The sequence below is a fragment of the Myxocyprinus asiaticus genome, chromosome 39, assembly GCF_019703515.2.
Source record: "Myxocyprinus asiaticus isolate MX2 ecotype Aquarium Trade chromosome 39, UBuf_Myxa_2, whole genome shotgun sequence".
In the NCBI taxonomy this organism is placed as follows: Eukaryota; Metazoa; Chordata; class Actinopteri; order Cypriniformes; family Catostomidae; genus Myxocyprinus; species Myxocyprinus asiaticus.
Genome location: NC_059382.1, coordinates 14,742,734 through 14,886,912, shown reverse-complemented (window position 1 = coordinate 14,886,912; position 144,179 = coordinate 14,742,734). Strand labels below are relative to the sequence as shown.

The window sequence follows — 144,179 nt, the reverse complement described above, 5'->3', positions numbered from 1 at the left end:
ATGATCAAAATACATCAGCACTGCACTTTATTACTCTTACTTTATATCTCACACCGGACTGTCATAAATTATATTATTATTAAATTATATTCTCTCTTAACAACTTACTATCAACCGACAGCCTGAATGTCAATACAGTACAATACAACCTACTGTACATTCTATATATACTACTATATTTACTTTTTATTTTTATTTTTTTCTTATTTTTATTGAATAATGTGTATCTATATTGTGTGTATTGTATACTGTACAGTGAATGATATTATTTGTATAGTGTTGTGTGTAATTATGTGTATATTAGACTTTAAATTGTGCTGTGTTAATTTGATGTTATTGTAAATTGGTATATGTCTCATCACTGTCACGACTGCTATGTTGATCGGAACTGCACCCAAGAATTTCACACACCATTGCACTTGTGGCTGTGTGACAATAAAAGTGATTTGATTTGATCACATTCTGCCTCTGTCCTCTTGGCCAAGGGTTTCGGGACTGGCATAACAGAATTCAATGTACAATAAGCACAAGTGCTCTTCCCCAGTGTTTGTGAAAACATTTGAGTTTCACATACTCACCATCTCCTGATGGGACCCAGGGAGAGTAGTAAAGCAGATGAAGCAACCCACGTGTCGGTTCACAATATTGTATTGAAGAAAAATGCTCCTTTTTTTTTTTTTTTTTTTTAGCCTCTTAAGTCCCTGGGCCTGAGCACCGGTCATGCGGGTGCTCACCCTCCACACAACAGCTCTCCAAAAATGGAACAGAATGTGCCTTATTACGTTTCTGTGAACTCTCTAGGGTGATAAAATAGAAGAAATTAGGTATTTTTAAACAAGTGCCTACCTTTTCCATTGTTCCCACGATGAAACACTTCTAAACCAGTGTTTCCTTAATGGAAAATGGCCTGTGTGACATGTAATGGCGCCGAACTACAGGTGCATCTCAATAAATTAGAATGTCGTGGAAAAGTTCATTTATTTCAGTAATTCAACTCAAATTGTGAAACTCGTGTATTAAATAAATTCAATGCACACAGACTGAAGTAGTTTAAGTCTTTGGTTCTTTTAATTGTGATAATTTTGGCTCACATTTAACAAAAACCCACCAATTCACTATCTCAAAAAATTAGAATACATCATAAGACCAATAAAAAAAAACATTTTTAGTGAATTGTTGGCCTTCTGGAAAGTATGTTCATTTACTGTATATGTACTCAATACTTGGTAGGGGCTCCTTTTGCTTTAATTACTGCCTCAATTCGGCGTGGAATGGAGGTAATCAGTTTGTGGCACTGCTGAGGTGGTATGGAAGCCCAGGTTTCTTTGACAGTGCCCTTCAGCTCATCTGCATTTTTTGGTCTCTTGTTTCTCATTTTCCTCTTGACAATACCCCATAGATTCTCTATGGGGTTCAGGTCTGGTGAGTTTGCTGGCCAGTCAAGCACACCAACACCATGGTCATTTAACCAACTTTTGGTGCTTTTGGCAGTGTGGGCAGGTGCCAAATCCTGCTGGAAAATGAAATCAGCATCTTTAAAAAGCTGGTCAGCAGAAGGAAGCATGAAGTGCTCCAAAATTTCTTGGTAAACGGGTGCAGTGACTTTGGTTTTCAAAAAACACAATGGACCAACACCAACAGATGACATTGCACCCCAAATCATCACAGACTGTGGAAACTTAACACTGGACTTCAAGCAACTTGGGCTATGAGCTTCTCCACCCTTCCTCTAGACTCTAGGACCTTGGTTTCCAAATGAAATACAAAACTTGCTCTCATCTGAAAAGAGGACTTTGGAACACTGGGCAACAGTCCAGTTCTTCTTCTCCTTAGCCCAGGTAAGACGTTGTCTGTGGTTCAGGAGTGGCTTAACAAGAGGAATACGACAACTGTAGCCAAATTCCTTGACATGTCTGTGTGTGGTGGCTCTTGATGCCTTGACCCCAGCCTCAGTCCATTCCTTGTGAAGTTCACCCAAATTCTTGAATCGATTTTGCTTGACAATCATAAGGCTGCAGTTTTCTCGGTTGGTTGTGCATCTTTTTCTTCCACACTTTTTCCTTCCACTCAACTTTCTGTTAACATGCTTGGATACAGCACTCTGTGAACAGCCAGCTTCTTTGGCAATGAATGTTTGTGGCTTACCCTCCTTGTGAAGGGTGTCAATGATTGTCTTCTGGACAACTGTCAGATCAGCAGTCTTCCCCATGATTGTGTAGCCTAGTGAACCAAACTGAGAGACCATTTTGAAGGCTCAGGAAACCTTTGCAGGTGTTTTGAGTTGATTAGCTGATTGGCATGTCACCATATTCTAATTTTTTGAGATAGTGAATTGGTGGGTTTTTGTTAAATGTGAGCCAAAATCATCACAATTAAAAGAACCAAAGACTTAAACTACTTCAGTCTGTGTGCATTGAATTTATTTAATACACGAGTTTCACAATTTGAGTTGAATTACTGAAATAAATGAACTTTTCCACGACATTCTAATTTATTGAGATGCACCTGTAGGCCACGCGCCAGATAAAGGAGCATGTCTTGACAGTGAGAATGGTGCATCCCTCTGGGGGGAGAGAGACACACAAGGAAAAGTCCGGTGCCTGTCCTCAATCCTTTTTCTTATGACAAGTGCCAGAGCCTCAAGGCTCATATGGCTCCTTTCAAAGACCACATGGCTTGACAGAGCCTCAGTGAAGTGCCATCAGGCCTGTTTAACAATACGGTTGAATCCGCACACGAACTGCTCATTTCCAACGACGTCCTCATGTGTTGTATCTCAAAAGGGAGAACATAGTCCTCACTTCAAGTCGCTAGTAACCAACACAGGCTTAGACAAATTCGTGCACTGAAGTAAAAATATGTGGCGAGATGGCGCCAAGCACACCTATATAGAGCCCATGACATGGCTCCCTATGGGTGTTGCTTAAGCGACTTCAGCCAATAAATTGGTGTGATTGAATACAGGCTTCAGACCAGGTGAGACCACTGACATAGTCCCAATTGCGTCATTACACAATGTTGATGTTTGAAAGGGAACCTTTATGACCGCACAAGTCATTTTACTGTATTTGCATAATTAAATTCACCCCAAAATTTAAACTCTGTCATCATTTACTCACTCTCATCATGTTCCAACCCCATATGACTTTCTTTCTTCCATGGAACACAAAAAGGATATCTGAGGCAGAATGACGGGCTCAGACACCATTCACTTTCATTGTATGGGAAAAAAAATATTAAATGAAAGTGAATGGTGACTGAGACTAGCATATTGCCTAACATCTCCTTCTGTGTTCCACAGAAAATGGAAAGTCATGCAGGTTTTGATCCACATAAGGGTGAGTACATGATGACAGAATTTTCATTTTTGGATGAGCTATCCCTTTAAGGCAAAAAAGTAATGTCAGCAACATATAAATTTTTGTAAAAAAAAAAAAAAAAAAAAAAATACTATTTAGCAGTTAAAGAGATAAACGTTGATTATAGTTCAAACTAAATTACTTCACATTATATTTGCCACACTTAATTGTCGTTTTGGTCACACTTTACATTAGGTGGCCTTAACTACTATGTACTAACATTAAATACATAAATACATACAAGACTATGTATTTACTGTGTAACTACATGTTGTTCTGCAAAATGCCCACATTTGCTGCTACTGAGGTTGAGGTATGGGTAGGTTTAGGAGTAAGGGTAGAGTTAGGGTTAGGATTAGGGGTTACAGTTAGGTTTTGGGGTAAGGGTTGGGTTAGGGGTAAAGTTAATAGTGTAACTACAAATGTAATTACAATGCAACAACATGTATGTACATAATACATACATTGTATCAAATGGTTAAGTACATAGTAGTTAAGGCCACCTAATATAATGTGGGTCCGTTGTTTTAATATGTTGTAATGGAAAATTAATCACTAAACAGGTACCATAGTGTGCACACAGTTGCTCAACAACAAGTGCCAATTGGGCTTAATTTCAGAGGTGGAAAGTAACGAATTACAACTACTTTCGTTACAGTACTTGAGTAATTTTTTTACATTTTTCTACTTTAAGTACAAATAAATAATAGTACTTTTACTTGAGTCTCTTGAGTCTCTTCTCTAGCTTCTCCAAGACTTGCTGCCCTGTCACTAAACAAGAACAGTAATACTGTAATAACTAATAATTTTCAGCATATTTAATTTTATTCTGGAAAGGAGCTGTTCATTCAGGTACGAGGGAGCCATCTGAACATGTTTAACCACTGATTAAACTTCACTTGTTTGTAAGGTAGACAATGTTTTAACTGTGTCAAACATTAACGCAATGTAGTTTGACATATATGTGGGGATACTCTATCTTGTTTACTTGCTACTAAACTCAGCAAAAAAAAAGAAACGTCCCTTATTCAGGACACTGTATTTTAAAGATAATTAAAAAAAAAATCCAAATAACTTTACAGATCTTTATTGTAAAGTGTTTAACAATGTTTTCCATGCTTGTTCAATGAACCATAAACAATTAATGAACATGCACCTGTGGAACGGTCGTTAAGACACTAACAGCTTACAGACAGTAGGTAATTAAGGTCACAGTTATAAAAACTTAGGACACTAAAGAGACCTTTCTACTGACTCTGAAAAACACCAAAAGAAAGATGCTTAGGGTCCCTGCTCATCTGCGTGAACGTGCCTTAGGCATGCTGCTTGGAGGCATGAGGACTGCAGATGTGGTCAGGGCAATAAATTGCAATGTCTGTATTTGAGACGCCTTGGACAGCGCTACAGGGAGACAGGAAGGACAGCTGATCGTCCTCACAGTGGCAGACCACGTGTAACAACACCTGCACAGGATCGGTACATCCTAATATCACACCTGTGGGTCCTTACCAGACATCACTGGCAACAATGTTGCCTATGGGCACAAACCCACCTTCGCTGGACCAGACAGGACTCTTCACTGACGAGTCGTGGTTTTGTCTCACCAGGGGTGATGGTCGGACTCATGTTTATCGTCGAAGGAATGAGCATTACACCGAGGCCTGTACTCTGGAGCGGGATCGATTTGGAGGTGGAGGGTCCGTCATGGTCTGAGGTGGTGTGTCACAGCATCATCGGACTGAGCTTGTTGTCATTGCAGGCAAACTCAACACTGTGCGTTACAGGGAAGACATCCTCCTCCCTCATGTGGTACCCTTCCTGCAGGCTCATCCTTACATGACCCTCCAGCATGACAATGCCACCAGCCATACTGCTTGTTCTGTGCATGATTTCCTGCAAGACAGGAATGTCAGTGCTCTGCCATGGCCAGCAAAGAGCCCGGATCTCAATCCCATTGAGCACATCTGGGACCTGTTGGATTGGAGGGTGAGGGCTAGGACCATTCCCCAAAAAATGTCTGGGAACTTGCAAGTGCCTTGGTGGAAGAGTGGGGTAACATCTCATAGCAAGAACTGGCAAATCTGGTGCAGTCCATGAGGAGGGGATGCACTGCAGTACTTAATGCAGCTGGTGGCAACACCAGATACTGACTGTTTCTTTTGACTTTAACCCCCCCCCCCCCTTTGTTCAGGGACACATTATTCCATTTCTGTTAGTCACATGTCTGTGAAACTTGTTCAGTTTATGTCTTAGTTGTTGAATCTTTTTATGTTCATACAAATATTTACACATGTTAAGATTGCTGAAAATAAAAGCAGTTGAAAGTGAGGACGTTTCTTTTTTTGCTGAGATTATATGTCTAAAACAAACCTTTTAAATACCCATGCAATGAGTTCCTGTGTTTTATTAATAATATCTAATATAGTTACAATTACATACACTGCAATCTTCTTTTGACTTTTCACTGAACATAATTTTTTTCCCCGCCATCCTTGCACCGTCGCGTGCACCGATGGGCTCTCCGCTTCTATCAATCCGCATCAGTTCAGTATTGTACTCCCGTGTTAAATTCCGTAACCGTTCACCCTTCTTGTTAAAAATAAACTGTCCTAGTGGGTAACACTCTCGCTCAAGGTGCTGTACTGTACTTCCCTGTGCTGCTGTTCATCTCTCTGAAAAGCTCACCTGCTAGAGGCCAAAAGTGCACACTCACATCACTGCGTGAAATGTTTATTTTGGCCTTATTTTATTCAGCTGACATGCAGGAGTTGATAACAGTTTGCTTAATAATCTCATTCCAAATATGGATAATTGCTGCAATATCATAGAGGAAACATTTCCTCTATGATATTGCATTATATTAGTTTTCTAAAGTATATTGGCAACTTAACTGCCAAAATACTTGGACATACATGAATGAGAATAAACCTGGAATAGGAATGTGTTTCAGTCACAATACACATTATGTAGTTTAGAGACAATTTAGAGATATTTAGAATGTTACAAATGGCTATTTCTATTTAGCTATTTAGTCTCGTTTGCCCAAGAATCCTCTTGCAGCAATGCAGGTCTTTGACATTTAAAAGCTGCTAGTTTAGGACCTGTGAGGAGTCTGTTTCTCAAACTAGAGACTGTGATTTACCCTGAATCTGGGCCGTCCACTTTCCTCTCTATCCTGATTAGAGATTCTTTTTTTCAAAACAGTAATGCATGGAATAGCCTTCATCTCTCTAAAACAATAGACTTTAGAAGAAAATAGAATTTCAGGAGAAATGTGTTTCTTTTTGCCTAATTTTAAAACCAGAATTTGACTTGCAAGTGTAAAGCAACTTGTAAGAACTCAATAACTCAGCAAATGGGGAAAAAAACCCACTGTATTGTGATTTCTGCATGGTAGCGCAACCATTTTCAGTTGTTCTAATTCCACAAACGCTTGACGATCAGTGACTGTGGCAGCAGGGGTGTGGTCAAGCATCCATCCAGAGAGAGATAAAGCGAACCGATAGAGGGGGCGCACGTCAAATATATTACCTCAACCTCCTGAAATTGTGGAGGGAGGCGGTCCCTGTGACGTTGGCTACGGTAGTCCCGGAGGTGAATACAAAACACAATCATTTCACCCCGGTCACTTGCGGAGACCACCTCTCACCGTATCAACTCGCAGAGGTTGCCAAGTTGCAAAAGGAGTTTGCAGACGTGACACCAATTTCCCATGAAAAAACAGCCTTCTCCATGCCATTTGGATTACACCAATTCGTGATGCTTCCGTTCGGTTTGTTTGGAGCCCCAGCTACATTTCAGCATCTCATGGACCGAATCCTCAGACCGCATTCAGCTTACGCCGCTGCCTACTTAGATGACATCATCATTTACAGCAATGATTGGCAGTGGCACATGCAGCATCTGAGGGCAGTTCTGAGATCGCTGAGATGAGCGGGACAGCAAACCCTAAGAAGTGCACGATTGGGCAGGTGGAGGTACGGTATCTGGGGTTCCACTTGGGCCACGGGCAGGTGCATCCCCAAGTTGACAAGACTGCGGTGATTGCGACCTGCCCGAGGCCCAAGACCAAAAAGGGGGTGAGACAGTTCCTGGGGCTGGCTGGCTATTATAGGAGATTCGTGCCTAATTATTCGGATGTCACCAGCCCGCTGACTGATCTCACTAAAAAGGGAGCTCCAGACCCGGTCCAGTGGACGAAGCAGCGTCAACAGGCGTTCATGCAGGTTAAAGCCGCACTTTGCGGGGGCCGCTTTTACATTTACCCGATTTCTCTCTCCCTTTTTTCTTGCAGATGGATGCTTCAGACAGAGGGCTGGGGGCCGTGCTCTCGCAGGTGGTGGAGGGGGAGGAGTGCCCGGTGATGTACATAAGCCGCAAGCTCTCGCTGGCGGAGACTAAGTACAGCACTGTAGAAAAGGAGTGTCTCGCCATCAAGTGGGTGGTCTTCACTCTCTGGTACTACCTGTTGGGGTGGGCCTTCACCCTCTGCTCGGATCATGCCCCACTCCAATGGCTCCACCGCATGAAGGATACCAAAACACGTATCACCCGTTGGTATCTGGCTCTTCAGCCATTTAAATTCAAGGTGGTCCACAGACCGGGAGCCCAGATGGCTGTCGCTGACTCATGCATCAATTCATGCTAGCGACCATTTCCCTCCAATATACTGCAACACTGTAGATTTGAGAAAACACAGGAATATGTAAACTTGTATGTCCAGAATGAATGACATTATAAATATTATAATTACATTATATTAAAAAATAATATAAATAATTAATAATAAGATAATTTTCTTGAGTACCAAATTAGCACTTTAGAATGCTTTTGTAAGGAATAGGTGACACAGTATATGTTTTTCATCACGGGTAAAGAAAAAAATTAAATAAATACCACTTAAAACAATTATTTCAAACCTTTAAAATAATTTGCAATTAATGATTTTGGCAGTATTTTTGATCAATTTAATGCATCCTTGGTGAAAGGAAGCATCATTTTCTTTCAAGAACAAAAATGTCTTTGTGTTCTAAAAAATGGATGAGTACATACTGTAATATATATATATAATATAATTTTCATCAAGTAATTTGTAACGTAATTGCTTGAGTAGTTTTTCAGCAAACTACTTATTTACTCTTACTTGAGTCATAATATTGCTCAGTACATCTACTTGTACTAAAGTGAATTACTTCTTCAGTAGCAGTACTTTTACTTAAGTAAAAAAAAGAAACTGTACTCTTTCCACCACTGCTTAATTTGAAATGAGACATGAAACAGAACACCAAGCATCATGCCAGACTGGAAAAGGCTGGTCATTCTGGTACCTCAAACACTCATGCGCAATTCCACTTTATCCAGTCCTGGCCACCTGTCCCTGGAGTCTATGGGGGCTGCATTTTCAGAGGCAGATTTGCAGGTCAGCAGCTGAGATGGAGAGCAGGTACTGTGGGAAAGAGCCTTCACCCTGGCCCCTTTCTCTTCACTCTAAGATTGATGAAGCCTTGGCCCCAGCACTGCTGTAAATATACCAACAGCCATGTCAGAACAGCAGTCCAACACTAGGCACTGACAGTTGAGTTCTACAAAGCCCCCGTCAGACCACTATAGACTTATTATACACTATAGAACAACACTAATCATCACACAGCCCACAGTATATACAGTACTGTATGTTCTACTGTCACAGGAGTGTGGCTTGAAATGGGGCTTATATAATCATATTTATAATGTATTATTGTCTTCAACCTTATTTTTAACTCAGTGTTACATGATGTGAAGCTGTTTTTGCACTGATGCAAGACTTATAGTTCATTCTTTATGAATAATCTTTTCATTTGGTTTGCATCCATCAAGTTCAACCAAATTAAATTGGTTCAGTTTGCGACCATCAAATTCCATAAAAAAAAAGAAAATAAACAAACAATATAAAGTACCTTTAATTTGTAAGATATGTAATTAATTTGATTATCCAAAATTGCCATTACTACATGGTTATGTATATACTGTACAGCTAATATATATTATATTGCAGTTGAGTGCATAAGTTTACACTCACCTTTCAGAATTTATACAAATATACGAGATAAAATATATATTTTATTTAGTACTGACCTTCAGAAGTTACATAAAAGATACAGTATTTGCATATATCCTACAAGTTAGAGGGTCTAAGATATACACTTTCCCTTATACTGTATATTCCTTTAAATTTGAAACTAAAATCTTGATGTTTATTAAAAATTGACTACCAGGTTCACTATCAATCTACGTTCTTGTTCGTTATTTTTGTCCAACTACAAGTGGCAGAATCTAAATAACATCACAATACCTCTCCACCCACTAACAAATAACTAGAAAATAAAAACAAATAATCAAAGCAGACTATTAACACAACATCAGGGGTGTAAAGTAATTGAGTAAAAATACTTAAGTATTATACTTAAGTATTATTTTTTGGGATTTGTACTTTACTCAAGTGCAATTTAAACGGAATACTTTTACTTTTACTTAATTACATTTCCAAAAAAATAATAGTACTTTTTACTCCTTACAATTTTATTTAAACTTGTAAAGTACTCACTACATTTTTGCAGATCATTTTCTTTCATTTTACTGGACTAAAGCCACTTTTCACTGCATCCGACAAACAACGGTTGGGCGCAGCTCAATTTTATTTGACACTGGACTTCACAAAGGGTTGTTGGCAAAAAAATTGCTTTTTCCACACCGTTTGGCTTACACCAATTAGTGTTTTACACCAAATTACCGCCGTGTATTTAGATTATATTATTATTCATAGTAATGACTGGCATCGGCACATGCAACACCTGAGAGCTGTCCTGAGGTCGCTGCGATGTGCGGGACTCACGGCCAACCTGAAGAAATGCTCAATTGGCAGGTGGAAATTTGGTATCTGGGGTTCCACTTAGGTCAAGGGCAGGTGCGACCCCAGGTTAAAAAAACTGCAGTGATCACGGCCTACCCGAGGCCCAAGACCTTAAAAGCTGTCCCAGCCTGAGTCGGGCAGTGGGGGTATGTGGGAATGGGGGCGTGGTCATGTATCTGTCTGCGGGAGAGGGAGAGAGGTAAGGCTCTTCACCTGGGCTGTCATTATCATTAACACCTGTCTCTCGTTATAGTGATGGCAGAGGGAGACCTGAAAAGGCTGATAGACACATCAGTCGACAGAAAGAGAGAGACCAGAGAGAGACCGTTCCTGTGTGTGCGACAAGAATTATTGACTACTTTGTGTGTGATTACTTGGCCTCTGAGTGCCCTTTAGTTTAATTTATGTAAACGACGCTGAAAAGTAATAAAAGTCTCAGGTTGACTGTTTCCGCTACCTCGTGACTCCTCCATTTACCCTGAAAATATGAACTCTATTGCAACTTTATTCTAAACGCCTGTTACTTCTACAGATTGGACAGTCATGAAGTAAAAAATGATCATTCACATTGCATATATATATATACAGTATATATATATATATATATATATATATATATATATATATATATACACAGTATATATATACAGTATATATATATATATATATATATATATATATACAGTATATATATACAGTATATATACAGTATATATATATATATATATATATATATATATATATATATATATATATATATATATATATATAAACAAAAGGCTTTTGTAAATAAATGTGTGCATGTCATTTATTTCTACACTTGCCTTCATATTTAAATCATATCTATGAATTTCTACTCACTATTTGCTGAATTATTGTTGTTGTGGGCAACTATTAATTATAATAATATCTATAAAACCAGCAATGATAATGATGATAATAATGATAATAAAAATATTTTTATAAATTTATTTTGAATTTTATTGAATTCATCCATTTGCTCAACAGCAAGGTTTGGTAGCAAACCTCAGAAAACAATTCACAAAATCAACAACATTACTAACTTTCTTTAAAGCATCATCTGAATTTTTTTCTTCTCTTTCTCTGTCTCAAGGGGCTGGGTGCTCTGACATCGCAATTCATGAATGCCTTCTCCCATGCAACGAACTTTGCGTGACTATGGCAACATTTTTGCAAAAACAAATTATGTGGTTCATTACACATCTCAGGGCAGTTCTGAGGTGAAATGTCCACTGTTTGGCGCAAAAAGTGGACCTCTCTACCTTAATCCTTAAACCTAAACCTAACCAATAGTGTCATAAAAAGCAAATGTGACATGAAAAACACAATTTCTTTTTTAAATTAAATTTTGTGGTGTTTTTATGACACTTTCGGCTCACGTGTCGACTCGCGTGCTCTTCAGGTCCGTTGTATCGCATATGCAACACTCATCAGTTGAGCTACCATACAATTTGATTACACTTCAACAAGCTTGTAAATGTAGTTGGTTATGTAATGCAAATGTTAAACTGAGTCATGCACTATAGTAAAAGTGTTTAGATGTCATAAGATAGCATTGTGTGAGGAACAGGGCAAAACGTAAGTGTTTATGAACTGATAATCTGCTGTTTTACTTACAGTATGATTTGAGTGAAAGTCATTGTTAAGTCGTTGTTGTTTTAGTGCCTCTAATGTTCATTCACCAGGAAATTATCGTGTTACGTACAACAGGCCACATAAAAATAATTTTGCATAAATACGGTTATTTTAACATGATTCTTTGCAGGTTTCGAATGTCAATGAGGAAGAAATATGACAGTCGTCAGACAGAGTAAAAAGGCGACTTAAACCAATTTTAACAACATCCTCTCTCACACAATATCCTCTCTTGATTTCATTCTAGCTAGGAAAAGGTTACTTTTTACATTTTTAATACTTAAAGTACAATTTAATGTGAATAATTTTTTACTTTCAAGTATGTTTTTGGCTAGATACTTGGACTTTTAATTGAGTAAAATTTTTACTCAGTATCCATACTTTCACTTAAGTATAATTTCTGAGTACTTTTTATACCCCTGCACAACACTGGTATGTCCAATGATAAAAACAAAAAAAACTTAGCTTGTATGCTAAGAAGATAACAGGACTCTGGCTCAACTCTCTTAGTAAGCATCCCTCTGGCTTAAGTCTAAATTTAATCCACCAAACAAACAAACAAAAAAAACTGTAAGTAAATATCAGTTTCAAAGTAAAGGCCCCAAAGCCCTATAGGCAGGTGTATTTATTTCAGTCAGGTGACATTTGTTAGTTACCCACACCAAGAAGAAGGCAGCCACTGGCTAACCTTTCAGCAGTGAATTATGAGAATTTACCTTCATGCTTCAGTGCTTTTGCTGTTCTGCTGCCTTTAGTGTCTAAATCAAAGGCAGGATCTGCCACCTCGGCACTTTCTCTGGCAAGGGCAGCTATTGCACAAACGCTTGACGATCAGTGACATTTACCATGTTGCCCAGCCCTCTACAGCAGACAGCGCAGAGCCCAGGAGGCAAGCACAAGTCAATTCATGCTAGCAACCATTTTCCTCCAATATACTATAACACTGTAGATTTGAGAAAACACAGGAATATGTAGACTAGTATGTCCAGAATGAATGACATTATAAATACATTATATTAAGAATGCTGATTACATATGCTGCATATTACAAAGACAGTAATATGCAGTATATACAGTAGTGTATTCAACATTGTTAATCAACATTATTGAAGAAATAAGCTGCAGCACTATTAAAGTCTAAATTATTACTTCATAATCATTGGAATACAGAAATGAGACATGAAACATAACACCAGACATCATGCCAGACTGGAAAAGGCTGCACTTTTAAAATCTTAAAAGCCCTAACAGGGGCTGTTCACACCAAATGCATTACATCCGTCTGCACTGTTTTTCTATTGTTTTCTATGTAAAATTCCACAAGACCAATGTATCAGACCATTGTAGTGCATCTTTTATTTAGACGCCTTCTAAAAAGCATACATTTGCAGTGTGAATGGCCCCTGAGTCATATAGACTACTTCTAATAGTGTTATTTTTACCAATTTGGAGCTTTACAGTACCTGGTCTCTATGAATTGTCAACGTATGCTGCATATCAATTCATTACAAAAGTCATATTACATGGAAAAATAACAGCACAATGGTTTGGAACAACATGATGGTGAGTAAATAATGATAGAAATGTCTTTAAAAAAAGAAAAGTATAAAATATTTGCGGATTGAGTATCACCTCAGGGAGATGAGAGTGGCTCCCAATGTCTGGTTTAGTGAAGCTGAGTCCCATCACTCCCCAGAAAGTTCTAATTTATTTAACAGCTCAACAGGTAATTTTCCAACAAAATGCTGATTTTCCTCACTGCCTTCCTCTTCAGCATGTATTCTATTTACCAGTGGCTCTCTTTGATCTGAGGCCCGCACTTCACACTGCTCTGGCTTCCCCGGGATCTCATTTCATTAGAGGTTCATTTCGTCTTTGCTCACTCTTTATTCCACTGATACTCATTCAGTTGGGGTATGGGGGGGTGGGGGGTAGAAACGGCCTGACATATTAACTAAGCGCACTGATAAATACTGTCAAGATACACAGCGCCACTTCCGTCCACTCCCTGAAGACAAGGCTCAAAAACAAAGTCCGCTGCATTTAAGGAGATGGAAGATGGGATTAAAGGTTAGTCCAAGTTCTGATTACCTGATTACAATTGGAGGCTGGGTTAAAGACAGCAGTATTAAATTAATTTCATCAGCTCCGTATCAATCATAGTGCTTGGGCTCGTGGAGGGCCGTGCAAGGTGTGAGTGGTTTTAATCTGTAATTGGCAGTGAAAGGAGCACTGAGAGGTTTTCTGATAGCAGGGGCTTCCTGTTAATGGGGGTGTTTCGAGGGATGTATCGAGTCTTGTAATAGTTTTTAATGTCAGCGTTTCATTGTTACCTTAGATTGTGATATGAAAATACAACAATCATTACAATATCTGGCTCTTAACCAGACTAATGACTAGGCTTAGATAGAATCTGCATACTTTTCTGGCATTTTCGGCACTGATTTTTGGGCAAGATCAGCAGAATTCTACAGAATGGATTGAAACATGGTAAATGGCATTAAAAGAACATTTCATCCAAACATGAAAATTATGTCATAATTTACTCACCCTCATAAGGTTAAAATAATTTAAAGCTTAACCCTTGTGCGACCTTCGGGACATTTTTCCTTTTTCATTTTTGCTTTTCGATCATTTTGGCTGTGTTAATTCCAATGGCATACATTTAGCCAAAGGTGTGTATTTTTTGGAGACTTTTGATATTTCAACCTCAGTTCCTATAATACATCTATAATACACTGTGTACACAAAATAGTTACACTCAGGACCGACAAAAATGTCCCCACTGAAACCCATTAAAACTGCAATGTATGATCCCAGTGTCATTAAAGCATAAAATCATGAATTCTATGATATTATGCTTTCATTCCAGAGCCCTGGCTTCAAAATTAAAAATTTTTTTTTAAATATTTTCCACCAGATGGTGGCATTTTTCTCATGTTTAGCCTATGGAGCAAATACATGCTTTTTTCCTATTTTCTGTTTGCTGTATCACAGAGTACTGCAGGCCAATTGAATAAATGATGCAGCTAAAAAAGTGTGGGTCTGTTGGTATGGCTGTCAGAGTTTGTTTTGTATGTGTGTGTGTGTGTGTGAAAAACAACAGTGGCATTAAGTAAACAAACTGGCATTTAAAGGGTTAAAATCCTGAAAATGAATACATATTTGGTAGTTATGATCAGGACTGATGTTGGTTAAAAAAAATCTAAGTAAGTGAAAGTGGAAAATAATATTAATATATAATATTTTTATGGCAGTTTTTTGACATGGACATTTTTGTCCTCTAAGGTCCTGAGTGTGAGGGTTTTTTTTTTTAATTTTATTTTTTTATCTGACACTGCACAAAAAGTAATAATGCATAAAAATCAGTGTTGTTGCTAATCATTGACATATCCCATTGACAAATTAAATAAAAATCCCCTTAGCATTTAGTATATGGAAAATAATTCATTTTTTGTGTTTTTTTCCAACTCATTGAAAGTGAAAAATAATATTAATATATAATATTATTATGGCGGTTTTTTGACACAGAAATTTTTGTCCTCTAAGGACCTCTGAGTAACTTTTTTAAATTGATGCACAAGGGTTAAAAAAAGGACCTCCTTTTAAAAAAGAAAAAGAAATTTTTTTTGACATCTGTTGTGCATTATGAACTCTTGAACATGCAATGGATGTCAAGATTTTCACTAAAAAATGACTTACATTTTGGGTTGTTTATCACCGAAACCTATTATAAGCCTTCACAAGACTTGGAATATGTCACACGAGTTGCGTGGACTACTTTTTGGTCCTTCAAGCTTTAAAGTGAGTCCCTGTCAACTGCCATTTACTGTAAAGACAGACCAGAATATTCATTTAAATTTCTCCTTTTAAGTTCCACATAAAAAATAAAGTCAAATGGGTTTGGAATGACATGAAGGTGAGTAAATGATGACAGTAATTCCATTTTTAAGTGAAGTATTCCTGTAAACCGAACTAAGCTTAAGACTAATCTAGCTTGCTTTTGTGCTACTTATCCTTCAAGTTGAGTTCTAGTTTCTGCTGTAACCTCTAAATTGTTGTATAAATCTTCATGACAAACAACTAGTTCATGTCAACAGGCCAAACTGCATAATGGCCTATAAGTGCTATCTAACTGTGAACATGCTGGAAAGTTTTGAAAAATGTTTGTGCAGTCTAGCGCTCATGGACTTCCATACATAAACCCAATCCAATTTGCAGTTTGGTTAAAATGCAATAGTGTATATTGTGCTAAGTGCTGTGCCATAAACTCAACAGCCCTGCAAAGAAGTTGATGCCATTCCACACACAATATTCCTCTCAGCTGAAAGTAGGTCATTAGATAGTGCTGATCAAAGAGAAAAAGATGCCTTGTCCCTGACAGGACATGCAGTTTTAAAAGGGGTCTTTTCAGAATGTGAGAGTGCGCAGAAAGTGGCAGTTTTACGGGGAGGGCCCCCTAAGTTGCTCCATCTGTCCATCTGTCTGTCTCTGCAGAGGGTCACAGCAGGGGGTGGGTGACACACACCCTTCAACGCCCGGAACAGTGCCACGCCTGCAAAGAGCTGCGGCGTAATACGGACGGTGCCCTGTGCTGCCATCGGATGGGCGAGTCTGCCTTACCTGCTGCGATTCCATTACCAGGCTGCCTGTTCCTGCGCTCAAGTGTTTCTGTAGCATATTAAACAGATTAATAGAACAATGCTCCGGGGAGCAAGCGGCCTGTCAATCTCGGCTAAAAACACAAAAGCAGAAAATTAAAAAAGCCCATGGCTGAACTCCAGAGCCGATAAAACATGCTGGAATCTGCGGAGGAGGGGGGAAGAACACAGATGGAAAATATTTATTCTCCATCTCGTTGCTTTAGAGACCACACAAACACACTTGTGTACAAATATGGGCATTTTCACACTGAACACACACACACACACACACACACATATGAATGCAGGCGTACCCGTTTATTTGGCCTGTCTGTCACATATGTACACACATCCGCACAACAAGAACATACATTCACAAAAGCTAAAAAAGGTATGTACTATCTTTTTTTCTATGTAAAGAATCCAAGGTCAGAATGAAAAGTTATTTATACCTTACTGTATAAAATATACTATGACGGATATTAAATCTTCGGTAGAGAATGTTTCATTTTTATCCATATTACCGTATTTAGTCTAATTCAAGGTGCATAGCAACTTTTATTTGTGTGTGTCATCCTCAACTTAGATATGTTGTCCATGAATGCAATTTAATGTTTTGATTTAAAGATCTAAAGGCAAGTCTCAATTTGTCCTTCGAGATTTGGAGCAAATTCACTGTGCGCTGTGTTTTATTTCTAAGAGAGATTCCAGGAGATTCAGTCTGGTCTACAGAGACTGCAGAGGCATGCTGGTCTATCTGCTATCTTGATCACAACTCAGCAACCAGAACTGAATCACTGAAGGTTTGAAGGAACTGATTATGTACTGTGTTTGTCCACACCAAAAAGCCATTACGGTTTCATAAAATATTCCCACTTAAATGCAAAAGTTTATTAAGGACCGTTTCTGGAAAACAAACATGGGAACACAAATCTATTTATTTTGCCCATCAGATTTCATGCAAGTCCAATATAAAATTTTCTTTTTTCCAAAGCCAATGGCTTTCCCCTGTCCTAGGATTGACTGTGGAGACAGTGCAGTGTATTAGCAGGTTAACTGTCACAGTTGCAGTGGCTACTGGATTGCAAGAGGAAACTGTGTACCATCCTGTTGGCCTAAATCAAAGCTTCTTTACACAGCCGAGTAAAGGCTGCTCTGTGCCTACTCAAAATTCTATATAAAGACAAAATGCCAATGGCATCAGAGAACAGTTAGTCTCTGGATGACAGGTGCTTTGTGGCCTATAGGAGCAAAAATATATGTTATAAAAGAGCTCAGAAACATTTACTCATAATGGAAATTTAAGTTTCTTACTTTTAAAATGTAGTGTGTAATATGCACACATCTAGTTCTGAATGGATGTAAGAAACTGAAAGCCAAAGAAGGCATCAAAGGAATAGTTCCCCCAAAATGAAAATTCTGTCTTTATTCACTCAACCTAATGTTGCTCCAAACCCATTGCTTTAAGTTGCTATTTACTCTCAAATCAAATCCTTGATCAACATTAATCACAAGTTGCATCAACTACTTTTATTGTTTTTTTTACAGTATTTATTTATTTATTTGAGAGCCCTGACTCTTATTATATGGTCAAAAGCAATGTGTAGATTTTTCAAATTACTCCCTTTGTGTCCCAAGGAAGAAAGAAATTCATACAGGTTTTGGAGCAACATCGGGGTCAGTAAATCACTGTACCACAGAATTTTCATTTTGGGGTGAACAATCACTTAAGGCTGTATGATTTTCTCCCTCGTGGAACACAAAAGATGACATTAGAAAGAATGTTACTTATTGACAACCTCAGTCACCATTTATTTTTTTTGTATGGAAAAAAAGAGCAGCGTCAACATTCTTCAGAATTTGTCCTCTTGTGTTCCACGGAGGAAGGAAAGTCATACATGTTTGGAACGACATGAAATTTCCAAGGGCAGAGCATGTGTGCATGGCTTTGTGAGTCGCTGTCCATGGTGCTGAAAAGAGTAACTAATCGCCATCACTCTGCATACGGATTCTTTTCGAGAAGAGGTTATGTCAGATTCTCTTCACTCTCCAGTCACAACCATTCACACCTCAGTTCAGCCTGTCCTTCACATGTGCCCTTTTTGCTCTGTCGCAGTGCATCCACCCACCTCTCTCTATGTCTATCTTTCTCCTTCCGCTAGTACCTTTCTCACTCTCTCTCTCTCTCTCTCTCTCTTTCTCTCTAAGCCTGTCATTCTATCTCTCTCTTTAACTCAGCTTGCCCCTCTCTCCGAAACACCCCCCACCCTCTCCACTCTTTTGCATTCCTCTCTGGCCGCTCCAGGATCATCTCAAGTTGGCAGCCAAGCCAGCCCTGTCTGTTTTCATTCAAGTAATTTGGGAGAGAGGAGAGCAGATGACCACTGGCTTCTGACCTTTTCTGCCTCAATTTAACTCCTCCGTGTAGCACCACGAAAGTGGCAATCAGACTAGGCAGAAGTGACACCCTCATCTGAGCATGGCGGAGCCCCACACACAATCACGGTGTCACTTTCCATCACAGATGCCGTGCGACTAGGAGGAGAGGAGGGGTTGGCCTTGACGACCACTGCCACCTCCATCCTCACAGCTCTTATTAATGTGATGGCAGAGTGGCCAATGAGAAAACCATCATTAACACAGGCTGGACTGCGACTTGTCATCAGAATGCTATGACACAGTTGGATTCACTTTTACACTTTGTGTGTCAAGTGCTAATACACTTTGGTAGGGAGTGAGGCAAACAGGAATGGGAAACGAGAGACTTTGTATGATGGGTTCTGTTATATGAAAAAAAAAACAGGCTCAAACAAAATCAAGTTTGTTAACACTGGTTGTTATACAGAGTTTAACTGTCTCTTTTCATTTTAATTTTTTTTTCAAGGACAGGGGCTACAAATTAAATACTCAATAATCTATTGAATCTTATATGTACGGTCGGAGCATTTGATGCATAAAGAAGCAAAATTGGGGATAGTTCTCACTCTTTTTACTTCAGTGAATATTTCTTAAGGTAGGTTTATTCTGAATGTTAATTTCTATGCAGCCACATACCTTACAGTCTTCGCTACAAAAATAAAAATAAAAATGTGAAACCTATTGGATAACAAAACAACAACAAAAATGTGAAAGGTAACAAACAAAGAAATCAAACCATTGTTTTGGCTAACAAATATTGTAATTTACAAACTACATACATTTATTTCATTTAAAACACATGTGATAACCTTCCCCAACCTGACATTTATGAAAAATGCCTTTTCTTAAGAACATAATTTAACTCTTCGGTTAAAATCTAACTTCAAAATATATACTGTAATAGTTGACCCTTGCCTGAATGTAGTGTGATTTTATTGTGTTCACATGTTTACCTAACAGCTATCACCAAAAAAATAATAATAATTATAATATTAAGTTTTAGGTTGGAAGATAGAATTAACAAAAGTTGTTCCAATTTAAGTTGGTTTATAATTAGGTGCTTCAAAATAGTTAAGATAACTTGTGACAACATCCCTGTGTGACAACTAGCCCCAGGCTCCCCTATATGTATAGTAACAATGTTAGTCTGCGTGGTCTCTTGTGTGTGTGTGTGTATATATATATATATATATATATATATATATATATATATATATATATATATATATATACACACACACACACACACACACACACACACACACACACACACACACACATATATATATATATATATATAGGGTTCCATGTATGAAAGACAAAAATTAAAATAAAGGCTTTTTAATATTTGTAACATTGCCTTGAACTATAAATGTTTTATATACAACCAAAGCTAACCAAAGAGCACCTTTCTGTGGTCAACAAACAAATGAGGCTCTTCCAGCATGTTGCGCTCCAAAATCTATTTCTATTTATATATAGCAGCATACTTTTTACTTGTTATTTGTAACAATTAAAATAATTGACTATGTTAAATTGTACTTTATACAAATCGAACACAATTTTTCTAATAATTGACTCTCACAAGAACACAATCTTCCTCTCGTCTAAGAGGTCATACTACTGTTTGACAATTCACGCCCCTGGCATTAGAAATATCCAGTGGCAGCTAAAAGCTTAGAGACTTCATCAGTGCATTCTGAAATGCTGAGGCAGTCGATTATGTTTGTCTGAGCAGAGCAGGGAGAGGGTGGAAGAGTACAGATGAACTGAAGTGCATGCTAAATATCAGTAAGTTCCACCACTGTTGCCAATGTGTGTGGATGTATATAAGCCAGTGTGAAATACAATAAGTGCCATGCTCACAGGCTACACATGTTATGGCAAGAGCAGCCATGAAATAGAGTCGCTCAGAGGGGATCTGCTACAAAGTGGCATATATGCAAAAATACATCACACAAGCCACAACACACACTGGATAAATGGATTACAGAGAGTGTTCCAAGGACTAGTTGAGGAGCAAGAGACTTATGGAGCCATACAAGCTTGTAACATGATCAGAAATGCGAAGAGCTCTAGGTGGAAGTGTGGAAGCTGCAATATGTGGCATAGTTGACTGAAGTGTTCAAGTAAAAATAAGCAAGACAGTTCTGAGAAAAGACTAACTAATGTCTTTCTTTTTAAGCAGAAGGAGTTTTCATGACAAGAAAAAAATATCTTAAATGACGATACACCTCTGAGTGGGGTAGTATTATTTGAAAAGATCCAGTCTTGCTCATCCCCTCTGTGCTGAAAATGAAATTGTCTGATGTGCAAGATTTACTTTTGCCGCAATTGGCCTCATTCAGGCAAGAGGGTCGCGGCTCCATGTGTCATCTTGTGGCACCATTGTGGTGGCTCCATTTTACACACAGAGCCATTCTGCATTTCAAAGGAGCCCAGCGCGATCCCTCCTGTTAGCGATCGCTATCTGAGCCCCGCGGATGCGAGATTAGGCCAGCTGGAGAAACCGCTCGCTGCTTCCCCCTTATTTACATTTTCATTTTCATATTAGATTTTTATTCCTTTCCCCCTCCTGGGCTTTAACTAGCCTGTCCATACACCTTCCCCTTCCTAGATCTCCCCAGAGCAGGGCCAAGAAGCCTAAAGCCTAAAGCCTTCTGCTCCTTTTCTGAGCCTGACATCATTCTCCAGTCCTTTACACAGCTACGAATAATGGAATAACTAATGAAACTTTTGATGTAAAAACAAATAATGGAGCTCGTCGGCGGAGCAGCTTTCAAGTAATTCATCTTTAGAAAAAAAAGATGACTGTTTTAGAAGGACAGAAATAGATCAAAGAGTTACTAATATATCCATGCGAGGAATACGAAAAGCATTCTAACAATATCGTCAAAAAATTAAACAACTACGAGATAAAAGGAGGTTTGTGCGAGCTCCTCGAGTGTTCATGTTATTCTGTGGTTTTGGGCTGTGAATCAGAGATATAGTGTTCAGAGCAGGCTAGACACGATTAGATGTTCTTACCCTTGAAAAATCAAACTTAGAAATGCTGACAATCTAAAAGAAACAAGAAACTGCTGAAGTGGAAACCAGCCCTGTTTCTCACGCAAAACTCCAATATACCGTATGTGTGCTAGGTGAACTCTGGAGCATCAGACCAATAAAACACAGGCCTCAAAACCAGTACAGATGTGGCACTTTAACTTTGGTGTCCCATTACTCTTTAATTGCCAAATATGTGGTTCCCCCATTATTACAAAATCAAAAATTAACATTCTATAAAATTGTGACACCTAACAAGTTACATTATGACCATTATTTACACCTGGTATTAAGATAAGTTTTTAGTGGTCCAATCACATGTGGTCAGCACTAAATAAAGGTCTAAACGGGGTCTAAAATGTTTTGTGATTGGATCACAAAAACCATATACGAATGTGGTCAAAAATGCATGTTTAGCATCACATTTGAGGAGTAAATGCTTATCCGTCCTGAATGCATCCCAGACAGCGGTGAAGCGCAACCCCTCTCCTGTCAATCAACCACTGTGCTACAACAAGAGTTTAAACTTTGCCAGTTACAAGCGGTTTAAAAGGGAAAAAAAACGTCTGATCGTAAAATTTCAAAAAGCGGATACATACACAAATATGATAATGTAAAGGGTTATAAGGGAAAGGAGGAGGCGAGAACTGGTTTGACAATAGTATAATAGTTTAATAATAAACTTTAAAAAAAAGCACACAAACATAAACACATACAGGGCAGCTGCCTGTAGTTTTCTCTCTCTCAAACTGTCATCTCCGGTCGCCTTTATCCCTTGCTCGCCTCATCACGCTGATTGGGGTCCAGGCATGCGTCATTCCGGCTCGGCCCTGCCCTCTGCGCTACAGACAGTTTCACTGATCTTCTTCAGTGTGTCTAAAATCAACATGCAGGGACACTTATGGGAAGCACGAACATCTGCAGATCAGGTTAATACAGGTAACCACTAAAATAATGAATAATTCTGCTTTTTTGTTTGGAAATGTTGCTTTTGTGCTTAGATTAAATTTCAGCTGCATTTTGGAGAAATAGTGCATTGTTTTTTGTGCTTTCTTTGTCTTTTCTGACTTTATGTTGTGCTTTAATGTCATGCAGTAACACGCTAACATAGTGATTGATGTATGTCATCATGTAACTTAGTCACTCCCCTCCAAATCTGATCACAAGGTGGTCACAATATAATTTACACTGGTGGCCAAAAGTTTGGAATAATGTACAGATTTTGCTCTTATGGAAAGAAATTGGTACTTTTATTCACCAAAGTGGCATTCAACTGATCATAATGTATAGTCAGGACATTCATTGAAAAAAAGTTTACTATCAAAAAATCCTCCATGTGCAGCAATGACAGCTTTACAGATCCATGGCATTCTATCTGTCAGTTTGTCCAGATACTCAGGTGACATTTCACCCCACACTTCCTGTAGCACTTGCCATAGATGTGGCTGTCTTGTCAGGCACTTCTCACGCACCTTACAGTCTAGCTGATCCCACAAAAGCTCAATGGGTTTAAGATCCATTACACTCTTTTCCAATTATCTGTTGTCCAATGTCTGTGTTTCTTTGCCCACTCTAACCTTTTCTTTTTGTTTTTCTGTTTTAAAAGTGGCTTTTTCTTTGCAATTCTTCCCATAAGGCCTGCACCCCTGAGTCTTCTCTTTACTGTTGTACATGAAACTGGTGTTGAGCAGGTAGAATTCAATGAAGCTGTCAGCTGAGGACATGTGAGGCGTCTATTTCTCAAACTAGAGACTCTTATGTACTTATCCTCTTGTTTAGTTGTACATCTGGGCCTTCTACATCTCTTTCTGTCCTTGTTAGAGCCAGTTGTCCTTTGTCTTTAAAGACTGTAGTGTACACCTTTGTATGAAATCATTGTATAGCCTTCAGTCCTCAAAACAATGATTAACTGATGAGTTTCTAGAGAAAGCTGTTTCTTTTTTGCCATTTTTGACCTAATATTGACCTTAAGACATGCCAGTCTATTGCATACTGTGGCAACTCAAAAACAAACACAAAGACAATGTTAAGCTTCATTTAACGAACCAAACAGCTTTCAACTGTGTTTGATATAATGGCAAGTGATTTTCTAGTACCAAATTAGCAATTTAGTATGATTACTCAAGGATAAGGTGTTGGAGTGATGGCTGCTGGAAATGGGGCCTGTCTAGATTTGATCAAAAATTACTTTTTTCAAATAGTGATGGTGCTGTTTATTACATCAGTAATGTCCTGACCATACTTTGTGATCAGTTGAATGTGATCAATGAATTAAAGTACCAATTTCCTTCCTTCTCACCTGACCACATTTGATCCGATCACCTGAGACGCATCTTAATACCAGGTGTAAACGAGGTCTAAGTGGACCCTTTCTGCAACATGGCCGGAAGACATTTAAATATTCTCATTCAATTTTGTCAATTCTTATAAATATTGTTGTGTTTACTGGATTGGTCAAGCTCAATCACTCAACCCTGTTACCCAAGTTATTGTTAGAAAAGTTATCAAATAAATATTTTTCTTTAATTTATTGAAATTAGAAAATACCCATTCTACCCATACCTTTATAAAAATAAATTATTTTAATTGTATGTTAATTTAATGTTTATTGCTAGAAGATTATAAAATAAAAATTTTAGAGCTTTAAACAAATTGTTGTGTCCCAAACAAGGCTGAAAAAAAAAAGCTAGCTTGAAATACAATGACATTCTGAAATTTGCAATCATCATTTTTTGAAGGTTTAGTACTTCTAATGACCATTTGTTGTTGCCGGCCCTATTTTGTATCCTATTCATGAAAAGTGCCATCTGAGCTGACCTTTGTTGATCATCACCTTACCAGTCCAGACATCATGCAGTTGCCTATCTACTTTAAATTTGACTGGGATTTCATACAGAAGGTATAGTTGTATTATTCCATCACAGCTTTCACCACTTAAAAAGCTTCTGTCTCTCAGGCAGATCTCGTTTACGGTGTGAGTGCAGTGGCCTCATTCAATGTGGCACTCAATGGACTTAAAGGGCCACAGTGGTACAGTGATGCATTGCACACATAAACCCCAATGACTTGCCCTGCATATTAAAGGCACTGAGCCGCACACCTATGTATTCTCATCACTTTCCTTGGCCCTCCATAAGCAGATAGAAAAACCAAACCAATCTACTAACAGAAAGCTATCACTAACATGCCACAGGCTGACAGTGGCCAAACAGGTCAGCTGTAGAGCGGCTAATCAGTGTATGTGGAGTAAAATCTAAGTTTGACTTAGGTACACATATTTTTTAAGTGTAAAAAAATTCTGGAGTGTCTTAAAGACATACAGTAGTATCCCTATGTCAGTAATGAAACTTCTGTCATCATTTACACACTCTGACAGTATATTGTTTCAAACTTTCTTATGTGGAACACAAAATAAAATATTCTGAAGAATGTTGGCATTGCTCTTTTCCATACAACAAAAGCATACAGTGACCAGCAGGCTTCAGAAAGAACAAAAAAGCACCATAAAAGTACCATAAATGTAGTCCGTGCAACTCATGCATTATAGTTCTAGCATTTAAAGCCACCTGAAAGCTTTGTGTGAGGAACAGACCAGAGTTTGACTTGTTTCTAAGTTTAACATTTTTGGAATATCTGCATGTGCAATTTAGATTTAAGAAATATATCTAATATATACATTTTGGTCTGTTCCTCACATAATGCCATATTGTATGGCTCTTGGTGAAATATTCCTTTAAATGTTCCTCTAAAACTAAACTCGTAACCATCAAATATAATTTATGTGTAACATTTCCACAATAACCATCAGTTATCTAATATTGGTTATCTTGTCAGCTGACAGTTGTCAAATGAATGAAAGATAAATATTATTCCATGTGTTGTGCATTCCCCAAAAATTATTTGAAAGATTTGTATATTCTATCGCTATGACATGCATACGTATTCTATGCAATATGCAGATGTTTACTTGTACGAGTGACCAACAAAGGGAGAAAAGGGGAGGAAGAGAATGAGGAGAACTGAGAAGAAGAGAGAAAGACTCATTTTACACTTTTTGCATGCTCCTGGTGCCAGACAGCTGACCTTCACTGCAGACATGCTCGGGTGGGCAACGCCGTTCAAATTACGTCCATTCCAAAGGACTACATGAAACAGCCATGGCGCTTTTAAGTCATTCAATTAGATTATCTTATTTATTAATTCTTGCATGTAGAAAAGACGCAGACACTCAGCGAAAGAAAATTATTACACACAGCTGCATATACACACACACGCATGCATAAACTCATGTGGGAAGAGTGGGGTGCAAAAGTAAAAGAGAAACAGGAGTGTGAGAACGAAATAAGAATGATAAGTAAGCAAAGCAAACGTGATTGCAGCCTAGATTATGTGACTAGCAAAAATTCAACCATGGAATGTAAAACTGGGACTGCCTGCTAGACAGAGTTATGTTTTAAAGTCAACATGAAATCAAAATAGACCCCATTTTCTTTTTATATACATTAATATACTGTCTTAATGAGCACGATTCATATGTACATGTTATTTTACAGAAAACAAATATTTGTCTTCGTAGACATTTACTCAAAGCAATCTGACATATTTCTGAGTTAAACAGGCTATTCAGTGAGAAAAGAATGTATGGCAAGACCTTATTTTATCCAACTGGAATTTATTGGATCATGAAAAGTGGGCATTACATAATACAATGGAGCCAGATATTTTAAGGGGATGGGGCTGGTGACGTCAGCTGAAAAAGGAAAGTTGTTTCACAGGCAGATCAATTTATTATATTTTGGTGAAATTTAGTAATAAATTGTTCTGCCTCTGAAACAACTTTCCTTTTTCAGCTGACGTCACCAATCCCCTCCCCTTAAACTATCTGGCTCCACTGTATTATTTAATGCCCACTTTTCATGATCCAATAAATTGGATAAAATAAGGTCTTGCCATACATTCTTTTCCAACTGTATTATGTTTCATGTTGACTTTAAGAAATCTGTTTATTCTGTTGAGTTCCAAGGTGTTCCCAATGTTTTGTTTTGCTTTTTTTTTTTTTTTTTTTTGATTATTATCAAAGCATGGTCTTACTATCTGATACCATTTTGTTGTGTTTTGTTGTGTTGTGTTTTGATTTGATTAAAGTACCATGGTCTTACTATCTAATACCATCACTGTACCATGGTACCGCCACATCCAATCCATGGTGTTACAAAGGTTTTGTTGTTTTGTTTTGTTTTTTTATCAAAGTACCATGGTCTTTTTATCTAATACCATCACTGCACCATGGTACCACCAAATTCAATCCATGGTGCTATCAAGGTTTGGTTTGATTTGGTTTGGTTTTGTTCAGAGTAAAAATAGTCTTACAATCTAATACCATCACTGTACCAAGGTACCGCCACAGTACTTTTTTGTAAGGTAATTTAGAAGTCAGATATAGTATAAACAATGCAAAATGGGACATATACTTTATTTTAGAGTTTCATATAAATGCATGAATCAAAAGTCCCTGCCCTTCCAACCTTGCTCTTTGATTCACCCCCAATCACACAGTCTATCTCTCTTTCTGACTCTCCTTATTTTCTGCCCCTGCTGTGGTTTTGAATCCCTCCAGCTTGTCAAGAGGACTGGCTTTGCGGACAGCACTGCATCACGCTTTACAATTCAATACAGCTTTGTGTGTGTGTGTGAGGGAGGGAGGGAGGGAGGGAGGGAGAGGAGATGTGGGTAGGGGGAGTTTGTATTTTCAGGGGAGTTACCATAATTATATGACAAAATGCTGCAAATCTCACAGGGTGCAGAACACAGGAGCAGGGGTCAGGGGACAGAGCACTTTCGGTGGGGTAATTTGTAAATGTCATTCAGGTGGGCTCCTCTGTCAAAGCCCTGCATCCGCAGCAGGCTTTCTCATGCAGATTTCCAAAGTCAGAGCTGCCAATGCTGCTTAATTCTGATGACCCCCTTGGCAGGACTATCTAGTACTGCTTATATAATCAGCATAAAATGCTCTAAAACACACTCAGGGTATTTGTTAACAAGATTGTGTTAACTGTGTTATGAAATGTGGTGTATTGTTGTTTTAATGTCTCTAAGTAATATTTGTCTCTCTTCACCTTTAATGATAGAATGAATAACCCTTTGAAGGTGAACTCACAAATTTTTTGTTGTGTTGGCCGATATGGCAGTCATCTTGGACTTTATACCTTGCAGCATGTATGCCGAATCACACAAAAGCAATAGTTTTCGGTTACCAATGTCATTGTAGAAATGTGCAATTCGCAATCAGCCATGATTAATGTATTTCACAGGTATCCGGTAACTGGGGGGATAACTAGATAAATTAAGTAGTATTCAGCTGGTCAATGTGATCTAAACATGGCAGGCCCCATGAGGCAGCCCAAATCCATATAAAATAAAATCGTTTTTATTAAGCTACTGATACTGTATGACTTGACTCTTCATCTCACATGAATACACATGACTTTAAAATTAACATGAACATTTTTCAAAAGCACTATTTATTGGAGTCACGTGGTGCCATGCGAGGGTCGGACATGTGAACGGCGAGCTCTGTGCACTGCTAGTTTTAATACTTTTTATGTCATAAACCGGTGAGATTCGATATACTCTGATTCATAACTGTTCTAGGTAGACAATATGTCAAAGAATTCTGGAGACATTAAAAGACACTTACATGCTCAAGCTGAAGCCCCTGAGCTGCAGGCCGAAAGCCCGTGATTCAATTTGGCCAGTGAGGTGAAAGAGATTCAGCTTCAACTGTCGAACATGTCGGCGATGCTGACGAAGTTCGTTGCTGACTTGGAGGATCTTGCTGTAATACGTCAATCGATCACTGCCATGGAGACAAAATTCACTGAGATGGTTACAAGAATGGCTGATGTTGAGAAATGGATCGATTATCTGGAATCATCGGAGAGGGAATTAGCTGCTAATCTGCTAGCGACCAAGGTGGACTTGGAGCGCGTCTGGGAAAAATTGGAAGACCTTAAGAATCGTAACTGGCGAAACAACGTCTGAATTGTTGGAATTCCTGAGGACGAAGAAGGCCGAGATATGGTGAAATTCCTAGACGGGCTCTTCCCGAGTCTGCTCGACATAACATAACAGACCATAAGCTGGAAATCGAGCGAGCTCCGGCTCGGAGATCCATGGAGGGAGACAGGCCCTGATCAATTCTGGCCAAATTTCTGAGATCTGATAAAGATCTTGTGTTACACGAGGCAAGGAGTAAAAGAAGGTTTTCTTGGAAGAACCACAGCATTTTCTTGTTCCCAGACTTTGCGAATTCGACAAGAGTCGAACATCAATGGAAGGTCGCCTTTGCACTGATGTTCCTGGCCAAACTGAGAATAGATACTAAGGATGACCGCAAAATATTTACATGCCCACAACAAGCAATGTCCTTCATAAAGTCAATGACTGAGTAAGTTATGTGTGGTTCTCATGTTGCAGCCGAGTGGGCCTGCCTCACTGAACACTCACTTGACCGTCCGAGGAACTGAGCGCCTTTTTTGTTTCTTTTTGTGCTGGTTCCGCCTAGCGGCTGGAGTTTGTTTTGTGGAATAACACACCTTAGGGACAGTTTGTGGATGAATCTGCACGTTCTTTGTGTTTATGCCTCCTTTTGGCTGGAGTTTGTTTTATAGATTATATTCTGTTGTGTAATTCTATCTCACAGAATGTGTACAGAAACACCGGACTTGAGCAATCTAACGGCAAGGTTGTCACAGGGGCTCTCGTAGGCGTACATGGACTGTTTGAGTTTAGAGGGATGGACACCAGTTGGCACTGTCGTGCGCAGGGTTAATGCGCACGTTTTTCTTTTTTCTGGTTTTTTTTTTGTTTTGTTTTTCGGGGGGATGTTCAAGGTTTGATTGGAAGGAAGTGAGGGCTAGGATTCTAAAAAATGTAAAGTCTGCATCTAGAGATGCAAGGAATGCCTTATGCAATTCAAGATTTTACATAGATTCTACTGGACCCCCTCTGGATTGTATAGGCTTGGTCTTAAAGACACACCCACCTGCTGGCGATGCCAATCAGAAGATGGAGACACAACCCATGTTTTTTGGGGGTGTGTTAAGATCCTAGAATTTTGTTTGAAGGTTCAGAGTTGTATGTGTGATGTTTTGGGCACTCAAATTGTACTTTGCCCCAGACTCTGTATTTTGGGTGATGGGGCGGTCATAAATTTGGGGGATAAACACATAAATAATTGGGTTCTGACCAATTTCATGATTGGCAGGCAAATTATTTTAAGGAGATGGAAGTCGGATGGAGCACCCTCATTTCCGAAGTGGTGTGCGGAGATGGGGAGGGTGGCAGCTTTCGAATAGGTGTCAAGTAGAAGGCTGGGGTTTTGGGACTTGTTTGATAAGAAATGGGGCAATTATTTAGCATTTTGGGGGTACTCTCGGGGAGGGGATGTGGAGAGAGAAGTTTAGTTTAATTATGTATGTTTATTATATTTTCTTTTTTTTTTTTTTTTTTTTTTTTTTTGTGTGTGTGTGTGTGTGTGTGTGTGTGTGTGTGTGTGTGTGTGTGTTATTATATGTGACCACAGGGGTGTTCGTTGGGGGTCAGGGTGGGGTTGGTGATTGGGGAGGGATATTAGTGGGGGTTAAATGTTAAATGTTGATTCGTTGTATATGTGTTGGGTTTTTCTTTGTTGTGTATATATGAATCAATAACATTTTTTAATTTGAAATAAAAAAAGGCACTATTTATTTCTTTAGGCATAACTTTTAAATGAGGAGAAAATTGTTGAGTGCACCTTCAATGCAAAGTCTCAATTTTAATAACATGCCAATTTATGGTATTAATTAAGGAATAAATACATACATATATAAATAAATAAGTAAATATTGTTTTATTATTATATACATGTAACTTAAATTAAATTTAGCACTGACAGAATATACAGAATATACTGTATATACAAATAACAAATTTGTCCTATGAATTTATCTTTGGAGAACAAAACAAATAAATAAATAATTAAATAATATTGTTATATTATCATCTAAATAAATGTATGTAGTTGATTTATTGTTGTATTACATTTAGCAGTGATAGCATATAGAGCATCCATTTATGTAATATTAATATTTCTATCCTATGGATTTTCTCTTTGAAAAACAAAAGAATTTTCATTGCAAGGATTGCCAAAAAAAAAAAAAAAAAAAAAAACATTGCTATAATAATAATTATAAAATGTGTAACCTTTCTTTTTGAGGGTTTAGCCTCAGTAACCAGTTGAGATAGAAATGACATGAGGTCAGACACTGGCTATATGATTATGGGCTGGTGAAATTACCAAAACCCAGCTTCAGAATGTGTTGCTCCAATCTGAATAATCACAAGAGAGCATTCCAGTCCCAATCGATGAGCTATTTCTATTATCCTTTAAAAGAGCTGCCTCATTTTCCCTCAAGTGGGCTATCAGTGCTGCCTCAAACCCATACATTTCCAGGCCTGGCCGAAGTTTCCATCTCGCCCTCTTTAAATTAATTTCAAGGCCATCGCTCCCTGTAGCCTTGCTTGCGAGAGCAAGGTTTCTCCAGGATGGTACATGCTTGAGACAGATGCTTACCACCTGTAATGCAGAGCTTCTGAGGATACAGTCAAAGCCTCAAGGACTAAGACATTGTGCAGAGTCAACAGTTACACAATGGATGAGCAATTGCAGGCATTGCCAGGCTTTCAGAAACGCTTCCTTAAAGGTTTTATTCAGGAACGGGGCATGGAGTGATGTTTGGTGATGTGGTTCATTGCCTACATGAGAATCCTTGAGGTGTTGATTATTATATCCTGTAACCTCCATAGCAATTATGATTCATGGTCTGCACAACAGAAAGGTTACATTTCTTTGTTAGCTTAATTTCGCCTTATCTAATCTGAATTGCTGAATCGTTAAAGCCTATGCAGTGAATGTCAGAAGTATATGTAAAAGAAAGTCCAGTCCGGGTAGATTCAAAGTTGCTTGGAAAAAAACAGCACTGCACAAAAAAATCCAAAGTATCTTATGGGATCAAGGAAAAACCTTGCTGAATGAGGCATGCAACCTCGAGTTGTTATAAATTAGCTCAAGAAAAAAATTGTCTTTGTCTAGGGTTGTGTGTTTAGAAGCCCAATTCTGTTGAACAAAAGAATATAAAACCACATGAGAGAAATGTATTTCCATGGTCCTGGCATTCATTGGTGACTTTCACATCTTTAAAATGAGAAAACAGGCATCATTTGACTATTTCCTTCAGCACAGTGGCTATAATAGGACCATGGGTTTGAAACTCAAGTGGGTTTTATTCTTATTCTGTCTGAGCACCGCACATAGCAGCTTCCTATCCAAAGCACCAATCATTATATCTAAAGCAACTGTGATATTCAATATAAGGAGGCACCTTGCCTTGACCATTCTGCTCTCAGCCAAGGGCACAAAAGACTCTCCTCAATGCCTCGCCAACACGCTCACCTTGTGATGGCAAAGCAACAAGTCTGTATATACAGTACAGTGCTCTGAAAAAGTATTTGCACTCATCTGATTACTGCCATCCCTGTTCAATCAAATCAACACCTAAATATAACTTTTTCAGCAGCATAAATTTGGCTAAAAGGTTTCACCCAGTAGCACACTATGCCAAGGTTGAAAGAAATTCCAGAAATGATGAGGAAAAAGGTGATTGAAATACATCAGTCTGGGAAGGGTTACAAAGCTATTTCAAAGGCTCTGGGACTCCAAAGAACCAGAGTGAGAGCCATTATCTCCAAATGGAGAAAACCTGGCACAGTAGTGAACCTTCCCAGAAGTAGCTGACTTTCCAAAATTACTCTAAGAGCACAGCAACAACTCATCCAGGAAGTCACAAAAAAGCCAAGGACAACAGCCAAGGAACTGCAGGCCTCTCTCGCATCATTAAAGGTCACTGTTCATGAATCCACTATCAGAAAGACACTGGCCCAAAATGCCATCCATGGAAGAGTGGTGAGGCGAAAACCACTGCTAACCAGGAAGAACATTAAGGCTCATCTGAATTTTGCCAAAGCAAAACCTTGATGATCCTCAAACCTTTTGGGAGAATACTCTGTGGACTGATGAGTCAAAAGTGGAACTGTTTGGAAGACAGACTGTTACATCTGGCATAAATCAAACACAGAATTCCACAAAAAGAACATCATACATATGGTCAAGCATGGTGGTGGTAGTGTGATGGTGTGGTGATGCTTTGCTGCTTCAGGGCCAGGGCGACTTGCAATAATTGAGGGAAACTTGAATTCTGCTCTCTACCAGAAAATCCTAAAGGGAACGTCCAGTCATCAGTCCGTGATTTGAAGCTCAAGTGCAATTGTATTATGCAGCAAGACAATGATCCAAAGCATAGCAGTAAGTCCACCTCTGAATGGCTCAAAAGAAGCAAAATTAAAGTTTTGGAGTGGCCTAGTCAAAGTCCTGACTTGAACCTGATTGAGATACTGTGGCAGGACCTTAAATGGGCAGTTCATGCTCCAAAACCCTCCAATGTGGCTGAACTAAAGCAGTTCTGCAAAAAGATTGGGCCAAAATTCCACCACAGCGTTGTGAGAGACTGATCTCCAGTTATCGGAAGCATTTGGTTGCAGCTGTTGCTGCTAAAGGTACCACAACCAGCTAAGTTTAAGGGGGCAGTTAGTTTTTCACATGGGTGATATAGGTGCTGGATAACTTTTTTGCTTCAATAAAAAATATATACAGTACTGTGCAAAAGTTTTAGGCACTTGAGAAAAATGTTGCATAGTGAGGATTTCCTTAAAAAATAATGCAATAAATAGTTTTCATTGATCAATTAATGTCATACAAAGTCCAGTAAACATAAAAAAAGCTAAATCAATATTTGGTGTGGCCACCTTTGCCTTTAAAACAGCCCCAATTCTCCTAGGTACACCTGGACACAGTTTTTCTTGGTTGTTGGCATATAGGATGTTCCAAGCTTCTTGGAGAATTCACCACAGTTCTTCAATTTATTTAGGCTGTCTCAGTTGCTTCTGTCTCTTCTTGAAATCCCAGACTGACACGATGTTCAATGGTGGGCACTGTGGGGGACATGACATCTGTTGCAGGGCTCCCTGTCTTCTATTTTATTCTAATCTATTTGCAAAAGGAATGTTTGTCTAAAATTTATATTTCCCATTGACACAATAAATTAAAGATATAAATAACCATCTTAAGACAAATGTTTTTGTGAAACATATTATGGGCCTAAGACTTTTGCACAGTACTGTATATGAAAACTGTATTTTGCGTTTACTAAGGTTGCGTTTGTTTTATGTTATTTCTCATTTGAAGAACAAAAACCATTTAGTATGAAAAATACAACAAATCAGGAAGGGGCAAATACTTTTTCACAGCACTGTATATGCTAACTTGTTTAATTCCATTTTACTAGACTGTTAATATCTCCTTTCACTCTGTAAGTGCACCACCTCCCGATCCCTTCAAAGAATTTTGCAATAGGAGTATAGAGGTGTTGAAACCACATTCTGCAACTGAAAACCCAGAGCAAATTAATTGGAAATTTATTTTATATAAGTCTTGATGAATTGAAGTGAATGAAATTATATACGACAACAGTTTTACATAGACACGTTTCGAAGAAATGCTTTGAACTATTTACACAGAATTGAAATGACTAAAATGCAAAGCAGAGGCATTTCTTGAGATGTGTCACCTGAGATCGAGGTAGTGGCGGCTCCACAAAAATGCAAACAGGTCTAATAGAATCACAGTACTATACCCACATTTTTGCAAAATATTTTTTACATTGTACTCACAGCAGAACTTTCCTGTTGAAATGAAAACTAGAGGCGCACAACAACAACTTTTCTTCCCTTTCATGAGTCCTGAAGAGCATGTGAGTCCACATGTGAGATGAAAGTGTCACAGAAGCAGCACAATATGACATGGTTGTTTCAGCAATTGCATTTTTCATGTTCCATTTGTTTTCGATTACACTACCGGTTAGGTTTAGGTTTAGGGTAGTGAGGTAGGTTTTGAACACAATAAAGCATTAACCTTAAAAATCTAATTTGTTTAGAAGAAGATTTAACTCGCTTTTAGTGCCACTCAATGGACATTTCACATTGGAACTGCCATGAAACATGTAAAGAATTACATAACATCGTTTTGCAAAAATGTTGCCAGAGTCACGTTATTTTCATGCAATCAGGCTGCAAAAATGTATTCACAATAAATGTAACAACTAATGCAATAAGATTAACAGTTGTTCTAATCAATTTACCAGCTAATGTGTGTAATTCAGCTGCATATCATGAAAACATATGCATTATGCAAGTTCTAACCTCTATATGAAAACCAGAGGAGGCTGACAGCATAAAGGCTGCTCTTATTAGTAAACTGGCCAATCAAAAGGGAAATTCAAATAACGCAACATCATTTGTTTCTGTCCAATATGCAGCCAAAAAGGCAAAACAGAGGCAAAATTAAATTTGCTTTCTACTTTCCTACTGCTTTAATAACCAGTCATTATTAGAGGTAACCTCCCAAGCCAATCACCTTTCAGCATCACATTAGAGCAACATTAAGCCCACTTGTGCAGATCGAAGGATGGAGCTACTCTTCACATAGGTGAGTAGATGTTAGATGGAATGGGGCCCTCCATTCATTTATAATTGCTTGTATCTGTAGTTGGCACTGCGTGATTTGTCAGATTGTTTACTATATTGACAAGACTTGGGTTGGTAATCAGAAAGATTATAATGTGCCATTAATTATCTATTTTATGAAATCAGGGCGAGATCATCTGTGTACAGTAGGATTATTATCAGCAAAAAAAAAGGTACGATACTGCAATCTTTTAGTGGTTAAATGATCAGTCAAGGTTGATTTACTGTACATATTCGCATCCCCCAGGAAATTCTGCCAATGGATCCAGGTTGAGGAAGGCCTGCCATTCTGAGCAAAACATTTTCCCCCACACACTGCAGTTCTGTCTGTAGCCCAATACAGTAAGAACTTAATGCCATCAGGGATCCAGCTATTTGAATGCTGGGGCTTTTTTATCAGTAGCACAAGTGGTGCAGAAAAAAATGCTTGGGATTAATTTGGGTGGCAGTGAACACACAGCTAGGATCAGTGTGTGCAACTTTCTCCACCCGTGCTTCTGATATGCTGGGATTGCATGGTCTGTTTATTAACGGTGACTTGGCTTCCATTGAGGGGCTAAGGCTGGGGGGCTGGAGTCAGTGGTGCAACTTTAAAAGGCATTTAGCTAATAATAACATACATGTACAATATGATAAGGAAATTAAACCTTTTGGCCCTCATCTTTGCAGCCACACCTAACAGCCAGTTTCTCTCCTTTTATCCATATCCAATGCAGAGTTTGGCTGTTTCATCTTAGAACATGCAGGATCATGTGTGTAAATAAGGAGAAAGCATATTATGGCTGTGTGTAAAGAATCAAAGCTTTTGGTCCAAGATACAACCCTATTGGGGAGGTTTGTGAATGTGAATGTTAATGTGTGCTATGTTGTGGCTGTTTTATTTCTCGGTCAAACCAAACTGTTTCTGTGGGGTGCAGATGGGTATTGGAGTTAATGGACCAGCACTCCAAGGCATGGCTGCATTTGATTCAGCCTGACCACAGAGCTTTTACAGCAGGAGTGGACAGTAGGCTTTGAGCAATGTTTGTGCATGGGTGTTCATCCATTAAAAACCGTTTCTCAAGGATGATGATGTTGGGCCAATTGTGGAGGAAACTGCTTCATGGAACTGCACAGCAGTTTCTCATAATGGTGTCCCTAAAATATTTCAGGTCAACCTAACAGCCAAGGTTTGTTTTAAAGTAATTATTCACCCAAAAATGAAAAATCTGTCATTATTTACTCACTCCCATTTGTTCTAAACCTGAATGCTGTTATTTTATATATGGAACACAAAAACAGACATCACAACGCTTCTTTTGTCATATAGTGCTCGAGGGATCCCCCTCAAGTGTTTTGCCGCTTCAGTACAGGACATTAGGTTTCCCATACGGGACCAGGGACTGTTGAGGTGCAAAACAGACTTTTTCTTTTAAATTTGGATGTGAACATGGGCTAGATACAAGCTTCATGGGAGGGCTAGATTATCAGTGAATAATTAATTTTGTTCTGTTTCACACACAAAGATTTCATATGACTTCAAAAGAACTGTAATGCAGTGCAATTATAGAGTCATATGGACTACTTTTACAATATTTTATTATGCTTTTTATGGTGCTTTTTATGTTTTTGTCCTTTTTGGAGCTTTAGAACTTGAGGTCATTGTAAACTGTCACTGTATGGTGGTGAGTTAAAGGAATATTCTGGGTTCAATACAAGTTAAGGAAATTAATTGGGCCAATCCGTAAACATTAAAATACTCAGTTTCAAAAGTATAGCCACAAGATGCAAACAATGCGTGTGTCAAAATTATTTTAGTGTAATAAAATCACTTACTAACCTTTTCTATGTAAAGTTAGATCCAATTTCATAAAGGTACGAGGTAGCGCCATAAAATATAGCCATAAAATGACTGTAAAAATGACCATTTAAACAACTTTACAGCTCAAATAATAAACAAGTTTTTACATAATAATTAATGAATGTTCTTTTATACAATTATAAGCTTCACATTTCTGTTTTTAAAGACTTTAAAAAATTGGTCCCATTCATTTCCATTGTAAGTTCCTCACTGTAACCTCAATTTTAGCTCTTTTTCAAGAAAAGGAGGGTAGAGGTGAAATTCTTTTTTGTGGTAATCAACATTATGCCACAAATGCTGTTGATTGAGCTTAACATGTATTGAACACAGGATATTCCTTTAAAATTCCGTAGAGGGTTTGGAACTATATGATGGTTAGTAAATAATGGCAGACTTTTTATTTTTGGGTAAACCATTCCCTTAAGTGTAAAGTAATGTCCAAGAGAAGACCTCTAAATGTAAATCAAAAATGAGATGAAGGGAGAAAGAAAAAAAGTCAAATTTCAAAGCCATTTTCCCTTAATTGCAAATCTAGCACCGTTTTCAAACAAAGCGGCTTGTATGCAGTAACAGGACAATTAAGCAGTTAGCGGCTAGTTCCCCTTAGGCTAAGAGAAAGCGATGGTTTCATTGCAACCATCACTGCCATAACATGAAAGCACACTGCATTACACCCATTTGAAGAGGTCGCATTTAAATGAGGTTTGCATCAGGCGTGAAGACACACACATATGCACAGATGCTGTAGATGAGAGAGCAAATAGACAGTGTCTGGCCAAGGGCAGGGTGTTATTTCTCAGCATATAACTAACTGACTGATGGCTCAGGATCCAGTAAGAGAAGCAGGAGAGACAGTGTTGGTGAGCCTCTTTTATTCCCAAGCAAGAAAGCCTCCTAGCAGTATGGCCACAGCCAGTCAATTCTTAGTAAGACACAAATGTAAATGTATACACAGTCTGATGACCTACACCTTTTTACTGTACCCATGAGTTCAATCATTCAATAGGCGTGGATGTGATGACTCCCTACAGTACTTCCGTTTGCCTGTTTTCCCTTTCTGGTCTCATAAAAATTACTGTAGAAGCTGCACAAACACATACCAAGAATCAGGAATATTTGAAAGATTCACAAGTTCAATATGTGCTGCCAGAAAAATAAGTATGGTTAATTTAAAGGAAATAACTTTATTTGAATAGATCACCAACAATTTAGAGAGGAATGTTCATGCCCAACCCCCTATGCCAAAACAGAAGGAAAATATTCTCTATAGAGAATGCACGTGTGTTCTTTCCATTTTGTAGATTAAAAAAAAGGTTTAAGAACAGTACTCAATCAGAAGCTGTTCCTGGTTTATGAATGCCCTCCTCAAACCAAGCACTAAAAGCTGAATTGAGTTATGACCGAAATTGAGTTATGACCGAAATCTGGTCTCTTAGATTATGAATAATCCTGCAACAGAAAGGTTTGATTGAACTATGCTCATAATCGGAGACAACTGGTCTGAAGCCCTTATACAATCACGCTAATTTATTGGCTGATGGCGCTTAAGCGACGCCCCAGGGAGTTACGTCACAGGCTCCATAAAGGTGCTCGCTTTTGCACTATCGAGTCAGATTTTCTGCAAGAGGCATGAGCCTATGCAGTTACTAGAGAGTATGGCCAGCAACGCAGCATCTCATTCCCACTCAGGGAACCAAGGTTACGTACGTAACCAAGACGTTCCCTTTTGTAGGAACTCTATGCTGTGTATTGTAGGGCTTTACTGGTTGTTTAGATCAGTGTTACTATCAGAAATAATTAATAATTATTTCTGTAGTTATTAGTCAATATTTAAATTAATTAATTGGATCTAACTCATTAAAACCTCATATGGGACTCCAGTAAATGTAGTGTGCTACGTTTAGGAGCAAGTTTGGTTATTAGCAATAATTAATAATTATCAAAGATAATTATTAATTATTAAAATCAATAGAACATTGATGAGAATCAATGTTAGCTTTTTTTTTAATCCTTTAAAATCAACAGTTATCAAAGATAATCGTTAATTGTTAACGTCGATGAAACATTAATTAAAATTAACACTAGCTTATTGATCATTCAAATTCAATCAAAGATAATTATCAATTATCAAAAATCAATAGAATATTAATAAGGATTAACATTGACGGGGCACCACCCTGGAATCAGGGACTAATAACCGAATATTAAAACAGTCTCAATATTAGATTGTTTTCTTAGGAAAATCGACATCCGAAGAATATCGATTTTCGGGAAAAAAAACAATGAATGAAGGTTTGAATCCGAGCACTGACATCCCGTCAGCATGACACAGGCGCATGCAAAACAAACCAAAACACTTCTCTTTGTAATATAAACAAAAGTTTATTTATGCAGTAATATCAATTAATAATTAATACAATGCAGTCAATAAACTTCCGACTTACAACTACAAACTAAAGAGTGACATGATTAGATATGGAAATAAAAATAATCCTATAACACATAAGGTGTGTGTGTGACAGTGTGTGTGTGTGTGTGTGTCAGTGTGGTTAGTGAGAGAGAGAGAGAGAGAGATTATTAAGTGACAGCCCGAAAGCTGATTTCGCGATAGCTGGAGATAAAGCAGCCGTGTTCATCACTCAGAGACGTGGTTTTACGAGCGGGGCTCATAAAAGTCCTGTGTTATTTGACTCTAATGGATGAACTCAGTTTCTGTCTCACCCGCGATGGCGAAAATGCACAACAATCCAATTTGGTTGGACCACAATACAGCAAAACAAATTCGTGATAATTAATACCCTGAGTATTAATAATTAGCGGACATGGCGATCCGTAAACTGTACAAGCAAAAACCTTGAAACACAAGAATAACACGCTATAATATTCTATCTCTGCCCAGACGTAAACCTCTTACTTGAATCGCATGAGGACACAGGTAGAATGTGTTTTCCTCCGTCCTTTAACTCTGACCCGGTTCCTTGAGGCTCGTGTGATGATGGGAGGCCGTTTCCTCGCGCTGTCGGCTGGCGGTACGGCTGTTGATTCTCAGAGGGCGGTACTGCTGTTGATTCTCGGCGGGCTGGCGGAGAACTCAGAAATGTCGACTTGATTGAAGATGGAAGAGAAATCTTTAATCTCTTCACTTCTGTAGGCCAACGGATGAAGATGCGAATTGCTCGGCGGTCTCCTTCGGATCCGTCAGAGTGTTCGGTTGAACACAGAGTAATCTCAGCTCGTCCAGCGAGATGGAGATTGTATGGCTACAGTTTCAAGTCGGACATTACTTCCTTATGCCACGAGGCTGCACCGGAGAGCAGCAAAAAGCTACGTCCGTATTCGGTGAACTAAGTCGCTGGAAGCAACTCTGGAAGCATTTCAGAATTATTTGAAGTCCTGATGATGTCATGTTTGAGGGACGTTCTGTGGTGTGCCTCATCCAATAGGAGTTGAGAGCTCGATCCTTTAGAGGGCAAGGCTTCATGGATCTGTAGTCTGTTTTGGACTCCCTTTGTTTGATTTTGGCGCGATTTTTATCAGTAAAATTTACGACTTAGAAGGTGGGGGCTTGAGTTATGTTTTTATGACTGTTAGGCCTGCCTTTGTCTTCTATCTGAACACATGAGGCCCAACAGTATGAATGCTGTGGGAATTATATACATTCATTTGTCCTCCAAGGACGCACTTTTAGCCAAAGCCCATGAGGATGCCATGCTCCACGTAGAATGGGCTTGAATACCTGAAGGCAAAGGTAAACCGCACGCTTCGTAAGCACTCGAAATTGCATCAATAATCCAATGAGACAGTCTTTGCTTGGACACTGAAACACCTCTGTTGCGGCAAACAAAGCACACAAACAACAGCTCTGACTTACGCCATTGGCTAGTGCGGACAACATTAACTCGCAGCGCCCGAACTGGGCGAAGCATATGTAACCTTTCATGCTCCTCCGACTCAAATGGGGGAGGAGAGAAGGACTGTAAATTAATGGACCGCAAGCAAAATAATGTAGAAATAACCTTGGGAAAATAGCCCAAACAAGGTATTAACACAACCTTTGAACACCCTGGCGCAAAATCCATACACAAGGGACTGATCGACAGGGCATGCAAATCAATAAACGATGCCAATGCCACTAGCAGGGTCATTTTAAGAGTCAAAAACTTACCAATAACTGTTGTCAAGGGCTCGAACGGGGCACCTGAGAGCGCCTCCAACACAACAGATAAATACCATAAAGGGATGCAGACGGGATGAAAAGATCTAAGCCTGCGTACTCCACGTATAAAACGAGAGACAAGAGAATGTCTACCAACAGATTTGATAGAGCTCTAGCATTTAAACTGGTATCAACCACAACAGGTGATAAACCATCATTCAAAAGAGGACCCGTTTCCATGGTAACAGAGCCTGGTAGCACCTACACGTCACTCTGAAGGGACGAAGCACATGCCTCAGTGGTTGAAGTCCCTTTGTGGAGTTCATCCAGCACTGAAAAAGGTCTTGCATGCAACAAGCCCAGGGGAATGACAGCAGATGCTGAGAACATGAGTCCCAAAAGCCTGTGAAATGTCCTCGCATTGGAGAATATGTCCCACTCTGAACATCGCTAGATACTTGTGTAATGACAGAACACGAGCTGGATACAGGCGTGCCTGAATTGCCCACCATCTAGCTTCATACCTAGAAACATAGTCTGTTGCCTCGGCAACAGGATGCTCTTGTTTATGTTCACTCGCAGCCCTAGATTGCTCAAATGTCTGAGAACGACATCATGTTGGGCAGCCAGACACTGAGTGAGCTAACACCAACCAATCATCGAGATAATTGAAAATGTAGATGCCTTGAAGCCTCAAGGGCATCAGAGCTGCATCCATGCATTTAGTGAAAGTGCAAGGTGCCAGAGTAAATCCGAATGGAAGGACACAAAATTGGTTCGCTTTGCCCCCAAAAGCGAGTCTGAGAAAGTGCATGTGCTTCGGTGCAATCTGAATATGGAAATAAGAGTCCTTCAAATCTTTTGTCACAAACCAATCCCCCGGCTGTACATGTGACATTATTTGTTTCAGTGTCAACATTAAGAATTTACATTTTAGGGGGCCTGGGTAGCTCAGCGAGTAAAGATGCTGACTACCACCCCTGGAGTCGCAAGTTGGAATCCAGAGTGTGCTGAGTGACTCCAGCCAGGTCTCCTAAGCAACCAAATTGGCCCGGTTGCTAGGGATGATAGGGTCACATGGGGTAACCTCCTCGTGGTGAGTTGTGCATGGATGCCACAGAGAAAAGCGTGAAGCCTCCACATGCGCTATGTCTCCGCGGTAACGCGCTCAACAAGCCACGTGATAAGATGCACGGATTGACGTCTCAGACTTGGAGGCAACTGAGATTCATCCTCTGCCACCCAGATTGAGGTGAGTCACTACGCCACCACGTGGACTTAGAGTGCATTGGGAATTCCAAAATGGGGAGAAAAGGGGAGAAAAAAAAAGGATTGACATTTCACTAGAATAAAATTAAAAATGTCTCAAATCCAGAATGGGACGCAAGCCGCCGTGATATAACCATGCTCTATCATTCGAATTAACCATTTCGAAATGTTTTACAACTGCTGCCAAGCCGCCAGACAGAGGAATTAATGCATGGCTCTCTCCTGTAGCACAACGTGTAACCACTAGATGGTGCTCTTAGCTTACTTTTGGCAACTGTTCTTCAGTCAGTGGCACAGTGAAAGGAGACCCCTGTGCCTTTGCTACTGCGGCTGATTGAATGAAAGTAAATAATGTTTTGCCTGTATTATATCCAGGCATGTATAAAAAAATGCCCTGAAGTGTCTACAGCAGGGATGCTCATGGAATAAAACATCTGATAACTCTTTATTTTGATAGTCCCAAGTAGATATTTAACTGACTATAAGTGACTTATCAACTGGCTTGCTATAGCTAGTAAACAGTGATTCAACAAATATTCAGTAGACTATCAATAGCCTGCATAACAGCAGCAAAATAACAGCTTATCGACTGACTTGCTATAGCTAGTAAACAGTGTTTCAACAAACATTCAGTAGACATTCAGTAGCCTGTATATAGATCTCTATTAATGACCTACTTACATTATTGTTGAGAACATCAGTTCATTAAAAGTTCATTAATAAAGATCTATATACAGGCTACTGAAAGTCTACTGAATGTTTGTTGAAACACTGTTTACTAGCTATAACAAGTCAGTCAATAAGCTGTTATTTTGCTGCTGTTATACAGGCTATTGATAGTTTACTGAATGTTTGTTGAAACACTGTTTACTAGCAATAGCAAGCCAGTTGATAAGTCACTTATAGTCAGTTAAATATCTACTTGGGACCATCAAAATAAAGTGTTACCAAACATCTTCCCTGGCATGTTGAATGGAGAGTTGCCTTTATTATATCTAGGCATGTATAAAAGTTGCCCTGAAGTGTGCATACAGCAGGGACATTCATTGATAAAACCTCTTCCCAGGCATTTTGAGTGGGGAAGAGTGTGTGAACATGGGGGATAATGGGGAAAAAACTGGTCAGCCACAATGGCACCAGCATTCCAAAGGTGGGGGGGGGGGGTGCTTTGTGTACACTTGTACTTGTTGAACATTGAATTCTGTTATGCATGTCTCAAGACCCTTGGTCATGGAGATAGAGGCTGAATTCAGGATGCGATCTCTCAATGTTTGCTCCCCAGCGCAAGCTGCAGGGGGAAACTGAACTTTATTCTGGTTGTTGGGCTTTCAAGGCATGTACAACGGCAAACTCATCCCGATAATGACCGAAGGACAAACGGGGAGAAATGGATATGTTTATACGGTCCAATTTCATTCACTGAATGGGGGCTCATCCTTTGTTACACTGTAAGCCCATAAAGCTCATGTGTAGACTTATTTTTTATTGTACATTGAGTTATATTATGCATGACCCGAGACCCTTGGACATGGAGGCAGAAAATATGCAATGCTCATTCGCCAGCGCAAATTACAGGTTAATCTGAGCTAAATAGGTGTACTGAAAAACGGTTTGCACACTAAACCGGTCCCGGCATATACAATGAGGGAACAACGTGTAGTACTTGAGACAAAGTGCTTTTGATCACTGGATAGAGAATTTAGTTGAGAATGCTTAACATTAATTCACATCGTTATTCACAGGGGGAGCATTTGAGGCATGAAGAATGGCGAACTTGACTATAATAATACTTCGCATCTCCTGATAGAATCCCGAGAGAATAATGGAACCGACTAAGCACTCCGCGCATTAGTTCACCATCACTCAGTTGGGGAATATTTTCCTATTCCAGCCCATGCAGGATCCCCTCCGCTGCAAGCAGCGCTTCGAACGGGGAAAGGTGAGAGAGAGAGGCCAAGGCCACTCCTCCATTGCCCTATTCATGTGCATTCTCCCAGAATGACACAGAAAAAAAAATAATAGGGACAAAGGGGCCCATTTTGTTTACCTACCGTCCAATGACGAATTCTCTCATACAGCATTTCTTAATGGCGACGGCTCATGACACGTGTGGTTCTTGCATGCGTTGTTCATCAGAAAATGGCCTCCGAGCTAGGCCTCAGGGCATGTCCGACGAGACTTAAGCATTCGCTCAAGGGGAGGGCGACAAACATGAGGAGGATTCTGGTGTCCGTTCGCACTCCTATCTTTTCAGACACAAAGCCAAAATCCCAAACAGATCCAGCACACGGAGCTCCAAATCTGGAGGCTGTAGAACTGGAACAAGTGGGGATAGTGCCTCATGGCGAGAAATTGCGAGCCTCGACTAAGTGCCATTGTCCTCGTCGGTCGCTTGTAATGTTCGGAAAATCACATTGAAATTGCTCTGAAATTTATGCTGTGTCAATGACGTCCTTAGGTGTTTGCCACTGAAAAGGGAGAAAAATAATCCTCGCTTCGACGTGAGTTGCTAGAAACAAACACGGGCTTAGACAATTCGTGCACTGAAGAACAGAATGGCGTGAGACTCGATAGCTCCCTAGGGGCGTCGCTTAGAAATCTATAGGATAGTAGAAATCTATAGGATAGTAGGATGGTATTGAGTTGGAAAAAAATAAAAACAATTTTTTAAAAAAAATAACGAAAGTGATCAGGAAAAGAAAAAGGTGCTATCCAAAGAAGAAAGAGGCAGAAAAGTGACAGGGTGAAAGTTAAACAATCCAAGCAGTTTGTGAGCACAGCAGTGCATGAAGGCAGGAAATGTTGTGTGCGTTGGATTTAGTAAATGTGTCTGAAAGCAATCAAACATTGTCCGGACCAATACAGGCCTCATCACGATAAGAGGCAGTTGTGAGGCTGAGTGGCTAGCAGGCAGCTCTCTAATCAGAGGCTGGACCACCGTAATTGCCTGCTACAATCTATCTCTGCCACTGCCTGCTCCATACTTTCCGTAGCATTAGAAGGCTGCCCAGTTTATTTCAATACGCAGCGCACCGTCAAGTGAAACTGGCAAGGTAAAGGGGAACTGCTGTTTATTTCCTGCATCCTTCTGTCGTGCTGGGGCCAAACACAGAGTAAAAGAGAGTGCTATTAGCTCGAGCAGAATCCATACAAACCACAGAAATGACTGTCAGCAGGCAACCCTCCGCAAGCCACAAACAATAGACGGCATCCAAATTAAAGCACAATAAATCACAATGCGTTAAGCTGCGCTGAGCCCGCCGGAGTCTCATCTTTTGTGTGTGTGTGTGACTGAGTGTGTGTGTGTTTTGTATTTCAAGGAATAAAGGGCCTCGAGCTCTGTGAAAACAGTGAAATCTTGGGTCATTATCAGGAGGCACATTGTAAAATTCACCTCATACTGCTTTTAAACTCTCTCTTGAAAATAATGCACGCCAACAAAATGTAATGGCTTACAGAGAAAATAAGATAATAATAGTGAATGGTTCTGGGTAAACAATGACATTTTGTTACTTGTATTGTTAACGCATTGTTGTCAGAGCAAATTTGGTTCATTGTGTGCCGTTAAGCTAAATAATGGATTTTGTGTCTTGTTTTCCTCCTTGACAAATAAAATAAAAGCATGCAGAAATGTTAACTACGACATGTACTCAAAAAAAAAATTCTGCATAGCACTTTATGTAAAATATGTCTGATGGAAGCATTCATTTACCATAAAATAACTCCTGTGAAAACCAGTCTATAACAAAAACAAAACAAATGACACAGTTTGTGCAAAAGGGTGCAAAAGGTCAATACAATCACTTTAATTTTGTGTGTACCTTCCAAACATTTACTCACTGCATACATTCCAGTCACTGATCTTCAAAAGATCTGTAATTAAACAGAGTAATTGCATACCTATACTTGCGTGTGCAGACACCTTCAGAGGTCTGACATAATTAGTTATCATGGCTACCACATAGTAAGCAGGAAAAAACAAATCAATAACCTATTTTAAATGACCTCATGAACATTGCCTGGTACAAACTGGGAATAATAGTAGCTCTGGAAACATCCATGGAGCCCCATAAGAAGTCAAGGCTACCTGGAAATGTTGCCTCAGTAAATCACAAAAGTCACATCTTTTCCGTTTTCTGTACATTAAGTCATTGGGTTACAAGTCATGATGTGGCGAACAACAAATGTTTGACAGTATTTTCACTAGACCGGACAGGGGAGTATTTTATATAATTTTTTCTAGTGTACTTCAGTGCTTTTAAAAGGACGCTTGTGCTTTTTCAATCAGCAGTAACAACAGTATTTGGCGGCTACTATTCAGAAAGAGCCGCAGACAATAATGTTTGAACTCTGGGTTCAAAGGCCTGGAAAAAAAAAAATCATTCAGCCTCACTTTGTCAGTTTTAGATGTTCTGAATTCAACAACAGAGACTCTGTGGTGGCTTTCTAAAAAGAATAGGCTGCGGTGCTATTCCTTAAAATGACCTACCTCTAACTACGTAAAATATATTTTGATTATTTTCAAAATTATGACGTGTTTGCCATTGGCTTCCACTCAAGATTTTTTCACTAAAGAAAATGGGCAAACAATTTTCGTTCTCTTCAGCCTTCCCATAATGGATTTTTCAAGTCGGTCTAGAGGTTTTGCAATTGGGAGGTGCTGAGCATGGCTCGTTTAATTCTGATGTGAAGTGCTGAGGTCCTTCCAAAACAGTGAATTAACATGCTGAGACCTTCATGCACGATTTTAGAATCATTCTGTACCTTTTAAGAACAGCCTTTTAAAGAAAGATAGGCTTTAGATAGACTAATCAGCAAAAAACTGCAGTAATACAAGATAACCGTTGTGTATTTTTTTTATGGAGGTTACAACTATTTTATTTTATTATTATTATTTTAAACACAAGGCTCCCTGAAATGGTGATTTGTGATATTCATGTGCAATATTAGGACATAAAATCACCACAACTTCCTGTTATCCAGATCTTTTCTGATTAATTGTCTAAGAAAAGGCTCCAGCACCTAAAGCCCAAGGAACATTACTGACAAGGGCCTTGACTAAATCAGATTCTAACTGCTAAATCAATGCCAATTATTGTGAGACAATTGACAGCAATGCATCTGAAATGAGCCTCTACATTATTTCTGCCACTCTTTAACAAGAACCAAAGGAGAATATAAGATATTGAAATGCTGGTTTTGGTGAATTGTATTGGCTTCCATGACAGGATACAGATTATACAGATTTACAGAAACTGACTGTTTTTTGTATCTAGTATGCATTTGCACCTATTTTCAATGGATTTACACACAACACCATCATTTACATCATCCAATCAAATACAACTAATCTGTCAACACAATCACTCTCTCCAACACACTAGAGGTCATCTGTCATATTTTCTCATGTTATCAAATACATTATCATGAAAACATCAACAGCATGTATTTGGACCCAGTACTATGAAAAGGGAACAAATTAAATCCTCTGAAACACTTTAACGTAGTATCGCACCATAAACAAACTCATCTACAATTGCAGTCTGTTCTAAAGATCTTGTCAGATTGAAGGTGGAATGTTGTATAACTATTTAAAAATATAGTTGGTTCCCCAATACTTTAAATTTACAGTCATGTTTTTTGTTTTCTTTATTTATTTTAAATGGGGGTAGGGTTACATTTGCATTGGGATCTCCAATGCATTGCAGTGACTCTTGGTGTGGACACACCACAAATCACAGCCATACATTAATTCTACAGTAATCGATTAATTGTGAATGTTGGGTCTTTTACAGTGTGCTCTATTATTTCTAATTACCAAATGGGTCGCGGAAGTACGCCTCTGCAATTGCACAGTGCCCACCAGGTATGTATATAAATTTTTTTTTTTTAAAAAGTCATTCCAGCCATTCTGTCCACTCTTTCTCCCTTTTCCATTCTCACAAAAACCCACACACTTACACACACACACACAACTCAGTGGCCCTCTACCAAAAGATCACAGCTCCACCTAGTGTGATCTACAAGAAACAAATGATAGTGAACAGTACAGGGGCACAACTAGACATTTTGATCATTGCATTGTGCTGTACTGTAGATCAAACGTACATTTGAAATTACTTTTTTAAGGTTACAAAAGTCAATTTAAATAGTTTGTATATTTATTAAAGGCACTGCTTTTTAAAAGAGAACTATTTCAGAACAAAGAGTAGCCAATAATGCAATTTAAATGAATATGAAGTTCCCTTTTTCAATTCACAGAAGATTTGAGTCAGTAAATCAAACCTCTAAAGTACATACAGTCCCCTGTGCAGTTCTAAATTCTGTACACACTTCCCTTTTAACTAACTCTGTGCTGTGGTTTGATTGGCCAGACCCTGTTGTATGTAGCACTGTCTGTGTCAGCATTCAAATTAAATTAGGAAAATTTAAGAAAATCCAAGACACTACCGTAAATCATATGCAACTTGCTAATTAAGTATGTTTGTCTCTGGATGTCTCATAGTTAACCTACTCACTATATGAGAAGACATTAATAATGATATTAAGAATTCTCAGTGTTTGATCAACAACTTTTAAGATGATGTGAAAAGCAATGAACATTGAAAAAAAATGCAACTGTAACTAAGATCTTGTGTGTATTTTATTGTATACTACATAATCACTGTTGGTTATAATGAAGCAGTGTAAATCAAAACAATGATTTGCATTTTATGGTATTTTATTGCAGCAAGGTCCTTTAGACTTTAAATGTAGTACATTCTGAATTTTTTTTCCATATACCATCTATCAAAGCAATGGGTTTTTTTTTTGCCACCTTTATTTTTTTACATCCAGCTGTACTGTGCACACTAGTTGGTTCTGATTTCATTTTAATAAATAGGCATCTGAACAGTATTTATGCATTTATCAACAGAAAACGAACACATCTATTTTTGTACTGTCACATCATGCCTATCCAGAGAGCAGACCATGTTGGAAAATAGGCTCACCACACACACACACTCACACTCTTTCTCTTCTCTCTCACACACACACACACACCCTCTTCACCCACTGAGTTCCACAGTCTGGGCCTGCTGCACCAAGAGGGAATTTACATTTTAATAGGCAGAGCTGCTCGCGCCGACTTCGAATGAGGGTATATGCTCAGCTGAACAGCGGGAAATGCACCCCACAGCAGAAGTTTAGAATGAACCTCAAGACAATTCCTGGTGCACAAAGAGAAAATTATATATTTTAGCCCAACTCTGCTGTGTGTATATAGTGAAATGTGCATACATATAGAAATGATTTTCTAGCAAAACTCATCTGCACGTCTCCAGGTTTGTGCAACATTTCTGCATTTAAGTAGCAGCTTTCACCACATCTTGTCACAAGCAGAAATGAGATTTAATGTGCTTTGCGCAGAATGGCAGAAACCTGCAGAGTCCGTAAGCAAGGTTTCCAGTACCAGTGCACTACTGTCAACATCTTCATTAGCCACTAATCAAATGGATATTTAGGGACTGACTGAGCGCTACTCTTGATAATGCAGGTTCACAAACCATTAATGTAACAAAAAAATGCATTATGCAATGCAGATTTCTGAGACAATTGGATTTCAAATGCAAACATTTTCTATCTTTGATAATTAAGATGTGTGATAATTGTAGATAAAATAAAAAAGTGTTAAAACACTTACACTTCAATTAAAAGTGTCTAAAACACTGTCACAGAAATCACCCATTCACATGAGTACATGGTCAATCCAATCAAGTTGCACCTTCTGCCAATCATTAGCTTTAAACTGAAAATTTAAAAAAATTACAAATTCAAAATGTCAAATTCAAAAGCTGCACTCTTACATAAAACAAAAATGCATGATCACTGGCTGTCCAGTTCAGTTGCAATTTAACTGTATATACAGTATATACTGTCGAAGCCAGAAGTTTACATACACCATAGCCAAATACATTTAAACTAAATGTTTTACAATTCCTGACATTTAATCGTAGAAAATATTCCCTGTCTTAGGTCAGTTAGGATAACTACTTTATTTTAAGAATGTGAAATAATATCAGAATGTCAGAATAATAGTAAAGAGAATGATTTATTTCAGCTTGTATTTATTTCATCACATTCCCAGTGGGTCAGAAGTTTACATACACTTTGTTAGTATTTGGTAGCATTGCTTTTAAATTGTTTAACTTGGGTCAAACGTTTTGGGTAGCCTTCCACAAATTTCTCACAATAAGTTTGGCCCATTCCTCCAGACAGAACTGGTGTTACTGAGTCAGGTTTGTAGGCCTCCTTGCTCACACACACCTTTTCAGTTCTGCCCACAAATATTCTGTTGGACTGAGGTCAGGGCTTTGTGATGGCCACTCCAATACCTTGACTTTGTTGTCCTTAAGCCATTTTGCCACAACTTTGGAGGTATGCTTGGGGTCACTGTCCATTTGGAAGACCCCTTTGCGACCAAGCTTTAACTTCCTGGCTGATGTCTTGAGATGTTGCTTCAATATATCCACAGAATTTTCCTTCCACATGATGCCATCTATTTTGTGAAGTGCACCAGTCCCTCCTGCAGCAAAGCACCCCCATAACATGATGCTGCCACCCCCATTCTTCACGGTTGGGATGGTGTTCTTCGGCTTGCAAGCCTCACCCTTTTTCCTCCAAACATAACTTCGGTCATTTGGCAGTTTTGGAGCAGTGGCTTCTTCCTTGCTGAGCAGCCTTACAGGTTATGTCAATATAGGACTCGGTTTACTGTAGATATAGATACTTGTCTACCTGTTTCCTCCAGCATCTTCACAAGGTCCTTTGCTGTTGTTCTGGGATTGATTTGTACTTTTCACACCAAACTAAGTGTATGTAAACTTCTGACTTCAACTGTATGTGTATGTATGTATGTAAGTATGTATATATGATGCTTTTATATATATATATATATATATATATATATATATATATATATATATATATATATATATATATATATATATATATATAAACACACACACACACACACACACACAGTACTGTGCATAAGTTTTAGGCACTTGTGAAAAATGTTGCATAGTGAGGATTTCTTCAAAAATAATGCCATAAATAGTTTTCATTTTTCAATTAACATCATCCAAAGTCTAGTAAACTTAAAAAAAGCTAAATCAACATTTGGTGTGACCAACTTTGCCTTCAAAACAGCACCAGTTCTCCTAGGTACTCCTGGACACAGTTTTTCTTGGTTGTTGGCAGACAGGATGTTCCAAGCTTCTTGGAGAATTCGCCACAGTTCTTCTAAATATTTAGGCTGTCTCAATTGCTTCTGTCTCTTCATGTAATCTGAGACTGACTCGATGTTCAGTGGGGGTCTCTGTGGGGCCATGACATCTGTTGCAGGGCTACATGTTCTTCTATTCTATTCTATTTGCAGAAGGAATGTTTGGGAGTCTAAAATGTATATTACCTATTGACACACCACAGCTAAAGATATAAATAACCATCTTAAGACAAATGTTTTTGTGAAACATCTTATGTGCCAAGACTTCTGCACAGTACTATATATACAGTACTATATATACAGTTGTGCTCAAAAGTTTGCATACCCTGGCAGAAATTGTGAAATTTTGGCATTGATTTTGAAAATATGACTGATCATGCAAAAAAACTGTCTTTTATTTAAGGATAGTGATCATATGAAGCCATTTATTATCACATAGTTGTTTGGCTCCTTTTTAAATCATAATGATAACAGAAATCACCCAAATGGCCCTGATCAAAAGTTTACATACCCTTGAATGTTTGGCCTTGTTAAAGACACACAAGGTGACACACACAGGTTTAAATGGCAATTAAAGGTTAATTTCCCACACCTGTGGCTTTTTAAATTGCAATTAGTGTCTGTGTATAAATAGTCAATGAGTTTGTTAGCTCTCACGTGGATGCACTGAGCAGGCTAGATACTGAGTCATGGGGAGCAGAAAAGAACTGTCAAAAGATCTGCGTAACAAGGTAATGGAACTTTATAAAGATGGAAAATGATATAAAAAGATATCCAAAGCCTTGAAAATGCCAGTCAGTACTGTTCAATAACTTATTAAGAAGTGGAAAATTGGGGATCTCTTGATACCAAGGTCAGGTAGACCAAGAAAGATTTCAGCCACAACTGCCAGAAGAATTGTTTGGTATACAAAGAAAAACCCACAGGTAACCTCAGGAGATATACAGACTGCTCTGGAAAAATACAGTGTGGTTGTTTCAAGGAGCACAATACACATATATATACACCGATCGGCCGCAACATTAAAACCACCTGCCTAACATAGGTCCCCCTCATGCCGCAAAAAAAAGAGACTGTTGTGTGTGAAAATCCCAGGAGATCAGCAGTTACAGAAATACTCAAACTAACCCATCTGGCACCAACAATCATCCATGCGATTATCTAATCATCCAATCGTGTGGCAGCAGTGCAGTGCATAAAATCATGCAAATACGGGTCAGGAGCTTCAGTTAATGTTCACATCAACCATCAGAATGGGGGAAAAATGTGATCTCAGTGATTTTAACCGTGGCATGATTGTTGGTGCAAGATGGGCTGGTTTGAGTATTTCTGCAACTGCTGATCTCCCGGGATTTTTCACGCACAACAGTCTCTAGAGTTTACTCTGAATGGTGCCAAAAACAAAAAACATCCAGTGAGCGGCAGTTCTGTGGACAGAAATGCCTTGTTGATGAGAGACGTCTACAGAGAATGGCCAGACTGGTTCGAACTGAAAGTCAACGGTAACTCAGATAACCACTCTCTACAATTGTGGTGAGAGGAATAGCATCTCAGAATGCTATTCTGAAATACGGGTTGGCGCTGTTTTGGCGGCACGAGTAGGAACTACACAATATTAGGCAGGTGGTTTTAAAGTTGAGGCTGATCGGTGTGTATATATATATATATATATATATATATATATATATATATATATATATATATATATATATATATATACACACACACATACATACATACATACACAGTATAAACATGGTAAGTTAAACTGCAACTGAACTGGACAGCCACTGATCATGCATTTTTGTATATATTAACAAATGTTTATGTAAACTGATTAAATCCATGTATTTTGAATTAATGGAATCAGTTTATAAATCAGTTTATTTCATTGCATTTATAATCAATGAGATTAGTTAAATGTTAAATGCAATCACATTTATTTAACGCAGTTGATGCACTTTCCTAATTTGACATTATATATGTTTCATTTGGTTCTGTGTGATTTCTGCTGCTCCATTCAACACTTTAAAGGATTATATCACTTTAACCAAGACTAAACTTAAAAATGTTAAAATGAATAAAAATTCTGCAATCGTTTAATCGTTTATTAAGCATTTAATTTTTATTTTGTTTGCCATGGAACACAAAAAGTGTTTTCAGAATATGCCGAAAAAACCAAAATAAAGCACAAAAGCTCCATAAAACAATCATAAAAGTAATCCATTATATTTGTTCGCTGTGATCCAAATCTTGAGGTAGCTTTATGTGAGGAATAAACCCAAATGCAAGCCTTTTATTCAGCAGTCTTCATCTCCATCCGCTGTAACCATCAACCTGCATTGGTTTCGTTTTCATAATTCAAAAATTGCTGCTTTAAGAAACATTACGACACAGGTTTTATGGCAGCAATTTTGAATGCTCATTACTCTAACGTGTCTTGTGACAAATTGCAACATGTCGTGTTCCATCATGTTTTGGTTTGAATAAAACAGACAGCGCCTTCATGGACTGAATCAGAAGAATATGTTTTTTTATATGCTTTAGAAATAGTTAATAATAATGTAAAATATATATAAATTAATATATTGTAACACATTTTTGTTAATTATAAAATAATTTATAAAAATATATTTATAATGGATTTGTGTATTAAAATATTTTGTAATGGTTTCTAAAGCTTTAAATACGTAAAAAATTTACATTTTAGATGCTTTCAAAACGTCCATATTGTACGTTTTAGCATCTATCTAGAAATTTAAACAAATGTAAGTTCAAATGTTACAATTAATAATATGTACAAATAGCTACGTATAATAATGAGATCAGGCTGGAAACAGATTTGAGTTAAAAAAAAAAAAAAAATCATTTTTGGGTAACTACCCCTTTGTATAAAGTTTATAATTTTTTATTATTATTAAAGTAAAGTATCTTAAGGGTGTTTTCCATCTGGTGCTGACTCTGCTGTAGTGGCCATTGTCAAATGCACCCATTTCAAGTATTTGACTTCACATTTTCATCTATCCATTTCTACTTTCTTGGAAAGAACCCTTCTGTCCTCTCATCCTCCATGACTTCTTTCTTTCCCTCTGTTTATTTGCCCCTCATTTCTACACCATGTCATGAGTGAGTGTGAAACAGCACAAGATGTCACCGCTCCGGGCATGCAATCAAGTGGCGGGCACCTCCCAGCTCTAATTAATAACTATTGAACACACGAACAACAATCAACACTAATTAAATACGAGCTTGTTGACAAGAGTGCAAACCTTATCAAAAACACCCCCTTAAAAAAAATAAAAATAAAAAAATAAAAAAAACTTCTGTGGAGAGTGGGAGGAGGGAGGGTGCTTCTGTTTTCCGTAATTAGTTAACAAAGAGCCCTGAGCCACTCTTTCAACTGAAGGCCCCGCAAACCATTTAGGAGTTTTGTCTGACACCCTAAACAGTCACAGGAAGCAGCCAGCCTTAAAAGTTGGTCACATGACTATGCTGAATCTCTGCTCCAGTTATGGGGCAAACAGAGCAGAGAACTGCATTTCAACACAATGTGCTAAATCGAACAGTTAAGAATAATGACCCTCGCTATTACAAGTGATGTAGGGTATTTTTTGTTAAATCAAAGACAAAACATGTTTACTACATAAAATATCTGAACAACTGTTACCTTTTTTTTTTTTTCACCAAAACTGCATGTGGCAACCAGTATTGGGTTTAAAATAATTTCAAAGTAATTAGTTCCTATAATTACATTTTAGTCAAAAGTAGTGAAACTTTAAATTCTAGTGATCAGTTACTGACTTTCAATTAGGTTAATTTCTTTTACTTGCATTACTTTTACTATTAGTGGGTTACACATTGCTAAAATAGTATTATTTATGTAGAATGTAAAACATGAATTATGTTTATATGTATGTCTCTTTGCATTTCTGTGATAGCTAAAGTGCATATGCCCCCTAATAAGTCATTGTAAGGGAAGAACATTTAGTACTGAGTGTATGACTTACATGCGACAATGAAACAAGTAGGAAAAATTGACATTTGTGGCAAGCAGTGTGGGGCCGAGCAGTGTCTGGGCAGAGCGAGGCCAGGAAGATAAGTGGTGAATGAGCTCCACCTGTGTGCCACACTGGTCTCGCGTTCCAGTGAGGGGCGGTGGGAGCATATAAGTAGAGGAAATGTGGCAGATGGAGAGAGAGAGAGAGAGAGAGAGAGAGAGAGAGATGCACGAAGCTGTGTGTGTGTCTTTGTTTGTTTTGCAGTTTATGTTATGTTTGAGTTCAGTTTGTTATTAAAGTTTTACGTTGACTGTTCAGCTGTTTCCCGCCTCCTCCTTGCCCATCTTAAGAACCTTGTTTCATTGGTGCCGAAACCCGGGAAGGAGGAAGGATGCGCTGTCTTTGAGTCCTCGCCACTGCCATGCGCCGGGAAGCAGAGAAGCCACTTCCATCCGCCAGGAGGCGGAGGAGTCTTTGCCGTCCGCCAGGGGACGGAGGAGTCGCTGCCGTCCATCAGGAACCGGAGATACTGCTGCCGTCTGCCATGAAGCAGAGGAGCCATTGCCGTCCGCCAGGGGACAGAGGACTCACTGCCGTCTACTGGGAGGCAGAGGAACCACTGCCGTCCACCAGGGGACGGAGGAGTGGCTGTCATCCGCCAGGGAGCAGAGGGGCAGCTGAGGACCAGTTGACAGCATGTCTGGGGCCGGCGAGTTCCTCTCTCTGTCCCCTCTCTCTTCTCTCTCTCTGCTTTCTTCTCCCAGAGACCATCGTGATGCAGCAAAACTCCCTCCCTAGAAATGGAGGTGGGGGGGGGGAGTAGGTCTGAGTTTGACGATGGGGGTATGTGGCTAGCAGGTCAGGGCTGAGCGGCGTCTGAGCAGAGCGAGGACGGGAAGATAAGTGGTGAATGAGTTCCACCTGTGTGCCACACCAGTCTCGCGTTCCAGTGAGGGGCGGTGAGAGTATTTAAGGAGAGGAGACAGCAGTAGACGGTGAGAGAGAGAGACGCACGAAGCTGTGTGTGTGCGCCTTTGTTTGTTTTGCAGTTTATGTTATGTTTGAGTTCAGTTTGTTATTAAAGGTTTACGATGATTGTTCAGCTGGTTCCCACCTCCTCCTTGCCCATCTTAAGAACCTTGTTACAACATTATTTTGAATTCGTTGAGCAAAAAAACAAAAACCTTTATGTGAAATGTGTTTTAGAAAGTAACTTAAAATTACTTAGAATTGTGATTACTTTTTGATGAAGTAATCAGTAAAATAATCTGATTACAGTTTTTTGAGATTAGTAAATTAGTAATTAGTAAATTGTTGTTGATTACTATTTTAGTGTAACTTACCTAAAACTGGTGGCAACACAAATATAGAATTTCCCACGCATTAATCCAACAAAATGAAAATATGAAGAACAAAATCCCATTTTTTGGGACAGGTGCAGTTTTACCAAGAAACTGGCTCATCTCGCACATATGATGCCTCAAGTGACACAATGAAATGCACTGTTTGTCACAAATATGAAAGGAAAAAATAATGACATTGTTTTAATCTCATCAAAAAAATCAGCTTAAGTGTCTTCCATTGTGGGCAATCTATGAATGACATTAGCTGTCATAAGTGGTAACCAACTTGAACACATTCAGCAAATGTCGCAAAAAGGCAAGTTTATGGTTTTGGGAAGCTGTTCTTTAATAATACATCTTTAATTTAGGCTATGAATAGGACAGCAATTGTGCAGAGAGTTTCAGATTTGTAGGCCATAAATAGGATACGGTGGGCAGTCCGGGGGCAAGAGTTTGCCCTCCATTGCCCCACTAACCTCAAACATATGTATGTGCACAAACAACCCCTGATGATCTCCCAAACCGGGAGTAATGCTGAGTGACAGCTACCATGGGGTACAGCCCTTACATCAACTGCAACCGTTTGTTTCCATGATCACTCACTGTTAGGCAACTGAATTTGTCAGTGACCCTAAACAATTGCTCCGATGAGATTCAGCGGGCCCTTCCTTCCCCTAGCCCCACTGCCCATCCTGATCAATACAGCCAATCAATGGCCAGCGGCCGATATTGATGACTCTGTCCTGTCTGCTGCCTGCTCCACAGAAGCTTGCCAAGAGAGTATCAGGCCTCTGTTCCCTTGCACTTGTTGATCACTGTCTTCCATTGTTGGAAGTGATGTCTAAATAAGTGTATGCGTCTGCAATGCCAATGCCCTCCCAAAAACCACAAAGAGCACAAAAGGAGCACATATGCATCAACAAGAGATCAATGTGAACCCTAAATCCAAATCAGCACACCCCCCACCTGATCACCATTGTGCTTGAGATTCTGTAGTAAAAGAACAAGGTTTCACTTGTCTACATAAGATCGCCTCTCTGAGTCCCAGCTGTGAAGACCCATCAGTTTCCATCAGCTGCGAGCCCCCGTTTGTTTGAAGAGTCTAGGGAAGTAGGGAACCTTAATTAAAACCCTACCTGAGCAGCACTCTTGGTTCAGAACAGGGAGCACATTCCCCATGTGGCACAGCTATGCGCTGCACGCCACAAACCCTTGGTCACATGTGGCTAAGGATTTTCCACCATATTAGATAAATTGCAAACGATAAAAAGTGGTCCTCCCAATTCGCATTCGAACCATAAATAAAAGGCCCTTGCGGCCAAGCGGGCCTGCCAAGACACACTGACCGAGACAGTGAGACCATAGCAGCTGCAGCAATTAAAACTCATTAACAGAAAATTAAAAAGAAGACGCTGAGAGGCACGCTAAGTATACGCAACACAACTTGCAGCACGTCGTTCCGAGAAGGAGATTTTGTCTTCCATCCCATTGCCTTGCACATTTGTTTGTTGCTTTGGCATGCTCCCGCCATTGTCAGAGCCAATGAGTTAGTGCACCATGCTCATTAATTAACAGATTTAGCCCCCCTGAGAAAATGGCTCGAAGGCACCACTGTCAAAACACCAATCCCCTTGTTTCCAGTCATCATGATATCAGTCCATGGGTAGTGCGTGTGAAATACTCTTGGAAAGTTCATACTCTTGATCTAAAAGTGAATGGTGACTGAGATAATCATATCACCCAATTTCTCCTTTGTGTCCAATGGAAAATAGAAAGTCATAAGGGTTTGGAACAACAAGAGGGTAAGTAAATGATGACAAAATTTTCATTTTTGATTGAACTATCCCTTTAATTGAGAGACCTGGCATATTTCTACTTTTAAAAATCCATTATATTTGTTCGCTGTGAGCCAAATCTTCAGGTAGCTTTGTGTGAGGAATAAACTCAAATGCAAGCCTTTTATTCAACAGTCTTCATCTCCATCCGCTGTAACCATCAACCTGCATTGGTTTCGTTTTCATAATTCAAAAATTGCTGTCTTAAGAAGCATTACGACACAGGTTTTATGGCAGCAATTTTGAATGCTCATTGGCTCTCACGTGTCTCGTGACTAATTGCGACATGTCGTGTTTCGTCTTGTTTTGGTTTGAATGAAACAGACAGCGCCTTCACGGACTGAATCAGAAGAATATGTTTTTTATATGCTTTAGAAATAGTTATGGTTAGGAGTAGCGTGGGATTAGCAGCTGTAAAATAGACATAAATGAATATATTGTAACACATTTTTGTTAATGTACATTAATCTGCCTGTTACATCTTTTTATGAGGTTGAAAAGTGGTTATGTTTAGGGGTTAGGGTAGAGTTAAGGGATCTAAAATATCTTTAAAACAGCAAAAATCTTAAAAAAAAAAAATAAATAAAATATATATATATTATATATATATATTGTTTCAGTATATAATCATTTATACAAATATATTTATAATGGATTTGTGTATTAAAATATATTTGTAATGGTTTCTAAAGCTGTAAATATGTAAAAAAAAAAAAAGTTTATGTTTTAAATGCATTCAAAATGTCCATTTTGTACATTTTAGCATCTATCTAAAAATGCAAACAAATGTACGTTCAAATGTTACAATTAATAATGTACAAATAGCTACATATAATAATGAGATCAGGCTGGAAAAAAATGCAGGTGAGATTAAAAAAATAAAACTTTTTTGGGTGAACTACCCCTTTAAATAAAATTTATTATTTTTATTTGTATTAAAGTAAAGTATCTTAAGGGTGTTTTCCATCTGGTGCTGACTCTACGCCGCAGGGCCCAATCCCTTGGTCACATGTGGCTAAGGATTTTCCACCGTATTAGATAAATTGCAAACGATTTAAAGTGGTCCTCCCGATTCACATTCAAACCATAAATATAAGGCTCTTGTGGTCACACGGGCCTGGCAAGACACACTGACCCAGACAGTGAGACCACAGCAGTTGCAACAATTAGAATTCATTAACAGAAAATTAAAAAGAAGATGCGGAGAGGCACGCTAAGTATATGCAACACAACTTGCAGCACGTCGCTCTGAGGAGATGTGGATGCGGATTTTGTTTTCTGTCCCATAGCCTTGCACATCTGTTTGTGTTTGTTGCTTTGGCATGCTCCAGCCATTGTCAGAGCCAAGAGGAGTTAGTTCAACATGCTCATTAATTAACAGATTTAGCCCCCCTGAGAAAATGGCTCAAAGGCACCGCTGTCAAAACACCAATCCCCTTGCTTCCAGTCATCATGAAATCTGTCCATGTGTAGTGTGTGTGAAATACTCTTGGAGAGTTCATACTCTTGATCTAAAAGTGAATGGTGACTGAGATAAACATATCGCCCAATTTCTCCTTTGTGTCCAATGGAAGACAGAAAGTCATAACAGTTTGGAACAACAAGAGGGTAAGTAAATGATGACAAAATTTTCATTTTTGGTTGAACTATCCCTTTAATTGAGAGACCTGGCATATTTACACTTTTAAAAATGCATTTGAGACTAAGATGGCGCCGAGTATGGCTGCTGCGTTGCGAGCTCCGACACAACATTGTAGTGTTTTGTTTGTTTTGTTTACAATTCTTATGTTTTTTTGTATTGGATGTTGTCTGCCTTATTGTCTACAACAGACAAACACTTTTGGACATTGGTTCAGCAATTACACACCGTAAACCGGACTTCAAATTCCTCAATGCCGACCCGCTGTTTACAAACACACCAGCGGAGCCCTTTGTCTGGGCTGCCCGGCCGCGGAAACGTAGGAGGAAAAGGGGAAATAGAGCCGGCGTTCTCATCAGAGTAAGACGTTGCGCAAATCGACTCCTGCTACCCAGTATTCTACTGGCAAATGTTCAGTCTCTGGATAACAAGCTCTGCGAGCTGAAAGCGCGGATCTCTTTCCAACGAGATACGAGGGACTGCTGCATTATCCGCCTAACAGAAACTTGGATGTCTGCTGAGATTCCAGATTCAGCCATTGAACCCGTGGGGTTCTCCGTGCACCGAGCGGACAGAGCGAAAGACCTCTCAGATAAAAGCAGAGGTGGTGGTGTATGTTTTATGATCATCAAATCCTGGTGTGATCAGAGGAACGTACATTCTATCAAGTCTTTCTGCTCTCCTGATCTGGAATTTCTCATGCTTCTGTGTCTCACTTATGTGAGAATGTTGTTTGTAGACTACAGCTCAGCATTCAACACCATAGTGCCCCCCAAGCTTGATGCGAAACTCCGGGCTCTGGGCTTAAACAGCTCGCTGTGCAGCTGGATCCTGGACTTCCTGTCAAGCAGACGCCAGGTGGTTAGAATAGGCAGCAACATCTCCTCATCACTGACCATCAACACTGGAGCCCCACAGGGCTGTGTTCTCAGCCCACTCCTGTATTCCCTGTACACACATGACTGTGTGGCAACACACAGCTCCAATGCCATCATTACGTTTGCTGTTGATACGACGGTGGTAGGTCTGATCACTGACAATGATGAAACAGCCTACAGATAGGAGGTGCACACTCTGACACACTGGTGTCAGGAGCACAACCTCTCCCTCAATGTCAGTAAGACAAAGGAGCTTGTGGTGGACTTCAGGAGAAAAGATAGAGAACACAGTCCCATCACCATCAATGGAGCACCAGTGGAGAGAGTCAGCAGCTTCAAGTTCCTGGGTGTCCACATCACTGAGGAACTAACATGGTCCATCCACACTGAAGTCGTTGTGAAGAAGGCTCATCAGCGCCTCTTTTTCCTGAGATGGCTGAGGAAGTTTGGAATGAACCGCCACATCCTCACACGGTTCTACACCTGCACTGTAGAGAGCATCCTGACTGGCTGCATCACTGCCTGGTACGGCAATAGCACCGCCCACAACCGCAAAGCACTGCAAAGGGTGGTGCGAACTGCCAGACACATCATCGGAGGTGAGCTTCCCTCCCTCCAGGACATATATACCAGGCGGTGTATGAAAAAAGCTCAGAGGATCATCAGAGACTCCAGCCACCCGAGCCATGGGCTGTTCTCACTGCTACCATCAGGCAGGCGGTATCGCAGCTTCAGGACCCGCACCAGCCGACTTCATGACAGCTTCTTCCCCCAAGCAATCAGACTTTTGAACTCTTGATCTCCCACGATCAAAATATATCAGCACTGCACTTTATTACTCGTACTCTTATATCTCACACCGGACTGTCATAAATTATATTATTATTATATTATATTCTCTCTTAACAACACACTGGCAACTTACTATCAACCGATAACCTGAATGTCAATACAGTACAATACAACCTACTGTACATTCTATATATACTATATATACTTTTTTATTGTATAATGTGTATTCTATATTGTGTGTATTGTATACTGTACATTGTATATTGTGTTGTGTGTAATTATGTGTATATTTGTAAATCTGATGTTTATTGTAAATTGGTATATGTCTCATCACTGTCATGACTACTATGCTGCTCGGAACTGCACCCAAGAATTTCACACACTATTGCACTTGTGTATATGGTTGTGAGACAATAAAAGTGATTTGATTTTGATTTGATTTGATTTGTCCTTCCGAAGAACCATTTAAAAAAAAAAAAAAAAGTAACTAATATGGAGAAAAACTTTAAAGAAATTGTGACCAGTTATAGCAACTTATACAAACATATACATTTTAACTTAAAATCTCGATGTGCATAAAGTCAATGGACACATTGATAACTACGTCCATTTAAATGTTCTTGCATGCTGGAATAGCACACAAAAACAACACCCTCTTCAAACAAAAGCACATGACCCACATTATATTACGTGTCTTTAACTACTATATACTTAAGATACAATTTACTTTGCATGTACTTATATTTAAAATGATCTGCATTTAATTACATCTGTAATAACACTGTTAACCTTACCCCTAAACCTAATCCTGGCCCAATCCTTAACCTAAACCAGGACTCTTCAACTACTTTCTTTTTACGTATATATCTTAGCTAGCCCTTTTATCCCATATATTAACTTTGAAAAAAACCCTTAATATTGTGCATTTATTAATATTAAAATAGTCACAGTGTACTGTATATTGAATTATAATTTTTAAGGTCTGGTCATAAATTCCTTCAGAAGATTTGGCCAAAGAACAAACATGACTTGAACTCTTAACTAACAAATAAGTTTTGATCAACTTTACTTTGAGAAAAAAAACAAGATAATTTTAGCATTTTTGGGCTATTTTTTTTTTTTTTCATTATGAAAACTGAGGAGGGACATTTAGATCTGCTAGCCTTCTCCCAGTATCATCCCACAAATGAAAACAATGGCCATTTAGAACTGTCATGTTTACTTAAGAATACATTTAAATTTAATTGTCTTTTTGGGGCTATTCTTCCCTTTTCTCTATTATACAGTCTCATCCTATTGAGTGAGGGAAAAATTAGTCCTGCAAATATTGTGAATTTGCATACAATAGCCAGTGCAGGAGCCAGATATTTGTGCAGATAATCATTGGCAAAAGAAGAACAAACTGAGTTGATGCTGTTTGTGATTGAGAGGGCTGATTCACAGCTGTATATAAAACCAAATACAATCAGGATATTTGCAGTTCAGTTTCACGTTATAACTTTTTTACGAGCACCACGGACCGTTTAACACTTCAAGAATAGTGAATAAAAGCACATTTTTCTGCACATCTTCGCTGAATGTTCAGCTTTCATCATCGACTTATCTTTTGCTGCCTAAGATGTGCATATGCGCTGACACTTTTTCTGTAACATCTGCGGTGATCAATTTTAAAATCTGTAGATTTGACCGCACTCAACACAACTAAGCAATTTATATAAATACATTTGAATGAATAAGACACAATCAAATGCTCACCTAAATGGTGTGATCCATGTTTGACAAAGCAGTGTAACTAAACTATCGCCAGAAAAGCTTAAACGTGTGCTCCGGTCCGGACAACTCATGACGGCTGAATGCTGTTGCATGCGCTGTTAAGCGTTGTTAATCTCTACACTGAACGCTGAGTTTTGTGCAGAGAGTGCTCTGGTATTTCTGAATGCGAGGCAATTTTATCAAAAATAAATCAGATGGCCAGATAAAGCTGATTGGCGGCGGGCTGTATTTGGCCCGTGGGCCACCAGTTGACTAGCCCTGCCCCAAACCTTAACCCTACTTCTAAAACCTCCTTCCTCAACCTCAGTTTCAGCAAATGTGAGCTTTGAAGAACAGCATGTAGTTACACAATGAATACATTGTATTGTATTTTAATGTTAGTACATAATAGATAACGACACCTAATTTAAAGTGGGACCAAAGTACATCTTTTTAAACACTTTTCAGTGAAATGAAGAATGTGGAAAAATAAGTCATAAACATTTCTTATTCTTCACACAGTGAATGGAGTGCTAATAGCGAAGCTGATGGGAACGTTTGATCCAGTCCAGCTTGCAAAAGGAGCCTGTTTTTCTTCAACTTACCCACGAGGAGTGCAATTAGTATCCAATCAATGATCATGCTTACTCAGAATTTCTCTATCAATTTTCAGCAGATTTCAGACAAAGAGTGAGCTTTGAACTATCAATAAGGTCTGCTTGTTTACCCTCACACCAACATTAATTTTTACACCAAGCTCTCCAGACAAAGTTGTGTGTGCTTAATTGGAATTCTTTCATTGTCTTTGAGTAACCGTCCGATCTGCACTTGACTGGACATTTGAAAAGAAAATGTAACAGTTGTTGTGTGATGCATCAAAACAAAAACAGCTTTTCGAGAAGCCCTTATTTATTCAGAGTCTTACCTCTCCACACTGAAGCACATATCTAAAAACACAAAAGCATGACTGTTGTGCCAGCTATGCTTTTTATAGTCGCATGTTAATGAAACCCACTACTAAAGAGTATTTCTTTTTCTTTATCCAACCATAGTTTCGGTTAATTTTGAAAGAAATATTACACCCAAAAATGGCAATTCTTTCCTTAATTACTTATTATACCCTCATGTCGTTCCAAACCCATATGCTGTTATTTTGCCCGTGGAACACAAATGGAGAATATTCCATAATGGCCATGTCTCTTAAGCACCATAAAAAGTAGTTACTTCGACATGTGTGCTATGTTCTGAAGCCATACCATAGATTTATGTCAGGCACAGACCAAAATTTGAGTTGTTATTCACTGATAATCTTCCCTTTCAGTGAGCTGTTCACTCAGTGTCTATGTCTGTCATTATATGTACTAATGTTATGGTGGGTTTAAAAGCCATGGTCAGATTCATTTATTTTTTGTTCCACAGAAAAAAATATAGTTATACAGGTTGGAATGACGAGTGCAAATAATAGAAATAACAGAAATATTCCTTTAAGACCTCCTGACTAACACTAATACTGTTTTGTAATACATTATGTATATTCTCAGGAGTATGACAGATGAGAGTAAATGCTGCACATAAATACTTCAGCCAAGTGTATGTAAACTAAGTAAATTGTGATTAACAGTGATCTGTACCCCCATCTCAGTCTCCATACAAACTGATATGCTCACAAAGAGAGAAGGATTGATGCAGTTTTGTTTCCCCTGTTGAAAATGCCACAATATATCACATTACTCCTTTGGGACAGAGTTTATGTTTTTGCAAATATCCTGAACATATTTGAAAATGAGTCATAGCCCTGTAAATCTCTAAAATAATACAAAAAATAGTGCTTTAATCCAAGGTAGCTAATTGGCAATTAGTAAAACAATTGTGGAGCATTGTAGCATCAGCCTAATTGATAGCATTTACAAAGCTGGCTTACCCAGCAGCATGCTTTCAGAGCTGTGCACAGCAAGATACATTTCTTCATTAGATTACAGCAAATTGCTAAAACAAGTAAATGGGCTCATTTACCTAAAAGGTGTAAATGAATGTATGTTTATGAAGCTTTTATGAAACTAGCAATAACTGGCTTGTCTTTTTTTTAATGTGCTCCTGATTCCAGGTACAGACAAAGACCAACAGGGTAATTAAGACCAAACACACCACTGGCAAAAATTTTAACACTATAGTACAGGTATTCCCTGCATCCCTCCACAACTTTAATCAAAAACAAACTACAAGGTCAAACTAATTCTATAGCATTACAAATTGCGATAAAATGCACAAAAATACTGCACAGCGAGTATGCATTCAAAATTACATTTGCATTTCCAGAAGGAAATACAAAGCAGCAAAAGAATAGTTTTGAAGTTTTAGGTAAGCGTAGGTTTTAGACGCTAGTTCTGCTAAATTCATTATGCAAAGAAATGCAAGAAATAAGACCAACTGCATCCAGTTAGTTTGCAGATATTATAATGACATCACTTTTGATTCGATTTTTAATGGTGAACATTCTAACAATGTTTGTTAAAGGAAGACTTTCAAACTTTAATCTTTAAACAGCATTGTTCATACAAAACAGACTGCACAAAGACTGAAATAATCTACAAAACAAAGTTGGAATGGAGTCTGTACTGTACATAAATGATATGAGATTTGATCATTAAAATTATGGTTTACCCAAAAATAAACAATTCTACCATCATTTACTCATCCTCATTTTGTTACCACCCTGTATGACTTCCTTTCTTCTGTTGAAACCAAAAGGAGATGTTAAATGTTAACAGAGAATGTTAGCCTCAGTCATCATTCACTTTAATATTTTTCTATTCAATAAAAGTGAATGGTGACTGGGGCTAAAAGTCCAAAACATTCTGCCCAACAATTCGTTTTGTGTCAGATGGAAGACAAAAGTCAAGCTATGAAGGTGAGTAAATGGCAAGTGAATAATCATTTTTTGGTGAACTATCCCTTTGATTGCTGCAAAGAAGAATATTTAAGAATTAACAAAACAGTACTGCCTTCTCTTTTATACAGTAGTATTGCTTAAAAAAAAAAAAACAAGCATGTAAAGCATACTATGTACACATTTAGAAAAAACATTTAATTCACAACTCATATGTAAGAGTAAATTATGATATTTTTAAATAAAGAGAAATGACATGTCTCTCTAATTTGTGGCTTGGTCTCATTCCACACCCCATTCTTTGTACAATTTACAGTGTTCTCATGTACACACATCTACTGTGTTCTTAAGGGTCTGGTTTCCTTCAGTCACCTTCCACCAAAAAACCCTAATTACAAATCCAGCAACACAATAGCAGGGAGGAAGACAGACGAGAGAGAGAAGGACTAAGAGGAAGGTGTGAGCTGCTATTCTGACACTCTCCAGCATGCACAGCATATTTGTAAACATCGTTAATCACAGATTAGCAGATGGGGGTGTTAATTGCACCTGTGGAAATAACATGACCCAGAGGATGCTTCTATTTACCGCCATCAGATGGCATTTCCGCACAGGGAGGGTGAGAAGAAAAAACAGGAAGGCTTTGCTTATGATACAAGCAGCCTGTATTTGAATGACTGTCCAAAATGTTGTCACCCACACTCATGATCAAAAACTACTCCTCCCATCTTGCACCTCACATGTCAATCTAAAGTGAGACACAGCATCACTTTGCCTCTCTCGCTCCCCTCAGACAGAGCCTGCAGATCGCTGCTCCCCTGACTACCTGCTACCCACTGCACTGAAAACCAGGCACACACTGTTTCATGTGGCTGTATACTGAGCTACAGAAATAATCTCGGTGACAGCAGTCCTTTAGAGATGAGCTACTGAATAAATTGTACTTATTAAATGATTAGTTAAGTGCCTTATGCTTTAAAATTGTTGATTTGTTAATGATTGTTGATTTAGAGTCCAAGTAAACACTTTTTATTTCTGCCCCACTAAACAGAATTGCAAAAAAGACTGGTTTCCCAAAAACATGTTTACATGCACAATCTGTGTGTAAATGCCTTAAACAACGGTAATGCTTAAGAAGCAGTCAATGTGTAAGCGGACACCATAAACAGTGTTCCTTTTGGGGTAAGATCATAAATGAGTTCAACAAAGAGGTTAGCACTTTTTACTGTCGGATTCTCATAATTATGGTAATTCCGACATGAAGTGAAAGTACCGTCAGTCAGTAAGAACGCCAGTAAATCATACAAATCTGCAAAAACCTATAGGTGCAGATCTTTTTTTGTTTTTGACCTTACCCAAATATAGGGCAATGTTTAATGTAATAGTTCACCCAAAAATGAAATTTCTCTCATCATTTACTCACCCTTATGCCATCCCAGATGTGTATGACTTTCTTTCATCTGCTGAACTCAAATGAAGATTTTTAGAAGAATAATTTAGCTCTGTTGGTTCTCACAATGCAAGTGAATGGGTGCCAACATTTTAAAGTCACATAAGTCAGAAGAAAAGTAAAACATAAGATTCCAATGGCTAAATCAATGTCTTCAGAAGCGATATGATAGGTGTGGGTGAGAAACAGACCATTTTAAGTCATTTTTTACTAGAAATTCTTCTCCCTGCTCAGTCAATAGTCACTTTAACTTCCACTTTCACATTCTTCTTCTTGTGTTTTTGGTGATTTACATTCTTCATGCATATCGCCCCCTACTGGGCAGGGAGAAGAATTTCTAGCCAAAAAGGACTTAAATATTGATCTGTTTCTCACCTACACCTATCAAATAATTTCTGAAGATATGGATTTAACCACTGGAGTCATATGGATTACTTTTATGAATTTTGGCACCAATTCACTTGCATTGTATTGACATCCAGAGCTAAAATATTCTTCTAAAAATCTTAATTTGTGTTTTGCAGAAGTAAGTAAGTCAAACACATCTGGAATGGCATGAGGGTGAGTATATGATGCAAGAATTTTCATTTTTGGATGAACTATCCCTTTATGGTGTTTACAAACAGATTGTGCATGTAAATGTAATTTTGGGAAACCTGTTTAAAAACAGTAATTTTTGCAATTCTGTTTGGTGGAGCAGAAATTACACTCTTTACCTTTTATTTTTATTTCAGAAGTACTTTTTTGTGAACTTGAAATTCTATGAAATCTTCATCTTGACCATCGTGATGCCATGTAAAAAGAACCAAAATGGCAGTGGCCTCAACAGTTAAAAGAGATGAACTCATATTTCTGTTTGATATGCCATTTTGTTATGCAGCTGATACCTGGAGCACTTTCTTTGTTCTTAAACATTATGCAAGAACATATAGAGATGAATTAATGTTGTGATAAATATTTTTCCATGATCAAAAACTGCTCCCATACAAACGAATAACTTCAGATTCGAGGACGTGAACAGCTCCAAATAGAATTTCCAGGTTGCCATCTCATAATTACAGTACCGGTAATTCCGACAAAACACGAATGCAGCCTTATCCAATGTGCACAAGTGTTTTACATTTTGACATCAAAAGCAGAATTTTCTATACTTATCAGAGTATTGGTGTTTATATATATATAAACACTCATTGTTGCCATGTCGGGCGTGTCATGACACACAAACAAACAGAGCAATATTTTGAAAGCACCAAAACAAACTGTGAATGGCTTACTTATAGATTTCTTTGCATATTTAGCTGGGACAGGACTATATATTTAAAGCTACACTATGTAACATTTTTTTGTTAAAACAAAAAAACAAAATGCTATTAATGAGAGAGTGCAACAAAAATACATCTTCCAAACCATGTATTTACTTTACCCAAATACACTTTGATAAACCAATAGTAATGATTTATATTTTAGAGCTGTCGGGATGGATTTCACGGGAAATTGCTTACATATGTCATTCGCCCGTGCGTGTTGACGTCATTTCCGTACACAGAGAAAATAAGCTCTGGCTACTGTAGCGCATGTATGGTATGGGAGTAGCTGAAGCTGAAAGCTGGTCACCATAACGAACAAGAAAAAAATTGACCATGGATCATTCAAAATGGTAAACCTCTGGAGAATCACTGGTTATAAAAACAAAGAAACCCAGAACAGAGCAGAGTCTACAAGCAAAAAGGGAAAGCCACAGAGTCTGTAATAAAACCCAAATCAACATCGGCTTGGCTTTTCAGAGGTGGCGACAACTCCGAGATCTGAAAGGATTTAAAAGCGACCCAGACATGGCTTTTTTCTTACTCAACAGGTACGATATTTTATTGATATGGTTTATGTATAGCTGTTTTGTAGTGAAATACAATAATTATACTGTAATCGGCACAGAACTTTTCACTTGCTAGCACACGTGTGTAATTTTCTTTATAACAGCAATAGTTTATATAAATAAATCCTTTAGTCCTAGGCTTGCCAAGGTCATGTGAGTCTTGAAATTATGTTGACCAATGGTTGGTAACAATGACAATCTATAAATTAGTTACTATCATGGTCTATTAGGCCAGAATATCCTGCAGTTATAAAAACTTTACAACGTTTGACCTTATCAGACTAGCAATCGTTATGTCTAATGTTTTCGAACCTTGCCTAACTTTTGTAACGTCATTTATTTCAAAACATCAATGTTTCCAATAAGTCAAAACAACAGTATAAGATATGGCACTTACCTGCTCAGATGACATGTTTTCAGATATCCGTCTTTTCCTTTCTCTCATTATTTATTTGTTCATTCGCTCTGATAAGATATCCTGTATCCATGTGTACAACGGTGCCTCGAACCATATTCATCCGCACAGAGAAGCAGAGTGAAGCACAACCAAAACAACATTCTTCCGCAAGACGCATGCAGCTTTATTTTTTAAACGCTAGAGGGCCAAAAGTTACATAGTGTAGCTTTAAAAAAAATAATAATAATATTGTTTTTTTTTTATTTTTATTTTTTATTTAAAATCACTCCTTAAAATGTTCTACTTAAACTACTCAAATTACACAATTATGATTTTTTTTTTTTTTTTTCCATTTTTTAAACAGGTTTTCTGAACACTCTCCTAGTCTACCATTGTTTGGCCAAAGAGGTAGAATGCCCAAAACATACATCGTTAGTAGAACCAATTTTGCTATGTTGGGCTATTCAAACAAACAGAGCAATATTAAAGGCACCACAGAGTCGCAGTGTTTACAATCTTGGAGAAAATCAACGTACAAATACCTCACTTATAGTTGTCTTAGCACTTTGTTTTGAAAAAAAAATTATTATTATTACAATGCTCAGTTTTATCAATCAGTGGCCAGCGCAGAATGCAAGTGACAGTTCCAGGTATATTTATTATATTTTTACAAGGTCAACAAGGGGCATATGGTTTTATTCCGCCATCATGCAGTGAAATTAGTCCTTTGAACTAATTCACAAGCAGCTGGCCACTAAACAGTCACACACACAGCTGCTTCCTCACATGCCCCAGCATGCCCCTCGCCCAGCCTAGAAGCAACAGTCTCTCGATCAATCAGGCTCCTCCCATGTAGTGATTGCTAATTGATGCACTAATCCAGTCGTTAAGTACTGTGCCAAAGAGCTCGGGAGTGCATCCAAAGTAAACACCTGTCGTCACTCATCAATGTGTTTTGCTTCTACAAAACGAATCGAACGGGACGGTGGACTTACAGACTCACCACCGTGCATGAACCAAGATATGGAGGAGACTGCACATCCATCAGTGAGAGGTGGACCAAAGATGACGAACTTTATCATGGAACTTCACCACCCTGCATGGGCCTTCTGCCTGTTCTTCCTCAACACTATGCATACCTCTAGCGAAAAATGATTAGTAACATGCTCATAGGAATGCACTTTTGAATATGGTATTAATCACACCATTTTAGTCAAACGCTCTTTGATACCATGAGGATACAACAGAATTAGTGCACAGTAAAGGCAACACAAATAGAGACTGGGAAGAACTGCATTGGATGAAGTCAGTTGTTTCCCTCATCACTTTGTAGCCTTAAAGGGGTAGTTCACCCAAAATTGAAAATTCATTCATTCACCCTCATGTTAGTCCAAAACCAAATTACCCACTTTCCTCTATGGAACACAAAAGGAGATTTTAGGCAGAATGTAAGCCGTAGTCACCATTCACTTTCATTGTACCGTAAAAAGATGAATGCAATGAAAATGAATGGCGACTGAGACTAACATACTGTACTGCCTAGAAAGTACTTTTGTGTTCCATGGAAGAAAAGGAAGTCATACAGGTTTGGAACAACATGAGGGTGAGTAAATAATGGCTGAATTTTCATTTTATTTACTATTACTTTAAGTCCATGTTCAAGTCCATGTTCATTTGGACAGTATACACTTCACACCAACTTTTAAGTTGGAGAATGAACAAATCTGGACATCCATGACATGATGAAGTCAATACACATACAGTAATGTTAAAATGTTACAATCAAATCTCATTGCCAAGTAAAGGATCTTTTAGCAACGGGGTCTGAAGATGTGAAGATATCGGTAAGATTCTAACAAGCCCTCATAGTGGTTATCCAGCCACACTCAATGGCTGTAGCCCCTGACACCAACTTTAATTCAGTAGAAAAGCAAACTCTAATATTACATGAAATTACTTTTGCAATTCTCAGTGTAATCTAACCTACTTTATTCTAATGATTGTCATCTTGACAGAGGTCTCTGCGGACTCCTCAGGTTGTGTCGCCCTGCAGTTGAAGAATGCAAAGTGTGGCACACTACTGCCACTAAGTGAGCCACAAAGATACTACATCCTGCTTGACAAGGCAAAAAAGCTTCCGATGCATGACAGCAACTGATGATTTTCTTCATGTACTTTGCCATAAATCTGAAGATTCATGACATGTTTTAAATTGCTATGAATTTGATATATATATACATATATATTTATTTTTAATTCAGAGGAGCCAGTGATTTGCATTTAGGTCCAAAGAAACTAATGTTATGAAAATATATTGTACACACTAATTTACTTTCAACACTGTGAAATATTGAAATATTCCACAGCTTCAAGTATATGAATAGTATCTATATTTTTCATATTTTTAATATATTTCATATAATAGAAATGATAAATTGATAAATGATACATTTACCATATAAAACCTCTATAAAAAAAGAGAATTTTGATGAATTTCTTTTAACAAGAGTTTGACTGCTGACGTTTTTCAGTGACCGATGCTGATATCTAGAGTGCAGAATGGCCGATATAATGCTAATATATTATACATAGTTCAATTCAATGATGGTAAATGAGACATACATAAAGTTACTTAGATTAAATGAACACTTTTCTAGATAAAATTTGCTAAAATATCTGAAAATAGAAAACTATTAAAAAGTCTGTTATCAGATTTTATTACTGGCACAAGGGGAAACTAATACTTCTATTAATCAGACAGCCAAGCATGGTTATCAGTAGATGCAGAAAATCTAGAAATGGTGAAATGTTGGTCAATTTATTGGTCAACTCTGTTGATATATCGGTCTGTCACCACTTCTAATGTTTCTTCTCAGTGAGTAAATATAAATTGTTTTACCTCCAAGAATTTACAAAAAATAAATAAAGGTGTTCTTGAGTAATTATGAAGTCTTTAATTATTAGTAAGTGCTTAATTATGTAAATTAACATACTATATCATAAAGACATTAAAGGTTGCTGTGGTTAATTGTTTCCCAAACTATGCATATATTACAATATACGTGTTCATATAAGGCAACAATATTTCATAAGAACCCCCTAAGCTAGACTGTCCCACCACAACTGAATTACCTGAAGAACCCTAAAGAGTTCAGTTTCGGACACTCATAAGGCTGTTGGTGGTTTCCCTTTTCCTCAGTTAGAGTTCTATTGTTCCACAAACCTGCGTGAGCTCCTTTACGCAAGTCCACAAAGCCTCTCACTCACTTCCCAAAGCTTTTTGGCCAGGGCATCATCCCGTCCTAGATCACTAACACTCTGCAGAGCACAGGAGGAGAAGTAGCGTCCACTCAGAGGCTCAAGGCCCTCTTGCAAAGCACAGAACAGTGTGGTTTGTGCACCTCCCTCAGGATCCATGAAAAACAGCTTAGACATGGGCACGAAAAGCAGCTTCTGCAATAAGCCCATGTTCCGTCCGATCTCAGTGGCTATTACACCTGTACGGACAAGACAATAATGAAAGTCTATTGGAGAAACACTATATGTGACTTTGTAAAAGGGATAGTACACACAAATTTTAATTGATAATTTCTCACTTTTTATGCCGTTCCAAACCTCTCTTTCTCTCTTCTGTGGAACACAAATCCAGGATAATTATATCCAGGCCGCTCTTTTCCACATAATGAAAGTAAATGAGGACTGGGGCAGTCAAGCTCCAAAATGACCAAAACCACCATAAAAGAATAATAAAAGTGGTCCAAACGACTCCTGCATAATATTCCAAGTCATCTGAAGCCATGCAATAACACTGTGTGAGGAACAGTTATATGGAATACAACAAATTGCACATCGTCGCCATTGGCTCTCGCTTGTCTCATAACCAAGTGTCGTTGACGTCAATAGTGCTATATTTTATTTGAGAGCCACAGCATAGATTTTAGGTGAAAAACAATGAAAATGTTGTCTGTCTGTCACACAAATCTATCTTATAAGCCAAGAAGACTTATATATTATAGAAGACTTAAATAATAAAGTGCATCAGACAGAAATGATGACCACTTATATTATATTGATAGTTTTGTGTCATTTTTGTGCTCGACAACCCCAGTCCCCTTTAAATTTCTTTATCTGAAAAAAACAAAAGCTAGTCTATGTGTTCCAAAGAGGAGAGAAAGTCTGGGTTTGGAACAACATGAATGGAAGTAAATGATGATAGAATATTCATATTTGGGTGAACAATTCCTTTACTATATAGGAATAATAATACTTATGACTGAATTAATGGCTCAAACAACAACTAAGGGATCGCTGACCTGGATGCAGGCAATAGCAGGTTACATTGGTCCCATCCAAGCGGTTTGCAAGTTCTCGGGTAAAGAGCACATTACACAGTTTGCTGTGGCAGTAGGCTCTGAGCGCATGCCAGTATGATTGGCCCGTGACCAGATCCTTATGCTTGTTGAGGAGGTTGAAATCTATGGACCCCAGCCGATAAAGCAGGGCAGACACGTTGACTACACGGCTGTGCTCTGCCTCCTTTAGACGATCCAACAACAACAAGGTCAGCAAAAAGTGACCCAGGTGGTTCACGCCAAACGCCATACCAAAACCATCCTCTGTTCTGCCTGATGTGATAAGACCTAATAATAAAACAGTCAATATCACATACATTTTCTTGGCCTCATACATTACATTTCCTTAAAGGGTTTAAATGCTGACTGAGGAAAACATTCTGCCTAACATCTCCTTTTGCATTCCACGCAATGCAAAATATGAGGGTGATTAAATGATGACAAACTTTTATTCTGGGGGTGAACTATGCTTTTAATTTCGCATGTCCAGGGGTGTAGTTTCCAGAGAGGATGGGGGGCAGGTAACACCCCCCCCCCCCATATTTATACCATGATCAATGGAAACATGTAGACCCCCCCCAAATCTACGCCCTTGCACATGTCTACTATTTTACAGATACAGTTACCTGCATTGTTGATCAGCAAATCAAGCCTTGGTTCACTCTTCAGAAAAGTCTCTGCAAAATTGCGCACAGACTTAAAACTGGCCAAATCCAAATGCATGTACAGCACCTCTGAGTTTCCACTCTCCTGGGAGAAACAGGGCAGAACAGATCTTTCTATTAGACTTCTATTAGATGTCAATGAAATGAGAGGAATTAAAGGAAGTGAGGTCAATGCATGAGTTTACCCTTCGAATGTCATACACTGCAGCTTCAGCTTTTTGGTGGTTTCGACAGGCGAGGATCACTCTCGCCCCTCTCTTGGCCAGATCCATAGCTGTGGTTTTGCCAATGCCAGTGTTACTTCCTACATTCATTACACATAACAGAGATTTACTGAATCTGTATAACTGACCAACACCAACATAATGTTAACGGGTAAAGATGTGTGTGTGTGTGTGTGTGTGTGTGTGGGTATAAATATATTATAAATCAATATATAAAATAAATAATATCTACGATATTTATAGGCTATTATATATATATATATATATATATATATATATATATATATATATATATCCTATAAATATCGTAGATATTATTTATTTTATATATTGATTTATAACTAAATCAAAACGTACAGATTTATTAACATTATCATAACAGATCTATTCTGTCAACCGCATGAGGTTAACCACTCAGCAGACTCGAAGAAATATTTTAGCTTTTAAGTTTAGTAAATAAATTCATACAAAGGCAAGATGCACTTTTTGTCTACAAAACTAAATTCAAGAATTTAGCATAAGCTTTTAGATCAAACACATTCAGTGAGTAAGGTGTACTCAAACTTTTGACTGGTACTGTATTCACATTCATCCATCACTTAACAATAGAGAACGAGCATATCGTGATCTAATTAACAGTATATTTGCAGTTGAGTTCTTATTTGCATAAAAGCAAGTATACTAAAGTATTAAATAATATAATCAAACCTGTAACAATTGCTGTCTTCCCCTTTAACGTCGCATTGCTCTTAAATCGGGCTCCTTTGAACACACAGTAATAAATCAGTAAGTATGCGGCGAGCCCAGCGGCCAGCACTGACAACAGGAGAGACATCTCGCATGAAAGAGTCAAACAGGTGATGTTAGAACTTTTTAAAGTTTACGAGAGCACATGTGGACTGTTACTTTGTAACATATGACAACTTGTTTACGTTTTCGTAACTGCCAGCAACTACTTCCGGGCTTACATTGTGTACTGCAGCTAACCACTAGATGGCGCAGTTACTCTAATAATGTATACTGTTTCCAACGTGTGCTCGTGTATGTACAACTTTCATATAATTTTTTTTTTCCATACTGTGAAAGTGAATGGTGACTGAGACTAACATTCAGCCTAACATGTTCTTTTGTGTAGAAAGAAAGAAAGAAAGAAAGAAAGAAAGAAAGGTCTACTGTTGCATCCTGTGACAAAATCACTGACATTGTGAAGGGGACTTATTGATTTGTCACAATAATGCAGTTTATTTCAAACTGAATTTCAGTCCATATGATATGTTTATTATAGGCCATACATATTATATTTATAAAATATTTCATTTATTATGCATTTTTTATATGAATCATCTTTATTTATGGGTCTCAGCAAATAATGATGAATGTGATTAATTAGATTAATTAATCGACATGTCCTGTAATCAATTTGATTACACATTTTAATCGACTGACAACCCTCAAATTGAATCACTGAGTATTGAAATTGAGTAATCATAAACAAAATAAAATAAAATAAAAAAATATATTAAGTTGCATATATTCTTGATAAAATTCTTGATAGAATTTTATGAAATTGAAATGCGTAAATCTTAAAAAATAGGCTAAAATATTTTTTTGAGTGTACAGAACTGTGGTAGATTACAATAAAACATACTACTGCAAAACTAGCTTAGTATTTGCCAAAGTTGTTATTGAAACAAAACAAAAAAAAATGACAAAAATTCTGAAAGCTTCTTACACTGTTTGAAGAAGATCCCATATTAATTTATTAGAATTTTACAGGGATAACAATAGCTGTGGAATAGATGTGGGAATCATGGTAAACATTTTTAAGTTTTCTACATCTAAGTACTATTTTGTGGCATTACATTTGGTTCACAGCTACAATATCAAGCAAACTCTCACAATGGGTTGTTTTCATACTTGTGCCCTTTATTGATCTCTTTTGCACAGACTGCATCATGACAGCGATGAGGAGCAAAGCTTGAGTCACATCACTGTGCCACCCACAGAATCAGCCTGCTTGTGTTCTTCCTCTCACATTTTTCTTTCAATTGATGGCATCGAGAAAGAAGAAAGTGCAGTGAATATTTGCTGAATGCACCAGGCGTTCTGCCTGTGCTCTGTCAGGTCTAGCTGGGCTTGACGGTGTCAGAGTGAAGGGGTGGAAGTGAGGAGGAGGTGGAGGAAGAGGAGGAGGACGTGGGAGAAGGAGGAAGTGGTTTGGGCGGGCTACCCTCACTGTTGAACTCGGCGGAGGGACTGCACCTGGAAGGTCTGAGCATGGGAGCCCCACTCCCTGTAGTGTTTGTACTCCCCACCATGGTGGTCACACTCCAGCATGTACTGGTAACCGCGGTAGCCGGGGTACTGGTAACAAACCCAGCTACAGACAGTGAGAAAAAACATGACAAATGCAAACAGAGAATCCCAATTTAATATTTCCAGTATGCTCTAACTCACATGCAAGTACCACCAAATTGCTGTGGCACCTGAAGCTATGGTGTAAAGAGAGAGACAAGTATGGTACTCACGCTCCACTTTGCACCTGCATTGATCCGATCTCATTGGAGAGCCAGCCCATGGCCTGGAGAGAGGGGTAGTCATCAGTGATCTCCCACTGGTGTCCGATAAAGTTCTCCCGCTCAAAAACAGTCAACTTTGATTCCTTTTGGTTCTGCACAGATCATAACATTTGGAGAGACAATATTAATTTGGAAAGAATGTTAAACAGTTACCACACTGTTGTAAGTTGACACCTTTTTATACTCACAGCAGAGCAGATTGGGCGGAAGGACATTAGCCTCTCGATGTGGTAGGCATTGCTGCCACTCCAAGACTCCCAGCGAGGGTAGTCTCCTCTCTCCAAGATGAACTGCTGCCCACAGAAGCTGGAGTGTTCGTAGCCCACCCAGCTGTTCAAATGGATGCAGACACACACAAGTTAGAGAGTTTAAAGGGATAGTTCACCCCAAAATGAAACTGTCACCATTTACTCACCCTTGTGTTGTTCTAAACTTGTATGACTTTTTTTTAATCCATGGAACTCTTGGAGATCTTAGGCAGAATGTTAGGGACTCACAGCCTCAGTCACCATTCACTTTCATTGAATTTTTTTGCGTATAGTGAAAGAGAATGGTGTCATTTTGCATGAGATCTTCGTTTGTGTGTCACAGAAAAAGGTTATATGGGTTTGGAATGACATGAGGGTAAATGGGTTAATTTACATGAGTAAATGGCAACAGAATTTTTAGTTTTGGGTAAAGTGTCCCTTTAAAGACCCCATGAAATTGCTTGACAAGTGCAGTTTTCAGTTGTGTGTTGACGTATTTCCAGTTGAAACCAGAGGTTTGGGTGGGACATATCAAAGAGCTTTTTCTTTCTTTCTTTCTTTTTCTTTCTTTTTTTTAAAACCAATATGCTTACGTGTACATTTAGTTTACACAGCCATGAATCAAGTGCTACTTGCTAGTCAGTTGCAGGTGGTATTAGGGAGATGGACTCTCATTCTAGAGAGCATTTGATCAGACAAAAATCAGTGTAGTGCAAGACGAGTCATTGATCATTTTAGTTTGTTTTCCAGGAAAAGATAAGGATAAGGATATTTTATTTAACTTTTAGGAGTGCACTACCATGTACATGACTTCAGAGCTAACAGACATAGATTAAAAGCCACAAAACTCCATTTTAGATTTAAAGGGGGTCTTTAAGAGTATGTGAGTTGTAGGAATCTGTACGTCTATATGTTTATTTCTGTAACTTACGCGCCACACTCCACCTTCACAGAGCGGACATTGTCCATGCCACATTCCATGATGTTCTGACAGGCTGCGGTGAACTCCATGCGCTTGCCTTGAAAGTTCTCTTGGTCATAGACTGTGAGCTACATGTTCACAGAGACAACAGTTGGCTTTGAGATACTTGAAAGCATTCTTATTCACGCAAGAAGAATTCAACACTTTGTATAGCGGTTGGCATTATCACTAGCTATCAAGTTTTTACTTGCCTTCCATGGCCCCACTGGCATGGGATTAGTCAGAGACATCCTTGAAGATATCTTAATTCTGATAGACCTGAAGAACGCAAATATGCAGATGAAAAAGAGTTCTCTATCATTTATGACAACTGTATAAACAGCCTGCGGCTGAGGAGCAAAGTAGTTGCAAAAGGTCCTGCCAAATGTCATTGTTGTTCCAATAAATAAAAAATTTAAAAAAATAATAAATCACACTGATTCTCCTGATGATTCAGAGTACATCATCCAAACATTACAGAGTAAAGCCAAACAGAAAAACACCTACTTAGTTGTAGAGAGAAGAAAAAAAAAGATTTATGGCTAAAACACATTGGATCTAAAAGCTTTACGCATTGCAAAGATGAAAACTTACAAATCATATAGATTATATTAGCAGCTGCATAAAATATTAGATTTAGCCCAGAAGTATTGGTAAAATTGTAAAGAACTCTTGTTCAATGTATTAAAGGGAACTGATGTCAATTGTTATCCAAAGCATTCTAATGTAGAGTGTAATATGTGTGGTATTTAGTTGAATATTTAGTTTCCTGAAATGTCAATGCCTGCACATATGCTTGCTATGTTAGTTTGTTTTGTTTTGTTTTCAGTGGTGTTTGTGATCATGTGCCTCTCCCCCAGAGTTTTACAGATCAGCAAAGCACACTAAATTGAAAATGTCTATGGCGAATGAAAGGACTAACATGGAGGGCTTACCTGACCAACCCAACAAATAGCTGTAAGTGCTCAGGGGCTCCACACAACGGTCTCCAGACCTCCGACTAAGGGCTCTATTTATGTAGTATGGCAGAATGGGAAGATAGGCCACAGGGCAGGCAGGAGTCAGCATTTTGCCCCAGGCCTCATTGTTTTGGACTGAGCCTTTGGCTTTACCCCAGCTCACAATGCCATCTGCCCTAGCCAGGGAGGCATCATGCGTACTGGCAATTGCTACCGGAGTGGATGCCAGGCACATTGATTCCATGCATGCTTTTACATACTATTAGAGTATACTACAAATCACACATGCTTGAACAGACACAAGCAAGTTGTTTCAAAATGAGATCATTCCATAAGCCTTGACTACCAAAAGTGCAATTCTTAGCTCAACATTTCAACTCTATAATGTTTGATAACAGCTTATTGCAACTACTAAAACATCTTGAATGTATCCCTAAGTACACTATAGTTTTTAATAAGTCCACTCCGACAAACATCTTTAGTTAAAAATTCATGGTTGCGCTGAGACTCTTCTGCTCTCACTGTGGTGCCAGACACAAAGAGTTTCAACCACCCATTCCCACCTGCCTTTACATACTCGCACACATACAGATGCTGTCCCGCATATATGCATTCTCACGCAACACTTTATAAGCACATCCATTCAACATCCATGTCCTGCCCACTCCTTTGACTTTATGCAAAGCAGCTACATGGCTGGGACCCTGTGTAGCTATAGGAAGAGCATGACTAAGTGAAATGATAATGCAAATTGTCATTCAAGTAAATAAATAATCAAAATCTTCAGTCTGAGAGAGATAAACATAGTTGGGCCACAGGTTTGAACTGGGCTCAGTTAAGTGACAACATAGCATATGTTTAGGACTGTGTGAATTCTGAAATGAATCACTGTAAGTGTTATGTTTGGTTTCGTCTGTATTCTTTTTAGCCGTAGTACTTACAGTCAGGCCATGTTAAATATTGCTCTAGGAAAGTTGCTCTAAATTTGACTCCAATTTAAGTGAGCACTTGACATGATATGTGTAACAGAAAAGCACATTGTCAAAAAAAATTAATCATTATAACAACATTTTTGTTTCCTCTCTCTAATTTCTACTCGATTTTATGAGTTGACAGAGATTCAAACTTTGAATTTTCCATCAGTAATTCATCGAAATTGGTCAAAAGAGTGCAATGAAATCATCACTACAGGTTGCAACTTTGCCACCACGTTGATTTTACTTACAAATTCAAGGCAGCAATTAAACTCAAATGGGTGGCTTTTTTTATACAGAGCATATACAATAAGTCTCCCTCTTTCTCTCAATAGAGAGGGCTATGGCAAGTCTACTGAGGTCAGCATACTAGCTGTGCTACAGAGTGTGAATGAGTATGAGAGACAGGGAGAGAGTTAAAGAGATAGAGGCCATAGAGTTCCATGCTTTCTGCTGATGGAGGTTGACATCAGACATCCATCCAAAGCTTGCAACAAAGCAATGAGCAACGTCAGCAGGGTCACATAGATAAGCCTGCACTCCAAACCCCTCCAAATGCCCATCACTTTTATCCAATAGCATGGCCTCATTCTGCCCTAGAAGTACAGATGGGGATATATATGTATATATAACCCATCCAAAGCCCGAACCCTAGCACATTCAGGCCTTGGCATCCATTCCTCTGCCAGCACTCCTCTTACATTCCATTGTTTTGTGCCTGACTGCAAAGTTTTGGTGAGCTCTGCTTGGGGAAGGGGTTTCTAGGTTGGCAAGTGATCAAATTAAAAAGAAGCATAATGGATGGCCCTTATTAAGTAGAACTCCCATTCTTTAAACAAGCTGGAGTAAATCTTGATTGTTTGGAGTGTATATACTGTAGATATAGTGTAGACAGAGATTTTTTAATAGATTTGAAATGATTGGAGTGTACATAGATTGAGTCTGCTTATGACTTTGCTGATTTGAGTAAAGTAGATTTTTTTTATGAATGAAAAGTCTATTACTGTCACATGCCTGATGTTAAAATAATCGTTAATAATGGTTTTTTTAGAAATGTGTTCCGTGAAATGTGTAGCGAGGTGTTATTTAGAATGCTATTGATGTCTTTCCAAACTATAACATTGTCAGGTACTAAATGTTTAGTTGTTCATTGAATTCATGTTCCATGTGAAAGATTTTGCTTTTCCAATGTTCTGTTTAATTAGTTTTTACTCAGAACTTTATTGAATCTTGATTGAATCTTTTATTGAAACTTCAGTTCTCTTTCTCCACCTCTCTGTTTGGTAACAGCTTTAGCCATGTCACATACTGCTGTACAGGGAAGCATGGGGAGTCGCTATGCCACGGGAATGAGTTCCCACAGAGTAAGGCAAATCTATTCCATCATTCTCTTACCAAATTCTCATGACTCTATTAGGAATTGTTTAAGCATCCATGAAAAAGGCTGGTGAATTTCAAGACGCACTTGTTTGATTAGATGTCTTCATGTGTAAATCCTGACCATAATGTTATCTCTGTATGATCAGATATATCTGTTCGAGTACGAGAATTTCCAAGGGCAAATGATGGAGCTAAGTGGACAGTGTCGTAATGTCTGTGAGAAGGGGCTGAACCGTGTAGGCTCCATCAGAGTGGAGTGTGGGCCGTAAGTATGGAATGATTTAACAAATCACAAGCAATAGTAATATTTATAACTAAGATAAGACAAAAAATGGTGAAATGATGTTCAGTCATTTAATTTTAAAATGTGGAGGTGAGAGGGACATCTGAAGAAGTAGTTCATTTAAAATCCTAAATATCCAAAAAAAATTATTTTAGTGTAGCAGACCAAGCAAAACCATTTGGGTTTGGGGTCTGACTAGGTGGGTCCCTCTTGGTTGTTTCCACATCCGACTGGGGATGGGGGGTGTGAGAGGGGGGCACAAGGAAAACCTAGCCCCCTCTTAGACCCGGCCATGTAAGTGTAACTAAAGTAGAGGACTAACTCTTATCATGTCAGTTGTGGCAAAATGTGTATTTTCAAATTGGGTATGTTAATCACAAAGAATTCTAAGTTTAAAATATACAATTTCTTCTATGTCCGTTGCTTAATAATAAAGTACATGCAGTTAATGAAAAAATAAACAGGCCTGTCATGTGTATTTTGTTGATTCATACTTTTCATGTCTTTATTTTGAAAGTTATTTCCTGTTTCATGTCATGTGTCCCTAGTCATGTGATTTCATGTTTTCCCTCCATGTTCATGTGTCTTGTTTTCATTGGTTTATTATCTTGCTATCAGTTCTATCTGTTTATTGGTTATCTTTGTCATCTGTTCTCCCATGTCCATGTATTTAAACCCTCATGTTTTCCATTGTCCTTTGTCAAGTATTGTTGAATGTAACTTTGGATGTGTTTGGTAATGTAGTCATTGTTTATAGTCAAGTTTGTCAAACCAAGTTTTTGTTAAGCCAAATCAAGTCAAATTCATGTTTTATGTTTAATTCATGTTTATAGTTAGGGTTTATTGGTTCTCACTTTAGTTAATAAATTTGCACTTGGGTTCTTCAATTCATCATCTTTGTCATTGCCAGCAGCATCGTTACAAGGCCACTGTGTATTTTTAACTACCTTGCAGATGGGTTGGTTATGAGCAACAAAACATGAGTGGTGAGATGTTCATGCTGGAGAGAGGCGAATACCCTCGCTGGGACACTTGGTCCAACAGCTATCGTTGTGATCGTCTCATGTCTGTCCGGCCAGTTCGAATGGTGGGTTAACATTTTATCATTAATTATGACAAGTTTATTCAAGGACTTTGATTATTGCTTTAAAGGAGGACCATGGAAACTATGAAAGACAGCAGTTATATGTGCTTTCGCCTTGTAGGACCCTCAGGACCATAAGATCTGTCTGTATGAGTCCATGAACTTTGATGGCCGTAAGATGGAGGTTTGCGATGAGGACATCCCAAGTTTGTGGTGTCATGGCTTTCAGAACAGAGTCGCCAGCATCCAAATGAATGGTGGAACGTAAGCAATTCAGCATTCTTTGTATTACACATCACCACAAAGTGTCCATTTTGAAGATGATCATCTACATCTAGCCATTTAATTTTCTCAAGAATTAATGTATGTTACTTCCAAATATAGGTGGGTTGGATATCAGTACCCTGGCTATCGTGGATACCAGTACCTGTTTGAGTGTGGACCATATAAGCATTGGAACGAATGGGGTGCCAATCACCCCCAGATCCAGTCTGTGCGTAGAGTGAGGGACATGCAGACGCATCACAGAGGCTGCTTTGAGATGATGGCATAGGTGATGACATGACATGGACAAGTGGACACAGCAGGGTGGAAACTCAATGGAATGTAAAATCATCTCTCACCATAAGGAGATCATCAACGGAGATAATCAGAACATAAACTGTCTATTGTGATGAAAACACTGCAAGCATAATACTGTAATATGTGTGCACATTCTCACTACTGGTTGCAAAAGCATAACAGTTTTGCTTTCATCTATACAGCCCCTCTTTTATTTAGTTATTTATGACACTCTTATATATTTCTTAACATTTAAATTTTACCTTCATTCGATTATATCAGATGAAATCTCTCTTGTCAGGCATTTTCACTGACCCAAAAGGAGGTGCAATGCACTCTAAGCATATGCCAAACTTAGAGCTTTCACCTCTTTCGTCCAGTGGAATTGCGCAAAATAATCTCATCGAGGCAAGTTTGATCGAAATAGGAGAACTCCATTTTCTCTTCCAGATTTGGGATCCCCTTATCTCTGACAATGAGGAGGTCCTGTTACACTATCTTTCTCAGGGATGCTGGCATCTACAAAGAAATTAGCTATAAACAAAATAAAAGATGTTAAAGCTAAATTTTCTTTTTATTGCTCTGCTCTCATCTTGATAGAGTGAGGTTAAAGGAATAGATCACCTAAAAATGAAAATTCTCTCATTTCCTCACCCTCATGTCATCCCATGTGTATGACTTTCTTTCTTCTGCTGAGTACAAACAAAGAAGAATATCTCAAACCTGTAGGTCCATACAATGCAAGTCAGCAGGGTCCCAAACTTTGAAACTCAAGAAAGCACATTAAGGCAGCATAAAATTACGACTCCAGTGGTTAAATCCCATCTTCAGAAGTTATATGATAGGTGTGGGTGAAAAACAGATCAATATTTAAGTCATTTTTTTACTATAAATCTCCACTTTCAAACAGCCCTCCTAAGAGCTCTTCTCTCATACAAGTTCTTTTGTTTATGGCGATTTGCTTTATTGGTCTACATCCAGTATATCTACTGGGCAGGGAGGAGAATTTATAGTAAAAAAGGACTTAAATATTGATCTGTTTCTCATCAACACCTATCATATAGCTTCTGATATGTATAGATTTAACCACTGGAGTTGAATGGATAACTTTTTTTTTTTTTTTTTTTTTTAAACTAATTTCTTTTAAACTTGATGAAACTTCTGTATCATGCATAATAAAAAAAGAATTAATAATTGTACTATAGTAACCAGTCCTGCTCAGCCTGCTCCGAACAGGATTTGAACCGATATCTCCAGCATGGGACGTAGGTGTGCTAACAAGGAGGCTAAAGGCTACAGCAGCTAGTATGCCTCTTGAGGCCAGGGTAGTGAGGTTTACACACACTGCACAGCTACCTACCCCACTCACCCCCTTAAGCCTCACTCCCACCCAGGTCATGGCATCACTGTAACTGGTCCTGCTCAACCTGCTCTGAACAGAATTCAAACTGATGTCTCCAGCATGGGAGGAGGGCACGCTAACAAGGAGGCTAAAGGCTACAGCCTCTAGTGTCAGTCGCTAGTGCCCCTCTTGAGGCCAGGAGAGTGAGGTTTACACACACTGCACAGCTACCTACCAGCTGGCTACCATTACACTATTAAATATGCAAATTGTATGAACCTTTTGACCAGATACAGCAGGGTTTCTAACAAGATTTGTGTCTTAAAGGGATAGTTTGCCCAAAAGTGAAAATGTTCTCATCATTTACTCAACCGCTATCCCAGATGTGTATCACTTTCTTTCTTCTGCTGAACACAAACAAAGATTTTTAGAAAAATTTCTCAGCTCTTTAGGTCCATACACTACAAGTGAATGGGTGCCAAAATTTTGAAGCTCCAAAATCCACATAAGGGCAACCTAAAAGTACTCCAGGTTAAACCAATATCTTCTGAAGCAATATGATAGGTGTGGGCAGGGCTCGAGTTGAGGAGGGATGCAAGGGTATGCCAACCCTTTGTAAACCACCATACCCCCTTACAATCCCCTTTAGATCAGTTGTGTCATGTATTACATTGAACTAATCATGCAAGTAAAATATTTAGTTCTCTACGTTTGATAAATAACGTTTGTTAAATAGCCTATTGGCGATTAGCCGACCAGAATTAGATTTTGACATGTTTGGGGTTGCCAGATTTCAAGAGGTTAAATCCCCCAATTAAATCTTTACATTTACACAATTTGGAAATATTCTGCCAGTGTGACGCTTTAGTTGTGCAATCTGGCAATGAGCGCCGGTTTTCTGAAAACACCGGCAAAGGGGTATGTCGGAGTTTAGCAATGATGGGTTGACTTATGTCACTGAAGGTAATGCAAGTTTTCAAAAGTTTTGCAGATTTGCTGAAATGCAAAGAGAACAATTAGAGGAAATCTTCTGACTTTCTTTAAAAAGAAGAGAACAGAAGGTAAGATATTGCTATGACAAATGTACAGTTACAACATTAACATGTTTTTAATTCAAACAATTTTAAGGGTTTCACCCATAAAACGCTTTTGTGTGTAGAAAAAATTTTCCACCACTGTTTATGCATCTTTCATATAAACTGCCTAAACTTCCCTTATAGTTCAGTTACTGGAGTAGAAACAACTCTGACGATCAGGTTCTGGAACGCCTGCCGATCCTCCACTTGGGCCTGGAGCAGGAGTAGGAAATGCTGTTCCTACTCCAGGCCTAAATCCATGAGGGCCTGATGGTGGTTCTGCTGGATGCTGGCGAGGGACTTGATTACTTCGCCCAGTGGTGAAGGGTCCATGATGACGTTATTCTCCAAATCCTGGGTTTCAGCACCAGTGTAACAGGGTTCGTATTTTATGGGGAAATGGAGGAGTCAGGAGGCAACAGAAACAGTCAGCGTGAGTATATTATTACTTCTCAGCATCGTTCACAAAACTCAAACAAAAGGGCACACAGTGTTCAAATAAACACACAAACGAGTCAATACGTCTTGTTGCACACACAGGAACAGTTTCTCTCTGGTCCCTCTCTTTCTGCTGACTGATGCACTTTGTCATCCTTTTCAGGTCTCCCTCTACCATCACTATAAAGAGAGACAGGTGTTAATGATAATGACAGACCAGGTGACGAGCCTTACCATTCTCCCTCTCCTGCATACAGATACACAACCATGACCCCATCCCCACAAGTATATACACCTATTCCAGTGTGAATAGCTTGTGTGGTAGCTCACCTGATAGGGTGTTGGATTTAGAGTCAGAGGACAGTGGTTCAAGACCATGCATGAACTCAAGCTGACACGTGACATTACAGAATCATAGAAGCGGCATGAAATGAGGTGATTGTTTCAGAAAAAAGTAAACTTTTTCATTTAGCTTCTGTGAGAGGTGGAAAGTAACAAATTACAACTACTTTCGTTACAGTACTTGAGTAAATGTTTCAACTTTAAGTATAAATAAATAATTGTACTTTTACTTGAGTTGATTAAAAATGAAGTATTCAATTTCGCTACAGTTTTTTTTTTTCACCACAATTACAAAGTACACATAATATTTCAGAATTTTTGGGAAGAAGAAAGTCATAAGTGCTAAATCTGTGCATAAAACGTGCTGTGCGTGGCACAACGGAAACCCGCAGTTCACAGCATCATGAGCACAGCAACTTGCATAAACTGCCGCCGCTGTCCTCTCTTCTCTAGCTTCTTCAAGACTTTCTGCCCTGTCACTATACAAGAACTGTAATACTGTGATTTTCTGCATATTTCATTTTATTCTGGAAAGGAGCCGTTCATTCAGGTACAAGGGAACCGTCTGAACACGTTTAACCACTGATCAAATTACATTTGTTTTTAAGGTGGGCAATATTTTAACTGTGTCAAACATTAACACAATGTAGTTTGACATATATGTGGGGATATTTTGTTTACTTGCAACTATATGTCTAAAACAAACTTCTAAATGCCTTAGAAAGATACAGTGCCAATAGTGTCATAATTTAATTGGGTTCTCGGGGCAAAAATGCCACCGAAATTAACAAAAATATCCCCGAAATTCAAAATACGGAGGCAAAAATGCCCACACGATGAGTTCCCATGTTTTATTAATAATATCTGATATAGTTACAGTTACATACATTGCGATCTTCTTTTGACTTTTCACTGAACATAATTTTTTTCCTGCCATCCAGTTCCTCACACCATCGTGCACACAGACAGGCTTTCTGCTTCTATCAATCCGCATCAGTTCGGCATTGTACTCCCGCATTAGTAGTAACCTTTTGCCCCTCTTGTTCAAAATAAACTGTACTAGCAGGTAACACTCTCACTCATGGTGCTTTACTGTACTTCCCTGCCCTGTGCTGCTGTATATCTGTCTGAAAACCCTCACCCGCTAGAGGCCAAAAGTGTGCAAGGGATGGATGTTGTATAAAGAATGTATGATAAATCACAAAACATAATGTAATCAAATGCTACAATTTACCTAATAATAATATCTCTTTATGTTAAATAACCATTATGTTAATTAAGACTTTATTATTACAACTGTAATACAATGATAAATATACAGAACAACCACTTTTAGTGTTTGAATCAATCATATCTCTCACTAAACACTGTGTGAAATGCTTATTTTTGCCTTATTTTATTCAGTTGGCATGTAGGAGTTCATAACAGTTTGCTTAATAATCTCATTCCATATATGGATAATTGCTGCAATATCATAGAGGATACATTTCCTCCTCTATGATATTTCATTATATTAGTTTTGTACAGTATGTTAATAGCCAAAATATTTAGACATACGTGAATGAGAATAAACCTGAAATAGGAATGTGTTTCAGTCACAATGCACATTATGTATTTTAGAGATGATTTAGAGACATTTAGAATGTTACAAATGGCCATTTTTATTTAAATAAATGTTGTATTCTTAAAATGTTCTGTTTGTCCAAGAATCCTCTAGCAGCAATGCAGGTCTTTAGCATTTAGAAACTGCTAGTTTAGGACCTGTAAGAAGTCTATCCTGGTTAGAGATTCTTTTTTCAAAACAGTAATGCATGGAATATCCTTCATCTCTCTAAAACAATAGACTTTTGGAGAAAATAGAATTTAAAGAGAAATGTGTTTCTTTTGCCTATTTTTAAAACCAGAATTTGACTTGCAAGTGTAAAGCAAATGGGGAAAAAACCCACTGTATATTGATTTCCACATGGTAGCGCAGCCATTTTCAACTGATCTAATAATAAGAAAATTTTCTTGCATACCAAATTAGCACTTTAGAATGCTTTTGTAAGGAATAAGTGACACTGTATATGTTTGCCATCACGGGTAAAGAAAAAATGGAATAAATACCACTTATAACAATTATTTCAAATCATAATAATAATTTGCCATTGATGGTTTTGGCAGCATTTTTGATCAGTTTAATGCATCCTTGGTGAAAGGAAGCATCAATTTCTTTCAAGAACAAAAATTTCTTTGTGTTCTAAAAATGGAAGCATATATACTATATATATATATACAATTTTCATAAAGTAACTTGTAATGTAATTACTTGAGTAGTTTTTGGCCAAACTACTTGTTCACTCTTACAGTGCATCCGGAAAGTATTCAAAGCGCTTCACTTTTTCCACATTTTGTTATGTTACAGCCTTATTCCAAAATGGATTAAATGCATTATTGTCCTCAAAATTCTACAAACAATACCCCATAATGACAACGTGAAAGAAGTTTGTTTAAAATCTTTGCAAATTTATTAAAAATAAAAAACGAAAAAAAATCACATGTACATAAGTATTCACAGCCTTTGCCATGGCACTCAAAATTGAGCTCAGGTGCATCCTGTTTCCACTGATCATCCTTGAGATGTTTCTACAACTTGATTGGAGTCTACCTGTGGTAAATTCAGTTGATTGGACATGATTTGGAAAGGCACATACCTGTCTATATAAGGTCCCACAGTTAACAGTGCATGTCAGAGCACAAACCAAGCCATGAAGTCCAAGGAATTGTCTGCAAACCTCCGAGACAGGACTGTATTGAGGCATAGATCTGGGGAAGGGTACAGAAAAATTTCTGCAGCATTGAAGGTCCCAATGAGCACAGTGGCCTCCATAATCCGTAAATGGAAGAAGTTTGGAACCACCAGGACTCTTCCTAGAGCTGGCCGTCCGGCCAAACTGAGCGATCGGGGGAGAAGGGCCTTAGTCAGAGAGGTGACCAAGAACCCAATGGTCACTCTGACAGAGCTCCAGCGTTTCTCTGTGGAGAGAGGAGAACCTTCCAGAAGAGCAACCACCTCTGCAGCACTCCACCAATCAGGCCTGTATGGTAGAGTGGCCAGACGGAAGCCACTCCTCAGTAAAAGGCATATGACAGCCCGCCTGGAGTTTGCCAAAAGGCACCTGAAGGACTCTCAGACCATGAGAAACAAAATTCTCTGGTCTGATGAAACAAAGATTGAACTCTTTGGCCTGAATGGCAAGCGTCATGTCTGGAGGAAACCAGGCACCGCTCATCACCTGGCCAATACCATCCCTACAGTGAAGCACGGTGGTGGCAGCATCATGCTGTGGGGATGTTTTTCAGCGGCAGGAACTGGGAGACTAGTCAGGATCGAGGGAAAGATGAATGCAGCAATGTACAGAGACATCCTTGATGAAAACCTGCTCCAGAGCGCTCTGGACCTCAGATTGGGGTGAAGGTTCATCTTCCAACAGGACAACGACCCTAAGCACACTGCCAAGATAACAAAGGATTGGCTACGGGACAACTCTGTGAATGTCCTTGAGTGGCCCAGCCAGAGCCCAGACTTGAACCCGATTGAACATCTCTGGAGAGATCTGAAAATGGCTCTGCACCGACGCTCCCCATCCAGCCTGATGGAGCTTGAGAGGTCCTGCAAAGAAGAATGGGAGAAACTGCCCAAAAATAGGTGTGCCAAGCTTGTAGCATCATACTCAAAAAGACTTGAGGCTGTAATTGGTGCCAAAGGTCCTTCAACAAAGTATTGAGCAAAGGCTGTGAATACTTATGTACATGTGATTTTTTTTATTTAAATTTTTTTTTTTTTTTATAAATTTGCAAAGATTTCAAACAAACTTCTTTCACGTTGTCATTATGGGGTATTGTTGTAGAATTTTGAGGAAAATAATTAATCCATTTTGGAATAAGGCTGTAACATAACAAAATGTGGAAAAAGTGAAGCACTGTGAATACTTTCCGGATGCACTGTACTTGAGTCATAATATTTCTCAATGCTTCTACTTGTACTCAAGTGAATTATTTCTTCAGTTGCAGTACTTTTACTTAAGTGAAAAAAACAAAAAAAACATCAGTACTCTTTCCACCACTGTAAAACACAAATGGTTAGATTTAGGCATTGATAAGGTAAGGATGTCTGTGGCAGCGGGGGCGTGGTCAAGCATCTCTCCGGAGAGAGAAAGTGGTAAGGGCGCTTACACCTGAGCTAAATTATGTCTAACACCTGTCTCTAATTTCAGTGAGCACGGGGAGAGCGGCATAAATAGAGCGACACAACACTCAGTCGAGAGAGAGACTGGATACGACAGAGCCGAGCCAGAGCAAGGATTTTTCTAGTAGTGAAAGTTTATTTATGAAAGCTGTGTGTGTTAGTGTCAGTTTAGTGTGTGAAGGTAAACTGTAAAGTGGTGTCGCCAAGAGGGGAAAATAAAGGAAAAACTGCTCCTCGCCTCATCTTTTACACTGGTGCCGAAACCCGGGATTGAAGTTTGGGTCGAAGATGGATGGAGGTCGTCCCGTAGAGTCCTCCCAGTTGGCGGAGATCCTCCAAGCCCTCGCCAGCCTACATCAGAACCACCAACAAACGCTGCTTGAGCTCCGACAAGATCAAGACCGCCGGTTTGTCGAGCTCATGCATGCTCAAGCCGAGGACCGGCAGGTCATCTAGGAGAAAGGAAAACACTGAACCATCTAATAGCCCGTTTCTATTGGCCGGGCATTGGCGGCGATGTCCGCAGGTGGTGTGCGGCATGCCTCGAATGCCAGCTGGTTAACCCACCGGCCACCCCAAAAGCGCCATTGCGCCCTCTCCCTCTGAACGAGGTCCCCTTTGAGAGAATTGGAATGGACCTCGTCGGGCCATTAGAATGGTCAGCACGCGGACATCGCTTTGTATTGGTCCTAATGGACTATGCAACGCGATATCCGGAAGCAGTGCCTCTTCGCAACATCTCAGCACGCAGTGTTGCGGAGGCACTCTTCAAAATAATCTCCCGTGTGGGGATTCCGAAAGAAATCCTCACCGATCAAGGCACAACATTTATGTCACGAACACTACGCGAACTGTACGAGTTATTAAATATTAAATCGATTTGCACCAGTGTATACCATCCTCAAACAGATGGCCTGGTGGAACGATTTAATAAAACCCTCAAAAACATGATTCGTAAGTTCGTGCACGATGATTCTAGAAATTGGGATAAATGGCTCGACCCCCTGTTATTTGCAGTACAAGAGGTCCCGCAAGCCTCCACTGGCTTCTCCCCATTCAAGCTGCTGTATGGGCGACGCCCACGCGGCGTGCTTGATGTAATGCGAGAGGCCTGGGAGGAATGACCTTCAAACAGTAAAAATGAAATTCAGTACATTCTTGATCTTAGAGCAAAACTCCACACCTTGGGGCAACTAACACAGGAGAATTTGCTCCAAGCTCAAGAACGACAGCGCCGACTGTATGACAGGGGAACTCAGCTAAGGGAATTTGCACCGGGAGATAAAGTGCTTGTATTGCTTCCCACATCGAGCTCTAAATTACTCGCCAAGTGGCAAGGACCCTTTGAGGTCACACGACGAGTGGGAGATCTCAATTATGAGGTTAAACGAACCGATAGAGGGGACGCACGTCAAATATACCACCTCAATCTCCTAAAATTGTGGAGGGAGGCGGTCCCTGTGACGTTGGCTACGGTGGTTCCCGAGAAGGCGGAGCTCAGACCGGAGGTGAGTTCAAAACATAAACAGTTCACCCCGGTCACTTGCGGAGACCACCTCTCACCGAGCCAACTCGCGGAGGTTGCTAAGTTGCAACAGGAGTTTGCAGATGTGTTCTCCCCTCTACCAGGACGTACAAACCTTATCCATCACCACATCGAGACCGAGCCGGGGGTGGTGGTACGTAGCCGCCCCTATCGACTACCCGAACACAAAAAGAAAATTGTTCGGGAAGAATTGGATACGATGCTTGATATGGGGGTAATAGAAGAATCCCACAGCGATTGGTCCAGTCCAGTTGTTCTAGTGCCTAAGAGCGACGGGTCTGTGCGATTCTGTGTGGATTACAGGAAAGTCAACGCGGTGTCTAAATTTGATGCATATCCAATGCCTCGCGTTGATGAGTTGCTCGATCGGTTGGGCACTGCTCGTTTTTATTCGACATTGGATTTGACGAAGGGTTATTGGCAGATCCCCTTGACACCAATTTCCCATGAGAAAACCGCCTTGTCCACACCGTTTGGATTACACCAATTTGTGACACTTCCGTTCAGTTTGTATGGAGCCCCGGCTACGTTTCAGCGTCTCATGGACCGAATCCTCAGGCCGCATTCAGCTTATGCCGCTGCCTATTTAGATGACATCATCATTTATAGCAATGATTGGCAGCGGCATATGCAACATCTGAGGGCGGTTCTGAGATCGCTGCGCCGAGCGGGACTCACAGCGAACCCGAAGAAGTGCGCGATTGGATGGGTGGAGGTACGGTATCTGGGGTTCCACTTGGGCCACGGGCAGGTGCGTCCCCAAATTGACAAGACAGCGGCGATTGCGACCTGCCCGAGACCCAAGACCAAAAAGGGGGTGAGACAGTTCCTGGGGCTGGCTGGCTATTATAGAAGGTTCGTGCCTAATTATTCGGACGTCACCAGCCCGCTAACTGATCTCACTAAAAAGGGAGCTCCAGATCCGGTCCAGTGGACGGAGCAGTGTCAACGGGCGTTCACGCAAGTTAAAGCCGCACTTTGCGGGGGGCCGCTGTTACATTCACCTGACTTCTCTCTCCCTTTTGTTTTACAGACAGATGCTTCAGACAGAGGGCTGGGGGCCGTACTCTCGCAGGTGGTGGAGGGGGAGGAGCGCCCGGTGCTGTACATTAGCCGTAAGCTCTCGTTAAGGGAAACTAAGTACAGCACTGTGGAAAAGGAGTGTCTCGCCATCAAGTGGGCGGTCCTCACTCTCCGATACTACCTGCTGGGGCGGGCCTTCACCCTCTGCTCGGATCACGCCCCACTCCAGTGGCTCCACCGCATGAAAGATACTAACGCCGGGATCACCCGTTGGTATCTGGCTCTTCAGCCATTTAAGTTCAAGGTGGTCCACAGACCGGGGGTGCAGATGGCTGTCGCCGACTTCCTTTCCAGGAATAGGGGGGGAGTGGTAGGCAGGCCGGATGCCGCCCCGGCCTGAGTTGGGCGGTGGGGATATGTGGCAGCGGGGGCGTGGTCAAGCATCTCTCCGGAGAGAGAAAGCGGTAAGGGCGCTTACACCTGAGCTAAATTATGTCTAACACCTGTCTCTAATTTCAGTGAGCACAGGGAGAGCGGCATAAATAGAGCGACACAACACTCAGTCGAGAGAGAGACTGGATACGACAGAGCCGAGCCAGAGCAAGGATTTTTCTAGTAGTGAAAGTTTATTTATGAAAGCTGTGTGTGTTAGTGTCAGTTTAGTGTGTGAAGGTAAACTGTAAAGTGGTGTCGCCAAGAGGGGAAAATAAAACCTCACCTGAAGAAGGAAAAACTGCTCCTTGCCTCATCTTTTACAATGTCTTTTTTAACTTCTCATATACACCGATCAGCCACAATATTAAAACCACCTGCCTAATATTGTGTAGGTCCCCCTCATGCCGCCAAGACAGCACCAACCCACATCTCAGAATAGCATTCTGAGATGTTATTCTTCTCACAGGTGCTAGAAACTGGGAGTTATCCTGGATTGGTATCAGAAGCATGTTGTTAGGAGACAGCATTAGAAGCAGTAAAGAGTGGCTCTTTGCTGGTTAGGAATGCTGCATTGATACTGGACTGCCACACTGTATTAACTGTTGGCACAATCTATGTCTTGTTAAAATCACTGGTTTCAATGAAGGGATGGATGGTATGATAATTTGGAAATTACTAAATTACTTTCCCAATAATGACCAGCGTACCATTGACATATATGCTGGCAAAATTACATTGAAAAAAAAAAGACAGCTAACCTAAATCATGTGCTTCATGTGGTACCAAGTTAACTGTCTTTATTCAAGTCAAAGAGTTAAAGATTATGTCAAGTTAAAATGATGTCAGGTAGAAATAGCTCTTTAAAGTAAACAACACATTTTCATTTTAATGTCCAAATTATTTGATAGCCCTCTCATTTTTACATTACCGATTATCAAACAAAAATCCCTAAATGTAAAGCTGAAATGACAGTGATTTACACATTTAAAAATGCCCACTGCTATTTATGCTGGTATAGAACTGTGACACAGTTGTTTAGAGTCTCCTTTCAGTACTCCTTTATTGACACTAGCTATATGCACTTTTGCCCTTGCGTGTTTACATGTAGCAGTGTGTGGAAAAAATACAAAACATGTCCCTGAGCCATTTTAATAATAGCTGTAAAAGTGTTGATGTTTATGAACCATGCTTTGTTGGATTAGGGGAAAATTGTAAAAGTAGATCATATGCAAATCATCTGTGTCTTGTCTATTCAAGTTTTAGTGTTTACATGCCACTCTGGTTCAACTAATCAGCTCTCATGTGGTTAAGTGTGTCAATATCTGCGGGACTTGCTTGAAAACCACCAAGAATCTTATGATTTAAGATAACAAAAGTTAATATATGGACTTCATGACAGTTTTGAGGAACAATGCCATTAAACGTTCTTTTTTTTTTTTTTTTTTTTTCACATTCACACATATTCGTTAGTAGATGCTTTTTATCCAAAGTGACTTCAAAATGAGGAATACAACAAATGAGGGTTCATCCTTAAACAGTTCCAACATTGCTTGGAGAAGTACAGGCTAGAATCGAGATAAAAATTAGAGATAATTTAAATAATTGATTGTTTTTTTTTTCTTAAGAAAGCATTTCTCTATAGGATTGACATCTAGTAGTTAATTGTTTCATTAATTAACCCCAATATGCAATAAGACTGCTTCAAAGCCCCTGGCCCTTAGCAGATGTTAGCACTTTACCTCGCCTTTCTCTGCCCTAAACACTTAGGAAGCTGAGGAGCTATAATGATCTCAAGTTATTGTCTAAAGCCAGTTTTGTCCATCTGTTAACTAAGGAAGCTTGGATAGGTGGATGGGACTGCTGGTTTAGGCCTAGAATGTTACTTTGCAGCAACACTGATTGGACACCTAAACACTAGAGAAAGCTCTGACAGAGCATTTTATGGATAGGAAGGCGTAAGCTCCATTTTGAGGGTGTGCAAATAGCCAGGTCAGTTTGAAATCAAGCGGGAATACAACAGACGATTGAGCTGTGTATTTGGTGACAGTAGGTCAAAAGTTCTGCTGAAATCAGTCTTTACTTGGGTCATTGACAAATAAGGTTGTCCGAGGTGATAAAAATTAGAAATCTTTTAAAAATCTTGTTTAAAGCACGTGTTTGTAGAAGTTCGTAAAAATTCCATCATACATTTTTTAAATACATTTATAGGATCTTTTTTTTACAAAAAAATTACATAATGTCTTTAAAAATGTCATGTGTTTTGAATGTCATTCAAAAATAAATAAATAAATAAATGTATGTGATGTAACCATCAAGTAAAAGGTATTAAAATACTTTCCTTGCTTGAATACATGAGTGCACACAACTCAATCAGTAATACAAATAAATAAATAAATACAAATAAAAAAACTTTTCAAACATATTTTTCAAGGTAAAATTATTTATTTATTTATTTATTTATTTACATATGTCATGAATTTTTGTGTCAAGAATATCAATAAGTTTTCTCAGGATTACTCCATATGACCTGAATAAAATGTGCCTTTTCATAAAATGTCAAAATATCATTTTTCACAGAGTTATAAGCATCTAAAGGGGTCCTCTCTGTTTTATGGTGTTTGTTTTTTGGTCACATGACAACATGGCAACCTATATGTTGATTAAACCACATGGCTGATTTGATGGGCAAAAGTTTTCAAATAATAATAACATTTTAAAACCAAATTGTTTCACTGCAATTTTTTTTAAATAAATAATAATAAAATAATTCTCTGCACTACTCATGCCAACATTTATTTTTTTCAAGAATTTTAGCTTTTAATGGGACTGTATTTACTGTCTCCAGACAGTTACAACACATACAATTTTTTACTTTAACTTTTACTTTGAAAACATGTGAATCATAGTAGAGTTGTATTCAAGTAATTGTTTTGTGTGAATTAAATTTTTGAATTTATTTTTTAATAACAATAGATGACGTTATTGACCTGCTTACCAAAATTCGAACCACTTCCCCCAGTGGCCAAAGCTGGAAGTGCTGTTGAACGATGGGCACATGTGATTTCCAGTTTTGGGAAGAAATGTATACTTAGTGGAACCAAAAGAGAATTGTAATTTAGTTGTAAATTACGTATTACAGTCAAGAGGAATGGATATTTTATTAAACCTACTCCCTAAACCAAACCCCAACCCTAAACCTAAACAGTAGGTGCCCTTATGCTTCGGTGCATGGCGAGGAATTAACATTGAAAAATCCTTATGTATCCTTAACCTGTTGTGTTATTCTAGCCAAGATGGACATCTCAAAAGTTAGAGTTGCCCTATATTCCCTTAGCATCTCCCAATCTGTGCCATGTGATGGTGAACAGTGTTAAGCCTCTTAGGTATAATCCAGTCCAGAGAGGGCTGACACAGCTTCCGCTGATAGTCTTGCACGAGGGAACAGGAATGCTGTTTAAAGGGCTTGTTAAGAGTAAACTAGCCTAAATGTTTTCACCAAACACCTGCCACATACACACACATGTAAGTCCATACATAGAGACAGTGTAGCCCAAAATTATTTTTACCCTTAAGCCACACTTAGAAATTAATGAATAAATGTCATTGGATTACATAACGAAGAAGCACACTTTTCACGCAAAACTTTTCAAATATTGTTAGGTATGTGGGCATCATCAGTGTCATTTCCATACAACATCAAAGTTGCTTCATCTCTGCAGTCCATCAGCATTGCACAGGCCTGAGGCATGTGTTTGATAGGTCACCTTATGCATGTGACCTATGTCACATACTGTACAGATACACCTACAGCTTCATATTTTGAAATGATCTGGAGAGAATTACATTTACAGTGCTGTAAAAAAGTATTTACCCCCTTCCTGATTTCTTCTATTTTTGTGTATTTTTCATACTAAACTGTTTTAGATCTTCAAACGAGATATAACATAAAACAAAGGCAATCTGAGTAAGTAACTGGTCCTATTTGACCCGCTCCGAGCGGGATTTGAGCCGCCATCTCCGGCATGGGAGGTGGGCGCGTTAACAAGGAGGCTAAAAGCTACAGCCTCTTGCATCAATCACTAGTGTGCCTCTTAGGCCAGGGGATTGAGGTTTACACATAATGCCCATTACACTCACCCCTGTAAAGCTCACTCCCATCCGGGTCATGGCACCACTGTAACCAGTCCTATTCAACCTGCTCCGAGTAGGATTTGGACCGCTATCTCCAGCATGCGAGGCGGACACGCTAACAAGGAAGGCTAAAAGCCGCAGCCTCTAGTGTCAGTCGCTAGTGCACCTCTTAAGGCCAGGGGCCTGATGTATAAATGTTGCGTATGCACAAAATGGACACTGAAATGTGCATAAGCAATTTCCCATGAACATATCGTGATTTATAAACTTGCCGTTGACTGTGCGTACGCACTCTTTTACTGGTGTGTGTGAATTGGCGACTCCAGCTGGACAAATAATGAACTGAACAGACTGATTATAAACTCTGATTTTCATTTAATTCACATTTAGAATAAAAAAGTATGTTGTTAAGCACTTGAAACAGAAGTAATCATTATCAATCCAGTAGTAGGCTATATTATTTTTATGTAACTACCAAAAGGCATTCAAATATATGCTGTAACAGGGAAATACTGGTTTGGGAAGCGCTGCGTTTGGATAAATTTCCCGTGTCATCATAGAGAAGGAACATACAGTAACTAAATATGACAGCGAAGATTTCTAAGTTTGAGATATTTTCTGTTCTATTACAATCATGTACTGAGATAAGTACAGCATTTGTATAAAGATTATCTGTAATGATATTCAAGAAATATTCTTTGAAAACAAGTTCATATCTTAATAAATAACGTTTCTTCATGGTGCGGCATCTAACCTTTAGGCACATGTGACATTTACAGTCTTATCTCTTATAATACAGTTTCTCATATCGTTAAACGCAGTAATCATGTGTCTGGATGGTGAAATGCATATGGTAATTGTATGCAGATGAGGATATGCATAGTAAAAACAGGCGTTGTACACTCCATATATGGTTATTTTGGGGAGGAGACAGGGTGGGGAATGAATCACATGCATGTACACACAATCTTCCTAGATGGGATTTATTAAGGGAACTATGTGCAGGTTCTGGCGTACGTACGGTTTTGAAAATCTGAATTTTTTTGTGTGTACGCAAAATCTGACTTTTGTGCTTACGCACACTTTTAAGAAGAAGTTTTATACATGAGGCCCCTGGGGAGTGAGGTTTACACATACTGCACAGCTATCACGTACCAGCTGGCTCCCATTACATAAACACAAAATACGGTTTTCAAATATACATATATTTTTTATTGAAGCAAAATAGTTAGCTAACACCTATTTCACGCATGTGAAAAACTAACTGCCCTCTTAAACTTAATAGCTGGTTGTGCCACCTTTAGCAGCAACAACTGCAACCAAACGCTTCCGATAACTGGAGATCAGTCTTTCACAATGCTGTGGTGGAATTTTGGCCCAATCTTCTTTGCACAACTGCTTTAGTTCAGCCCCATTGGAGGGTTTTGGAGCATGAACTGCCCGTTTAAGGTCCTGCCACAGCATCTCAATTGGGTTCAAGGCAGGATTTTGACTAGACAACTCCAAAACTTTAATTTTGCTTCTTTTGTACCATTCATAGGTAGATTTACTCTTATGCTTTGGATCATTGTCTGCTGCACAATCCAGTTGCGCTTGAGCTTCAACTCACAGACTGATAAACGGACATTCTCTTTAGGATTTTCTGGTAGAGAGCAGAATTCATGTATCCCTCAAATATTGCAAGTTGCCCTGGCCCTGAAGAAGCGGCCACCACCATGCTTGAACGTAGGTATGATGTTCTTTTTGTGGATTTCTGTGTTTGATTTAGACCAGATATAACGGTTTGTCTTCCAAACAGTTCCACTTTCGACTCATCAGTCCACAGAACATTCTCCCAAAAGGTTTGAGGATCATCAAGTTGTGTTTTTGCAAAATTCAGACAAGCCTTAATGTTCTTCTGGGCTAGCAGTGGTTTTCGCCTCACCGCTCTTCCATGGATGGCATTTTTGGCCAGTGTCTTTCTGATAGTGGAGTCATGAATAGTGACCTTTATTGATGCGAGAGAGGCCTGCAGTTCCTTGGCTGCTGTCCTGGGCTTTTTTGTGACTTCCTGGATGAGTTGTTGCTGTGCTCTTGGAGGAATTTTGGAAGGTCGGCCACTTCTGGGAAGGTTCAGTACTGTGCCACTGCCAAATTTTCTCCATTTGGAGATAATGGCTTTCACTGTGGTTCTTTGGAGTCCCAGAGCCTTTGAAATAGCTTTGTAACCCTTCCCAGACTGATGTATTTCAATCACCTTTTTCCTCATCATTTCTGGTATTTCTTTCGACCTTGGCATAGTATGCTACTGGGTGAGACCTTTTATCCAACTTCATGCTGCTGAAATAGTTCTATTTAGGTGTTGATTTGATTGAACACAGCTGGCAGTAATCAGGCCTGGGTGTGTCTAGTCCAGCTGAACCTCATTATGAATGGAGTTTCATAGATTTGGGGATTTAGTAACTAAGGGGGCAAAATCTTTTTTCACACAGGTCCAGTTGGTATTGGATAACTTTTTTGCTTCAATAAATAACATTATAATTTAAAAACTGTATTTTGTGTTTACTCAGACGCCTTCTTTTTATGTTAGATTTTGTTTTAATTTTTGAAACAATTTAGTATGAGATACACACAAAACAAAAAAAATGGGGCAAATACTTTTTCACAGGACTGTATGTTAATGTTCATTTCATGTGTCTATATCTGCTAAATGTTGATTTAATGAAAGTCATAACTGGAGCACATCCTGATTTGCTGTATGTATTTTTGTTGTTGTGTTTGATAGCTCACCTTATGCATGTGACCTATGTCACATACTGTACAGATAATGTTTTTATTATTAATTTTATTTATTTATCACACATATACAGTGAAATTCTTTTTTTTTTTTCTCGCATATCCCAGCTAAGCTGGGGTCAGAGCACAGGGTCAGCCATGATACAGTGCCCCTGGAGCAGATAACACTTATGTTAATGTTCATTTCACGTGTCTATATCTTCTGAATGTTGATTTAATGAAAGTCATAACTGGAGCACATCCTGAATTGCTGTGTGTAAGTATGTTGTCGCCCCCCCCCCCACAGATTACCTCTGTGGTCCAGAGCAGAACATTCACAAGATCGACTTCACCAGGTTCAAAATCCAAGACATGGAGACCAGCACAGTTCTTTTTGAGATCACCAAACCCCCTACCACAGGTAAGCCATTTATCAGACTGCTTAAAGGATAGTTCACCCAAAAATTAATTATTCTGTCATCAATTACTCACCCTAATGTTGCTCCTCACCCATAATGCTTTTTTTCTTCCATAGAACACAAAAGGAGATGCTAGGCAGAATGTTTGCCTCAGTCACCACTTGCTTTCATTGTATAGAAAAAGATGCAATGAATGTGTATAGTAGCCTAGCATGAGGTCGTTTTTGCGTGAACTATCCCTTTAAATTCACTCCTTTTTCTTTTTTTTTTCTTTTTTTTTAAAGCACTCCACTTTAACAAGCTTCACATTTAAATGCATAAAACCCTGATTTCCATTTAGATGCATTGCCCTCTACAAGAGCCCTTCAAAGGCTCATTCGGTAAAACTGACCCCTTTCTGATTCACAGAGAGTGTGGAGGATAGAGAGCACTTCGACCCTAATGCTGGACGCTTCGTTCGCTATCAGTTTACCCCCGCCTTCTTCCGACTATGCCAGGTTGGTGCCATATAAGTAAGCAGTTCAATGCAATCAGTGCCAGAATTACACTTGATCCTAAAATTGCAACCTAAAATTTGCCTAAATTACTTTTGAATCTTTTTGACTGTGGGCCCTATTTTATAAGCATTAGTGCTAAGCGCGGCACTATGCCATAAGATTTAAGCACAAAGTCAGTGGGCATGGCCATGAAGTTTTGGTATTTTTTGTGCAAGCAAAAAAGTCTAAGTCTAGGCACAAGTGGGTTTGGCAAAATCGTGCATGCAACGCACTAATTGGCTAAATGAGCTTCATTAACAATCGCCGGCCAGTAGGTGAGAGATGGAGCGTGCATTAGCGTCTGCAGGCGGGAGGCCGTTAATCTCTTGACGTTGGGACTCCCTGCTGAGATAATGGTTCCAGCAACAGAAAAAGGATCCAACATGACATAAAAATATTTTTGTCACCGGGGCAGGCTCTTGTGTTCTCCTCAAGTGACCAATGAGCTTCTTTTACTGAAGAACTGACGAGACATCAAGGTGATCTGAATGTTTTTATCGCACACAGCTGCATATCCTCACAAATGCTAAATGTATTTCATAGTGATTCTGTCACCAAGCATTTTTCCATGAGCTCTAGTTGACAGGGAATCAGAGAGAAAGAGCAAGTTGCAGTGAGTTGGTATGTCTATCACCACTCCATTTCAAAACAGCAAGTGCGACATGCTTCCAACTGTAGAAATTGAGATTTTAATAAAACAGTCAGCAAGTATGCTGCTCTCAGCCAAAATCAACTTGTTTGAAATCTGTTAGTGACTCACTGCCTGTACTTGTACCTGTCTGCAACCTAAGCTCAAGCTCCACTATTCACCATAATGGTACCCCCAAAACTCCAACATAACAAAAACTCTTCTAAATAGCACAATAAAACATTAAACACTAACAAGTCTCTCGCCTTTACATTCTTATTGCAGAAAGACTTTAAGACAGTAAAAAATAATTTTAACATTTACTCTCCCTGTCGAGTGCCATGCAAAGCATGCTGGGAAATAGATATCCCCTGTCCAGTTTCAGTTAACCAAAATAAAAATATTCATGTTGTCCCAGCACAACTAGATTAATTAAAGCTTGAAAAAAAAAAGAGGAACGAGGGATGCCCAAATGCCCAATAGTCTCTTAGTCTGCATTTTTTTTTTAAATACTGGAACCGTTTGATTTTGATGACTTTCAGTTCCATTAACGATTCTTGAACCTGCATTTTTCTCCTGATGCGGACAGAACACTGTACCTAAATACCTGATGACAGTGTTTCCAACTGCACTATACAGCAGCAGCACTGGCCATCTACTGAATCAACTGAGCAAAACATAAAAGAGAAACAGTGTAGTCTGAATCCCAAAGGCTTAACTCTAATGAGCCATTTTCTTTTTTTTTTAGAGTGTGAATCACACAGCGTGACCAGTGTAGTGCGATTTCAGAAAGAATGACTCTTATGATCCTGTTCTTATTTATGCTAGCAGCCATATCACCCTGTAGCTCTAGACTGGTTGCCCACTGAAGCTAAGCAGTGTTGAGCCTGGTCAGTTCCTGGATGGGAGACCTCAAGAAGAAAATTAAGGTTGCTGCTGAAAGTGGTTTAACTTTGGCCAGCAGGGGGTATAATGTAAAAATGCACCATTAAACCCAGGTCCTGACTCTGTGTGGTCATTAAAAATCCCAGAGCACTTCTCGTATTATAGGGACTAACCTTGGTTTCCTGGCCAAATTACCCCCATTGGCCCTTATCAATGATGGCCTCCTAATAATCCCCATCCATGAATTGGCTTCATCACTCTACCATCTCCGCTCCACCAATAGCGGGTTTGTGATGACTTACCAGCACACTATGGCTGCCGTCACATCATCTATCTGGATGCTGCACACTGGTGGTGGCTGAGGCAACCTGGTCTCATAGTGAAAATGTGACACTATATAAGTATATGTACACTTGTATTACAGACCCACCTACATTCAGTATGCACTTATTCCAATGCGATTAGCTTGTGCAGTAGAGTGCTGGACTGTGGACTAGGAGGACTGCGCTTCAATACCAGACAAGAACGCAAGCTGACTCATGACATAACAGTGTTATAGAAGTGACACAAAACGATGGGGTTGCTTCAGAAAATGTGCTTTTCATTTTAATACTGCATTTTAAAAAACGATTGGTAAGGTTTAGGCGTTGATTGGGTAAGGATGTCTTTGTTAACGTCTCGTTTATATTTTAAAACATTATTGGTTAGGTTTATGCTAAAGTTTTAGGTTAGGGAGATATGTTTTAATCATTAAAATATCCATCTAATGCCTACTGTAGTTTACACCAGTGGTTCTCAAACTTTTTTGTACCAAGGCACATCTTTGTAAATATTAAATTTCCAAGGCACACCATTTTTTCCCCTCAAAATACAATGATGCGTACATCCTCATAAATGTGAAATAAACTGCATTAAACCTTATGCTGCCTCTGAAACACAAATCAAAAATTAAAAATGGACTTGAAAACATGGTAAATTATATCTGTGAAAAAATATTTTAAAAAATGTACGTCACAAATTTCATGGAATATTTGAAAAAGGTTATTTAGGTTATCAGGGCTCTACGCAAACATTTTTATTTAGGGAAAAAATGCAAAAGAATAATGACGGATAAAAATAATATGATGATTATAAAACAATGTTTGTTTATTTTTTGGAAATTGCATTGACCTGTAATTTGCATAAATTCCTGCTTGTTAGTCTCATTATAAAGTGTGAACATTTCAAAAGCATATGCAGTTTTAAAAGGTTTTTGCAGTCTGGCAGTGTGTGGTTATAATGTTACAATGAGCGCCTCCGTTAGAAGCAGAATAGCTACTGTAAGTTCGGTGCAAAGAGGCGCTTATTGTTATTTTTTTATGTTTGAGATTTTGCTTATCACGTTGAGTTAGACGAGGATGCTAACATGCTGTTTACTTGTGTCGCGCATTTTATGGATTCATGCATTTTTATTTGACTCGCTATTTTTCTTTACTATTTCTCGGTCTATGCGTGCGTGCGAAAGAGAGACGAGGAGAGCGCTCGCATGCAGTAATTTTCACTCGCAAATGCTAGTGCTCTGCAAATTCCATGGCACACCGTTTGAGAACCACTGGTTTACACTACAGGACTCACATTCGGTGCCCTGCAAACATTACACGACTCACAGTCTTTTGTTTTCTGCCGTGTTTGTGCACGCTCCACGCGACTGGGTGTCAGCAAGATGACCATTCGTCGCCAACTGTAGCTTTTAGATCTGTAAGTTGTCACGCAAACTCTTAGCAACGTGAACGTGTCTATAGCAACGTGAACGTCTCTGTAAACAGCATGGAGCAGGAACTGGTGCTCGTTTGTGCGATTACAGTATGTGCACAGAACGCAAAAGGAAAAAAAAAAAAAAAAAGGAATTAAAAGAGCCGAAAAACCTGTTTGAGACAGTGGGCGGAAAGACGTGGGCAGCAAGGACTATCAGTTCTGCAGACGAAGTTGTAGGTAAAGCCAATTTTATCTTTACATTCTGCATTCATACAGTTGATTGTTTGTTATTAGCAATGCATGCTGATGACTGCAAGCATTTGTAGGGTAACAAAAAAACGTTACAGCAGTTTCTTTAGCGAGTAGTTTGGTATTTTATGATATCATGGCAATAACGACAAAGGAGTCTTGGTGAACGAAACTCCAGTAAAGTTTGCAAATGTGTACTGCGTGTCGCGGTGAATGAACATTTCACTTCAAATCAAATCCCTTTATTGTCACTCAGCCATATACACAAGTGCAACAGTGGGTGAAAGACTTGGGTGCAGTTCCAAGCAACATAGCAGTATGACAATTACACATAGCACAGTTTACACATCTGTTACACAACACAATATACACCTAATAATATACAATATACAGTATACACAAAATAAGAAGACTGTATACAATAAAAATACACTGTACCCCAGGATCCAGCTGCACAGCGAGCTGTTTAAGCCCAGAGTCCGGAGTTTCACATCAAGCTTGGAGGGCACTATGGTGTTGAATGCTGAGCTGTAGTCTACAAACAGCATTCTCACATAAGTGTTCCTTTTTTCCAGGTGGGAGAGAGCAGTGTGTATTGTAGATACAATGGCATCATCAGTGGAGCGATTGTTGCGGTAAGCAAACTGCAATGGGTCCAGTGAGGGAGGCAGCACAGAGCAGATGTAATCTCTGATTAGTCTCTCAAAACATTTGCTGATGATGGGGGTCAGAGCAACAGGATGCCAGTCATTTAAGCAAGTGATTTTGGATTGCTTTGGTACAGGCACAATGGTGGACGTTTTAAAGCATGTGGGGATCACAGACAAGGAGAGGGAAAGGTTGAAAATGTCTGTAAATACACCAGCCAGTTGGTTCGCGCACGCTTTGATGATGCAGCCCGGAATGCCGTCTGGACCTGTGGCTTTACGGATATTCACCCGTCGGAAAGATTGGGTTACATCCGCTACAGAGACGGAGAGTGAACTAACATCTGTAGCTTCGGCCGCGAGAGCTCTCTCCACGAGGGCTGAATTATTTCCCTCGAAACGAGCGTAAAAATTATTAAGCTCATCTGGGAGAGAGGCAGCGGTGTTCACGGTAGAGTTTTTATTCCCTTTGAAGTCCGTGATGATATTAATTCCCTGCCACATGCTTCTAGAGTAGGTGGTGTTGAACTGTCCTTCAATATTGTCCCTGTACTCGCATTTGGCTGCTCTGATAGTTTTGCGGAGGGCATAACTGGCTTGTTTTTGCTTCTCTGCGTTCCCGGAATTAAAAGATGTCTGCGCATTAAGTGCCGCACGAACATCGCTATTAATCCACGGTTTCTGGTTAGGATAGATCTGTATTGTTTTGGTCGGCACTACATCATCTATGCACTTCCTAATGAAACATGTTACGGTATCAGCGTAGACCACGATGTTGTCATCAGAGGAGGACCGGAAACATCTCCCAGTCTACGTGATAAAACAGTCCTGTAGCGTAGAATCTGATTGGTCTAACCAGCACTGGATCATTCTGAGAGCAGGTGCTTCCTCTTTCAGTTTCTGCCTGTAAGCTGGCAGAACGGAAAAGTGGTCCGATTTTCCAAATGGTGGATGGGGGAGGGATTTGTAGCCATCCCGGAAGGGAGAGTAGCAATGGTCCAAAACCTTGTCCTCTCGTGTGTTGAAACTGATGTGTTGGTAGTATTTCGGTGCTATTGACTTGAAGTTGGCTTTGTTAAAGTCCCAGGTCATAATGAACACAGCCTCAGGGTACCGGTTTCCTGCTCACTTATTCTCCCATACGGTTCCTTGAGTATCTGGTCTCTGTCGGCTTGTGGGGGATGTACACAGCTGTGGTAATGACCGCTGTGAATTCCCTCGGTAGCCAGAATGGCCGACACAGAAGCATGACCATTTCCAGATCAGGAGAGCAGAAAGACTTGATAGAATGAACGGTCTTCTGATCACACCAGGATTTGTTGATCATAAAACATACACCACCTCCTCTGCTTTTACCTGAGAGGTCTTTCACTCTGTCCGCTCTGTGCACGGAGAACCCCACGGGTTCGATGTCTGAGTCTAGAATCTCCGCAGAAATCCAAGTTTCTGTAAGGCAGATAATGCAGTAGTCCATCTTCTCTCGTTGGAAAGAGATCCATGCTCTCAGCTCGCAGAGATTGTTGTCTAGAGACTGAACGTTTGCCAGTAGAATACTGGGTAACGGGGGTCAATTTGCGAGACGTCTTAGTCTAACGAGAACGCCGGCTCTCCTTCCCCTTTTCCGGCTGCCCAGACAAAGGGCTCTGCTGTCGTGTTTGAAAACAGCGGGTCGGCATTGAGGTATTTAAAGTCGGGTTTTCAGTGTGCTATTGCAGAACCAATGTCCAAAAGTGTTTGTCTATCGTAGACAATAAGAAGACAACATCCAAGACAAAAAAACATAAGAACTGTAGACAAAGCAAACAAAAAACTGCAATATTGGGTCGGAGCTCGCAGCGCAGCAGCCATACATGGCGCCATCTTGAACCTAAAGGAAAATGCGCTAAACTGTAATACGTTTAGCGCATACAAGCGCATTTTGAGCAACATTTCTCATATTACACTATGTAACACAATTTTTGTTCCTGGGTAGTAAGTGTAATTTCTTAATTGCTTATGCCTCAAATGTGTAGGAAATGGCTATTATTCCCCACAAACTTTGCTTTGTGACCAGCACAGTGATATTTTGAAATTTACCTATTTCCAATGAGAAAACGGGCGAATTTGTGTCTTTTTGTTCACATAAAGTAAAAAAAAAAAACAACATATGAATCCAAAATCCTTCTTTATCTGTGGTCCGACAAAGACAACGGCTTTGACCTTTGCCTCAGACAGCTTAGGGAAGAAGTCTTGAAGGTACTTGAAGGCTGCCGACTCCTTCTCTAGAGCTCTGACAAATTGTTTCATAAGGCCCAATTTGATGTGCAGTGGCTGCATCAGCACCTTCCGGGGGTCCACCAGTGGCTCCCACTTGACGTTGTTCCTCTCCACAGAGAACTCGGTCCGCTGTGGCCAGTCCCGCCTGTGGTAATGTGCCTTGGTGTCCCTGCTGTCCCAATGGCAAAGATAGCAGGGAAACTTGGTAAAACCACCTTGGAGACCCATCAGGATTGCCACCTTTTTGAAGTCTCCTATGACCTCCCAGCCGTACTCATCATAATTCAAGGCGTCCAGCAAGGTCTTGATGTTGTTGTAATCCTCTTTGAGGTGCACTGAGTGAGTCAGGGGAAGAGATGGGTACTTGTTACCATTATGGACCAGCACAGCTTTGAATATTACTTTAGTATAAATACATGTTAATTTGGATTCATATGTTGTTTTTTTCTGACTTTATGTGAACGAAAAGACAAATTTGCCCGTTTTCTCATTGGAAATAGGTAAATTTCAAAATATCACTGTCCTGGTCACAAAAGCAAAGTTTGTGGGGAATAATAGCTATTTTTTTATACTTTTGAGGCATAAGCAATTAGGAAATAACACTTACTACCCAGGAAAAAAAAAAATAAAAAAAATAGTTACACAGTGTTATCCTATTCTACCTTTGCTCAACTAGATGCACAACAGGACATGCTCCTGCCAGTGCTTGACAAGTGTCTCTTGTTGCATTCAACTTGTGTTGAAGTTTTATTTGGGTTTTTGAGCTTGCACTTCCACCTATCTCCTCCTTCTCTCGCAATTTCATTGGCTGTTGGTCACTACCGGTCTCTCACTCGTCGGGACAGCGCTCACACATGACAAAAAGACATCTGGATTTCAAGGTGTTTTGAAATCCGTCTTGGCGTTTGGGATGAGTCAGGGCGTGTCGCAGGAGTGCGCACACAACAAAACCATTCGTCGTGAGATCTGAGACTTTTTGTCGCAGACCAGTTGCTGACCGGTCACCGACTCAAAACATCAAAGGACACGAGCCCTGTAGTGTACACTTGGTATAAAAATCACCTTAAAACCTTCTTATTACATCATCATTTCAATTGCTTTTGGCGCCCCCAGCTGGACATTTCAGTGGAAAAAGTCAAAGGTGTGATACTGCATGTAAATTTTGAATTCCAAAAATGTTTTTCATTTACTCTACCTGTCGAGTGCCAGATCAGGCTAGGTTGAGGACAACCCCCCTATTCACTATGTAAAGCACTTTGAGTGTTGTGTCAGAAAAGCACTATATAAGTGTAAAATTAATTCATTTTTTCATTCCTTTGAATCTACAGCTGTCAGGTGTATTTTGTTGATTCATGTCTTTTATTTTGAAAAGTTTAGTTCCTGTTCCCTAGTCATGTGATGTCTTGTTTTCCCTCCATGTTCATGTGTCATGTTTTCATTGGTTTATTGTTTAATTATCTTGTTATCAGTTCTGTTTGTTCATTGGTTTATGTTCTCCCATGTCTTGTATTTAAGCCCTCATGTTTTGGTTGTGATTGTAGATGTTTAAGTCAAGCCACGTTTATGTCAAGCTATGTTCAAATCAAGTGAAGTCATGTTCATGTTCATGTTCATGTTCATGTTCATGTTCATGTTCATGTTTAGTTTAGTTCACGTGTAGTTAGGGTTTTGGATTTCACGTTTATTTAATAAACTGCACTTGGGTTCTTCATCTTCACGTCATCTTCGTCATTGCCATCATTGTCAGCAGCCAACATCATTACAGAATACTTGACCCAACCATGAACCCAGCAGTTCGGCTTCTGCACCTACGTCAGGGGAATCGTCCCCTGGAGGACTATGTGGAAGACTTTTGCGATCTGGCTTTCCAGGTGGACTTTAATGAGGTTGCCCTCAAAGACGGTTTAGATTTGGACTGAATGAGTCCATTTCTTTTTTGATACCTGGCGGTCGCAGTTCCCTCAGCCTGGCTCAATATATCGACCTCGCCCTACGGTTCATTGGTTCCCCGTTCACTGTGGGGGAGGCGGATGCTGAGCCAGAGTTCCACGACATGGCCGCCGCCGAGCCAGAGTTCCACGACATGGCCGCCGCCGAGCCAGAGTTCCACGGCATGGCCGCCGCCGAGCCAGAGTTCCACGGCATGGCCGCCGCCGAGCCAGAGTTCCACGGCATGGCCGCCGCCGAGCCAGAGGTCCACGGCATGGCCGCCGCCGAGCCAGAGGTCCACGGCATGGCCGCCGCCGAGCCAGAGGTCCACGGCATGGCCGCCGCCGAGCCAGAGGTCCACGACATGGCCGCCGCCGAGCCAGAGGTCCACGACATGGCCGCCGCCGAGCCAGAGTTTCATGTCATGGCCGCCAAGCCAGAGTTTCTAGTCATGGTCGCTGAGCTAGCGCCATCTTTTGCTACATGCCACGTCACAGCAACGCCTCAGCCTGCTCCATGCCACGTCACAGCAACGCCTCAGCCTGCTCCATGCCACGTCACAGCAACGCCTCAGCCTGCTCCATGCCACGTCACAGCAACACCTCAGCCTGCTCCATGTCACGTCACAGCAACGCCTCAGCCTGCTCCATGTCACGTCACAGCAACGCCTCAGCCTGCTCCATGCCACGTCACAGCAACGCCTCAGCCTGCTCCATGCCACGTCACAGCAACGCCTCAGCCTGCTCCATGCCACGTCAGACCTGAGCAGTGGGACCTGGAGATGGTTCCCACCCTTATACCCACCCTTAGTTCTCCTGAGCAGGCAAGGGGAACTTTCGGCCCTCCGACCCCGCCTGGACCCTCCGAGCCCTGGACTTCGCCTTGGCCTGTCAGTCCCTCGACATTGCCTCAGCTCTGCGTTCCCTCGGCAGAAACTGTGGTCCTTCAGCCTGTCGGCTTTGCCAGGGTCCCTCGTCCCTCCGGCTCCTCCTTGGTCTGTCAGTCACCTGGCTCCGCTTTGGCTCTCCGATCCTCTGGCTGCGCCTCGTCCCTCCGATCTGTCAGCTTCACTGGGGACCTCCTTCCCTACGGCTCCACCTTGGTCCTCAGTCCCACCGGCTCCACCTCAGTCTTCCGATCCCCCAGCTCCGCCTTGCTCCTCCGAGCCTCCAGCACCGCCTTGGTCCTCCCTGCCATCGGCTCCACCCTGGCCCTTCGAGTCTTCGGCTACTCTCCGTGCACCAAGTTCCATGGCTCCACCCCTCGAGCCTCTCACGGCTCTGCCTTCCATGGCTCCGCCCCTCAAGCCTCTCATGGCTCCACCCTCCACGGACTTTGCCTTGGTCCCATGCCCCTCGCCCTTTCTTGCCATGCCACGCCCCACACCTCAAGACACCCCCCCCCCCCCAAGCTCCCTACAGAACTTTGAATTTATGTCATGTTTTACGTGTTTTGTTTATGTGTTGGGGTGTCAGGAGCCACCCCTTAGTGGGGGGGATATGTCAGGTGTATTTTGTTGATTCATGTCTTTTATTTTGAAAAGTGTAGTTCCTGTTCCCTAGTCATGTGATGTCTTGTTTTCCCTCCATGTTCATGTGTCATGTTTTCATTGGTTTATTGTTTAATTATCTTGTTATCAGTTCTGTTTGTTCATTGGTTTATGTTCTCTCATGTCTTGTATTTAAGCCCTCATGTTTTCATTGTCTAGTTGTCAAGTATTGGTTGTGATTGTTGATGTTTATGTCAAGCCACGTTTATGCCAAACCATGTTTAAATCAAGTCAAGTCATGTTCATGTTTATGTTTAGTTTAGTTCACGTGTAGTTAGGGTTTTGGATTTCACGTTTATTTAATAAACTGCACTTGGGTTCTTCATGTTCACGTCATCTTCATCATTGCCATCATTGTCAGCAGCCAACAGCGTGGAACACAAAGCGTGACAGTGTAAAGTGGTTCCCAATCGAATGACTCTTATGAGCCAGTTCTTTTGAATCACACCTGGATGTTATAACTTCTGTAATTTCTAGCTCAAAATGAACCAAGAACTGTTTATTGTGTTATGTTATGTTGTTCTTATAGCTCACAAGACTTAAAACAGGCAGTGCATTTACTGTCTGGTTGCTCATATGACAATGTGTGATTCAAAAAGTTTTTTTTTTTTTTTTTTGTAGTGAAATTGTCAGTGAAATTTTATTTAAAACAAATATAGAAAAATGAATGAATTAAATATGTTAGCACATTTTTTTGTTTAGACTAATATACTGTAAAGTAACAATAGGACAAATTATTGGTGTGCATTTATGCCTCTTTTTGAAATGTCATTTAAAAGTCTGTGTAAACAAGCCTTTTGCAAGAATTGCTCTTTTAAAATCTGAAACGGCCTCATCATTTGGTAACAGACTGCCGAGGACAGTAAATGCAATAAAAACTGCATTTCTTATTTCCAAAGATTTCTTTCTAAAAAATGAGAATCATTAATGGAACCATTAAGGAATAGGAATTGTTAAGAAGAATCGGAACTAGAATCATTAAATTCCTAACGTTTCAGGGGGAGGGGTTTAATGTATATAATTGATTCCGTATTTTATGTTGTGTTTGTCTTGTGGATGGAATCAATAAAAACTGTTAATAACAACAACAACTTAAAGGCATAATGAGGGGGTGTGTGGATGTGCATGGGTTATTTTGATGAACACCTATATATAATATTGTGTTTCTCTCCATAGTGCTTGAAATGATCCTTCACCCCTATGAGACTCAGTCTGACAGCTTTTACTTCGTGGACAACAAGCTCGTAATTCACAATAAGGCAGATTATTCCTATAACGGTGGACCGTAAGAAGTCTTATGGACTTGTATGGAGTTACAATGGACTGGGTGCAGTAACACCTACTGAAAGTGGCTTCTAGCCTTCTAATCTTTAATGTGATGGTGCATTTGGTAAAAAATTAAAATCACCCCAATCTCAGGATGTGTGTGTGTATTAAAGAGAGAATGTTAATCTCACAAAAGGTATATACTAAGCGCACATTTCGTGCACTGATTTTCTTATTTCAAAATCATTTAAAAAATATTTAATAATCCACTTATTACATATTTTTTTCTCACTGAGTATGTGGGCGTGCCTGTGCACATGTGCATTAATAGCATGCATGACAAATGCTTAAATCTTTTTCTTTTTTTTTGAACACCCAAAGCCAAATAATTTTACAGTGTGACACCCAGGAGTTCCTCTGAAACTCTTTTTACATGCACTTCATGAATTAAACTTCTGTTTGAAAGTTTTCATGTATAGACATACAGTTTTTAAGACTTCATATGCTGATTGCCCGTACAGTGTCTAAAGTCATCTTACTTTAGTTCATAATTATTCAGATGTGTTTTGTCCCTTATTGTTCATTGATTGATAGCTTCCCCATATGCTTACAAATGAAGTATTTAACATGGAGTACTTTGCTAATAACGGAAGACTTATGGCTTATGATCTGATTCTGTGTTGAAAGACACAAGGCCTCTAAATGCATAAAAGAGGATCATATGCTGTAGAGTCAGAAGGAGGTACATGGCGCTTTTCAGTGTTTTGTAACTTTTTAAAAGGTTTAGACTGGAGCTGAATGAACTGTGCACTGGAATAATTCATTTAGAGTCACTTTCCTTTGGTCTTTAGGAAGGAGGCCGCACTTCTATCACTTTCAGTTTTGAATCTATGATGATGTCAATTTGTGTTATTTACTGTATATTATCATCATGTTATTTATATTTACATACATTCTGTTTATTTTTATTAGCACTTTTTGTCAAAAAATGTATAGGAAGGCCTATCTGTTCTGTCAATGTTTAGGTGTTGTTCAACAAAAAAAAAGAACATTAAAAATTTCAAAGATAATTTCCTATGTTTTTGAAATCATTAAATGTTTTGATTTCATTACTTTCCTTTATTCAAAAATGTCCCACACAGTGTTGAAACTCAGATAAAACAATACTTAAATTGTTGAAAAAAAATCATAATATATCTACAGTCAAGAGCAAAAATGTATTTGCCATGTTCATATTATTTCCATTAGGAATTGTTTTGTTTTTTTGTTGTTGTTGTTGCTGTTATTTACTATACAGATGTTCATATCTGAGACATTTTCCACCTGTTTATTTTTAGAAATCCAAAGTCTTATAGATGCTGCATTTTTATGTGTCTGTTGGGGAAAAAAATGAAGACATTAGGGACTGACTGCCCCTTTTATGGAGAAAAGATGCAAAGTGAATGGAGACTGGGGCTGTCAATTAATAACAATCTGTCTTTTGGGTCATATGGGTTTGGGAACAACAAAGTAAGTAAATTATGACAGAATTTTCATTTTTGGGATAAACTATCCCTTTTGAGGTTCGGTTCTGCATAGGCTCCAGTTTGGAGTTGAAAATTCTGACACACTTAAAGCATTATTTGATGTACAAAGATAGAAATGACATTGATATATTGACATGTTGTGACTTCTGCTTACAGAGAGCCCAGTAAAAATCAGGAGCGCTGTTTTAACTTGCTATAGTGCTTTTCAATATTTATTGTTTTGATGGCAAATGCAAACACAGAAATCAATACTGACAAAGAAACTTGAGAAAACTCTTTCATCACACCAAGTCCGAAATGACTCATTGAAATCTTACCAACTGAATCATTGAAAAGATCATGGGTTTAAACAATAACACTTGCAGAAAAGCAAACACTGTTATCAATGAAGACATTGTGCATTAACAATTTAGTCCACACTGAAGTGACTCAATTTGAAGTGATTTAGAGCATAGTAAAGGTTTACAGAACGTTTTGGAATTATCAAAATTCCTAAAAGAATTTGTATAAAGTGGCATGTGGTAATATATTGTGACGATAAATTTTAGGTACAACATTTTTACCCAAGCACCACTTTAAAAGTAAAACTTTTCAAAATTTCAAATATATGAAATTCTTTTTTTTTTTTTTTTTTTATTCCAGTGGTTCTTAACTGGTTTTCCTGGTATTATTATTATTGTTATTATTATAATTATTTATTAAGCCAGTAATTCAGCAGACAAAATGCAATGTGGTTTGACCTAAACTCTTTCTCCTCAAGTGAACCAGTATTTAATGTAGTCCGTGTTTTTCATAATTTTCTTTTAAAAAGTAAAAAAAAAATTATCCAAACTATGCACAAATATGTGGTTATTATTTGCATTGATTGCTTGGACACATAGAGGCTTTATCTTCATAGCAGAGGGATGGGAGTGTTTCCTGAGTAAGAGTGGAGGCCTGGCATGCTGTCTGTGACTGCGAAAGCAGTTGTGTAGAGCCCATTGAGGTGTAGCTTAGAAACACTGCCCTGAACCCCACCTTCAGTCCCAACTGACCCCACCTCCACAGCAGACTGGCCATAGATCCCCACGCTGTTGCCTGGAGTTGGACTGAGCTGGGGTGTGGAGAGGTATGCATCCATGACTACCAGTGAATCTGGAGCGAGGCTGTCATTCCTTAGCTCTTCCCAAAGATATCCTTAAAACAAAGATGAAAAACACTGCATGAACCACAAAAGAGGTTAAAAGTCACTTTTATCCAAAGCAACACACTGGCACAGTCATTGGTGTGAGTTTGAGGCAGGAATATGCATATGTGATGGAGTGTACAGAGTTTAAATCTAAAGTGTGTAATTTTTCTGCCAATAATGTCACCAAAATTAATCTGTTTTCAATTCCAGAAACCCCCATCTTTCATTGGTTGTACAAACAGATACAACCAGTGAAGGACAGGGGTTTCTGGAATTGAAAACAGATTATTTTTGGTGACACTAGTGGCAGAGAAATTACACACTTAGATTTAAACTCTGTACACTCATCGTACCATGTAATTGTAGGTCTGTGAGGCTTGGATTTAATGCATCAACATCATTGATTTCTCCCTCCAGTAGAAGTTCATGCATGTCCCCTGCAGCACTTTGACTGGCCTGCAGGGCAGTGCTGTAGTTTGGCGGGGTGTGTGCTGGTAAAGAAGAATCCAGGTTGCCAGTTCTGGAGGGATGCCCAACGCTGGGCAGCTGGGTGACAGGAGAGTAGTATGTGAAAGCTAAAGGGTCTGGGGATATGTATGGGGGAGGTGATGGGACAGTTTGAGAGTGTAAGTGGCTATAGAGACGCTTCTGATGCAGGACACTGGTCTCATGGACAGATGGCTGCCTGTAGGATGGATGCATGCCAACTCTTACTGGCTGCGAGTGTGTGTGACTGCTTGCTAAACTGAAGTGAGCACCAAGAGTCTTCAGCTTCTCGGATCTCTCCCCAAGCAGACGTTCCAACACCTCTGAAATAATGAGCATAATTTAATATTTAATAATGTTTTGTTCCTTCTTCTTTATTGAAAGAGGGCACCATGTCTAATTCTAAAATTATATTTTATTAAAAGTCAGGCAGACATTCTACTATTTCTTTGAATGAAAACAATGCAGTTCCATGCAATTAGACCAACATGAAGCAACATAAGTGTTTGGAGCAATGCAACGGAGCATATACTGTAAGTTTCCGATACATTAACAGGGACATGCAATAAAAAAAGTATATGTTGTTTTAACATAGACTTGTTTGTGATGGATGTAAACATCAGAGTTTAGGTGTCCCAAATTACCAGAATTTATACTATTACTATTTGCAAGCTGCTTTATTCATGCCAAGTGGCAAATGCATCCTCTGCGCACCTGGTTGTGCCATGCTCCTTTGTACAGTCAGAGGGTCTTTACGTCTCCACTTGTGTAGTTCCTCCTGCATCTTCTCTACCTTTGCTGGGTTCAGGGCCCATAGGCAGCCCTTTCGAGAGGAGTTCCCGTTCTTAATCTCCACTTTCTCAAAGCATTTGTTCAGTGAGAGATTGTGTCGAACAGAGTTCTTCCAGCCATCTGGTGCTGTCTGAGGAACCACAAATGGAATCTGAGGCTCAAAGAATAACATGAAGGAAAACAGTCCATCCATCCATTCATCCAGCAATCTATCTATCCATCCATTCATCCATCCATCCATCCATCCATACATCCATCTATCTATCTTAATGTCTAAGCTGCTCTTTTCCATACAATGAAAGTTAATGGTGTTCATGGCTGTCAAGAAAGATTTTTAGTAAAAAACTTAACAAATTTCATCATTTGGCTTCTTAGAATATAGTGCACAAGTTGTAGTGACTACTTTTATAGTGCTTTGGACCAGATCATTTTTTTTTTTCCTGTGGGGTGTGAAACAACATGAGGGTGGAGTAAATGATGACATGAATTTTCATTTTTAATTCAATAATTCCTTTAAGTGTTCAAAGCATACCTTCTGAAGAACATCCACTGGTTAACTTTAATCAGCTTAAATTTAAAACAGAACTTGTAAGTGTTTGTCACTTTAGTTAGATTCAACAGCAAAAAAAATAAAAATAAAATAAAACAATGTAAGGATGACAAAAAAAAAAAAAAAGAACGTGATGCATAAAGTGAACCTAGACCCATATTTTATCACTTTAACACGAACACCTTCAGTTTTATTAAGCAGCCTAATACTGTTCTTAAAACAAATTGCTTCCTTACAACAATTTCTTCAGTAAAATCAACAGAAGTTATGGTGATCGGTACTGTATGATTACCTGATGATGAGCCAAAACAGTGTCACATAATAAATCCCTTTACTAACAAAGCTCCAGCAGGAGGATGAACCAAATCATGAGGCATATGAGATCATGCATTACATGTCTGCTGAACTGCTGCTCTGGAAAACAACTCTTTCTGCATTCTGTATTTGTTACATTAATCATGCACATGCAGCCCTTTGCCAGGATCCTCCTCCAAGATGTTAGAAGTTCATTGTAGATCAATGTACATTAGATGTAGAAGCTATTCTGAGATGTGATAATGAAGCTCACCTTAAAGTAGGGGAAATGTTCTGTCATGAAGCTGTAGATCTCACTTACTGGCAGACTGCCTGTCTTGCTGTTCCTCAGTGCCAGGAAAATGAGAATACTACAAAGAAACATTCAACATCCAAATGAAACAAGACATTGTGTTATGGTGGTTTGGTTTAATTTCCACTTTGTTTTGGTTTAAATTTATGTTTTTGTGTGTGTGTGTGTGTGTGTGTGTGTGTGTGTGTGTGTGTGTTTATATATACACTAGCGGTCAAATGTTTTGAAACACTTATTCTTTATTATTATTATTTTTTTTTTTTTTTTTTTTACATTTTAGAATAATAGTAAAGTCGTCAAAACTATGGAATAACATAAATGGAACTATGGGAATTATGTTGTGACAACAAAATCCAAAATAAATCAAAACTGTGTTATATTTTTGCATCTTCAAATTAGTCACCCTTTGCCTAGATTTTGCAGACATGAACTCTTGACATTTTCTCAACCAACTTCTTGAGGTTCCCCATCTATGTTGGGCACTTATTGGCTGCTTTTCTTTATTATTTGGTCCAAGTCATCAATTTCAAAAACTTTTTTTTTATTATTAAATTTTAGTTTTATAATGAATAAATTAATATGGTGGCACAATTATATTTTTGTCTACAAAACATTTAAGCATATGCCTTCAGATCAAAATAATTTTAAGATCATGAGAAACATTTCTGTCAAGTGTTTCAAAACTTTTGACCGGTAGTGTATATTTGTTCATTTTTTTCTCCCCTTTTCTCCCCAGTTTGGAATGCCCAATTCCCAACGCGCTCTAAGTCCTCATGGTGGCGTAGTGACTCGCCTCAATCTGGGTGGTGGAGGACGAAGCTCAGTTGCCTCCGCGTCTGAGACTATCAATCTGCGCGTCTTATCACGTAGCTTGTTGAGCGCGTTACAGCGGAGACATAGCGCGTGTGGAGGCTTCACGCTATTCACTGCGGCATCCATGCACAACTCACCATGCGCCCCAACGAGAGCGAGAACCACATTATAGCAACCACGAATAGGTTAAACCATGTGACTCTACCCTCCCTAGCAATCGGGCCAATTTGGTTGCTTAGGAGACCTGGCTGGAGTCACTCAGCATGCCCTGGATTCGAACTCATGACTCCAGGGTTGGTAGTCAGCGTCTTTACTCGGAGCTACCCAGTCTCCCTAAATTTATGTTTTAACTTAATTTCTTTCTTTTTTTCATGTTGGAACATGGAATATGCTATAAAATTATAAATAGACATATGAAAAAAAAAGCAATACAATCTTTTTATTTGGTCATTTGTTTATTTGTATATTTGTATTTTTTATATTTATGTATTTATTATTCATGAAATAATAAATATCATATATTCCATCCATCCATCCATCCATTCATTTTCTATAGCGGGCAGGGTTGGAGCCTATCCCAGCTGTCTCAGGGAATCACAGGTGGCCAATCCATCACAGATTAATACACACAGACAAACACATTCACAGTCACACTCTCACTCTCACTCACACTTACAGACAATTTAGGGTCTCCAATTCACTTGACCTGCATGTTTTGGATTGTGGGGGAAACCGGAGCACCCAGAGGAAACCCACACTAGCACGGACTCAAACTGGTGACCTTCTTCCTGTGAGGCAACAGTGCTACTCACTGAGCCACTGTGCCGCCCATATATAATATTGTATATATTAAATATTGTGTTTAATATTTGCTTTTTCATAGTTATAATCATAATTATTATTTTTTTCACTTAGGACAAGTGGAAAGTACCTACACTTACCTATAAGAGTAGACAGGTTTAGGGTAGAGTGGCTGTGCACTGTCCTGAGATGTTTGTGAAGAGAGGTTATGGTCATAGTAATTAGAGATGCTGTCTATTCCTCTTGAAGAGCACACACCAGAAAACTGAAGATGGTACATAAAAACACACAAACATATCCGCATTAAAAGCCAAGCCAAATTAAAATAGTTGCCTTTCATTTAAAAAGTGTTTAAAGAGTGTGTTCATTCATTTGATTGTTAGATAATGTAAAATGTTTCTTACTAAAAGCCTAATATTTAAATATCATTATTTTTTTAATAATAACATAAATACCCATGTTCTACAACAGTATGGCTTTGTTCTTTGTCAGTCTGTGGATCGTGGATCAGAATTTCCTGGCAATGTTTTGACTACGAGCACACTGTAACATGGATATAAAACATCTTTTGATCTCTTTTTTTACCTTCTAACACATGCCAAGGTTAACATGCATGAGTCATACTGACGTTCTTACACATAAAACACATCATTTTGACTTTTTACACATAATTGTGTGCCATCAAAAATAAATAAACAATGCACACATATTCTTTCTCTAACCCTCTGACTATCTCACCTGATGTTGTAGAGGACTGATGGGGCTGTATGTCTGATGGGTAACCGATGTGTAACTGGGAGGTTCCTCAGAGCTCGTCTGTGGCTTATTGTAGGGCTGTTGAGTTCCCTGCCCCAAGAGCAGACCATGAGTTACTTAGTTCTGACATATCATAAGTTAATGCTTTTTTAGAAAGTGTAATAAAGACATCTGCTAGCACATCTGCCTGGCAAGTCTTGTTTCCATGTCTTTTGGCCCTGACTGCTGTGTGCTGGCAAGAACTTAAAGAGTCTTAATGGGGTAAATGTTATCTTGATTTTATTTATTTAAATTTTTAACTTCTTTAAAAATATACAGGTGCATCTCAATAAATTAGAATGTCGTGGAAAAGTTCATTTATTTCAGTAATTCAACTCAAATTTTGAAACTCGTGTATTAAATAAATTCAGTGCACACAGACTGAAGTAGTTTAAGTCTTTGGTTCTTTTAATTGTGATGATTTTGGCTCACATTTAACAAAAACCCACCAATTCACTATCTCAAAAAATTAGAATATTTTGACATGCCAATCAGCTAATCAACTCAAAACACCTGCAAAGGTTTCATGAGCCTTCAAAATGGTCTCTCAGTTTGGTTCACTAGGCTACACAATCATAGGGAAGACTGCTGATCTGACAGTTGTCCAGAAGACAATCATTGACACCCTTCACAAGGAGGGTAAGCCACAAACATTCATTGCCAAAGAAGCTGGCTGTTCACAGAGTGCTGTATCCAAGCATGTTAACAGAAAGTTGAGTGGAAGGAAAAAGTGTTGAAGAAAAAGATGCACAACCAACCGAGAGAACCGCAGCCTTATGATTGTCCAGCAAAATCGATTCAAGAATTTGGGTGAACTTCACAAGGAATGGACTGAGGCTGGGGTCAAGGCATCAAGAGCCACCACACACAGACATGTCAAGGAATTTGGCTACAGTTGTCGTATTCCTCTTGTTAAGCCACTCCTGAACAACAGACAACGTCAGAGGCATCTTACCTGGGCTAAGGAGAAGAAGAACTGGACTGTTGCCCAGTGTTCCAAAGTCCTCTTTTCAGATGAGAGCAAGTTTTGTATTTCATTTGGAAACCAAGGTCCTAGAGTCTGGAGGAAGGGTGGAGAAGCTCATAGCCCAAGTTGCTTGAAGTCCAGTGTTAAGTTTCCACAGTCTGTGATGATTTGGGGTGCAATGTCATCTGCTGGTGTTGGTCCATTGTGTGTTTTGAAAAGCAAAGTCACTGCACCCATTTACCAAGAAATTTTGGAGCACTTCATGCTTCCTTCTGATGACCAGCTTTTTAAAGATGCTGATTTCATTTTCCAGCAGGATTTGGCACCTGCCCACACTGCCAAAAGCACCAAAAGTTGGTTAAATGACCATGGTGTTGGTGTGCTTGACTGGCCAGCAAACTCACCAGACCTGAACCCCATAGAGAATCTATGGGGTATTGTCAAGAGGAAAATGAGAAACAAGAGACCAAAAAATGCAGATGAGCTGAAGGCCACTGTCAAAGAAACCTGGGCTTCCATACCACCTCAGCAGTGCCACAAATTGATCACCTCCATGCCACGTCGAATTGAGGCAGTAATTAAAGCAAAAGGAGCCCCTACCAAGTACTGAGTACATATACAGTAAATGAACATACTTTCCAGAAGGCCAACAATTCACTAAAAATGTTTTTTTTATTGGTCTTATGATGTATTCTAATTTTTTGAGATAGTGAATTGGTGGGTTTTTGTTAAATGTGAGCCAAAATCATCACAATTAAAAGAACCAAAGACTTAAACTACTTCAGTCTGTGTGCATTGAATTTATTTAATACACGAGTTTCACAATTTGAGTTGAATTACTGAAATAAATGAACTTTTCCACGACCTTCTAATTTATTGAGATGCACCTGTATATTCTATTATTTTTTCATTATCATTTTCACTATTTTTTTTCACTTCATCTAATTATATGTTTAGACTATTTAGACATTTAATTATTTTAAGACATTTGATAAAACTTACCCACCCCTTCAAAGTACAAATAGGGACAAATTCCTATTTTATCAGTGGGGACTTTTATCATAATTTTTTCCTATGCAACTGTGACAGTCTTCCAATTTCTGTCTAAACCTCTAAGGAGACCTTCACAGTTCCTCAGTCTTACCATGAAACTGGTGGTCTCCACACTGTTACTTAATGAAGTCCAAGAGGATTGTTCCTCTGATCCATCACCTGTGGTCAGTTTTCCAGCCAATCCAGCCCCCATGAGAAAACTAAAGGCATGAACATCTGGGAGGGCCCCTTCACTGCACTGGCGGCTATATGGATGAAAGTGATTGTTCTCTACCGGGCCAGGTTCCTGTCCAACGGGACTCCCATTTACACTGTGTCTACGAAAGCGCTCCGCAATAGCACTCTTCTGCCTGTAGGGGACGCTTTCTCTTTTGGAGTACGGTGCAAACCCCTCCCCAATGTTGCTTTGTATACACTACAAGTGGAGCAAAAACTTTTTTGTAAAAACAGAACTAATAGAATAAAAAAAATAAAAAATAAACCGTACATATTAGCAGATCACTGTGATTTTGACTTGAACAATACTTATTAAGCATGTATTAATCTTAGTTAATGTTACTTTCAACAAATACTAATACATATTTTTTTAAATCAAAGATTGTGTTAGCATTAGTTAATGCACTATGAACAAACAATGAACAATTTTATTTATAACTAACATTAACACAGATTAATAAATGATGTAACAAATATATTGTTCATTGTTTGTTCATGTTACCTAATGCATTTACTAATGTTAACAAATGGAACCTTACATGGTTACATTTTTACTTCTAATTAATGCACTAAAATGAAGCAGGTTTTCCAAGTGGAAATGCAGTAGCATGTAAAGAGCTTTGATCTGCTAAAGAATCTATAGAGGCATTTAAAGTGATATAAAGCTTTCCCTAGAGGCCATAATTAATAAATATTTAATCAAAAGGGTTTGATGTAAAGGCTGGTTTAAATACATCTATTTCTGCTCCAGGGTCTTATGTCCTTGAATGGTGCCTTGTGCAGAGGTTCATGTCCTCAACAAATGGTAATAATTATGACACTGTGGAGTAATGAGAACAGCTGGCGGGTAGCAGTTTCTAAGAAGCGGCAACTACAGAACAGTCTGAACTGATGGTATATATGTTAGAATCTATCTATCTATCTATCTATCTATCTATCTATCTATCTATCAGTTACACAAGTAGAATTGTCTTAAAAACTGTACAATTAATACCAAAATGATTAAAAACATCTCAAAAACACATTTAAAATACCTGTGATTCTGGCATCTGAAAGCAGGGTGTCCCTAGATGGTCAAAGGAGTGTAGTTGGCCTGGAGAAGGTACTGGTGAGCTATTGTTGCCTGTGGATGGGAAAGACTGGCCCTGGGGCTCAGAGGACATTCTCCTTGCAACCTACCTCTTCAAAATAGCACATTATATGGTCATTAGGTTTTAGCCCTTTTTTTATTTCACAACATCCCAAAGAATTTTGCCATTACAGCTGATAACAGCAAGAGGTGTATCTGTCATTCTGATTTTTTAATTCCTGCAACATTGCTGTATGGTTATTTTGGTGTTTTATATATATATATATATATATATAATAACAACAATAATTACTTTGTCAGGAACACATTAACAAACACAACAAACGCAAATTAATTAAATAAGAAAAAAAAACTAAAATCTTTTTATAGAATTGTTTTATAGTTTTTTAAGTTACACCTATAAACCAATAAACAATAAATGTATTTTAAGATTTTCTAAAGTTATTTTAAAATATTTGAGATATTATGAAATGCCAAATGTTACTGAAAAAAAAGGAAGTGGGACACCCTTTGCTGAAGAAAAGATAAAAAATAAAAAAAATCAATTAAAAAAAAAATGTTTTCAGTCAAAATATTCTTTGAAACCAAAAAAAAAAAAAAAAACACACTTAAGGTTCAGCCTTTAGGCCTGCTGTTCCCTACCAATGAATTTAAATGATTTTTCAAGGATCACAGGTGCATTTTATAGGTCAGTTGGATTAAAGTTGCAGAAAATTACAGATTGATGGTCAGTACTTTGACTGGTTGATTTGTTACTGTATACTGCTAATCACAGAGATGCTCTTTGCATGGAATCAAATCCTCTAAAACTATCTAAAGGTTCAGAAATTGATGTCTGTTTGTTCAGGGTCTCACTGACCATCATAAGGTTAGTCATAATAACCTACATTTTTCATTCAAGTGTCACAGACCGCAGTTTTACAGTTGAGCCTACAGTATAAAACAATGCTGCCAAGCATATCACCTGGATACACTTTGGTGTGAAGTGAATGTGCTAAATAATTATTTTGTGTGACTTGCTAAATAGGGTCACAGTCACACAGAGAACTAATTCAGTATAATTAGTCCAATTGGTTTACATGTTCAGGACATTTACAGTATCAATAAATGCCCAGTTATACATTTACACTGGACGTATGGCCTCTGAATGGTTTGCAAAATCAAACACGTTGCACATTACAGTTAGGGTTGCCACCCATCCCGTAAAATACGGGATCGTGCCGTTTTAAAGATAAAATCCCATATTGAATCAATAAGGGACCCGATTTGTCACGTATTTAAGCTGTTCAGATGGCGTCAGGGTGAAATCGTTCCAGATTGCCAATTTAACATTAATGTAAGTGGGGAAATGTGCCTATGGTGGGTAAGGGACCGTCTGAAAAGTCCACACATTGTGCTAAAACGTGCTAATACTGTGGAGGGTGTGGTAAGGGACCATCTGAAAAGTCCACAAATGGTGGTAAAACTGTGCAGTTTTTTATATATAAATGTTTAATAAGATCAAACAGTGTATGAATACAATCATAAAGACAAGTATAGGTGAAGGAAAAAAAATAAACAAATAAAATAAATTAAAATTATTAAAACATTTTTTAAATATGTATAAACCATCCAAAATATATAAATAAATAAGATAAAGAAGACAAATAATCGAAAAAATTCAAATAAATATATTTTTAACACACAAATTGTTTTTTTTATTTTGTTATTTTTATTATTATTTATTTTTTTTTTTTTATAAGTCCCGGGTCAGGAAAGTTCTCATTTTAACATATAATTAGCAAGCATCATGTCATAAAGGTATTTTCCATGTATCCAAATAACCTGTCTCTCCAGCTATTTGGCCTTTGGCAGAGACGGCAATAGGGAGGGGCTAGCATGTGCTTCAGCCTCCCCAAGAAAGTCCATAGTACCCCAAATGTTTGTAATAGCCAGCAGATTATCTTCTGTATGAAGACTGAATGAAGAAACATTTTCCCTGACAATATTTTAGCAATCATATCATGTCCCGTATTTCTGTCGCCTGTTTAGAATCAGAACTAGTGATGCCCGAGTTACGAATTACAGTAATTAGTCATTTGATTCGATTCCTTCAAAGAATAAGTCAACAGTTTAGCAAAATGGTCAGAATCGTTCAGGCAGCTCACGCACTGTATAGTTTGGAACGTTTCTCACTCCGTAAAAACTTAAATGAAATAAACAGAACAGAAAACAATCAAATGGATTATGTACTGTCATGATACACAGAGCAGATGAGGAGGTAAACTTAACTGTTGAAACAGTATTAAGCACACTCAAACTGCATGTCTCACAACAACTCTCTCTCTAAGCAATGGTGGAGCAGCCCCTTAACCTCACAACCCCGGAACCTGCTTTTTAACAATCAGAACCTTTCTACCAAGGCGAACTCAAAGTTAGCAAAAACAGCATAACACAGTGGTCACATAGACATTCTTATGGTGGTTCACTGGCAAGGAGACAAGAATAATAAACTGCTTTTGTGAGGAAACATCGCATAACTTAATGAATTGGCCACCAGTCCACTAATCTTCAACGTGTTTTACACTCAACAATCTATTGGAGTGAACAATGTGTGGAGTTTATTACAATAAAATGGCTGTTTTTTAAGAGAAGTCACAGACAATTTTGCGACATGTAGGTGTCAGTTTACGGCTCTCCCCGTTCATACGGTGACTTTGATATTTTGAATAAAAACCTGCAAGTGCATCCTTCGTTTAATAGCAATAAATAATGCGTGTGTAGCTTTTGAACAACTCAAGGTAAAGCCATTTTTCCAACCAAACAGGTATCAAAAAGTGTCATTGCATGTTTTGTTTTTTTTGTTTTTTTTTTTACATGTAGGGGAGTGCGGGGCACAACCTAGCACGGGCCTAGTTGTAACACATGTGGTTTAAACATTTCCACACACGCTGGTAAGACGAAACTTAATTTGTTTACTTGTTGCCATATCAACACTGTGTAGATTAAAAAATAATAATAATAAAATGCAGAAAAAATTAAAAAAAACTTTGGAAGATTTCGCCAAAAGTTCATTTTAAAGTAGCAAAAGTAAAAATTCATATGAAAGTACACTGTAAAAAATTGCTGTCAATTTATGACCAAATTCCTACAGCAATTTACTGTGATTCTTAAATACAGTAGTTTGCTGTTAAAAATGTTGCATTCTGGGAGATCAAGAGCAGGCTCACTGTGAAGTGACTAGTTTTACGGTAAATAGCTGTTCTGTGCAAGGCATTAGGGGAAAATGAACATTTAAAATCATGATATCATCTTGGTGAAAGCTATAGTGACATTTTGAAATGTATATTTTAAACAACTCCCCCCCCCAATGAAAATTTTGTGATCATGATGTTTCTGACCAACACCTCTGTTCTTTATCATCTCACATCAGCCTTCACTTGTCCGTCTAATGAGAAGTCAAATAAAAAAATCAACCTTAGAAGCAATGTACATATTAAATGTACAATTTTGCCTGGATTGAACAGTGTATTTTTTATGAAAAAAAAAAAAAAAAAAAAAAACAAAAACAACAACCTGTACACAGTAAAATAACAGTATAGCACTGCATTGTGGGTTATAATGGTGAAATACTCATAAGCCTTTGCGCTTGAATAAGTATGTGTGCTTTGGCAAATGCATTGGAGCTACAAAAAAAAAAAAAAAAAAACACGTACAAAATTATTTATTCAGACTTAATAGATGTCTTAGTTTAATTAGTGTTGTTGTTTTGTTATCAGTAGTTGTGTTTTGATTGAAGTCACCATTACGGTGATTAGTGATCTCTTGAGCTGGGTCCTTGGACCTTCTTTATTATTATATTATGTTCTTCCAACCAGTCAATTTATGTTTAAGGTAAACACAAGTTATTGCACTGTGCTACTTGGAAGACAAAATCTAAGGTCAGCCTGAATGTCTGATCCTACCTTGCATTTGGCACTATATGTGGCAATAGTGATGCATTACACATAAAAGCAAAAACAATAAATGATATTTCAGCAATTTTATATCAGCAAATTCAGTTTTTGACAAATTTACAGTATAACTCGTGTTTGAAGTTACAGCATAACTCAAGTTGTTATCAAGACACACAGATATCAACTTTCGGCATACAAAACGCAAAAGTGGTGACAATTAACAAACATACTTTTATGGAAATGAGTAAGAGCTGAACATTAAAATCCAAGTAACTTAAACTACAACAAAAACAACGTTAAAATAAACCAGTAAATAGTAAAAAATCGAAGTAATTTCTTCATGCCGCAGTGCATGCTGGGAACATAGCTGTTAATTTCAGCAACAGTAGATAGTATGTAATTTGACAGCTATATGCTGCTAAATTACAGTTGTATACTGTAGCTGTAAAAACAGTATCTAGCTGTTCATTTCAGCAATAGCAAGACAACGTTAATTTTACAGTGACATGCTGGCAACCCTGCTGCCTGTTTTTTGACGGGAAAATCTTTAAGAGTGTACATTTTCATCTCTGTTTTTACTCTTTATTTAAAATGAGGCAAATTTGGTATAATTTTAATCTCCAATCTTTTAGCTAGCATCTTACATAGACTAGTCTTTTAATTCTCAGATAGCCAGCAGAAGTGACCAGCCATGTTTAAATCCCAGTTGCGCCGACGGGGCATGTTGTAACACTGCGTTACAATGTGCCCCAGTTACAAAAAATGATATGCAATTCCATGCAATCAGATATGTAATTTAAATAATTTCCCTTAATTCATGTGTGTGTGTGTGTGTTTTGTCATCAATCCATGCATTATTTCTGTCAGTGCTGTGGCTTTGTTGTGTATTTAATGTCAACTGTCAAAATTATTGCTATATTATATATGATAAAATTAATAAATGGCTTTTATTGACATGAAAATTTAGTTTATCTTCTAGGCTTTTGAATTAGATCAGATACAGTTGTTAGAGGGGGATTTTAAGCTGTTATATGGTCTTGTTACAATATGCCCCAGGCGGGGCACGTTGTAACATTTCACTTTTTTTTTCCCGAGGTAGATTGCGAAAAAGTATACGCTGTATTCATGAAACAAGACCACATATGTGTAATAGACACGTGTGAAATTAATGTGAAAAAAGATAAATACATCGAACCCAGAATACATTTACACAAACTTAAGAAACCAAAAAGTGTTAGTTTGTGCCCCGCACTCCCCTACAATGGAGTACTATGTAAATACCATGGTGCACATCAATGCAATGCAGTATTACCTCTGATACCATCACAATACCATGGTCCTGCCATGACAGGCTTTTTTTTTTTTTTTTTTTTTTTGAAAGCTGATTTTGAGAAACTTTAACTAGTGCTAGATATGCTGTTCTTTATCAATCCTTTGTAGCCTACACAATATATATAGCCTACTTGTGAAAAGGTAAAAATGCTGCTCCTAAAGAAAGTCACCAAAATTAAATGCTTTAGTGCTGTTTTTGCAAAAAGTTTCTCCCAGGGGAGCATGTCCCCAGACCCCCAATAAGGGTACACTGTTTTGCTGTACCTGTGCTTCAGACAGTACTGTAAAAAGCTGAAAACACCCCTGAAAGTGTGTTGCCTGTTTTATTGAGGCTGCAGTGTAGAGATTTCACTTCTGTTGACACCATGTGCAAACTGATATTAATAAAATCGCTTGGCCATGCCGGGTTTTGCACATAATTAGTAATCAAAGCTCAGCTCTACCTGTCAATTATTTAGCACCTCTTCAGCACCAGCAATCAAAATTAGCTGGCGCCACCCCTGGCTTTTGGGCAAACCTTCATTTTTATGGGCCAGAATTGTGTAACTACTTGTAGCCAAATCCTTTTTCAGCTGTCTACTTAGCATTTTTCACATAAAAGTGAGGGCCCCTTCTCCCTGTTGCAGTGCAAAGGGCCCGATCCACTGTATTTTATTGCCCTGCAATGTAATCATAAACAAGTAAAACACAGGACCACAAGAGTATCATGTATTCCTGGAAACTCTGGCCCCTCTCACTTACTGTCAGCAGACGGTTGCTTCGCCAAAAACTCATTAAATTCACCAACAAACCATGAAGGAAAAGCTAACAACGGCAGAAGTGTGTTGGTGACATGAAATTGAGATGGGGGAATTTTGCTCTATCTGAAACATAGTGTAATTCAGTATTGGAGAGGAAGTTGAACTGGCCTTTATGGTCCATCACTGTGACTTAACTGATCGTTTGACCTGATATGGTCATGATACAGACCATTTCCACTTCTGAAAGGAAAAACAGCTGAGAACAAAAAAAAAAAAAAAAAAAAAAAAAGGGGGTTATGGGGCAAGCAAATTAGGCAAGCAAATCAGTGTGACAACCAGTCTTTATGTTAGATGTAATGCTAAAGTCTATGATGTGGGCATTTAAATAAGCATATGACTACGGAAAATTTAATTCAAATATACAGTTGAAGTCAAATGTTTACATACACTTAGGCTGAAGTCATTAAAACAAATTTTTTTAAGCACTCCACAGATTTAATATTAGAAAACTATAGATTTGGCAAGTTGTTTAGGACATCTACTTTGTGCATGACACGAGTAATTTTTCCTACAATTGTTTACAGACAGATTGTTTCACTTTTAATTGACTATATCACAATTCCAGTGGGTCAGAAGTTTACATACACTAAGTTAACTGTGCTTTTAAGCAGCTTGGAAAATTCCAGAAAATGATGTCAAGCCTTTAGGCAATTAGCTTCTGATAGGAGGTGTACTGAATTGGAGGTGTACCTGTGAATGTATTTTAAGGCCTAACTTCAAACTCAGTGCCTCTTTGCTTGACATCATGGGAAAATCAAAAGAAATCAGTCAAGACCTCTGAAAAAATTGTGGACCTCCACAAGTCTAGTTCATCCTTGAGAGCAATTTCCAAAACCCTGAAGGTACCACATTCATCTGTACAAACAATAGTACGTAAGTATATACACCATGGGACCACGCAGCTATCATGGAAGGAGATGCATTCTGTCTCCTAGAGATGAATGTAGATTGGTGCGAAAAGTGCAAATCAATCCCAGAACAACAGCAAAGGACCTTGTGAAGATGCTGGAGGAAACAGATAGCCAAGTATCTATACCCACAGTAAAACGAGTCCTATACCGATGTAACCTGAAAGGCTGCTCAGCAAGGAAGAATCCACTGCTCCAAAACCACTATAAAAAAGCCAGACTACAGTTTGCAAGTGCACATGGGGACAAAGATCTTACTTTTTGGAGAAATGTCCTCTGGTCTAATGAAACAAAAATTGAACTGTTTGGCCATAATGACCATCATTATGTTTGAAGGGAAAAGGGTGAAGCCAAAGAACACCATCCCAACCGTGAAGCATGGGGGTGGCAGCATCGTGTTGTGGGGGTGCTTTGCTGCAGGAGGTGCTGGTGCACCTCACAAAATACTGTAGATGGCATCATGAGGAAGGAAAATTAAGTGAATATATTGAAGCAACATCTCAAGACATGAGCCAGGAAGTTAAAGCAAATTGGACTTCCAAATGGACAATGACCCCAAGCATACCGCCAAAGTTGTGGCAAAATGGCTTAAGGACAACAAATTCAAGGTATTGGAGTGGCCGTCATAAAGCCTTGACCTCAATCCGAATATTTGTGGGCAGAACTGAAAAAGCATGTGCGAGCAAGGAGGCCTACAAACCTGACTCGGTTACACCAGTTCTGTCTGGAGGAATGGGCCAAAATTCCAGCAATTTATTGTGAGAAACTTGTGGAAGGCTACCCAAAACGTTTGACCCAATTTAAACAATTTAAAGGCAGTGCTACCAAATACTAACAAAGTGTATGTAAACTTCTGACCCACTGGGAATGTGATGAAAGAAATAAAGCTGAAATAGAAATCATGCTCTCTACTATTATTCTGACATTTCACATTCTTAAAATAAAGTAGTGATCCTAACTGACCTAAGACAGCGAATGTTTTCTACGATTAAATGTCAGGAATTGTGAAAAAAAGGTGTATGTAAACTTCTGACTTCAGCTGTATTACAAAACAGGGAGCCACTTGTTGCTCAGATGGACTTGTGATCCTTAAAGGGGTAGTTCACCCAAAAATTAAAATTATCTTATTATTTACTTACCCTCATGCCATCCCAGATGTGTATGACTTTCTTTCATCAGGACAACACAAACAAAGATTTTTAGAAAAATATATCAGCTCTGTAGGTCCATACAATGCAAGTGTATGTTGATCAGACCTTTGTAGCTTCAAAAATCACATTAATAAATATAAAAGTAATCCATATGACTCCAGTGTTTAAATCCATATCTTCCGAAGCAATATAATAGGTGTGGGTAAGAAACAGAACAATATTTAAGTCCTTTTATTCCCTAAATCTCCACTTTAACATTCACTTTCAGATGTGAGAGTGAAACTAAACCGGCACCACATTTGGCTTTCAGATGTAAAAGTGAAAAAAAAAAAAGTACTTAAATTGTGATCTGTTTCTCACCTACACCTATTATACTGTATCACTTTTGAAGATATGGATTTAACCACTAGAGTCTTATGGATTACTGCTACATTTCCTCTTACTGCTACAAAGGTCTGATCAGCATTAACTTGCATTATATGGACCTAAAGAGCTGAGATTCTTCTAAAAAATCTTTGTTTGTGTTCTGCAAAAGAAAGAAAGTCATACACATCTGAGATGGCATGAGGGTGAGTAAATGATGAGAGAATTTACATTTTTGGGTGAACTATCCCTTTAATATGTTTGTATAACTTATTCAAGTATGCATACATGCATTTGTGTGTAAACACATATTTGTAACTAGGAGCACTGCACCCAATGCTAGGGTTTTGTGGCTTAGCAAATGAGTATTAGGTTTTGCAATTGTTGAAGTTTTAAACCCAGGCAGAGGAAACTTCAGGAGTAACCAATGCATTACTGAGAACACTAAAGCTAGTCTGCAATGTCACTGTGTCACTTAAACACAAGTTGCTCCAGGCAGTTGTTAGGTGTGGACACTGTCCCTGTAAATGAAGTACTGATGAAAGACATCAGCTATATGACAAGTACATGTTGAGAGCATGGGGGAGGAAGTGACTAGGATATTCTGCCACGCACTGTAAATTTATTATTTTATTTTTTTTCAGGTGACCTAAAAATGTGTTTAAGGCCTTAATTTAAAATCTAAATTCTTCCTTAAATGTAATATTTAAGGAAAAAAGAGAAGATAATTACAATCTGTCAATAGATATTTAGAAAAAAAAAATTCAGAACATTTTCAGTTTTGCATCAGCACCAAATTAATCCTTTCGGAAGGAAGGGTCAGATTGCTGAATGATGAAGGACGACTTTACTGATGCTGACTCATCCTCTAGTCTAATGCAAGACCAAATGTATTCAGAACATTTGGTGTAAGCTAAAATGTGTAATTCTGTATTTCTAAAAGTAGACACTACTTTCTTTCTCACAAGACTCCATCCTCTTTAGATGATCATATTTATCTCACTTTGATCTGGTCTCTTGCATGTCTATACAGCCACACCCCATGCACTGGAACTGCTCTCACCACACTTGAGTGATATTTCAAATGGACTGTGCATCTTCCTTTACACTGTCATCCATCAAGTAATTGGTGGGATTTCTTCTTGTATGTCCTCACTTGCACTGCACTTCACCAGGACAAAAATGTCATTTGTAAAGCCACACCACTTCCTACTTCTCCCCCAAAAATGTACTCACCTTCATGTCATTCCAAAACTCTATGCTGTTTTGTTCTTCTGTGGAACACAAAAGGAGAAATTTAGCAGGATGTTGACAATGCTCTTCTCTGCACAATGAAATTTGACCTGGGGCTGTCAAAGCACCAAATGTGTCAAGAAACATGAAACCATCATAAAAGTAGTCCATATGATTTGTGCATTATATTCCAAGTTTTCTGAACACATTTGATAAATTGGTGAGCAAAAGTCTCTGTTCATCTCACTTCCATTATATGAAAAATAGCAGCGTGAGCATCCAGCCAAACATTTCCTTTTGTGTTCCACGGAAGAAAGAAAATCACACAGATTTGGAATGACATGAGGGTGAGTAAATGATAACAGAATTTTCTAATTTACAGTATGTGAACTATCCCTTCAATAATGTTGTACAGTATAAGGAAAACCTAGAAACTTCTGAGAAGCATTGTTTCTCATGATGTAGGAATGCTGTTGGCAGTTTGCTCTACAAGCATGCACTTGCTTAAACATTTATTACATATACATTTAGGCTTAAGGAACACCTATGAAGGTTTCTGGTTATCTGTTTCACAAGGTATTAGTGTGTATTATAAATGTCGATCAAATGCAATCAAGAAATGTCATTACACACATCAGCATGGGCACAAATAGTAATGTATGCTTGACAAATCCTGCACTTAACATAAATTTAAGCCTTCAAGCACAGACGCAAAAAAATAAATAAACCAACAATACCTGCTATCAAGTTGCACTCAGAAAATATAGAAGCATATGATTTTCATTGTTAATATTTTTAACATTCTTTCATTTTTAATTTTTTTTAACCTTGAACTGTTACATCTGATCAATGCCATTTTCAGCGTAATTTCTGCGCCAGTAGCATCACCAAACAAAATTGCAAAAACAATGTTTTCAAACAGATTCCAGAAAACACTCCTGTTTTTAATTGGATATACAAACAGTATAATTGGATAAATCAACCTGCAAATAGTTTACTTATAGTTGCAAATATGCAATCTGAGATACAAGAAAGAAGTGGTGTGGTGGTGGCGTAGTGGGATAAAGGTTGCTGGTTCGATCCCCACGGCCACCACCATTGTGTCCTTGAGCAAGGCACTTAACTCCAGGTTGCTCTAGGGGTATTGTCCCTGTAATAAGTATACTGTAAGTTGTTTTGGATAAAAGTGTCTGCCAAATGCATAAATGTAATATATTACAGAAGTCTTCCAAGGACTTCTGTGTCTGCTGTGTTATTCAGAAATCAGATAATATGAAATGATTAGTGTTCAGCTGTTAAAGTAACATCATCAGCAGTGTCACGTACTAGCAAATAAAAGTACGTATGACAAGGTTGCTGTACCTGGCACAGCTATATCTGTAATAATATCTTTGTAACATTACATTAAATAATGAATTGCATTCATTTCATAACTCATGCTTCATAAAAAGAAATTGGCTCTGAGATTATAAATGGGAATTTTTAAAGGTCTCAGTCCCTTTGGCTCTCAGCCAACTTGTGAGGTCACACACACCAAGGGGACAAGCCTGCTGCAACAGGTTACTGAAGTCACTGGCAGCTGGGAGCCTCTCTCAGAGGTAATAAGAAAAAAATGTAAACGTTATATAATACACATCCATAATAGTGCCGTAGAGAATAGGCTTTTTGCCAAAGTTCAACACCCAGAGGGAGACAATCCTGCTGATTGCACCTGCCTTGCCCTGCCCTTTCTTTCTAATTCTTACGTGTGCACTATCCCTCTCTAGTCTTTTTCAGATGAATTTCAGCAGAGATTTCATCCAGGGGGAGACAAGCCTAACAAGGAGCCCAGCGACATGTTGTGATGCCTTATTTATTGGTGCCAAACGGGATACAGCGGTACAATTGTTGCTGTGTAAGAGAGAGCAATGCAAGCCCACAGATGTTTTCGATTGTATATACTTTCTTTGAAATAAAACGCACAGTTCTTCTAGACTTTAGTTTTTGCCTTTAGTTTGAAACCATATCATTGTTGAGCCAGAAAAGTATCCTACTATGTCCTGAATGGAGAGAAAAGATGGTTCACACAGATGAAGTTGTAGGGCACACCTCCCATCACATAAAGTTAAAGAGTCTCACTTACCACTGTGTGTGATGCTTCCAGGCCCAGGCTGTAAATCTAAAGCAGACGGTTCACACCCCACAGATATCCTCCAAAAAATCTCTATCTATCTCAGAGTTGCCACTCTGCTTTTATAGTGACTGACTGCTGACAAGAAAAACAACTAAGACATATCTATAGAGAGAGAGAATGAGAGAGAAAAAGAGAGAGAAAAAGAGAAAGGGTGGGAGGGAGGGAAAAATAAATGTCAATACAGGTGAAAACTTCCCTACCCTCCTACTAGTGAACCTTGGAGGCTGAGCCCTCCTGAGCTGCTGTATTAAAATCATATTCTAATAGGAAGGGGAGATGGTTTAGGTTTAGACAAGCAAAAATTGTGATGGCGAAAGAGAAGAACTGAAAAAGTGTTTATGTTATACTGTTTGTTAAAGGGCAGTATGGGGCTCTTTCATGTCAGACAATTACAATTAGAGTGAATGAATGCAGGAATTGTGAATTTGGCATGAAGTTGTTTGGGTATTGCAATACAAATTGTGCTAGATGCTTGTACTTGGTTTTAGATGTTTTTTTTTTATTTTATTATTTTAGTTGCTGTGTGATTTGTTTTAGGTTGTTATGATGGATCTTTGGTGTTTCTCTTTGTTTTTCTTTGGTCTTTTAAAAATTTTGGCTTGATCTGGCACATTTATATTACAGTGTGATGTTACAGTAATTGATTTATGTTGTCCCTGACAGACAGACAGGCAGGCAGGCAGGCAGACAGACAGACAGACAGACATAGATTGATAGATAGATAGATAGATAGATAGATAGATAGATAGATAGATAGATAGATAGATAGATAGATAGATAGATAGTCAGATACAACTCATGCAAAGGCAACACAGAAGAAGATTATCCTTTCTCTGCAGAAAATCAGGACACGTTTATGGTGAGCAACAAACAGGAAAGATGTGTGGTCCTGCTCTTTTTTCAAAAAAGCACTAAAGCAGCACATAATTATAAGTTATCACTGATTTCCAATAAATGTGTTTCTCTGGAAAACAGATTAATAATCGGAAATAGCTGACATCCAAAAATATTGACTCTTTGATGGGTGAAATTTCTGCGGTTTAGTTGAGAGAGACAGATTTATGACTTCAAAAATATAATCAGCACCTGGATTCATGAAATATGGTATTCAATTTTGGCTGAACTTGATGGTCATGACATTTTGTATGTTGTTTATCATGCACACACCTCAACAGCTGCCGTGTTGCCTGAGATGTGAGGCAAGATTTTAAGAATGTGAAATGTCAGAATAATAGTAGAGAGAATGATTTATTTCAGCTTTTATTTCTTTCATCACATTCCCAGTGGGTCAGAAGTTTACATACACTTTGTTAGTATTTGGTAGCATTGCCTTTAAATTGTTTAACTTGGGTCAAACATTATGGGTAGCCTTCCACAAGCTTCTCACAATCAGTTGCTGGAATTTTGGCCCATTCCTCCAGACAGAACTGGTGTAACGGAGTCGAGTTTGTAGGCCTCCTTGCTCGCACATGCTTTTTCAGTTCTGCCCACAAATATTCGGACTGAGGTCAAGGCTTTATGATGGCCACTCCAATACCTTGACTTTGTTGTCCTTAAAGGAATAGTTCACCCAAAAATGAAAATTTGCTGATAATTTACTCACCCTGAGGCCATCCAAGATGTATCTGAGTTTCTTTCTGTGCGCTCATGAGAGGGATGACGTAAACTCGTTGGTAAGGTCACGCATCACGTGGAGGAGAAGTCAGGAAGCGCGTCATTGTTTACAAGAGAAACTTGTGCCATTCACAAACCAAAACAGTCCAAAACAATTTAAAAACCATATAAAATAAAAAATAAAAAGAATTTCCAAATAATAATAAAAAAAAACCATTGTAAACAATGACGCGCTTCCTGATTCCTCCTCCACGTGACACATGACCTTACCAATAAGCTTACATCATCCCTCTCATGAGCGCACGTCACAGAGATGTATGTAAGCGAACATTTGTAGTTAAAAAGTATATAAGTATTGTTTTGTTTCTAAAAAGAATCAACCGTTTGGGTTCAGAAGACCTTTATTTGTCGACTGGAGTTGTGTGGATTATTTTGATGCACCCTAAATATGCATTTTGGACCATCAAAAAATGGAGGACATTCACTTGCATTGTTTAAAGGAGGAGGCCTTAAATGAAATCCTAAAAGTCTTAAATTCTGTTTTGATGAAGAAAGAAATGCAGATACATCTTGGATGGCCTGACGGTGAGTAAATTATCAGCAAATTTTCATTTTTGGCTGAACTATTCCTTTAAGCCATTTTGCCAGAGCTTTGGAGGTATGCTTGGGGTCATTGTCCATTTGGAGATGTTGCTTCAATATATCCACTTAATTTTCCTTCCTTATGATGCCATCTATTTTGTGAGGTGCACCAGACCCTCTGCAGCAAAGCACCCCCATGCTTCGGCTTGCAAGCCTCACCCTTTTTCCTCCAAACATAAAGATGGTCATTATGGCCAAACAGTTCAATATTTATTTCATTAGACCAGAGGACATTTCTCCAAAAGTAAGATCTTTGTCCCCATGTGCACTTGCAAACTGTAGTCTGGCTTTTTTTATGGCGGTTTTGGAGCAGTGGCTTCTTCCTTGCTGAGCAGCCTTTCAGGTTATGTCGATATAGGACCTGTTTTACTGTGGATATAGATACTTGTCTACCTGTTACCTCCAGCATCTTCGCAAGGTCCTTTGCTGTTGTTTTAGGATTGATTTGCACTTTTTGCACCAAACTACATTCATCTCTAGGAGGCAGAATGCATCTCCTTCCTGAACGGTATGATGGCTGCGTGGTCCCATGGTGTTTATACTTGCATACTATTGTTTGTACAATTGCTCCCAAGGATGAACTAGACATGTGGAGGTCCACAATTTGTTTTATGAGGTCTTGACTGATTTCTTTTGATTTTCCCATGATGTCAATCAAAGAGGCACTGAGTTTGAAGTGAAGCCTTAAAATACATCCACAGGTACACCTCCAATTCAGTACACCTCCTATCAGAAGCTAATAGTCTAATTGCCTAAAGGCTTGACATCATTTTCTGGAATTTTCCAAGCTGCTTAAAAGCACAGTTAACTTAGTGTATGTAAACTTCTGACCCACTGCAATTGTGATATAGTCAATTAAAAGTGAAACTATCTGTCTATAAACAATTGTTGGAAAAATTACTTGTGTCATGCACAAAGTAGATGTCCTAAACGACTTGCCAAAACTAGTTTTCTAAGATTAAATCTGTGGAGTGGTTAAAAAATTAGTTTTAATGACTTCAACCTAAGTGTATGTAAATGTCTGACTTCAACTGTAATCTCACAATCACTGATGTAAGTGACGTGCACGCTTTGAATGACACACCAACTAAAAATATCTGTCACGAATCGTGCACGTCTTCTAACAACCTTTAACCTTTTTTAGGATGCCTGAAAAAACAAAAATTTTCTACAGAACTCCATGTCACATTTGTGGAATATTCCTTGCATTAAGCCACAAAAACGCACTCTGTAAAAAATAATCCTGTTCTTTTTACCCAAAAAAATAAAAAATAAATAAAAAACTGGCAGCTGTGGTTGCCAGAATAATTATGTAAAAAACACAGTAAAAATGTAAACAACTTCACAGAACAACGTGTAAATTTTACAATTTAAAACTGTTGTTTTTACGGTATATTTTATGGTGCAGTACCATTATTTATAATATTAAATAATAAACTTAATATATTAACCTTCTGAAACTGTAAAAATCTACTTTTCACTTTATAACGTATTGTTAATCACCTTAGTAATTACAGAAGGTCACATGATGACATGAAGTTCATCAATAGTGTCTTTTCCAGGAGCAATGACCAATAAACATGTAGAGACAGTGCTCAGTGTTACTCACACAAACACTAAACACCATCAGGGTAACATGTGAAATTAAAATAATGCAATAAACATTGACAAAACTACATCAAATATAACACAGAACACCCCAAAGTACATAACTGATACTAAAAATAAGAAGAAACAATTATAATGATATTTTTTTATTTTTTTTATTTTTTGTGCGAGATGTACTGTAGCTTGAAGAGAAATCATCATGTCGAGCAATCCATGTGCACTCGTTCTGGCTCAGACTTTACTGAGAGGATGTAGTTCAGAAGATGTTCTCTGGAAGTTAACATCCAGAGGTTAACAGTGCCCACAGTCCACCTCCACCCACAAACATCCTGCCAATTTCCTCGCATTTAAGGATTTGCCTTCTGTACCCTCCGCTTGGTACAAATCAATTATTTTTGGAGCAGTAATCATATGGAATGGACAGGACCTGCTGCAGACCTCCCTGTACTCATCTGAAAAGTTGCATGTGCAGTACAGCACAATAAAATCGATCTTTGATTTAAAAAATCGAAACAAAATTTGCCAGTTGTCTGTGATTTCCTGATACACTTCAACAAAATCCCCCACCTGCCATGTGTTATGTCGCACTGAAGGGTTTATTGTTGACATTTTGTGATATTCATTTTAAGTGTTTTTTCAGTTGGTTTGTTTTATTTTTCCTTTCAATTATTAATCAAAAAAATTTATTTGTATATTTGTTTTTGCAATGTGCATTACGATTCCATTATAAAATACAATAAACTATGTTTTTATAACAGAAAACATGAAAACTGTAAAGGAACAGAATACAAGGTATTTTATTAATTGGATGTCATCAGCATTGAGGACAGGCTCTTGCATCATATCTTAGATGGATGAAATGTTCTAGGAATTGGTAAAGATATCATTGGGCTTCAGCTTTAAGTTTCAGATTTTTGCCTTTAAACCTTCCAAAATTTTGCCCCATTTACTTCCATTGTAAGTGCCTCACACACTGTAACCTCAATTTTTGCTTTTTAAAGAAAAGGAGGGACAAGTCAAAATACATTTTTGTGGGATTCAACATCATGCCACAAATGTTGACAATTGAGCTTTACTTGTATTGAACAATTTTCCTTTCAGTAAATGTAATATGAGTTCGACAAAGAGTTCAAAAGGGCCTGCCATGATAATTCAGAAATGAATTGAAAATGAATTGTGTTGCAGTGATCATTGGGAGCATGAATGCCAGTGATTTTAGAAAACAACATTGAAAAGTACTATCAAAGTTCTCGTTGACAATCACCGTAGAATTTTAGGTTTCCAGTTGTGCATCTAGAAGATCTGCACCATTTTGTGTAAGGAGAACCTAAATAATGTGGAGCTGATGATCATTACAATATAAATAGTCTGTACAAAATTAAACTGAGCCCACTATTAGACATAATGACCTAGTGACTCTGCTATAATAATTACTGCCTGTCATGGTTTTATATGCTATAACTACTGTAAATGAAATATACTGTATGTCTTCATGATCAGAGATGTGCTTGATTCCCAGTGTGGATCTCAATCGTGCCCATAGGATGTGTGCTGGTGAGGGCAGTTGTACCGTGAGTGCTGGCAGTGCAAGTGTAACGCACGTTCAGGCTCATCCCTATAGAAAGCCACAGGTACCTCTGCTCTAGCAGAACTTTTATACACATTTCCCATTGCACGTAGATCACATCTTAGTCACCAGCAAGTGAGGTGCAAAACAGTATAGACAAGGTGTCTCAAAGGACTGAGCACAGTTCCATCAAGAATTTTTTTTAGGGCAATGTCGAATGATGCTACAAATGCTTCCTGTTGGAGAACACAAAGATGAGTGATATACTCACACAAACACAATACCAGAGGCTATGCCAATCCACATGACACATCTGTCTTCACTCATATGCAAATTATTTGACATATTCTTTAGATGACACATCATATCTAGACATGTGAATCTAGGAGATTTATAGTGGTTTATTATGCCTTTTGTTTACATGTGTAGTCACCTCAGTTCTATTGAGTACCAAGCTTTGGCAAACTCTAACAGGTGAGATCAGGGAATTTTTTCTCCAGTGTCTATTTCTTGGAGTAGGTTCATATTTGAAAGTCAATTTCTGACTTTCAACACACTTAAATTCTTGGCAAAAAAAAAAAGCTATTGAACATTTACACCAGGAAAGGCCAGGAAAAAAAGATTCTGTTCATTGAACAAATGTTGATTTAGGGCATGTTAATGTAATTAATATATTGCATAAATTTATAACATTGAAAACACATGACAACTTGTCCCAATACAAATGTGACAATTTGCCCCAACCTGAATGTTTATTTTTATTTGTATTTATACAATTGAATTCATTTAGTTGTTCACCTGTATCAAGCCTCTTTTAATGTGATTTGTCTACATGTAATATATATTTTTAAATATTTATAACTGGGGGGTTGGGGAGGGGGGACTAGTGTACAGAGGTGGGCAGTGGTATTAAACAAATCAATTAAAATCAGCAAAAGAAGGACCTTTTTTGTGCGTTGGAGACTTTACTCCTGTATCAAGGAATTGGCAAAATTCTAGAGCTTTTAAGCTACACCCACCAAACTTGACACTGTCCTTCGGATCATTCTGACTTGGGTTGCTATAAATCTTCTTACTGATCAGACTTAAGCTTTTCCAGATGCGAACATTCTAAGTGGATGAAATATTCAAATAGGCCAAGAGTCTGAAATGGAATGTTTGTGATTTCAAACTCAAACTTTCAAAAATTCAAAAAGTAAACAAACTCACTAGGCTTTTAATCTATAATGTTCAAACTTTCAC

At 38.8% G+C, this 144,179-nt stretch overlaps 5 protein-coding genes across 7 annotated transcripts; 2 read left to right on the top strand and 3 right to left on the bottom strand.

Annotated features, from left to right (window-relative positions):
- Positions 1-73,764: 73,764 nt before the first annotated feature.
- LOC127430162 (dehydrogenase/reductase SDR family member 13-like) lies at positions 73,765-77,262 on the bottom strand. Its single transcript, XM_051679698.1, has 5 exons — positions 77,014-77,262; positions 76,267-76,385; positions 76,043-76,166; positions 75,378-75,704; positions 73,765-74,561 (listed from the first exon to the last, which is right to left on the bottom strand). The coding sequence occupies exons 1-5, from the start codon at positions 77,138-77,140 to the stop codon at positions 74,302-74,304; spliced, it is 957 nt and encodes a 318-aa protein (XP_051535658.1). The 5' UTR covers positions 77,141-77,262; the 3' UTR covers positions 73,765-74,301.
- A 948-nt stretch (positions 77,263-78,210) lies between these two features.
- Positions 78,211-81,152, bottom strand: LOC127430342 (beta-crystallin A1). Its single transcript, XM_051680075.1, has 6 exons — positions 81,029-81,152; positions 80,306-80,372; positions 80,064-80,182; positions 79,073-79,214; positions 78,834-78,976; positions 78,211-78,685 (listed from the first exon to the last, which is right to left on the bottom strand). The coding sequence occupies exons 2-6, from the start codon at positions 80,342-80,344 to the stop codon at positions 78,538-78,540; spliced, it is 591 nt and encodes a 196-aa protein (XP_051536035.1). The 5' UTR covers positions 80,345-80,372; positions 81,029-81,152; the 3' UTR covers positions 78,211-78,537.
- Positions 81,153-82,627: 1,475 nt separating this feature from the next.
- LOC127429947 (beta-crystallin B2-like) lies at positions 82,628-85,900 on the top strand. The gene is made up of 6 exons (XM_051679342.1): positions 82,628-82,761; positions 83,317-83,390; positions 83,553-83,671; positions 84,644-84,776; positions 84,895-85,037; positions 85,158-85,900. Exons 2-6 carry the CDS (start codon positions 83,325-83,327, stop codon positions 85,324-85,326), a joined length of 630 nt encoding a protein of 209 aa, XP_051535302.1. The 5' UTR covers positions 82,628-82,761; positions 83,317-83,324; the 3' UTR covers positions 85,327-85,900.
- A 2,251-nt stretch (positions 85,901-88,151) lies between these two features.
- LOC127429662 (protein unc-119 homolog A-like) lies at positions 88,152-115,742 on the top strand. Its single transcript, XM_051678774.1, has 4 exons — positions 88,152-88,185; positions 102,957-103,070; positions 103,477-103,569; positions 114,658-115,742. Exons 1-4 carry the CDS (start codon positions 88,152-88,154, stop codon positions 114,768-114,770), a joined length of 354 nt encoding a protein of 117 aa, XP_051534734.1. The 3' UTR covers positions 114,771-115,742.
- Positions 115,743-116,383: 641 nt separating this feature from the next.
- Positions 116,384-137,602, bottom strand: LOC127429962 (forkhead box protein N1-like). 3 transcript variants are annotated; one of them, XM_051679359.1, is made up of 9 exons: positions 137,456-137,602; positions 125,556-125,702; positions 124,397-124,720; positions 122,229-122,336; positions 121,631-121,755; positions 119,838-119,934; positions 118,642-118,849; positions 117,795-118,250; positions 116,384-117,449 (listed from the first exon to the last, which is right to left on the bottom strand). In XM_051679359.1, the coding sequence occupies exons 2-9, from the start codon at positions 125,682-125,684 to the stop codon at positions 117,166-117,168; spliced, it is 1,731 nt and encodes a 576-aa protein (XP_051535319.1). In that variant the 5' UTR covers positions 125,685-125,702; positions 137,456-137,602; the 3' UTR covers positions 116,384-117,165. The 3 variants fall into 3 exon arrangements, with proteins under 3 accessions (XP_051535319.1, XP_051535322.1, XP_051535320.1); XM_051679362.1 differs by having other exon boundaries at positions 122,229-122,324; XM_051679360.1 differs by lacking the exon at positions 137,456-137,602 and having other exon boundaries at positions 125,556-125,768.
- Positions 137,603-144,179: the final 6,577 nt, after the last annotated feature.

Excerpts from the sequence above, each read along its gene's own strand:
- LOC127430162 (XM_051679698.1), bottom strand. The coding sequence starts at position 77,140 with ATGTCTCTCCTGTTGTCAGTGCTGGCCGCTGGGCTCGCCGCATACTTA. Across the intron at positions 76,167-76,266 it reads CAGTGTATGACATTCGAAGG|GAGAGTGGAAACTCAGAGGT; the intron begins GTAAACTCATGC and ends TGTTTCTCCCAG. Across the intron at positions 75,705-76,042 it reads TTTGCTGATCAACAATGCAG|GTCTTATCACATCAGGCAGA; the intron begins GTAACTGTATCT and ends TTTTATTATTAG.
- LOC127430342 (XM_051680075.1), bottom strand. The coding sequence starts at position 80,344 with ATGTCTCTGACTAATCCCATGCCAGTGGGGCCATGGAAG. Across the intron at positions 79,215-80,063 it reads GTGAAGGTGGAGTGTGGCGC|CTGGGTGGGCTACGAACACT; the intron begins GTAAGTTACAGA and ends CCATTTGAACAG. Across the intron at positions 78,686-78,833 it reads ATGCAGGTGCAAAGTGGAGC|CTGGGTTTGTTACCAGTACC; the intron begins GTGAGTACCATA and ends CACTGTCTGTAG.
- LOC127429947 (XM_051679342.1), top strand. The coding sequence starts at position 83,325 with ATGTCACATACTGCTGTACAGGGAAGCATGGGGAGTCGCTATGCCACG. Across the intron at positions 83,672-84,643 it reads ATCAGAGTGGAGTGTGGGCC|ATGGGTTGGTTATGAGCAAC; the intron begins GTAAGTATGGAA and ends ACTACCTTGCAG. Across the intron at positions 84,777-84,894 it reads CTGTCCGGCCAGTTCGAATG|GACCCTCAGGACCATAAGAT; the intron begins GTGGGTTAACAT and ends TTCGCCTTGTAG.
- LOC127429662 (XM_051678774.1), top strand. The coding sequence starts at position 88,152 with ATGGAGGAGTCAGGAGGCAACAGAAACAGTCAGC. Across the intron at positions 88,186-102,956 it reads AGGCAACAGAAACAGTCAGC|ATTACCTCTGTGGTCCAGAG; the intron begins GTGAGTATATTA and ends CCCCCCCCACAG. Across the intron at positions 103,071-103,476 it reads CACCAAACCCCCTACCACAG|AGAGTGTGGAGGATAGAGAG; the intron begins GTAAGCCATTTA and ends TCTGATTCACAG.
- LOC127429962 (XM_051679359.1), bottom strand. The coding sequence starts at position 125,684 with ATGTCCTCTGAGCCCCAGGGCCAGTCTTTCCCATCCACAGGCAACAAT. Across the intron at positions 118,850-119,837 it reads AACATTTCCCCTACTTTAAG|ACAGCACCAGATGGCTGGAA; the intron begins GTGAGCTTCATT and ends GTGGTTCCTCAG. Across the intron at positions 117,450-117,794 it reads CACAGACCTACAATTACATG|GATATCTTTGGGAAGAGCTA; the intron begins GTACGATGAGTG and ends CTTTGTTTTAAG.